The sequence below is a fragment of the Pongo pygmaeus genome, chromosome 8 (assembly GCF_028885625.2).
Source record: "Pongo pygmaeus isolate AG05252 chromosome 8, NHGRI_mPonPyg2-v2.0_pri, whole genome shotgun sequence".
Classification (NCBI taxonomy): domain Eukaryota; kingdom Metazoa; phylum Chordata; class Mammalia; order Primates; family Hominidae; genus Pongo; species Pongo pygmaeus.
This window is the reverse complement of record NC_072381.2, coordinates 37,902,467-38,041,255: the sequence shown is the minus strand read 5'-3', so window position 1 is coordinate 38,041,255 and position 138,789 is coordinate 37,902,467. Positions and strand designations below refer to the sequence as shown.

At 41.0% G+C, this 138,789-nt stretch overlaps 1 protein-coding gene and 1 long non-coding RNA gene across 2 annotated transcripts; one reads left to right on the top strand and one right to left on the bottom strand.

Moving 5' to 3' along the window:
• Window positions 1-19,588: 19,588 nt before the first annotated feature.
• LOC134740148 (uncharacterized) lies at window positions 19,589-27,990 on the top strand. Its single transcript, XR_010127409.1, has 3 exons — window positions 19,589-19,633; window positions 25,993-26,181; window positions 27,294-27,990. It is a non-coding gene; the product is annotated as an uncharacterized LOC134740148 (long non-coding RNA).
• Window positions 27,991-51,650: 23,660 nt separating this feature from the next.
• LOC129044992 (uncharacterized) lies at window positions 51,651-97,568 on the bottom strand. Its single transcript, XM_054503302.1, has 5 exons — window positions 97,486-97,568; window positions 74,950-75,136; window positions 74,043-74,243; window positions 72,553-72,716; window positions 51,651-53,030 (listed from the first exon to the last, which is right to left on the bottom strand). Exons 1-5 carry the CDS (start codon window positions 97,566-97,568, stop codon window positions 53,015-53,017), a joined length of 651 nt encoding a protein of 216 aa, XP_054359277.1. The 3' UTR covers window positions 51,651-53,014.
• Window positions 97,569-138,789: the final 41,221 nt, after the last annotated feature.

The window sequence follows — 138,789 nt, the reverse complement described above, 5'->3', positions numbered from 1 at the left end:
TACCTAATTTATTGAGAGTTTTTAGCATGAAGGGTTGTTGAATTTTGTCAAAGGCCTTTTCTGCATCTATTGAGATAATCATGTGGTTTTTGTCTTTGGTTCTGTTTATATGCTGGATTACATTTATTGATTTGCGTATATTGAACCAGCCTTGCATCCCAGGGATGAAGCCCACTTGATCATGGTGGGTAAGCTTTTTGATGTGCTGCTGGATTCTGTTTGCCAGTATTTTATTGAGGATTTTTGCATCAATGTTCATCAAGGATATTGGTCTAAAATTCTCTTTTTTTGTTGTGTCTCTGCCAGGCTTTGGTATCAGGATGATGCTGGCCTCATAAAATGAGTTAGGGAGGATTCCCTCTTTTTCTATTGATTGGAATAGTTTCAGAAGGAATGGTACCAGCTCCTCCTTGTACCTCTGGTAGAGTTCGGCTGTGAACCCATCTGGTCCTGGACTTTTTTTGGTTGGTAAGCTATTGATTATTGCCACAATTTCAGCTCCTGTTATTGGTCTATTCAGCGATTCAACTTCTTCCTTGTTTAGTCTTGGGAGGGTGTATGTGTTGAGGAATTTATCCATTTCTTCTAGATTTTCTAGTTTATTTGCGTAGAGGTGTTTGTAATATTCTCTGATGGTAGTTTGTATTTCTGTGGGATCGGTGGTGATATCCCCTTTATCATTTTTTATTGCATCTATTTGATTCTTCTCTCTTTTTTTCTTTATTAATCTTGCTAGCGGTCTATCAATTTTGTTGATCCTTTCAAAAAACCAGCTCCTGGATTCATTTATTTTTTGAAGGGTTTTTTGTGTCTCTATTTCCTTCAGTTCTGCTCTGATTTTAGTTATTTCTTGCCTTCTGCTAGCTTTTGAATGTGTTTGCTCTTGCTTTTCTAGTTCTTTTAATTGTGATGTTAGGGTGTCAATTTTGGATCTTTCCTGCTTTCTCTTGTGGGCATTTAGTGCTATAAATTTCCCTCTACACACTGCTTTGAATGCATCCCAGAGATTCTGGTATGTTGTGTCTTGGTTCTCGTTGGTTTCAAAGAACATCTTTATTTCTGCCTTCATTTCGTTATGTACCCAGTAGTCATTCAGGAGCAGGTTGTTCAGTTTCCACGTAGTTGAGCGGTTTTGAGTGAGATTCTTAATCCTGAGTTCTAGCTTGATTGCACTGTGATCTGAGAGATAGTTTGTTATAATTTCTGTTCTTTTACATTTATTGAGGAGAGCTTTACTTCCAAGTATATGGTCAATTTTGGAATAGGTGTGGTGTGGTGCTGAAAAAAATGTATATTCTGTTGATTTGGGGTGGAGAGTTCTGTAGATGTCTATTAGGTCCACTTGGTGCAGAGCTGAGTTCAATTCCTGGGTATCCTTGTTGACTTTCTGTCTCGTTGATCTGTCTAATGTTGACAGTGGGGTGTTAAAGTCTCCCATTATTAATGTGTGGGAGTCTAAGTCTCTTTGTAGGTCACTCAGGACTTGCTTTATCAATCTGGGTGCTCCTGTATTGGGTGCATGTATATTTAGGATAGTTAGCTCTTCTTGTTGAATTAATCCCTTTACCATTATGTAATGGCCTTCTTTGTCTCTTTTGATCTTTGTTGGTTTAAAGTCTGTTTTATCAGAGACTAGGATTGCAACCCCTGCCTTTTTTTGTTTTCCATTTGCTTGGTAGATCTTCCTCCATCCTTTTATTCTGAGCCTATGTGTGTCTCTGCATGTGAGATGGGTTTCCTGAATACAGCACACTGATGGGTCTTGAGTATTTATCCAATTTGCCAGTCTGTGTCTTTTAATTGGAGCATTTAGTCCATTTACATTTAAAGTTAATATTGTTATGTGTGACTCTGATCCTGTCATTATGATGTTAGCTGGTTATTTTGCTCATTAGTTGATGGAGTCTCTTCCTAGTCTCGATGGTCTTTACATTTCGGTATGATTTTGCAGTGGCTGGTACCAGTTGTGCCTTTCCATGTTTAGCGCTTCCTTCAGGAGCTCTTTTAGGGCAGGCCTGGTGGTGACAAAATCTCTCAGCATTTGCTTGTCTGTAAAGTATTTTATTTCTCCTTCACTTATGAAGCTTAGTTTGGCAGGATATGAAATTCTGGGTTGAAAATTCTTTTCTTTAAGAAAGTTGAATATTGGCCCCCACTCTCTTCTGGCTTGTAGGGTTTCTGCCGAGAGATCCGCTGTTAGTCTGATGGGCTTCCCTTTGATGGTAACCTGACCTTTCTCTCTGGCTGCCCTTAACATTTTTTCCTTCATTTCAGCTTTGGTGAATCTGACAATTATGTGTCTTGGAGTTGCTCTTCTCGAAGAGTATCTTTGTGGTGTTCTCTGTCTTTCCTGAATCTGAATGTTGGCCTGCCTTGCTAGATTGGGGAAGTTCTCCTGGATAATATCCTGCAGAGTGTTTTCCAACTTGTTTCCATTCTCCCCGTCACTTTCAGGTACACCAATCAGACGTAGATTTGGTCTTTTCACATAGTCCCACATTTCTTGGAGGCTTTGCTCATTTCTTTTTATTCTTTTTTCTCTAAACTTCCCTTCTCGCTTCATTTCATTCATTTCATCTTCCAGGGCTGATACCCTTTCTTCCATTTGATCGCATCGGCTCCTGAGGCTTCTGCATTCTTCATGTAATTCTCGAGCCTTGGTTTTCAGCTCCATCAGCTCCTTTAAGCACTTCTCTGTATTGGTTATTCTAGTTATACATTCTTCTAAATTTTTTTCAAAGTTTTCAACTTCTTTGCCTTTGGTTTGAATATCCTCCTGTAGCTCGGAGTAATTTGATCGTCTGAAGCCTTCTTCTCTCAGCTCGTCAAAGTCATTCTCCATCCAGCTTTGTTCCGTTACTGGTGAGGAACTGCGTTCCTTTGCTTCAAAGAGAATAAAATACCTAGGAATCCAACTTACTAGGGATGTTAAGGACCTCTTCAAGGAGAACTACAAACCACTGCTCAAGGAAATAAAAGAGGATACAAACAAATGGAAGAACATTCCATGCTCATGGGTAGGAAGAATCAATATTGTGAAAATGGCCATCCTTCCCAAGGTAATTTACAGATTCAATGCCATCCCCATCAATTTACCAATGACTTTCTTCACACAATTGGAAAAAACTACTTTAAAGTTCATATGGAACCAAAAAAGAGCCCGCATCGCCAAGTCAATCCTAAGCCAAAAGAACAAAGCTGCAGGCATCACACTACCTGACTTCAAACTATACTACAAGGCTACAGTAACCAAAACAGCATGGTACTGGTACCAAAACAGAGATATAGATCAATGGAACAGAACAGAGCCGTCAGAAATAATGCCACATATCTACAACTATCTGATCTTTGACAAACCTGACAAAAACAAGAAATGGGGAAAGGATTCCCTATTTAATAAATGGTGCTGGGAAAACTGGCTAGCCATATGTAGAAAGCTGAAACTGGATCCCTTCCTTACACCTTATACAAAAATCAATTCAAGATGGATTAAAGACTTAAATGTTAGACCTAAAACCATAAAAACCCTAGAAGAAAACCTAGGCATTACCATTCAGGACATAGGCATGGGCAAGGACTTCATGTCTAAAACACCAAAAGCAATGGCAACAAAAGCCAAAATTGACGAATGGGATCTAATTAAACTCAAGAGCTTCTGCACAGCAAAGGAAACTACCATCAGAGTGAACAGGCAACCTACAAAATGGGAGAAAATTTTCGCAACCTACTCATCTGACAAAGGGCTAATATCCAGAATCTACAATGAACTCCAACAAATTTACAAGAAAAAAACAACCCCATCAAAAAGTGGGCGAAGGACATGAACAGACATTTCTCAAAAGAAGACATTTATGCAGCCAAAAAACACATGAAAAAATGCTCACCATCACTGGCCATCATAGAAATGCAAATCAAAACCACAATGAGATACCATCTCACACCAGTTAGAATGGCAATCATTAAAAAGTCAGGAAACAACAGGTGCTGGAGAGGATGTGGAGAAATAGGAACACTTTTACACTGTTGGTGGGACTGTAAACTAATTCAACCCTTGTGGAAGTCAGTGTGGCGATTCCTCAGGGATCTAGAACTAGAAATACCATTTGACCCAGCCATCCCATTACTGGGTATATACCCAAAGGACTATAAATCATGCTGCTATAAAGACACATGCACACGTATGTTTATTGCAGCATTATTCACAATAGCAAAGACTTGGAACCAACCCAAATGTCCAACAATGATAGACTGGATTAAGAAAATGTGGCACATATACACCATGGAATACTATGCAGCCATAAAAAATGATGAGTTCATGTCCTTTGTAGGGACATGGATGAAATTGGAAATCATCATTCTCAGTAAACTATCGCAAGAACAAAAAACCAAACACCGCATATTCTCACTCATAGGTGGGAATTGAACAATGAGAACACATGGACACAGGAAGGGGAACATCACACTTCGGGGACTGTTGTGGGGTGGCGGGAGGGGGGAGGGATAGCATTGGGAGATATACCTAATGCTAGATGACGAGTTGGTGGGTGCAGCGCACCAGCATGGCACATGTGTACATATGTAACTTACCTGCACATTGCGCACATGTACCATAGAGCCTAAAGTATAATAATAATAATAATAATAATAATAAAGAAAAAAAATATTTAAGTCTTGAATCAATCTGGAACTCATTATTGTAGATAATATGAGGACAAATCTAATTTTACTTTTTTCCACATAACACCAGTTGCAACCAACCCTAGTTATTAGCGTTTTTCTCCAGTGAATTATAATGCCACAGTTATCATTACATGTATTACTATGTCTGTGTGTATTTTTTCTTCCCTTCATCCTTAATTAATTCTCCATTAGGTTCGTCTTGTCCTGTCTCACCCTTCTCATGAGTCTTACTGAGTGTAAGCTGGCATCCTAACCTTGCACCTGATTTTCAGAGATAACTCAGGAAGTGTTAGCAAACACTGGAAGTTTTTTTTTTTTTTTTTTTGAGACAAAGTCTCGCTCTGTCACCAGACTGGAGTGCAGTGGTGCGATCTCAGCTCACTGCAACCTCCACCTCCCGCATTCAAGCAATTCTCCTGCTTCAGCCTCCCGAGTAGCTGGGACTACAGGCGTGCGCAATCACGCTCAGCTAATTTTTGTATTTTTAGTAGAGATGGGGTATCACCGTGTTGGCCAGGATGGTCTCGATCTCTTGATCTTGTGGTTTATAGTTTTTCTGGTTTTCTAATAACTCTGGTCCAATTTTGGATACACATTTATTTTATTTTTTCACATACTTATTTTAAAATTGTACATTTTTTTAGGTTTTTTATTATATATTAATCTTTAAAAGGCATGATTCTTAAAATCTTTAATCTGTAGTTAATGTTAATTTTTCATTCCAGTTTTTATCAGTTATTATATTGCACTTTAATAAGGAAGCTGTTGATTAGAAAATGAAAAACTGTCTTCTGGCTGGTCAAACATCTGAAGACCTAAAATGTTAGCATGTACATACAGGGTTGGCATTTTCAGATGGAGATGTCATTCTTTAAATACTCTGCAAGGAGAAGACATGTACACTTGACCTAACAGTGCCAGCTATTACTAGATAGTATATAGCAAACTGTGATGATTTATTTTTATTTTTATTTTTCTGTGTGTGCATATAGGTTGGGTAATGTACTTACATTTTGAAAAATTAATACAGTATAAACAATATAAATGTTACACAATGTGAATTCTGACTTCTATACCTGTTCCATCACCACCCTCCCCTTCTAGGGAATTATAGGGAACAAAGTTTTTACATGTGCATTTTTTTCATTTTTTTAATGCAGACAAGTAAATTAGGTTTTATATCAATCTACCTACCTGCATGCATATATGTGTATACATATATGTTTGTGTCCACACATAATATATATTTTTACCCCTTTCTTGTTATGTTTGTATTCATGTGAATATACATGTACATGTGTATCTGTGTATATATTTCTACACTCTTCTTACACAAAGGATAGAACACTATATACCTTGTCCTTTAATTTTTACATATAACAGTATATACTGGAGATCTTTCCAAATTAGTACACATGGAAATTCCTCATTGTTTTATTAACATTTTTTTATTGAGATGAAAGTCACATACCACAACATCCACTAGTTTTTAGTGTATTCATATAGTTGTACAACCATCACTCCTATCTGAATTCCAGAACATTTTCATCACTCTCAAAAGAAACCCCATAGCCATCAGCAGTCATTCCCCTAGGCAACCACTAATTGGCTTTTTGTTTGTGTAAATTTGCCTATTCTGTATATTTCATATAAATGGAATTATATAATCTGTGGCCTTTGATGTCTGACTTCTTTCACTTAGCATAATATTTTCAAGGTTCATTTATTGTAGCATGTCTCAGTACTTTATTCATTGTTAAAGCTGTGTTGTGTTACATTGTACAGATATACCAAATTTGGTTTATCTATTATCAGTTCGTAGACATTTGGATTGTTTCCACCTTTGGGCTATTATGAGATGGAAACAATGCTGCTGTGCATTTGTGTATACATTTTTGCATGAAAATATGGTTTTAATTCTCTGGATATATACCTAGGAGTAGAGTTGCTGAGTCATATACTAACTCTCAAATTTAACTTTTTGAGGAACTACCAAACTGTTTATCAAAGAGGAAGCACCATTTTGCATTCTAACCAACAATGTGCATGAGGGATTTAACTTCTCTACATCTCCCCAATACTTGTTTTTGGTCCATCTTTTTTATTACGGCCTTTCTAGTGAAAGAAGATCTCATTGTGGTTTTGAGTTGATTTTCCCTAATGGCTAAAGCTGTTGAACATCTTTACATGTGCTTGTTGGCCATTAATGTTATCTTCTTTTGAGAAATTTCTATTCATATCCTTTGCCTGCTTTTTAATTGGGCTGTCTTTTTGTTGTTAGGATATAATAATTTTTTTTGAATATATTTGAATACCAGACCCTTGTCAGATATGTAATTTTACAAATACTTTTTCCCATTCTGTGGGATGTCTTTTCACTTTTTTGATGGTATCTTAGGAAGCACAAAAGTTTTAATTTTGTTGATGTTCAATTTATTCATTTTTTCTTTGGTAGCTCATGCTTTGGGTGTCATATCTAAGCAACCACTACCTAATCTAAAATTAATCTAAGATTTTGCCCTGTGTTTTCCTCAAGGGGTTTTAAAGTATTAGCTCTTTCATTTAGGTCTTTGATCCATTTTGAGTTGATTTATATATATATATCATGAGGTAGGGGGTCCAACTTCATTCCTGAAGCCTCCTGAAACACCTAGATCTTTGTTTAAAGTGTAATTTACATCCCCAGATACTTTGAATGTTTAACTTCAATTGCTTTCAAGAAACTATTCTTTACTACTCTGGTTTTATGTCTTTAGACAAGTTTCTTAATCTTTTTATGCCTTAGCTTCCTCATCTGTAAAACAGGGATAATAATATAACCTATCTCAAAGGGTTGTGAGGATTAAATCAGTTAGACTTAATTACTATTAGATGTTATAATTCTCTCCTTTCTTATCTTCCATTTGCAGTTAGGGGCTCTAGAAAAAAAAACTATATTTGTTGATGCATGAGGTTTCTTTTTTTCACCTTGCTTATAATTCTGCTATATAACTGCCTCTATTTTTGTCTTCCTAATGTTTATGTGTAACTGATATTCTAATTGATTGATGGAGGAGCCAGTTGAGGGAGAGATATTTTTCTGTTCTCCCCCAAAATGGTAGAAACTACAGATGTGTGAACCAAGATGTAAAATCGAATTAAACAATATTATTTTACAAATACTTTTTTTTGCAAAAAAAAAGGTAACCTAGAATATTGAAAGGGGGAAAATGGGATTTGGTGATTAGGATCGGCTTATTACTAAACAACTCTGATAGACTAAGATGACTATATCAGCACTCATAAAAAGCTGTGAACGTAGTCTTGATACAAGGATAGATCATCATTTGGTGTATTTATTCCTTACAAGTATTAAAGATTTGCCAGGTATGGTGGCTGATGCTTGTAATCCCAGCACTTTGGGAGGCTGAGGTGGGTGGATCACTTGAGGACAGGAGTTGGAGACCAACATGGCCAATGTGGTGAAACCCTGTCTTTAATAAAAATACAAAAAAAAAAGCCAGCTGTAGGTGTGCATGCCTGTAATCCCAGCTACCCGGGAGGCTGAGGCACAAGAATTGCTTGAACTCAGGAGGCAGAGGTTGCAATGAGCCAAGATTGCGCCACTGCACTCCAGCCTGGGCGACAGAGCAAGACTGTCTCAACAACACCAAAAAAAAGTATTAAAGATTTGTGTTTGGAGAACACCACAGGTATTTCTATTTATTGCTTGCTTCCCCCCCCTTTTATTATTACAAAATATTATTTCCCATAGTTAGTTATATCAGTTAATCAAATAGATAGACTATAACCAATTAAGAGGAATTTGCATTTTCTTCCTGAGAGAAATGTATTTGAAGCCAAAGCTTAGCAACATTTAAGTGCAGTTGTATAACCAATTCATAATGAACATAAAATTCACCAGATGTGATTAATTTTCTTCTATTCTAGAAAAAGTCTGGGGACTCCAGAATATTCAACACCAGCAACCCAGACAGGTCATATTAATAAAAAACAAAATAATGATTAATAATAAAAGTACTTTACGTGGAAGGCATTTAATATTGGTACTAATCTTGTTGATTCAAGAAAAGTACTCTATCAGTAATATAATTCATATGATAAAAATTTGAAATATATTTCAGAATTAATGATTAGTAATAGAAACTGCATGAGAAAGGTGCCTCATGAATGTGATATATGTGGGAAGTGACATTGCATTTAAACTTGAGGAAACATCTACTGAAATTAAACCTCATGAATATAATCAAAATGGAAAGGATATCAGTCATAATGAATACTGTGTTCAGCTTCAAATTTTGGGGCCACACTAAGGATTTAATGAATATGGAAAAGACTTTTATAAGGCAGACTCTGGCAGCCAAAAGAGATCTCATGTTGGGAGAGGGGGAAAAAAAATGCTTTTTGAATTTAATGACTGTGAAAGCACTTTCTTCCAAAAGTCAGTTGTCAGGATATATGAGAGAACTGAAATAGAAAGTAAGCCCATGAAAGCAATGAGCATGGCCAATCCTGCACAGTGTCAAAAAAATTATATCAAACAGCACATACAGGGGAGAGCCTCTTTGAATATGGTTCATTTGGGAAGACCTTTGGTTACTCATCAACAATTATTATACATCAAAGAAGTCAATCAAAGTAGACATCCTATGATTATCCTCAATGTATGAAAACTATAATTGAACCATCACATTCTACTGTACATCAGAGAGCTCCTACAGGACAAGAATCCAATGAATATAATGAATGTAAACAAGCAATTAAGATTTCAAACTTTAAGAGAATTGACAAAGTATGAGTTTACTGAGTGTAGAAATGCCTTACACAAAAAGTTCCACTTTACCCATTATCAGAGAACTCGCATAGAAATCTTGTGGAAGTAGTCAGTGTGGCAGAACCTTCAACAAAAAGTCTTATCTCACAAAACATCACAGGCTACACACAGGGGAGAATCCCTATGAATGTAGTGAATGTGGCAAAGCTTTTTATAGTAAGGTACATCTCACTAGACATCAGAGAATACACATAGGAGAGAAGCCCTATGAATGTGCTGAGTGTGAGAAAACTTCCTGTGTGACATCAACACTGAGTGTGCATCAGAGAACACACATGGGAGAAACCTTATGAATGTACTGAATGTGGGACAATCTTTAACCACAAGTCAACACTCAGTGAACATCAGAGAACACACACAGGAGAAACTATGAATGTACTAAATGTAGGAGAACCTTTTTTGCAAAGTTAAAACTCATTGGACAACAAAAAATACACACTAGGGAAAAACCTTATGAATATGTCAGATGTGGGAAAACTTTCAGTGGTAATTCATGCCTCACAGTACATCAGAGAAAACACACGGGAGAAACCCTATGAATGTACCGACTGTGAGAAAACCAGTAGCAATTTAAATCTCACACTACATCAGAGAACAGATACAAGAGAGAAACCCTATGAATGTACTGAACATGGGAAAACCTACACTCACAAATCAAGTCTCAGTGAACATTGTAGAATATAGGGAAAAAGCTCTGTGAATGTAATAAATGTGACACATCATTGTGCCACAGTTCTAGTCCTTACTAAATGTCAGAGAATTCAAAGAGGAAAGAAGCACTATAAGTATAATGAATGTAAGAAATCCTTTTGCTAGAAGACAAACTGTGGTACATGAGATAGCACACATAGCGGAAAATGTCTTTTAAATGTTGAAAATGTCTTAAACATTGAAACTCCAAAATTAAATCCATAAACCAAACTCATTATATATGAGAGAACTGATGAAATGCAGCAGTGAACATCAAATAATCATAATAATGCAACAAATTAAAAAAAAACCTTGCATATGTAAGCATAACTACTTGTACATCAAATTATTAGTCTAGGATTTAAACCTTATGGACAGTTGGTATTAACATTTGACAAGATTTAAAAAAATTATACATCTGAGAATCCATTTTTAGGGATCTTAACATGGAAAAACGTATTAAAAAGAAATGTCATCACAGTTTTTGCATCAGATGTGATGTGAAATATTTTATAGCGTAAAGCCAACATTCTTATATGTATATGTGTACACACATATATACATGGAAAAGTAGGAAATCCTTTAAAATTTGGATAAGTTTAATGATCAAGAAAATAGAAATAAACATATAAGGTCTCTGAGATCTATATGCATATGTTGCATCACAGGAATTATGCACATATTGGATTTGCATATGTGATTCCAGAATAAGTGGGTATAGAATGAGTATATTTGCCCTTAATATCATCATTAGAACTAGGCCCACTGAATTCTCCACACCGCTTTGCCTTAATATCTTTCAACACTTTTATTTATTATATCTGACAAATGTAAAATGTTATATTTGATACCCTTTCTTCAACATTTTGTTGGCCTAATTAGATGGTATTGGCCATTGGTATCGAACCACATCTTTAATAAAGAATCCGTGTTTATTGTTATTTGTGTTTGTTTATGTTTCTATATGCTTTATTTAAATAAAAGTTTTATTTTTGAATAATTTTTTTTTAGACAGAGTCTCTGTCTGTCACCCAGGGTGGAGTGCAGTGACGTGATCTCGGCTCACTGCAACCTCCGCTTCCCAGGTTCAAGCAATTCTGCTGCCTCAGCCTCCCGAGTAGCTGGGACTACAGTCATGTGCCACCATGCCTGGGTAATTTTTTTTCTATTTTTAGTAGAGATGGGGTTTCACCATGTTGGCCAAGCTGGTCTAGATCTCCTGACCTTGTGATCCGCCTGCCTCAGCCTCCCAAAGTGCTGGGATTACAGGTGTGAGCCACCGTGCCCAGTCAATATTTTTAAATTCAGAGAAAGTTTCAATGATAATAGATTTCCTGTACACCTTTCACCCAGTTCTCATGATGTTATCATTATATACAACCTTGGCATAGATGTCAAAATAAGAAATTAACATTGGTACAACACTATTAATGAAAAACTTTGTTTGGATTTCACCAGTTTCAGTTAATGGTGTTTTTCTGTAGACTGGCATCCAGTCTAGGATGCCACATTGTGTTTAGTTGTTATATCAGTTTTTCTGTCTTTTTCAAGACCCTGGCACTTATGAAGAATACTGGTCAAATGTTTTGTAGAATGTCTTTCAATCTGTGTATGCCTAATGTTTTCTTACAATCATACTGGGGTTGTGGAATTTGGGGAATAATACCACAGAGATTAGGTACCCTAATTGCATCATATGATGGTGTGCATGATACCAACATGACTGTTGGCTGATGGTGTTAACTTTGATCACTTGGTTAAGGTGGTGTCTGTCTGGTTTCTCACCTGTAAAGTTACAGTGTTTTCCTTTCCATACTCTTGTTTTTTGGAAGTGAGTTGCTAAGTCTAGCTCATACTCTAGGCATGAAGAGTTAAGCTTCACCCCTTGGAGTGGCGATAAATACATATATTATTTCTAGTCTTCCAAAAGGAAGGTTTGTTCTTTCTCATTTGTTTATCAGTTTATTCAGCCATTTATGTCAATGTGGCCTCATGGATATTTATTTTATTCTTGACATTACTCCTTTTGTTGCTCAGTTTGTTCCAGCTTTGGCCACTGGAAGTTTATAGGGAAACAGTTCCATGATGGCACCCTGGCAGTCTTACATGTCTCCATACATGGCCACATAGGACAGGCTCAACTGCAGGCTGACCTGTGTCTTGGCAGGTAGTGAGGAGCTATCATGAAATTACATCTCATTCACCTCCCTATCTTGTGGGAGGCAGTTTCTCATCTGCCTCTCTGGTCCCAGGCATGAGACTTTGTACCTTGTCACCTTCCTCCATGGGTAGATCTGCAAGCTATAAAACCACTTAACTGTGGTCTAGAATTAGCTCTTCTGCAAGAGAGTACCCCAGCTACTCATGCTGCCCATCCTGTGGCCCTTTTATTCTTGGTATCATCCTGTGGGAGAGGAGATACAGGCAGCTGACACTATGGTGATCTTGCATATGTGATCTATGTAAGGAATAAACTGTTTCAATCCATTTGTGCTTGCTATGTCCTTACCAGCCAATAGCTACAGTAGTCACTGCTGCTTAGAGACTGCTTGAGAGCGCTCTTTCAGGTTGCCTTCTGGGTTCTTTCAACATGCTGCCAACCTTTTGTTTTTAAAGGAATTAAAAGGTTTATTACATTTATAAGGTTAATTTTTATTCAAATGTCTTTCTTCTTTTTGTCTTTTGTTGCTGCTTTTAATTATTTGGAGAAGGTTATATGCTTTTCATAATGATGACATCCCACTGAAATCCATCTGTCTTCCACTTCCCTATTGTGGAGTGGCTATTTCAAGTTCATCAGATAAGCCAGAAGCTAATCTCCACTTCTTCAATTGGTATATGAAAAACAGAAAAAGTCCCATACAAAAGAGTATACCTGAAAACGAATATACCTGAAAGTAATAGAGTGCTAAAACTGCCAAGGCTTTACTCACATTTTTGTATCAGTGTATTCACATCTAGCATAATAAATGACCATTAACATATTGTAGAAATAAATAACAAAGGCCGGGCACGGTGGCTCACACCCAGCACTTTGGGAGGCCGAGGTAGGCGGATCACGAGGTCAGGAGATTGAAACCATCCTGGCTAACATGGTGAAACCCCGTCTCTACTAAAAATACAAAAAAATTAGCCGGTCGTGGTGGTGGGTGCCTGCAGTCTCAGCTACTCGGGAGGCTGAGGCAGGAGAATGGTGTGAACCCGGGAAACGGACCTTGCAGTGAGTTAAGATCGCGCCACTGCACTACAGCCTGGGAGACAGAGTGAGACTCCGTCTCAAAAAAAAAAAAAAAAAAAAAGAAAGAAAGTATAAGAGAAACAAAAACATAGACCATTTTTCAACCCCAAGGTGGGAACTTGACTGTTGTCATGTCAGAGCTAAAGTACACTTCTAGTACACTTTTTTTTTTTTTTTTTAAGATAATGGGGTCTTAGTCTCTTGCCCAGGCCAGAGTGCAGTTGTTCAGTCATGGTTCACTGCAGCCTTGACCTTCTGGCCTCAAGCAATGTTCCTATCTCAGCCTCCCATGTAGCTGGAGCTACAGGAGTGCACACTCACACTTGGCTAACTTTTTTTCATTTTTTATTTTTATTTTTTAAAAAAATATTTATTTATTTATTTATTTATTTATTTATTTATTTATTTATTTAGAGATGGAGCCTTGCTCTGTCGCCAGGCTGGAGTGCAGTGATGCCATCTCGGCTCACTGCAACCACCGCCTCCCAGGTTCAAGCGATTCTCCTGCCTCAGCCTCCCGAGTAGCTGGGACTACAGCTACTCATACAGGCGTGCGCCACTACGCCCAGCTAATTTTGGTATTTTTAGTAGAGACCGGGTTTCACCATGTTGGCCAGGATGGTCTCGATCTCTTGACCTCGTGATCTGCCCGCCTCGGCCTCCCAAAGTGCTGTGATTACAGGCGTGAGCCACTGTGCCCGGCCTAACTTTTTATTTTGTAGAGGCAGGGTCTCCCTATGTTGCACAGGCTGGTCTTGAACTCCCAGGCTCAAGCGATTTTCCAGCCTCAGCCTCCCAAAATGCTGGATTACAGGCATGAGCCACCATTCCCAGCCCTAGTATACTTTTTTTTTTTTTTTTTGACACAGTGTCTTGCTCTGTCGCCAAGGCTGGAGTGCAGTGGCGCGATCTCGGTTCACTGCAAGCTCTGCCTCCCGGGTTCACGCCATTCTCCTGCCTCAGCCTGCCGAGTAGCTGGGACTGCAGGCGCCTGCCACCACGCCCGTCTAATTTTTTTTTTTTTTTCTATTTTTAGTACAGACGGGGTTTCACTGTGTTAGCCAGGATGGTCTTGATCTCCTGACCTTGTGATCCGCCTGCCTCAGCCTCCCAAAGTGTTGGGATTACAGGCATGAGCCACCGCGCCCGGCTCCAGGCAGGTTTTAAGTACAATTGAAAGAAAAGATAAAGCTTGTGGTTCATTCATCCACTTCCTACTAGAGTGGAAGTAGTGTCCTAAAACTTCAGGTGTTCTTAGTAAACTAAGCTGGAGGAATTTTTCCCTTGTTCTAGTCCAGAGCAAATATTTGTTTATTGAGAAATATATAACTCCTTCCCCTATCTGTGTTAGTCACCTATAAAGAGATGAATACAGGCTGGTATCCTGTTCCTTTAGGCTTCTCAGTCAACACAGCTGATGTTATAGAGTTCATATTTTCTAAGAAGAAACTTTTTTACAATAAAGGTACCAGAGAGAGGCTGAATGCCATCAGCTCCATGTACTTGGGTACATTTTTGGATGAGTAAGCTCATAAATTATCTGTTGTTTTATAATTATGTTTGCACCTTGCCTGAGAGAAAAAGATCTTCATTGCCCTGTCCCTTGAAAGCACTGAGAAGGGGTTATCAAAAAAGACACTTCTGAAAATGGCTTATCTTTCTAGATTACCATAAAACACCATTTTAGTTGATACTGATATTCAGCAGACACCTTTTGAGCTCTTCCTGAAATGTTTGCCCTCTCCACCTAACAATAAGTTTATGGAGTCTGAAAAATTACTCTGTAGAGGGCATTTTTCCTCAAAGCAGTCTCCAATGGCTTTTTAGCAGTTTTTTTTTTTGAGATATAATTTATGTAACTTAACATTCATCCACAGTGTGTACAATCCAGTGATATTTATTAAATTTTAAGAGTTATGCAAACATCGCCACGATCCAGTTTTACATTTATATCACCCAAAAACATTCCTTCATGCCAATATGCTGTCAGTCCCCACTCTAACCCCCAGCCAATCACTGATCTGCCCTGACTCTATAAAGTTGTCTTTCAGCCTGGCCAACATGATGAAACCCCATCTCTAACAAAAAATGTAAACTTTAGCCAGGGATGGAGGCATGTGCCTGTAGTCCCAGCTACTTAGGAGGCTGAGGTGGGAGAATTGCTTGAACCCAGGAAGCAGAGGTTGCAGTGAGCCAGCACTCCAGCCTGGGAGACAAAGTGAGACCCTGTCTCAAAAAAAAAAAAAAAAAGTCTTTCTAGACATTCATATAAATATTTAGTCTTTTATGTCTAACTCATTTTATTTAACAAAATGATTGTTTTAGGTTCATCCATGTTGTAGGGGTTCCAGTTTCTCCATATACTCAACATCATTTGTTATTGTCTGTTTTTATAATAACCATTCTAGTAATTATGTAGTGGTATCTTATTGTATGTTTAATTTGTACTTCTCTAGTGACTAATGATGTTTGCTTTGTTTGCATTTGTGTATTTTCTTTATTTTTTGAGATGGAGTCTCATTCCATCACTCAGGCTGGAGTGAAGTGGTGGCTTCTTGGCTCACTGCAACCTCCATCTCCCAGGCTTAAGTGATTCTCCTGCCTTAGTCTCCTGAGTAGCTAGGATTAACAGGCACATGCCACCAAGCCTAGGTAATTTTTGTATTTTTGGTAGAGATGGGGTTTCACAATGTTGACCAGGTTAGTCTTGAACTCCTGACCTCAGGTGATCCACCTGCCTCAGCCTCCCAAAGTGCTGGGATTACAGGTGTGAGCCACCGTGTCTGGCCCTTGCATTTGTATATTTTCTTTGATAAATGTCTCATTCAAGTCTTTTGCATGTTTTGTTTTGTTTTTGAGACGGAGTCTCACTCTGTTGCCCAGGCTAGGGTGCAGTGGCACGATCTTGGCTCACTGCAACCTCCACCTCCTGGGTTCAAGCGATTCTCCTGCCTCAGCCTCCTGAGTAGCTGGGACTATAGGTGCCCATCACTACACCCGGCTAATTTTCTATTAGTAGAGATGGGGTTTCACCATGTTGGCCAGGCTGGTCTTGAACTCCTGACCTCAGGTGATCTGCCCGCCTCAGCCTCCCAAAGTGCTGGGATTACAGACTTGAGCCATCGTGCCTGGCCAAGTTGTAAGTCTTTACATATTCAAGTTATGAGACTTATCAGAAATATTGCTTGCAAATATTTTCTACTAATATATGGCTTATCTTTTCATTGTCTCAATGTTATCTTTTGAATTACAATAGCTATCACTTTTAATGAAATCTAGTTTACTTTTTTTATATGAATTGTGCTTTGTTGTCTAAGAACTCTTTGTCTAACCAATGGTCACAAAGATTTTTCTTCTATATTTTCTTCTATAAATTTTATACTTTTAGCTCTTATATCTGGGTCTTTGATTCATTCTGCTTTAATTTTCATATATTGTGTGAGGTAAAAGTCTAAGTTATTATTTTTTTTTGGCATGGGTATGTACAATTGTCCCAGCATGATTTGTGGACATACAGTTTGTTTTAATGCCAAATTTAATTTCCTCTTGAAGTATCTTGGCACTTTTGTCAAAAATCAGTTGACCAAAAATACATAAATAAATAAATAAACCAAAAACTGAAAAACATACATACAAAAGCAAAACAGGAAAAAAGATCAGTTGACCAGTGACACATAGCATCCCGGGCAGTGAAAGTTTATTCCTGGACTCACTTAATTTCCATTATCTATGTGTTTGTACTTATGCCAGTGCCACACTGTCTTGATTTTGGTAACTTTATAGTATACTTTATTTATTTATTTATGTATTTTACTTATTATTTTTTTGTTTTGCGATGGAGTCTTGCTCTGTCACCCAGGCTGGAGTACAGTGGTGTGATCTCAGCTCACTGCAACCTCTGCCTCCCAGGTTCAGGCGATTCTCCTGCCTCAGCCTTCTGAATAGCTGGGACTACAGGCACATGCCACCATGCCTGGCTAATTTTTTGTATTTCTAGTAGAGACAAGGTTTCACCATGTTAGCCAGGAAGGTCTGGATCTCCTGACCTTGTAATCCGCCTGGCTCAGCCTCCCAAAGTGCTGGGATTAAAGGCATGAGCCAAAGCGCCTGACCTATAGTATACTTTAAAATCAAGTAGTATAAGTTTTACAAATTCGTTCTCTTTCAAGATTGTTTTGGTTTCTTAGACTTGACACCTAAAGCATGAGCTACCAAAGGAAAAAAATGAATAATTTGGACATCAACAAAATTAAAACTTTTGTGCATTATCACAATATTCAGCCTTATTTAATCCATAAACATGGAATGCCTCTTTATTCAGTTCATGTAAATAAAAATTTTCATAAAATACACAAAGGTAGAATACAATTATTAACCCTACAAAATGAATTTTGAGAAAGAAAGCAGCTGTAAACTATATTATACTTTGAAATCCATAAAACAAAAAGTAGTACTGTTTAAAAAACTAAACTGATCTTTCATACTCTTATTTTTTCAATGGAATGATTCATGTATAAACATACATAACATTAAAACTATGCAACCTCAAGTTTATGTCTACATTTTTAATTATTTGCATTATATAGTCATATAATGCATATAGCACTTTTTTCTTGTTTTTCTAATTTTTACTGGGTTGTCTTGGAACCAAATAGTAGGCTATTGGAGCTGATATTGTTGGTTGCCTACTCTACAAGTTATTCCACTTCCACATTACTTCCCTGCTGTCAACCTGGATGTTAACCCTCTCCCACATGATTTGGGAATGACATGAAACACAGAGGCACTGTGGGCATAAAAACAACCTATAATCAGAATATATTTGAATCCCAAATAGAACAATTCACTGTTTTTCCAGAGTAGAAGGATTCCCGTGAAATCATCCTGCCAGAAGAATCTGATTGATCTCTGCAAAAAATGGTAATATACTGAGTGCTCTGCATTGGTCTCTACTTCTGAAAAGTCAGATATTTAGCAGGAGCTTTATCAGCCTTAGTGAGATAAAACCCATGTTGTCAGGCCCAGGTATAGTTCCCATTTCCTGCTGTCATGGCTACTCCATTCTTGGGCTTGTATGAAAACTCATGGGACCTAGGCTGACAGCCACTGGATAAATGATTCTGTCCACTGCTTCTTCTGTGGTAGCTGCTCTTTGATGGACATTAACAAAAGGCTCAAAGATCTGCACAATTTGTGTGCACGGCCAGATATCTAACCCCCTGCTTCTTTACAAGACCTCCTTGGCTCCAGTCTTCCAATCCTGTTGCAACCAATCAATCTATTTACCAATCTTCAAGAATCTGGGTATTACCTTAGCTGACTTTTCTTGCCACAAATAATAATAAACAAGTGTGTGATGTGAAGTCCTGTTCATTGGGAGGATTTCCCCATCATCACCATCTTTCAGGGACATTCCTGAGTGGAATTTTAGTGGCCGTGGAAGACAGCAATGTGAGAGAACCAGGCCCAGGATTTTCCTCTGATACTCTGTCACAGGGAATACTCCATGGAGTGTTCATTCTTGGATGAGAGAGAAAGATCTCTATTGAACTCTCTACATGAATTGAAGTAGAGGTAGTCATATGACAGAGGTAAGTGCCATGGGTCACCTATTTATATAAATTACTTAAGTTGCTGAGACCTGTTCCGGCCCAATTCCCAATGCACCATTTTTGTTGCACAATAAACTGTTGTTTCCCTGCCTGTTTTATGATTTGGTGTGAGTCTGACAGTAACCCCAAATCACGGGCAGCTATAGTCACATAGTCAATAGATAACACTAAGTCAGCTGCTCAGTTTGTACTAGGATCAAGTAGTACACAGGAGCTGCTTTTGAAACAATGAGAGGTTCTTTGCTGCAGATGGCATGGTTTTGCTCCAGAATCCTAGAGGACTGTGCTGTTACTGGTCTATTTTGGCTTGTCAGAACCCCACACAGTGTTATGTTATACCACTGAGAACTTTAGTGCCATTGGATGAAGGACAACAGATGGAACCTGCTATGAAACCCTTTCCTGCTGTGGGCCCCACTCAAAACTGGCCTTCCTCCAAGGCACCCAGTAAGTGGGACAAAACAGTATTCCCAAATGTAGTAGGTGTTTTCCCCATGTGTAAACAGACCTTCCAAATACCTTTCTTTTTTTCAGCGGCAGGAAACGCAAGTTGTGTAATAGCTCGATCTTAACACTGGGGTAAGTGTCCAGCCTTGTACCAAACACCAAAATGCTGACATAGGTGTTTTTGTTTGTTTGTTTTGTTTTGTTTTCCCTCAACCTCTACCAAACACTTATCTTACCAAGGTAAGCAGAGTACTTGCCTCTTTCTCCTCACCAGGTTCCATTGATGTGCCATCCATGTAGTGGCCAGGATGATGTTTTGTGGAACTCACTGTGTACTACACTGTGACAGAGGGCAGGAAAATTAACAAGACTAGGACAAGACAATATATGCTGCTATCTAGTCTAGAACAAAGTGAACTGCATTTGAGTCTTCTTCAGGGAAGTTGAAAAGGATCCTTTTGCAGTTTAATAGCTGCATATTAAGCTCCAGAGATTATTATTTTTTCTAGTAAAAGCACAATTAGCACAATAGCTATGGTTATTACCACTCTGCGATTGATATTGCTTCTGATTTACCAATTTAGCCAGGGAGAGGGAAATCTTAATTGGTAACACTGGCCTTAACTACAATTAATGGCTCTTACTCCACAAGTCCAGGAGGCAGCGTGAAGGCTCTGGCGCCTAATAAGTTTATCTATTCCAATTATTCACTCAAGGGCTGAGTAAAAGACCGCAGGACATATCTGTATACTCTGGACTTTAAGATGGACTTGGATGAGGACTCTAACATCTGGCCTTTGTACATTCATAACATGCATACTGGTGGCATTTTGGATTGCCTGGTTTCAATCAGATTATACTCTGAATATAAACATTCCAAAGATCTAGTATTCCTTTTTTGCCAGTGTACTGTTGCTCTGGTAAATGCATAGACACCTCTTTGGGAGGCTGGGTACAGTGGGTCACGCCTGTAATCCCAGCACTTTGGGAGGCCGAGGCAGGCAGATCACCTAAGGTAGGGAGCTCAAGACCAGCCTGACCAACATGGAGAAACCCCATCTCTACTAAAAATACAAAATTAGCTGGGCGTGGTGGCACATGCCTGTAATCCCAGCTACTCAGGAGGCTGAGGCGGGAGAATTGCTTGAACCCAGGAGGCAGAGATTGCAGTGAGCCGAGGTCACGCCATTGCACTCCAGCCTGGGCAACAAGAGGAAAACTCTGTCTTAAAAAAAAAAAGTCTCTTTGGGAGAAATATTAAGGGACTAGCTATTGTTTATAATTGCTATGGCTTTGGGAGGCCCTCAAAAAGATTCTTCCTTCCCTTCCCTCCATAAACTCTGGATCTCAGAACTGGTTCAAGGAGGAAAACTGGGTGAGAGATTGATAGTATTTTTCCATTACACCACCTAATATCAACCCATCCATTCTTGACCTGTTTTTTATTGTGTAAGCCAGATGTTTCAGGAAGTGAATTGTCACTTCTCTTTTCACTTTCTTGATAACATCATTTGATGCACAAAAGTTTTTAACTTTGACAAAATCTTATTTATTTTTTGCTTTGGCTGGTTGCACTTTTGGTGCCCTATATAAGACCACATTGCCATATCTAAAATCATGAAGATTCACCCCTATATTTTCTTCTTAAAGTATTATGGTTTTATCTTCTATATTTAGATTATATATCCATTTTGAGGTAATTTGTGTATATGGTATGAGAGGGGTTTAGCTTTTTATGCTCTCCTTTAACAGTACAGTTTATCTCTTAATGGTAACTGCCTCCTGGGAATAAGATGGGGCATGATATGACCAGTGAATACTCCAGAGAATTGTCTATTGCTGGGTATTCTTGGCTGTAAACTTGGCACCATTCTTTGACTAGATATGTTTGGAAATTTAAGCATGTGACATAGTCCACTCAAGAGTTCTTGAGTGGTATGGCCTGCATCTGCCACGTAGATAGGAATTGTGCCATACCCAAAAAAAGGTTTCTAGCACAGTCAATGCTGGTAGTATCCTCAAGAAGAGGGTAGATCATCTGCATGGTCTATTTGCTAAGGCCTTCCAGGTTTGGTGCCCCAAGCTATGTGCCCTGGAGTCCCTTTGCCGTTTGTATTAGTTTCCTGGGGCTGCCATGACAAAGTACCTAAAACTGGGTGGCTTAAACAATAGAAATTTATTCTGTCACAGTTCTGGAGGCTAGAGTGTAAGCCTCCAGAATGTGGCAGGCCCATGTTCTTTCTGAAGCCTGCTGGGGAGAATCCTCTCTTGCCTCTTCCTAGCTTCTGGTTGTTGCTGGCAATCCTTAGCATTCCTTGACTTGTAGACACATCACTCCAATCTCTGCCTTCATATCAAATGGTGTCCTCCCAGTGTATCTCTATGTCTACATTTCCCTCACCAGTCATTAGAAAAGGGCCTACTTAATCCATTGTGACCTCATTTTAACTTGATTACATCTAAAAATACCCTATTTCCAAATAAAGTTACATTCACAGGTACTGTGTGTTAGGACTTGAACATGTCTTTTTGGGAGGACACAATGTGACCCACAACAACCTGCCCTCTGCCCCACAACCCCTGCCAAAATTCATATCCTTCCTATGTGCAAAATATATTCACCTCTTCCCAATATGCCCCCAAATCTTAACCCATTACAGCATTAACTCTAACTCCAGCATCTTATCTAAATATAATAAATTCAAAAACTCCTAAATCCAATCTTGTAAATCATCTTAATTAGTCATGGTCCATCCTGGGGTAAAATTCCTCTCTGTCTACAAACTGTGAAACTCAAAAAAACAATCTGTTTCCAAAATACAATGGTGTGCAACATAGTACTAGAGGCAAGACCACAGTTGGTGGAGTGGTGGTTGGCTGCACATACTCCTGGTAGATTGACTTCATTGAATTCTTCAGGTGAGTTTTGCTGTTCCAGCCTTTGAAACTGAACCAGGTAATATTTTATTTAATGGACATCCATATACTCAAGTGTCTGTAACTGACAATGCTAAATCTATTATAAAAATTGATGTTTTCATTATGTGTAATACTTCTCCGAATTGTAAGGGATGTTCCCAGAGTAGAAATTACACAATTACAATGGATACTGGGACAAGTGCACAGGCAGTCTTCCCTAGCCCAGCCATGTAATGTCAGTCAATAAATGCAGGAGAAGATTAATAACCTTATTAAAGAGCTGGTAGAGACAGGAGTGCTTCACTGTTCAACAAGCTGTACAGACTGCTCTCCCACTCAGGCCAATTAGTCCTAATAAGCCTTTAGAGCTACAAATGTCAGTGCCTGGTCAATGTACAAACTACAGTCACCTAAGCCTCAATCACACCTTTCTCATACATAAAAAGGTAGCCAGTTACTTTCCCAAGTGCGGGTAGCCCAGAGGTTGGAGTCTGTTGGGTGCTGGTACACTGAAGTCCCCGAGGAGGCCCAGACTGGGTTAACAGATTAGCTGAATTAACGGCTGAGGGGTGTACTGAGGCATTATGGCTGTGCAACTACAGGAAAAACTGTTACAAACTTTACATGAAAAAGAAAACTCCAACCAATGGGCAGAGTTGTGGGTCATGGGGCTTGTCCTGGATGGCACACCTTCAAATGCATCTTGCTACATTTTCACTGACTTATGGGCAACAGCCAACAAGATGGCAAGTGGTCTAAGACCTGGACGCAGGAACAAGTCCTAAACCCTGTCAGGTGGTACATTATGACAGCAGATAGTCCAGTATGCTTACCTCTGTCACTCACGTGGGCTCCCATGGAAAAGGACCCTTTACAGTGAATATCGGTGGCATCAACAGATGTTGGGTCCAGCTGATGGGACCTGAGCCACCCAGGTAAAGACCATAGACATCTGGATATACCATCACACAGGACATGCTAGTCCTATATTCCAGGACCCTTTTTGAAATAAAATCACATTCTAGAGTTCTGGGTAGACACACTTAAACCCAGTACAAGGGTCGAATTAACCATCATATCCTCGCAGTTCACGTGTCCCGAATGGTCCCCAACAAAAACGTGTCCCCATGGTCCCCAACAAAAACGTGTCCCCATGGTCCCCAACAACTGCGCTCTGCGCCTTTTGCAATCTCCTGCAGTGCTTCCCTGCGCTTCCGTTCCTTGCAGAGACGCCCCTGAACCTTCAGGTCTATACACCACTCCGGGAGCGGGTTCAGCCCGAGTGTGACAGGCAGGCGAGCTGAGGAGGTTTGGGCTAGGGCCAGGGTCCCGCGCGACTCGGGGGCAGTGGGAGCGGGGGCGGGGTGTCCCTGTGAGTCGGAGGGTGGCCGGGGATCGCAAGTTTGGGCGCGTGCGCGCGCGTCCAGGCCCCACGCGGGGTGCGCGCCTTGGCCCTGGAAGGGCGCGAGCTTTGCTTCCAGGCTGAGCTGGGTGTGAATTAGTCCCTACGCGTGGGACGAGGAGTCCTCACCTGTAGAGGGATGCTGTTAATATGTCTATCAAGAAGAGTCGAAGACCAGGCTGCAATGCAGTAAACCATGGCGTTTATTGAGGTTTTAGGAATTGCGATTCGGGAGACGCATTGGGCTGGAAGCCAAATTGTATTCCAAAGAGAGGGAGGGGAACAGGGAGGAAATCAGAAAGGAAGCTACGGGTGTTTACGCAAGTTCTGAAAGAATTATCCGTTGGTGAAAGCCGGTGGCTTAATACCTGAGTCCATAGTTCATTGGTTGTTACTGTTCAGGAGTTGCAACACTGGTCAAGTTCAGCTGTTTTCCAGAATTTTGTGGTCGTTGCAGTTTGGCCCACTTCAAAGGTTCAAGGCAAGTTCCGTTTTTCTTGTTTTGTTTTGTTTTGTTTTTCCCTGCAGGTTTGTAGGATGTGCAGGCAGCCCTTAGAATGACTTCCTACCTCCAGTTTAGAGCTCTCAATCAGAGTAAGCCCATTTTGTATAGCACATCCCATCAATAATATGTGCCATGAAGAGTGGTTCTGAGTTTCACATTTTTGGCATATGTAAAAAATTTGGCACAGAGCTTAGTAGTTAACCTCAGCTGATAAGGTATTTGGAAAATACTTTGTTCTTCTCATTAGCTCTTCTATTTAGTCGTTACAACAATCTTTATGTGACTGTCTTCCATCTTGACAAACAAGAAAACTGAGGGTCTGAGGGTTCAAGTGAAATGGTGAAGGTCACATGGCCAGGGTAGACCACCCTACCTAAAACCATCTTGTATTCCTGAAATCATACTGAAGTGGGTGGGGGGCGGCTGAGTGTCACCTTGTAGTAATGTATTCTGGGGTTTCTCAACATCTCGAAGCCGTTGGGTCAGGCTGCATGACTGTGTTGCTTGGACTCCTGCACTGTCCAACCTTCAGTATAGTCAGTGCCTTCAGAGTTTAGACAAGGAAGTTCTTTGAGATTTGGAACCCTGGGTGAAGCTTCTGAGTAAAATGATTTTGTCCATTAAGCTCAGGTTTCAGCTCCTCGGAATAAAGCAGTTCTTGTGAAGTAAGAAGGGGCCCTAGGAACAGGAATCCCACCTTGAAGATTGCTTCTCTAACCTGAACATTGTCAGCTCAACTTCAGAGCAAAGCCAGGAAACTGCCAGAAAGGGCAGAGCCTGACAGTTTGCACAGCCTGAAGTAATTCTTCCTCCTGCTCAGAATGAGTGATGCTCTGTAAATGTTATCACATCCAGAAGGTCTCCCCACTATGATGAAAGGTTTGGACCACGTCTCAGAAAAGATAGGTGACTGGACTGAGTGGTGGCAAGGGGTATGCTGGTGGAAATATTAATCTTGGAGGGTTGGTGTGGGCATGGTCTGGAGGGAGACATCACTGGGCGTAGCTGGAGGAGTTCTATCTCCAGTCTTTAACCAACATGCCCCACATTCAGTCTCCATGGTCTTTGTCCAGATTCTGAGCTGCTCTCATACCATGTCCATTGTGATATGGGCCCTCTAGAGATGTGGTGCCGCCTTACCTACCCTGATCCTACAGAGGCAGAGAGTAGGGGTGTCTGTGTCTGCATCATTGCAAAGCTGAGAAACCTTGACTCTTGGATGTATAAGTAACCTGCCCAGACTCATCCAGTTTGTAAATGGCAGAGCAGGAATAGAAAACACCCATCCATCTTATAACAGGTAAGTCACCTGCCAGGTTCTGTTGCAACTGAGTTAGAAGCAAACAATCTTAAAACAGATCTTTCCCCAAAGCACTCCCACCATTTGCTGCAGCATGATTTCCTTAAGGGTTAGCAACTCAGTAGGAATGTAAGTAAACAAATATCCTGAGTATTTCATCTACAGGAGTGAACATGGCAGGTAACAATTTGTCTTCTGATATAATATTATTTGTTGAATTAGTCCCGGATTAGTTCTGAAAGAAAAATGAAATTGACCATTTGGAAGTGAACCCAGTGAAAAGTTGCATAGCCAACTTCTGTGAGATCTTGTCAGATTTACATGTGTGAATTCTCACTCATCATGGCTCTTGCTGTCTCCTCAAGGGCCGAAGAAACTTTTTCCCGTAGAAGAGTGTGTAACCAGTTGGTGGGCAGCAGTTTTTAGGAAGCTGAATCTCAAAGGTCCATAGCAGGCCAGATCTCGCATGACCACCCCTGTGTTCTTCTCCCGTAACTGTACATTCAGCTTCCCCTGCACTTTCCCAAGAGCAACAGAAAAAAAGCAAATGCCAGGTGAGTTGTTTATTCATTTCTCTTGTTTCCATTGCATAAAATGATAAAAGATTAACATGATAAAAATTATCAAGGAATTTATAGTTAACAGATCTAAAATAGGGAAAAGTCAACATATTAATTATAAAGACATCAAGATAATTATAATAGTTTTATTTTAGTGTGTATATATTATACATTGTGTTGTATAACTGTAATTGTTAGTAACGTGCAGACTTATCTCTGATACTCTGTGCAAAAGGACAGTGCTTTGTTTTGACCGTAAGAATAAACAAAAGAGGCCAGGTGTGGTGGCTCATGCCTATAATCCCAGCACTTTGGGAGACTGAGATGGGTGGATCATTTGAGATCAAGAGTTTGAGATCAGCTTGGCCATCATGGTGAGACCCAGTCTCTACTAAAAATACAAAAATTAGTCAGGTGTGGTGGCGTGTGCCTGTAATCCCAGCTACTTGGGAGGCTGAGGTAGGAGAATCGCTTGAACCCTGGAGGCAGAGGTTGCAGTGAGCTGAGATCGTGCCACTGCACTCCAGAGTCTGCATGACAGAATGAGACTCTGTCTCAAAAAAAAAAAGAATAAACAAAAGTAATTCTTCATGGAACACAAAGACTTCCTGGCCTGAAGTCTAAGAAAATGTCTTTAACTCTCTTCATGAAAGTAATGTAGTTGACACCCTCAGTTAACAAGCCTGAAATGCATGCTGCCTGTGATTGCCACGCTGTTTGTTCTTTAGTGGCACAGGAGGTAGAAAGTCAAAGGACAGCTCAATTGATCCAGGTGGTAGATTTCTTCTGTCTGCTTCATGTTCTTGTCTTCCTGGAGTTTTATAGCCTAGCATATCCCCAGGTGTTTTATAACTCTTACCCTATTTTTCTTGACTGATTACATACTCTCTAGATTTTTAACCATATCAAAGGATAAGATAACCCCTCGAGAGCTGAAACACAAAAGGTGAATTTAGTGCCTTTAAAGTGATAGCTCTCACTGGTTAGATGTGCTCTCGCTGAGCAAAGCAAACTTAATTTTCTGTAGGATTTTTGCAAAATGTTGGTGTATTAATTTCCTGTGACTGCGGTAACAAATAACCACAATCTTTGTGTTCTGTTAACAGAAATGTATTCTCTCCCAGTTCTGGATCAGTCTGAAATCAAAGTGCCATCTGGGCCATGCTCCTGCTGACAGACCTAGAGGAGACTACTCCCCATTTCTTCTGGTGGCTGTCAGGAGAGAAGGAGGGAAATGGAATAGAGGAAAAACTTTAAGATGAAGAAAAATAACATGCCCTAAGCCCTGTGTCAATCACTGTTCTCCAGAGAAACAACTGATAGGATATGGGTGCATGTGCCTGTTTTTTTTTTTTTCTGTGTGTGTGTGTATGTGTGTGTGTGTGTGTGTGTATTCATTTTAAGAAATTGGTTTATGTGATTATGGGGGCTTATTGAATGTAAAATTTGTAGGGCAGGCCAGCAGGCTGGGAGCTAGGCAGACGTTAATGCTGCAATCTTGAGGCATAATTCCTTTTCTGAAGCCCTAACCCCCTCAATGCCTCAGAATGTGACTGTATTGGAGATAGGGCCTTTACAGAGGTAATTAGGTTAAAACGAGACCATCAGCATGGGCTGTGATCCAGTCTAACTGGTGTCTTCATAAGAAAGAGAGATGAGGACATGCAACCAGGGGGATGTGTGTAGAGAGGATGACCTTGTGAAGAGACAGTAAGAGGATGGCCATGTGTAAGCCAAGGAGAGGGGCCTCAAGAAACCAACCCTGTTCTGACACTAGGAGCATGACAAATAAATTCCTGTTGTTTAAGCCACCTAGTCTGTGGTACTTTATTAGGGTATCCCCAGAAAATGAATGTATACATATAGTGATTCTATTTGTAACATTTTGAGGAAACACACCATACTCTTTTCCATAGCGGCTGCATTATTTTATGTCCCTCCAACAGTGACAAATGTTCCAATTTCTCTATATCTTCACCAACACTTACTTTCTGTTTTTTGATAGCCATTCTAATAGCTGTGAAGTGAAGTAACATTCTCTTGAGTATAATTGAGGATACTAATAATCTCCAGTGTCTCCAAAACACTCTCTTCTGATTTCTTGATACAGATTATTATTATTATTATTTATTTTTTAGACGGAGTCTTGCTCTGTTGCCCAGGCTGGAGTGCTGTGGCATGATCCCAGCTCACTGCAACCTCCACCTCCTGGTTTAAGTGATTCTCCTGCCTTAGCCTCCTGAGTAGTTGGGATTACAGGTGTGTGCCACCATGCCCAGCTAATTTTTGTATTTTAGTAGAGATGGGGTTTCACCATGTTGGCCAGGCTGGTCTCAAACTCCTGACCTCAAGGGATCCACAGGCCTCAGCCTCCCTCATTGTTTTTTTTTTTGATAGTCACATCTTCAGTTCATATTGGTACATATGTAGCTTGTGTTACTGGTTCTGAAATTTCTAGTGAAACTTCATTTTCCATTTACATTTATAAGTGAAGATTTGGTTTGATTCATGGAGGTGGCTATTGTGAGTTTAGTCAGAAATGTGGAACGCTGTTACTTCATCTGTTTACTTCCCTCAATGAAAGAGCTGACTTCAAGGATCTGTAAATGAAATCATTGGAAAGATGAACAGGAATAAATTCCCTGTCAGGTTATCAACAGGAAGCATATAGGTGACTAAAGGGATTCTCCATGTCTAAAGTGCAGGTTTCTCATACTGTGGTGTTAGACCACTGTGATCTGTCTCATCAAAGACTTGCCTTAAAGCAAAATCTTTTTCTCTCTGGTTGATTTGGCCATTATCAGAGCCCCAAATATTTGCCCATATTTACATAATACATTCTTTTTATCTGCTTTATCTTTCAGCCTCCGCTGTGCTTATACAGTGGCAACTTCCCAAAGGGGTCTGATATTCCTTCAGTTGTTTCCTCGGCTAGTCCATCAGCACACTGCCCACTTGGAGTTCAGCGGTGTCTGGTGGCAATATGTATTATATATGTAACACACACAGACACACACAGTGCATACAGTTGGTTCTCACTTTGCACGATAGTGTGGCACTCTAAAAATGGCTGTAAAAGCAGAAACCAGACTAGAAATACTTTTTTTCTTTTTTTTTCTTAAGAGAGTCTCACTCTGTTGCCCAGGCTGGAGTGCAGTGGCATGATCACAGCTCACTGCAGCATCCTTGACCTTCCAGGCTCAAGATATCCTTGCATCTCAGCCACCCAAGTAGCTGGAACTACAGGTGCATGCCACCATTTCTGGCTAATTTTTGTGTTTTTTTTTTTTTTTTTTTTTTTTTAGTTTTTTGTTTTTGGAGAGGTGGGGTCTCCCCATATTGCCTAGGCGGGTCTTGAACTCCTGGGCTCAAGCCATCTGCCTGCTTTGGCCTCCCAAAGTGCTGGAATTACAGGTCGTGAGCTACCACACCCAGCCTAGAAAACTTAATTGATGGGAAGCATTTCAGTTGTTCCATTACCTTTAGAAATGTTTGTCAAGGCCAGGCAGGGTGGCTCATGCCTGTAATCCTAGCACTTTGGGAGGCTGAGGCAGGTGGATCACTTTGAGGCCAGGAGTTTGAGACCAGCCTGACCAACATGGCAAAACCCTGTCTCTACTAAAAATACCAAGAAAAAAAATGTTTGTCAAAACATTAAAAAACACTTTTATTATTGGTTATAAATGTATATGGAACTGAAAAAATAGTACAAACTAGTATTTATTTAGTACCAAGTTCCCTGTCACTCAATCCAGCTGCCTAGAATGTCTTAAATGGCAGTGGGGTCAGCATTCCCATGGTCAGCTGTTTCTTCTACACCTGCATTGATATGTCCAGTTTGAATTTCACTTCTGCTGTAATCACTTTTCATTTCTTTACTGCTCTCTCATCTTTGTTTTGGCCAATTTCTTTTTCCTTTTTTTTTTTTTTTTTGAGATGCAGTCTTGGTCTGTTGCCCAGGCTGGAGTGCAGTGGCATGAACTTGGCTCACTGCAACCTCCACCTCCCGGGTTCAAGTGAATCTCCTGCCTCAGCCTCCTGAGTAGCTGAGATTACAGGTGCATGCCACCACGCCTGGCTGATTTTTGTATTTTTGGTAGAGATGGGGTTTCACCATGTTGGTCAGGCTGGTCTCGAACTCCTGACATCGTGATCCGCCTGCCTTGGCCTCCCAAAGTACTGGGATTACAGGTATGAGCCACCACAGCCGGCCTTCTTTACCTTTTAATCATTTTTGCAAAATGTCTTAGGGGTTTGTTCCTGGGAGATAAGGAGGCCCTACACAATTACATGCTTTGTGATTTGTGAATGAACTGAGTGAGAGATGTGAGTGGTTAGCCACTGGCTGACTTTGAAAGAATGACATGATTAGTCATTGATCTTGGTGTGCGTCGATTATTTTTTTAATTTAATTTTATTATCATTATACTTTAAGTTTTAGGGTACATGTGCACAATGTGCAGGTTTGTTACATATGTATACATGTGCCATGTTGGTGTGCTGCACCCATTAACTCGTCATTTAGTGTTAGGTATATCTCCTAATGCTATCCCTCCCCCCTCCCCCCCACCCCACAACAGTCCCCAGAGTGTGATGTTCCCCTTCCTGTGTCCATGTGTTCTCATTGTTCAGTTCCCACCTGTGAGTGAGAACATGCGGTGTTTGCTTTTTTGTCCTTGCGATAGTTTGCTGAGAATGATGGTTTCCAGTTTCATCCATGTCCCTACAAAGGACATGAACTCATCATTTTTGATGGCTGCATAATATTCCATGGTGTATATGTGCCACATTTTCTTAATCCAGTCTATCATTGTTGGACATTTGGGTTGGTTCCAAGTCTTTGCTATTGTGAATAGTGCCGCAATAAACATACGTGTGCATGTGTCTTTATAGCAGCATGATTTATAATCCTTTGGGTATATACCCAGTAATGGGATGGCTGGGTCAAATGGTATTTCTAGTTCTAGATCCCTGAGGAATCGCCACACTGACTTACACAAGGGTTGAACTAGTTTACAGTCCCACCAACAGTGTAAAAGTGTTCCTACTTCTCCACATCCTCTCCAGCATCTGTTGTTTCCTGACTTTTTAATGATCGCCATTTTAACTGGTGTGAGATGATATCTCATTGTGGTTTTGATTTGCATTTCTCTGATGGCCAGTGATGATGAGCATTTTTTCATGTGCTTTTTGGCTGCATAAATGTCTTCTTTTGAGAAGTCTCTGTTCATATCCTTCGCCCACTTTTTGATGGGGTTGTTTGTTTTCTTCTTGTACATTTGTTTGAGTTCTTTGTAGATTCTGGATATTAGCCCTTTGTCAGATGAGTAGGTTGTGAAAATTTTCTCCCACTTTGTAGGTTGCCTGTTCACTCTGATGGTAGTTTCTTTTGCTGTGCAGAAGCTCTTTAGTTTAATTAGATCCCATTTGTCAATTTTTGCTTTTGTTGCCATTGCTTTTGGTGTTTAAGACATGAAGTCCTTGCCTGTGCCTATGTCCTGAATGTCCATTCAGGACATATGTCCTAGGTTTTCTTCTAGGGTTTTTATGGTTTTAGGTCTAACTCTTAAGTCTTTAATCCATCTTGAATTGATTTTTGTATAAGGTATAAGGAAGGGATCCAGTTTCAGCTTTCTACATATGGCTAGCCAGTTTTCCCAGCACCATTTATTAAATAGGGAATCCTTTCCCCATTGCTTGTTTTTCTCAGGTTTGTCAAAGATCAGATAGATGTAGATATGTGGCATTATTTCTGAGGGCTCTGTTCTGTTCCATTGATCTGTATCTCTGTTTTGGTACCAGTACCATGCTGTTTTGGTTACTGTAGCCTTGTAGTATAGTTTGAAGTCAGGTAGCGTGATGCCTCCAGCTTTGTTCTTTTGGCTTAGGATTGACTTGGTGATATGGGCTCTTTTTTGGTTCCATATGAACTTTAAAGTAGTTTTTTCCAATTCTGTGAAGAAAGTTATTGGTAGCTTGATGGGGATGGCATTGAATCTGTAAATTACCTTGGGCAGTATGGCCATTTTCATGATATTGATTATTCCTACCCATGAGCATGGAATATTCTTCCATTTGTTTGTATCCTCTTTTCTTTCCTTGAGCAGTGGTTTGTAGTTCTCCTTGAAGAGGTCCTTCACATCCCTTGTAAGTTGGATTCCCAGGTATTTTATTCTCTTTGAAGCAGTTGTGAATGGGAGTTCACTCATGACTTGGCTCTCTGTTTGTCTGTTATTGGTGTATAAGAATGCTTGTGATTTTTGTACATTGATTTTGTATCCTAAGACTTTGCTGAAGTTGCTTATCAGCTTAAGGAGATTTTGGGCTGAGACAATGGGGTTTTCTAGATATACAATCATGTCATCTGCAAACAGGGACAATTTGACTTCCTCTTTTCCTAATTGAATACACTTTATTTCCTTCTCCTGCCTAATTTCCCTGGCCAGAACTTCCAACACTATGTTGAATAGGAGTGGTGAGAGAGGGCATCCCTCTCTTGTGCCAGTTTTCAAAGGGAATGCGTCCAGTTTTTGTCCATTCAGTATGATATTGGCTGTGGGTCTGTCATAGGTAGCTCTTATTATTTTGAGATACGTCCAATCAATACTTAATTTATTGAGAGTTTTTAGCATGAAGGTTGTTGAATTTTGTCAAAGGCCTTTTCTGCATCTATTGAGATAATCATGTGGTTTTTGTATTTGCGTCTGTTTATATGCTGGATTACATTTATTGATTTGCATATGTTGAATCAGCCTTGCATCCCAGGGATGAAGCCCACTTGATCATGGTGGATAAGCTTTTTGATGTGCTGCTGGATTCGGTTTGCCAGTATTTTATTGAGGATTTTTGCATCAATGTTCATCAAGGATATTGGTCTAAAATTCTCTTTTTTTGTTGTGTCTCTGCCAGGCTTTGGTATCAGGATGATGCTGGCCTCATAAAATGAGTTAGGGAGGATTCCCTCTTTTTCTATTGATTGGAATAGTTTCAGAAGGAATGGTACCAGCTCCTCCTTCTACCTCTGGTAGAATTCGGCTGTGAATCCATCTGGTCCTGGACTTTTTTTGGTTGGTAAGCTATTGATTATTGCCACAATTTCACAGCCTGTTATTGGTCTATTCAGAGATTCAACTTCTTCCTGGTTTAGTCTTGGGAGGGTGTATGTGTTGAGGAATTTATCCATTTCTTCTAGATTTTCTAGTTTATTTGCGTAGAGGTGTTTGTAGTATTCTCTGATGGTAGTTTGTATTTCTGTGGGATTGGTGGTGATATCCCCTTTATCATTTTTTATTGCGTCTATTTGATTCTTCTCTCTTTTCTTCTTTATTAGTCTTGCTAGTGGTCTATCAATTTTATTGATCTTTTCAAAAAGCCACCTCCTAGATTCATTAATTTTTTGAAGGGTTTTTTGGGTCTCTATTTCCGACAGTTCTGCTATGATTTTAGTTATTTCTTGCCTTCTGCTAGCTTTTGAATTGTTTGCTCTTGCTTTTCTAGTTCTTTTAATTGTGATGTTAGGGTGTCAATTTTGGATCTTTCCTGCTTTCTCTTGTGGTCATTTAGTGCTATAAATTTCCCTCTACACACTGCTTTGAATGTGTCCCTGAGATTCTGGTATGCTGTGTCTTTGTTCTCATTGGTTTCAAAGAAAATCTTTGTTTGTGCCTTCACTTTGTTATGTACCCAGTAGTCATTCAGGAGCAGGTTGTTCAGTTTCCATGTAGTTGAGTGGTTTTGAGTGAGTTTCTTAATCCTGAGTTCTAGTTTGATTGCACTGTGGTCTGAGAGACAGTTTGTTATAATTTCTGTTCTTTTTACATTTGCTGAGGAGTGCTTTACTTCCAACTGTGTAGTCAGTTTTGGATTAGGTGTGGTGTGGTGCTGAAAAAAATGTATATTCTGTTGATTTGGGGTGGAGAGTTCTGTAGATGTCTATTGGGTCCACTTGGTGCAGAGCTGAGTTCAATTCCTGGGTATCCTTGTTAACTTGCTGTCTCATTGATCTATCTAATGTTGACAGTGGGGTGTTAAATTCTCCCATTATTATTGTGTGGGAGTCTAAGTCTCTTTGTAGGTCACTAAGGACTTGCTTTATGAATCTGGGTGCTCCTGTATTGGGTAGATATATATTTAGGATAGCTGCTCTTCTTGTTGAATTGATCCCTTCACCATTATGTAATGGCCTTCTTTGTCTCTTTTGATCTTTGTTGGTTTAACGTCTGTTTTATCAGAGACTAGGATTGCAACCCCTCCCTTTTTTTGTTTTCCATTTGCTTGGTAGATCTTCCTCCATCCCTTTATTTTGAGCCTACATGTGTCTCTGCACGTGAGATGGGTTTCCTGAATACAGCACACTGATGGGTCTTGACTCTATCCAATTTGCCAGTCTGTGTCTTTTAATTGGATCATTTAGCACATTTACATTTAAAGTTAATATTCTTATGTGTGAATTTGGTCCCGTCATTATGATGTTAGCTGGTTATTTTGCTCGTTAGTTGATGCAGTTTCTTCCTAGTCTCAATGGTCTTTACATTTTGGCATGTTTTTGCAGTGGCTGGAACCAGTTGTTCCTTTCCATGTTTAGTGCTTCCTTCAGGAGCTCTTTTAGGGCAGGCCTGGTGGTGACAAAATCTCTCAGCATTTGCTTGTCTGTGAAGTATTTTATTTCTCCTTCACTTAGGAAGCTCAGTTTGGCTGGATATGAAATTCTGAGTTGAAAATTCTTTTCTTTAAGAAAGTTGAATATTGGCCCCCACTATATTCTGGCTTGTAGAGTTTCTGCTGAGGGATCCACTGTTAGTCTGATGGGCTTCCCTTTGTGGGTAACCCGACCTTTGTCTCTGGCTGCCCTTAACATTTTTTCCTTCATTTCAACTTTGGTGAATCTGACAATTATGTGTCTTGGGGTTGCTCTTCTCGAGGAGTATCTTCGTGGCATTCTCTGTGTTTCCTGAATCTGAATGTTGGCCTGTCTTGCTAGATTGGGGAAGTTCTCCTGGATAATATCCTGCAGAGTGTTTTCCAACTTGGTTCCATTCTCCGCCTCACTTTTAGGTACACCAATCAGATGTAGATTTAGTCTTTTCACATAGTCCCATATTTCTTGGAGGCTTTGTTCCTTTTTATTCTTTTTTCTCTAAACTTCCCTTCTCACTTCATTTCATTCATTTCGTCTTCCATCACTGATACCCTTTTTTCCAGTTAATTGCATCATCTCCTGAAGCTTCTGCATTCTTCATGTAGTTCTCAAGCCTTGGCTTTCAGCTCCATCAGCTCCTTTAAGGACTTCTCTGCATTGGTTATTCTAGTTATCCATTCGTCCAATTTTTTTTCACAGTTTTTAACTTCTTTCCCATTGGTTTGAATTTCCTCCTGTAGCTCAGAGTAGTTTGATCGTCTGAAGCCTTCTTCTCTCAGCTCATTAAAGTCATTCTCCATCCAGCTTTGATCTGTTGCTGGTGAGGAGCTGCGTTCCTTTGGAGGAGGAGAGGCACTCTGCTTTTTAGAGTTTCCAGTTTTTCTGCTCTGTTTTTTCCCCGTCTTTGTGGTTTTATCTACTTTTGGTCTTTGATGATGGTGACGTACAGATAGGTTTTTGGTGTGGATGTCCTTTCTGTTTGTTAGTTTTCCTTCTAACAGACAGGACCCTCAGCTGCAGGTCTGTTGGAGTTTGCTAGAGGTCCACTCCAGACCCTGTTTGCCTGGGTATCAGCAGCGGTGGCTGCAGAACAGCGGTGGCTGTAGAACAGCGGATCTTGGTGAACCGCAAATGCTGCTGCCTGATCGTTCCTCTGGAAGTTTTTTCTCAGAGGAGTACCCGGCCGTGTGAGGTGTCAGTCTGTCCCTACTGAGGGGGTGCCTCCCAGTTAGGCTGCTCGGGGGTCAAGGACCCACTTGAGGAGGCAGTCTGCCCACTCTCAGATCTCCAGCTGCGTGCTGGGAGAACAACTACTCTCTTCAAAGCTGTCAGACAGGGACATTTAAGTCTGCAGAGGTTATTGCTGTCTTTTTGTTTGTCCGTGCCCTGCCCCCAGAGGTGGAGCCTACAGAGGCGGCAGGCCTCCTTGAGCTGTGGTGGGCTCCACCCAGTTCGAGCTTTCTGGCTGCTTTGTTTACCTAATCAAGCCTGGGCAATGGCAGGGGCCCCTCCCTCAGCCTTGCTGCCACCTTGTAGTTCGATCTCAGACTGCTGTGCTAGCAATCAGCGAGACTCCATGGGCATAGGACCCTCCGAGCCAGGTGCTTGATATAATCTCCTGGTGTGCCATTTTTTAAGCCCATTGGAAAAGCACAGTATTAGGGTGGGAGTGACTCAATTTTCCAGGTGCCATCTGTCACCCCTTTCTTTGACTAGGAAAGGGAACTCCCTGACCCCTTGCACTTCTCGAGTGAGGCAATGCCTCGCCCTGTTTTGGCTCGTGCACAGTGCGCTGCACCCACTGTCCTGCACCCACTGTCTGGCACTCCCTAGTGAAATGAACCCGGTACCTCAGATGGAAATGCAGAAATCACTCATGCTGGGAGCTGTAGACCGAAGCTGTTCCTATTCGGCCATCTTGGCTCCCTTCCCATGTGCATCGATTATTAATATGGTAATTCGTGGACTTAAGAGCTAGGAGTGAAGTTTGTATTTTATGCAGTTACAGATAATATACCATGCTAAATGAAATCTGACCTTTGTTGTTAGGACACTAGTGTTACTTAACTGAATTGTCATAACTGAAATTCCTGCATATCAGAATCATGCAAAGTGTGGACCACCTGGAAATATATCTATATTCATACATACCTATCTATTGCTACAAAATATGTGGATGATGAAACTTTTTTCCTGGCTGGGTGAGTCATCAAATACTTTGGAGACCATTTGTTTAAAGGAATAATCTCCAAATTGCCACGTAATTCCATTCCCTAAACAGCTCAAGGAATTTATATCATTAGAGCTCAAACTTGACCAGGCTCAGTGGCTCACACCTATAATCCCAGCACTTTGGGAGGCGAGGTGGGCGGATCACCTGAGGTCAAGCGTTTGAGACCAGCCTGGCCAACATGGAGAAACCCCATCTCTACTAAAAATATAAAAATTAGCTGGGCATGGTGGCCTGTAGTCCCAGCTACTCGGGAGGCTGAGGCAGGAGAATCTTGAAACTGGGAGGCAGAGGTTGCAGTAAGCCAAGATTGCATCACTGCATTCCAGCCTGGGCAACAGAGCAGGATTCTCTCAAAAAAAAAAAAAAGCTCAAAAAGTGTCTTAGGTGTTTTAATATCCACATAAACTAGTGTGGATTCATGCATATAATATATTTTATCTGCATGTCTTATGCATGAATTAGAAAATTAACTGGGTATTTTTAATGTTTTCCTTTCTCCCACAAAATATGACATAAAATAAAGAATATAGTAAACATCCTATATTAACTTTTTCTGATGATCTCAACAGTCAACATGGCAAATAATTAGTTCCTACATATTATCAGGGGAACCTGCCCCTGATAATTCAAAATGAGTCCTTTTCTATTTTCCTGGTGTTGGCTTGTCTGAGAAATAAAGGGAAAGAGTACAAAAGAGAGACATTTTAAAGCTGGGTGTCCAGGGGAGAGTCACATGTCGGCAGCTTCCGTGATGCCCCAAAACTAGCATGTTTTTATTAGTGATTTTCAAAAGGGATGGGAGTGTACGAATAGGGTCTGGGTCACAGAGATCATGTGCTTCACAAGGTAATAAAATATTACAAGGCAAATGGAGGCAGGGCGAGATCACAGGACTGGGGCAAAATTAAAATTGCTAGTGAAGTTTTGGGCACACATTGTCATTGATAACATCTTATCAGGAGACAGGGTTTGAGAGCAGACAACTGGTCTGACCAAAATTTATTAGGCGGGAATTTGCTCATCCTAATAGGCCTGGGAGCGCTACGGGAGACTGCGGCTTATTTCATCCCTTATCTGCAACCATGAAAGACAGACATTCCCAGAGCGGCCATTTTAGAGACCTCCCCCTAGGAATGCATTCTCTTTCTCAGGGCTGTTCCTTGCTAAGAAAAAGAATTCAGTGATATTTCTCCTATTTGCTTCTGAAAGAAGAGAAATACGGCTCTGTTCCGCCCAGCTCTCAGGGACCCAGACCTATTGGTTATCTCCCTTGTTCCCTGAACATCACTGTTATCCTGTTCTGTTTTCAAGGTGCTCAGATTTCATATTGTTTAAACAATTTGTGCAGTTAACACAATCATCACAGGGTCCTGAGGTGGGTGACATACATCCTCAGTTTATGAGGATGACAGGATTAAGAGATTAAAGTAAAGACAGGCATAGGAAATCACAAGAATATTGATTGGGGAAGTGATAAATGTCCATGAAATCTTCACAATTTATGTTCAGAGATTGCAGTAAAGACAGGTGTAAGAAATTATAAAAGTATTAATTTGGGGAACTAATAAATGTCCATGATATCTTCACAATTTATGTTCTTCTACCATGTCTTCAGCCGGTCCCTCTGTGCGGGGTCCCTGACTTCCTGCAACAACATATCTTTTCTGTCTTCTACTTTTTTTCATTGGAACGCAACAGAATCAAATGCAAACATTAAAATCCTTACTTTAATAACCATTATGACTTAATTATTGTAAATCACTGTGTTCTTTTTTATATTAATACAGTCTTTTATGTGAAATAATATTTGATACATTTTAAATATTACAGTAGCCAAAGGCCTGTGGGACGTGACCAACTCAGCATTCTGCTGAAGGCTATATGATCAAACAGCAAACTGTTTCTCATGAATGCAGGATGTGGGCAAACTCACACTGCCCTGCCAGCAAAAGGTTTGTTTAGGGACATCAGTCCCTGGTGCCAGACTCCTTGAAGTTATCTACTGAGAAAATTAGTACCTATTGTTCAAAGGATGCAGTCTCACAAGCCTGCTGTGAACCAAATGGCTGACTGAAAATTACCTGACAATCATCCCCTCTTTTTCACTATCCCTTTGGCCTAATAAATATGGAGAGCTGTGTAAAGCTCAGGGCCCTAGTCCAGTAGAGGCGTGGTGCCCCTGACCCCTTCTTCCAAATATACTCTTCTTTTGTCTCTTGTCTTTTATTCCTGCATTCACTCCCCTTTGTTCAATCCAATAGGTCCGTGAAAAGTATCCTACTATAAGCATTTTTCTCTACCATTTCCTGGCATATATTAATGGAAATGACCATTGTTGTTGAGCTGCCTTTTCAATAAAGAAGCCAAACAGTGTTTTTGTCAGCCACACATTTTTTTAAAAAAACATTTACATGAAAAATGCAGTGATCAAGTACATAATTTTTACATTTAGCACAGCCTAAATTAGTTTAAGGAAATAGCTGAGAATAGTAATGCTCACTGCACTATCCCATAAAATGCTTAGTAAGAAAACCACCCGTATTTCAATATCTTGAAATGTCTACATGGGAAGCCTCGAGTGTACCAAGCTTCACTTGTATGTAACCCAGGAACTATTTGTATGTAGCACACGTTTGTTGTTATTTGCCATTACTTCCTAGTACTGGCAACCTGGTATAGTACAGGAGTTGGCCAAAAATTTTTATAAAATGCTATAAATACTTCAACCTTCCAGGCCACATACTTATTTCTGTCATTTTTCTTAACCCCCCATCCCCCAATCTTAGCTCATGGTTCATTGAAAAACAGATTCTCAGCCAGATTTGGCCTCTGGTCCAAAGTTTGCTTACCCCTGATACAGTGGTTAAGAACATAGACCTTGGAACTAGACTTCCTGGGCTTAAATCCCGGGTCTGTTACATATTAGGTGTGTGATCTGGGGCAAATCCTTGAACATAGGTTCTTTAGTTTCCTCTTCTGCTAAATGATGATACTAATGTTACCTCCCTCATGGGGCTCTAGTAAGGATTAGTTAAGCTAGTAAAGTACTTGACCAATGTGTAGAACATTCCAAGTGTTAGCACTATTATGAGGAGCATTATTCCTTGCAACAGATTTGTAGGAGCTTTTGCAGGTTTTTGATTTGCTACTCAACAGTTATCCCCCACTTATTCCATGCCAGGAGAACCTTGATTTTGTTTCATTGTCTACCTAGAATTATTAGTTCACCCTAATTTTGAAAAATGTTTCCTGGCCAGTGAAATACTGAGAATGCTGAATGAGATTTGAGACAGTACAATTTCATAATGATTAACAGATTTCATAAGACAGCCCTTTGATTTTGATAGATGTTCTTATGTCTGGACGTGTGATTCTATCTTTTGGTCTTGAGGTAAGATCTGACAATAGCAGAACACAAAACTGGGAAGCAGTTGGATTGATGGTCTCTAGCAGGTAAATTAACCAACTCTGAAGCTTTATATGAGATAATAGGTTTTTTTGGTCTCATTATACTGGTTTAGTTGGGATTTTCTATTTCTTAGAGCTGAAGGTGGTTTAACCAACTCAGGCAACCTTTTTGAAGAATTATTAATTCAGAAATATTAACAGCAGTCTCTGGGGAGAATATGCTCTTAGGAAAAATTGATTCATGGGTAGCTGTGTTTCAGCCCTAGAAATCTTCATGTGGCGAGCCTGATTCTTTGAAGTAAAGTTATTCACTATTCCATTGTAAGAAACAACGAAGCTCTGCTTCATTGCACTTTCATTGCATCAGCACAAGAAACTCACTTGGAAATTACCATTATCTCATGTATATCTTATATTTAAAATATGTTTACTAAGTTTAATTGTTCATTGATCTGTCCCTGTGTTGTTGCTATGAGGTAAGGATTTAACTTTGTTTTCCCAAATGAATAGCCAGTTTTCTCTACACCATGTGATCAGTTCACACCTTTCCCACTAATTTGAAATACTATCTTCATGCTAAATGGTCATTTCTCAGCACCCCATCCCTCTGTTCTTATAGTTACCAACCTGCCTTCATGACCTAAGGGGTGGCAGATATTCCAGAGATTTCACATCCTTCTGGCTCAACATTTATTCCAGGGAAGGGCATTTAATCCAAGATGGGCCAATAAGAGTCCGTGGGTTTTTGTAGTAGGAGATCATCACATTCTGTCTATTGGTGACCTTGGAACTGCCAGTAACCCTGTTGAGAAAATGTGTCTACATGAAAAAGTTACCATGTGGACATTTGAAAGGCAGATGGAGTTGGGATGATGCACAATCCAGGAAGCAATGACTCTTTTCTTCTAGATACCCTAAAGGCCTGCACCATCATGCCATCTTGTTCTTGTGGTTTCATTATTAAGCCAACAAATACTAATATCCTGACATTTTATGTTTCTGACATTTGTTTCACTGATTTCTTTGTTTGTGCTCATACAAAAGGTAATGTTTTAGTATGTCTTTATAATACTTTTTTTTCCCCCAAGACAGAGTCTTGCTCTGTCATCCAGAGCTGGACTGCAATGGCATGATCTCAGCTCACTGCAACCTCTGCCTCTTGGGTTCAAGCAATTCTCCTGCCTCAGCCCCCTGAGTAGCTGGGATTACAGGCATGCACCACCACGCCAGGCTAATTTTTGTACTTTTAGTAGAAACGGGGTTTCACCATGTTGACCAGGCTGGTCTCGAGCTGCTGACCTTGTGATCCACCTGCCTCAGTCTCCCAAAGTGCTGGGATTACAAGCATGAGCCACTGCACCCAGCCTATAATATTTTTAATAAAGAATAGCACTTTAGGCCAGGCACAGTGGCTCATGCCTATAATCCCAGCACTTTGGGAGGCCAAGGTGGGCGGAAAGATTGAACCCAGGAGTTTGAGACCAGCCTGGGCAGCATAGTGAAAGCCTGTCTCTACAAAAAATTATCTGGGCCTGGTGGCATGTGCCTGTAAACCTGGCTACTCAGTAGGCTGAGGTGGGAGGATTGCCTGAGCTCTGGGAAGTCGAGACTACAGTGAGCTGTGCGTTGCACCACTGCCCTCCAGCCTGGGCAACAGAGCAAGACCCTCTTTCAAAAACAAAACAAAACAAAAAACCCAGCATTTTCTATTTCTTGAAGTTATTCCTCCATATAGTTTTGTTAAAGGTTTTATTTACTCCATTTGTTAGTTTCCCTCACCCCATAAAAAATTTTGAGTTCTGATTGGATTTGCATTACCCTGAGGTGTAAAAACTTTTCCTTGCTTTCCAAGATCAGGCCAGAATCCAGGGATTGGGACTCAGATTGCACCTGCTTTTCCCTCTTCTGGACAGCTCCACTCCTCAGAACCACCTCAACATTACCAACTGCCTTGAGGTCAGCTCCCTGAGCCCTGATTTTGCCTCCTCCCTGCCTAGTGGTTCTTCCACAGCAGGTCTGTCTTCATTTCCAGCAAATGGAAGCCTCATCTGGACACCGATGCATCTCCAGGTTTTCTTTCTGTCTGCTTAAAAATGTCTTCAGGATGCCACGATTTGGGGTTAAGTGTGATTCTATTCAGAGCAGATTTTCCCACTCTGAATGTGGAGACAATATTGAGACTTTGGGCTCTAACCTCAACTTGGTATTTGCTTGTCTGACAGAGCAACATTCTAACCACTGCCTACCTGCCTACTAATCTTTACTAAAAAGGCTCTGTCTTGTTGGTTAGCTGACAGCTTTCACTAAGCCATCTATCTGACCATAGTTGTCTGTGTGACTAACAGAGATGAATGGATTAAGGGCTTTTGACAGGGTGAGTGGCTGGGTGATAATTTCTCTCCTCATTCTTCACAGCTCTGGAACACATCCCCTGCTCCTGCCTTCGCACCTTCTCCCATCTGGAACACATTAAGGGGTTTCATAAGCAGATGTAACTTAGCATACTTCCTGACCTAGCACCCAATGTATAGTTTCATGAACTTGTTCATATGTGAACTGCATATTTCTGGGGAGTGTGTTGGTAGCTTCCATCATACTCTCAGAAGAGTCAACAAACCAAGAACCACAGCACAAACGAGACCCTCAGAAAACTCTCAGATGGCTTAGACTGCCCCCAAAGGCCACTTTACTGCTTTTCTTTTTAAATTTATTATACTTTTTTACATGGGTCTAGCAACCAAAGGAATGTTTTACTGCTTCTCAAATCTGCTCTGAGAGCCAACTTTGAGAGTTGGAGTTGAGGATCAGGGCTGCATGTTAACCTTGTTGGCTGTGAGAAACCTGCGTAAGTGGCTTCCAAGAGAGGTCCAAGGGAGTCCATCTGATCCTTCCTTGCCTAGTGGTTTCGTTTAGCACAGACAGCAGAGCATTCTCTCTGTAGCTCATTCAGAGCCCTTTCGCTCTGAACTGAGAGATAAAGAATAAGATGTCAGATGTGTTTCTGCATTGGGATAAGTAAGGACAATGCATATTCTGTGGGAAGGATAGCTTTTACACCCAGAACTGTCTGAGATTTCACAGTTAAGCTACATCAAAAACATTAAAAACAGGGAAACAAAAATATCAAGTAAGAATGAATCTAGTAGAAATATCTCAAAAGATAATAATAATATGTGTATATATTTGTACTTTGTGCTAATTATTTGTGAAATATTTTTCTTGCATGAGGCAATAGAGGCAACTCCTGCTTCTTTGAGCAGAATGAGAATTTAGTTTAAATATATAGGGGAGAAAATAGAATAAGTACTGTGGCATTGGATTGGAATAGGAGTTATTATGAGTATATGATTTTCATTAAAATAAGAAATATGTAAAAGTGCAAATGTGGGTGCTTTTATGCACACATCCCAGCTCTGTTCATTGAGGGGGCAAGGTAGCACTAATAAACTATTAGTAATAAGCATAGCTGGTTTCTACATTTTGGTTCCCAGATGCCATTCTTTACTAAAATAACCTGGTGTCCTTGAAGAAATAGCTGATTGCAGGACTGGGACAAGGAAATTACAAGATTAGCCTGAAATATTTTTTGTGTGAGGAAGTAAAGAAGTGCTCACAGCATGATGAGATTGTCGAAAGTACACAGTTTAAGGAAACCTAAAGGAACCCGTATTGGCAGAATCTGGGACAGTGTAAGAATAATGGTAGTAATGGACTGTAGAACATTGAGTAAAATAGAAATCCATAACTCTACACTAATACAAATGAATGAAGAGAAGAGAATGCTCTTCCTACCTGATAAATGCAGAAGGAATAATGGTACTAATAAATTACCATTTGGTTGTCATCACAGTAATGATTACTTCAGGCAAGAAACACGAGTGGATACCAAAATTAGTGGAAGAAAGTGGAATGAAGAATGGTATTTGATATAGTCTCAGAGTATCACTCTACAACATTCTTAGTAATTCAAGGGTGAAAAAACGGAGTGGAAAACATAGCAAACACCGTTTTGATCAAGTGATCAAAGTTAATACCATCAGTAATTGATTAAATCAGCATCATGGTGCCTCCTGAGAGGACGCAGTGGCAACTTGGCATCATTTCAGTGACAATTCAGCCACAGGATACTCTGGGTCTACTTCTGAGAAAACATCAGGCAGAGGAAAACTGAAGTATATTCCACAAAGTGACTGAGTTATTCTCAAAAACATCAAGGTAATCAAAGTGCAGGAAACTGAGGAACTTCTCCAAATTGAGGAACTGCTCTGGTTGTCTGATCTGGAGGAACTGCTCCAAATCGACAACCGGGTAAGCCACACAACCCTGGATGGATTATTTTCCTATAAAGGGCTTTATTAGAACGATTGGTGAAACTTAAATTTGGTGAAGTATATTCTTGAGTTTTTTTGTGCTGTACTTACTACTTTCCTGAAAGTTCAAAATTGTTTCAAGGATACCACGGCAACTAGAAAGTGAAGGAGGAAATCCAAGAAAAAGATTCACAGAGGGTGGAGTTCAAAATTCTGTACATAAAATCAGCTAGTATATCTAGCTGACACCTGAACTGCAAATTCCAACCAAGCCATCTTAGGCTGAAGAGATTTCAGCTGCTTTCCACGACCTAGTAGAAAGAGTTTGGAGTTTGAATCCAGACAATAAACTAACTACTGGAAGAGAAACTATCAGTAACATTTAGAGGAACAAAATAGAACCCAGAGTCTCTACCATCTATCATACACAACGTCCAGAATCATTTTGCATATGAAGAAACAGAAACACATGAACCACATCAGAAGAAAAGACAATCAATGGAGACAAGTTCTGAGATGAGCAAGATATTCATGGAAAAGTTATTTTTTTTGTTTGTTTGTTTTCTGAGTCAGAGTTTCACTCTTGTTGCCTGGGCTGGAGTGCAATGGCATGATCTCGCCTCACTGCAACTTCCGCCTCCTGGGTTCAAGTGATTCTCCTGCCTTGGCCTCCCGAGCTGAGATTACAGGTGTGTGCCACCACACCTGGCTGATTTTTTATTTTTTATTTTTTATTTTTAATAGAGACAGGGTTTCACCATGTTGGCCAGGCTGGTCTCAAACTCCTGACCTCAGGTGATCCACCCGCCTTGGCCTCCCAAAGTGCTGGGATTACAGATGTGAGCCACTGCACCTGGTCAGAAAAGTGTTTTTGCTGTTGTTGTTTTTTAAAGTGGCTTTTTTTTTTTTGGATGGAGTTTCACTCTTTTTCCCCAGGCTGGAGTGCAATGGCACAATCTCAGCTCACCGCAACCTCTGTCTCCTGGGTTCAAGCGATTCTCCTGCCTCAGCCTTCCGAGTAGCTGGGATTACAGACATGCGCCACAACACCAGGCTAATTTTGTATTTTTAGTAGAGATGGGTTTTCTCTGTGTTGGTCAGGCTGGTCTCAAACTTCCAACTTCAGGTGACCTGCCTGCCTTTTGGCCTCCCAAAGTGCTGGGATTATAGGTGTGAGCCACTGCGCCCAGCCTAATGTGGCTTTTAAAACTGTGCTCGGCTGGGTGCGGTGGCTCATGCCTGTAATCCCAGCACTTTGAGGGGCTGAGGCAGGTGGATCACAAGGTCAGGAGTTTGAGACCAGCCTGACCAACATGGTGAAACCGTGTCTCTATTAAAAATACAAAAATTAGCCGGGCAGTGGTGGCACACACCTGTAATCCCAGCTACTCAGGAGGCTGAGGCAGGAGAATTGCTTGAATCTGGGAGGCGGAGGTTGCAGTGAACCAAGATTGTACCACGGCGCTCCAGCCTGGGCGACAGAGTGAGACTCTGTCTCAAAAAAACAAAAACAAAAACAAAAAAACCCCAAAAAACTGTGTTCGAGAACATATACTCATAATGTCATATATGACATATGTTCATAATGAAGGAGAAAATGAATGGGAAGTCCCAGCATAGAAATATAAATTACAGAAAAAAACACATGGAAATTATAGATCTAAAACATAAATTACCTAAAATAAAAAATTCACTAGATGTGGCCAAGTGCAGTGGATCATGTAGGAGGATTGCTTGAGACCAGAAATTCAGGGCCAACCTAGACAACATAGTGAGACCTTGTCTCTTAAAAAAAAAAAAAAAAGCCAGGTGTAGTGGTGTATACCTGTAGTTCCAGCTACTCAGGAGGCTAAAGCAGGAGGATTGCTTGAGCCCAGTAATTGGAGGCTACAATGAGCTATGATCATGCTACTGCACTCCAGTCTGGGAGACAGAGTGAGACCCTGTCTCTAAAAATAGAATAGGTAGGGCCCCAACAGTGGAGGAGTGTGCAGCCACATAGAGGGGAGCCTGACCCTCTCCCACCCATCAGAGTCAGATTTACCTAAAACACACGAGGCCATGAATACCACAAAGATCTGCATGGTGACAGCACTTGGGCTCTTCTTGTGCTGCTCTGGGCCACCTTTGTATTTGGTTTGCCTAGACCCTTTCCTCCCAAATCCTATCTATCTGTGGAGGTCGCAGCCCCACATCTAAATAAGGATGGAAACGTGTGGCATGCAAAACTGACTCGTTTCTATCAGTGCTGAGACACAGCACTGGATGAGAACTTCACAGAAATCATCTTTCTTTCATCTTGGGCTTCGCAGAGTCTCTGGCTAAGTGCAGACTCAGACCCAGCCCTACAGTGCAGGAACTGGGTCTGTGGGTACATCTCAGGGCTTGGAATTATTCCTGGCACCTAGCATGGATGGATCCTGCCAGGGAAAAAGGAAGAAAAAAAGCACACATCTAGTGACTGCTATAATACAGCTTCTCAGGAGAGCAGCTATAAATTTCACCCAAAGCTTAGGGGAAAATAATGGCTAATGGTAGGTAACACAGAGTACCTACAACACTCTGTTATGGGACAAAGCTAAAAGGAGACTGCATGGTTAGCTTTCTTCTTAGACAGCTTGAGAGCTGAGTTCCTACAAGTTCTCCCCTTGATACATAACCTGCAGTGGGCACTAGAGGGCACAGCAGTGTCACTGTTCTGGTGCCTTCTGGACTTTCTAGAATGACAACTACAGCTCTGGAGAAAGGGGCACCCAACATGGACCCAGATCTAGGTTTCCCCTGTGAGCTGTCAAGACCTGCAAAGGGTCTGAGATTTTACTCTCCTGCAAGCTAACTCCTGAGCCTGCCAGTTTCACAAAAGCTGGCAGAAGACATGAGACACCTGTGTCAGAGGACAACAATGTTATTACACACAGAAGCTGCCATAGTCAGAGTATCTGACTTTTGTGATGCCAGTTTGTCAAGCCCCACATGGTGATGGAAAAGACCCAGATGATGTGGATGTGCAGTGGGTTGTTCTACAGGAGAGAAGCAGCGACCCTGAGCTTAGAGAACCTAGATCTTTTACACTGGCAGGAGGCATGGCTGCCGTTTGCTCCCAGGGACACACAGTCTCCACCTTCTAAGGCTGTTTGCTGCACAAACATCCTGGAAAAGAAAAAAGACTTTGTTCAGACAAGTCCTCAACAAAGACTTGCAGGAGACATGAGATATCTCTGCCCAGGAGATGAGCAAAACACAAGTGATGCAGGCAGCACTGTCTTCAGACAGTGGCTGTGCTTGGAAGTAAAGGCCTTAGAGATAGTGACCCACTAGTGCACTTTGTAGGAGCAGCTAAAGGGCTCAGGCATTAGGAGCCCGAAAGGAGCCCAACCAGCATCCATGCAGTCACTCATCATTCAATAAACTTTGCTTGAGCACCACTGTGTACCACGCATAGAGCACTGGTTCTACTCAAATTGGAGCCTTCACCTTACACTTTTGATGACAGCCTTCACAGTTATCTTTTATCTTTCCTCAAATCCTCTAAAAACATTCTTAATCTTTTGACGCGTTGGGTCTCTTTGATAGCCATGTGAAGCCTAAAGACCCTTTCTCAGAATATTTTTAAACTATTAAAATACCTAAGAAGATAAAACACCTAAATTAGATAAAATAAATATGAAAATAAATAAGGAAAATATCTAATAAACTATTACTGTTATTAAAAACCAGTTGTCAAATATTTTAAAAATATACAAAGTATACAGAATATTTTTAAAAACTTATTTAGGAATAGTCTACATGCTTCTCTGAGCATTAAAATAAAAAGATTTAGTGCTGGGTCCGGTAACTACTATGACTTCAAAGTCGTGAGGAGCATAAAGGATATTTAGAGGTCTGCTACACAACAGTAACTCCCGACTCTAGACTGGCCTCCATGTTTTGGAATAATGCCAATATTTCAGACAAATGTACTCATTTGGGGTCTAGAGAATAAGACCCCTGCATATATATAGAATCTCAGAGGATAGAGACCATCTAGGAGGAAGGTGGAGCTCGGCCAGCCACTGTGTCACACCCTGGGAACAGCAACAGAAGAGTGCATGTGCACTTGGGTGAAGAAGGCAGCATCCGCATGGCCCAGCCCAGACCAGTGAGCAAAGACCCCATGAAGAAGGGTATGTCTTAGCAGAGGCCCCAAGAGCACATGAGGAGGAAGGGGGTGAACTGGACAGAAGGCGGGAGGCCCAAAGAGAGGAGCAGGAGTGGAATGGTGTGATGTGTGCCTGAAACTACAAGCTGCTTCAAGTTGCTACGTGGGAAGTGGAGGCTGGGAAAGTTGGCAGGCCAGGGCCTGGAGTTGGACAGACCAGGCAACATCAACCATTCCAACGGAGCCCATTCCCTGCTTTCTAGAATGTGGAAAGACATGGCCAGGTGCAGTGGTTCATGCCTGTAATCCCAGGACTTTGGGAAGCTGAGGTGGGCAGATCACTTGAGGTCAGGAGTTCGAGACCAGCCTGGCCAACATGGTGAAACCTTGTCTCTACTAAAAATACAAAAATTAGCTGGGCGTGGTGGCACACACCTGTAGTCCCAGTTACTGGGGCGGGGGGGCAGGGGCTGAGGCATGAGAATCGCTTGAACCTGGAAGGCGGAGGTTGCAGTCAGCCAAGATCATGCCACTGCACTCCAACCGGGGTGACAGAGCGAGACTCTGTCTCAGAAAAAAAAAAAAAAAAAGACTTTCTTACTGGTTAGTAAATAGCAACTGCCCCAGGGTCCCTATACTAACCCCACTTGCCCAAACAAGCACACTTCTCCCCATGGACCCCCACCACCCTCAAACTCAGAAATTAAAAGACTAACTCCCAGGCCATTTGGGGACCGCTATGCTCTGCCCCAGCATGCGTCTGCTCTGATTGATGAGTGTTCATGCTGCGGTGGCCTGCACACCCAGGGACCAGATGTGCTACGGAAGACAATGCACAGTCAGCTTTGCATGCTCAGGAAGTCACGCCAAGGCAGTAGGCTCACTTGGAGCTGCTTCCTTGGTCTTCAGCTTGAGCAGAAGGCTCTTAGCTGTGCGGATGGAAAGGCCCTGGCTGGTGGAGTGTTCAGGAGTGTCCTCTGGTGGCCTTCTTGGACCACTGTGAGTTGTTCTCTGCTGTCAAGCATTAAGTTCAGCCTAAAGCTGCCTCCTTATGTAGTTTAAGTTCACCAAAAGATTTCTCCATGCACAGTGAACTGTAATCTAACAGGATGTGTAACAGGCTGTCACCTACAATTGTGATTGTACCAATCAGAACTTCGGCCAGTCACAGGCGGCTGACTGCTCGATCTGTGTTCAAAGAAGGCAGAGGTGAAGCTGTGACCAGTCCAGCTGTTTCTGTGCCTCACTTCTGTTTTCTGTCCCTCACTTTCCTTTTTCTGTCCCTAAATATTATGCAACCATGGGGCAGCCGCAGAGTCTCTTAGAACCCCTTCAGGTTCTAGGGGCTGCCTGGTTTGCAAATCGTTCTTTTGCTCAGTTAAACTGTTTAATTTTTCTAAAATCTTTATTTTAATAGAAGTCAAATTGAAGAGCCAGCCTGCACACCCATGGTCTCCAGCATTTTCATGGTTCACTGCCGGACTGTGGGCTGAGTTTGCCCTCCTGATCCTGCCCCTTTGCAAGGCTCAGATGAGCTTTCGTGAAGTTGGTGGGGTGGCGAACCTGCTGGTTCCCTTCTAAATGACAGCACATCTGCTGTAGCTGGGTCTCCCTGCAACAGAAGTCAACCCTGATCTTGGATTCCCAGCCGTGAGCGTGGCCTGGGACTCCGGGTACTTCTGAGAACTCATCCAGGAACTACTTACCAGTTGGTTTCCCTGTGCATGTGATCAAAATTCTGGCTTCAAACAGCCTCTTGGTTCATGTTTAAAAAACAGATGGAGAAGGAAATATCATTGAAGAGAAGTAGCAACAGAAGAATACCCCCAAAGCAGTTGCCCTTCCCAGGGTAATGCAATAAGTGAAAACACAGATAATTCAAGTATTTTATTTTAGTCAACATTAATTGAATATTTCTTTCAGACAGGAATTTGAGGTTTTTTAGTTTTAAGTTTTTATTTTAGTGTAACTAGATTTGGTACAGTGCCTGGCATATAGTAGGTGCTCAATAAATTATTAAGGATAGTTCCAATAAGTTTACTGCACCTTTAAGTTAATAGAATTCAAGATATTGATATAATTATCATTAGATATCTTGGTGAAAAAAGTGAAAACTCAGGTGTCAAGCAAAACCCTCAGGAGACTCTATACCAGCAAAAAATTGGAAAGCAGTATTTAGTGAGAATAAATTTTCCTGTGGACAATATGCCTATTAATAACTGTGCTAAGTGTGCGTTTCTGTTTTTAAATGAGCAAAAATGTGTAAATGCAACTATTAGAAATGTAAAATAAATTGAAGAACAAGAAAACAGATTAAAGGAAAATAACTGCTATTGAATTAATAGATTGTATAGCACTCCTAAAAGGAAACTATGTATATCAGCCTGAAAATTTCCTTCAAAAATGGAAATGTCTCCTAAAGGAAACAGGACCAGGTATGCTGGACACCTAACCAGGTATACCGCACACCTGACTAGGTATGCTGGACACCTGACCAGGTGCAGTAGACACCTAACTTGGTATGACAGATACCTGACCAGGTATACTGCATAACTGACTAGGTATGCTGGATACCTAAGAATGCTTTATCCTGACGGACAAGAGATCATTCCCTGGAGTCAATCTTCCTTCTCAGGGCATTTAAATTGTGTTTAATGCCTGCTAAGGCATTTAAATTGTGTTTCTAAGTTGGTAAGATATTTTCCACATGTCTTCAGAAAAATCTCAAATGGTAATAATGGCTATTATTTATTAAGCATTTGCTATGTGCCTTGCTCTGAGCTAAATGTTTAACATACATTCTTTTGTTTAATGCTCACAATACTTACATGGAATAATTTTTTACAAATGGGGAAACAGATTTAAAATTGGAAAATAATTGCTTAAATTCCCATGAATAATAATCAGTTCATCTGAGCACAGGTGTGCCCCATGTCCGACTCTTAGCTCTGTCACCTCCTGTCCCAAACAATGTCACTGGTTTGAGCCCACAGTTACACCTGCATAACAAGACCATAAATAAGAATATCTTGAAATATACAACAGCAGGCAATCTGGGGGGCTTGTGTAAGCAGTTCTGCAAATACTTGGAGTGAAGAGGCGGTAGTCATTGGTGGCATCATGCCACAGGTAAGCATTTAAATGTTAGAGATGCTTTCATTTGATTGATAAAGCAATATTCTCAAACTTGATCTCATACAGCATACTAATACGTCTTTAGATCAGTATACCTGTAGGTCAGTGGCACAGATGTCCAAAGTGTGCTTTAATAAAATGCAAACACTGAGTGTATTTTTGAGGCTGGAGTTGTGTATTCCTCTTTGTGAGAAAAACAGGACTTTTTTTTTCTCATTAGTGCTTGAGGCAAGCTTGAAATACAAGTTAATAGGACTCAAAATTATCTCCATTCAATGTTTTTAAAGGCAATCTTCTTTAACATAATCAGAGGAAAATAGTATACTTTGGAGACCAAAAAAAATTGGCATATCTTAGATCAAAGGTTTTTCCTGGTGATTGTGTTTGATTATCTTTTAAAAATATGCATAAGAGTTTCTAGAATGCAGCAATTGGATTTTTTACTTTATATACTTCCAATTCTGACTTTTATATCATAAGACAATTGGTGTGTCTCTTTATAATGATGGTAATCTAGAAAGGGGAAAACTATATTTTCTTAATTTTTCATGAATACATTTATTTCTAGAACTGTAACTAAGGTTTTTCAATAGCTTCACTGAGAACACAGCATGCCGCTGGCTGGTCCCCAAGTTTCTGGTGCCTTCTCAGTCCCATTTATGAGAAGATAAAATGAGAAGTCCTAGGCACCCAAGCGTATGATCCTGGTGTATGTGTGCTTTGAAGAACAGCAAAAGTCCAGGAGGGGTAGGACTTCGCATACAAATGTGGAAGGTCTGTTGAATGAGGCTTTTCTCTAGGTGGTACAAAGAAATCCCCTGTGAAAATACCTGATATTCACACAAAGGGCTTGGTATGGGACCAGCCTGTGGTGCACCTGGTAGGGAACAGTATTACTGTCAATATTGCAACTGACCAAAGTCATGCACTTCCATAGATGGATGTCTCAGGATGGCTGCTGTCATCTACACAGAGCAGAATCTGAATAAAAATAAGACACAGGAATTGAGAAGTATTTGTGGGCATGGCTTCGGGGCCAAGGGCAGTGGGGTCTGGAGGATGACCATAAAGGTGGCTGCCTGGGAAACAGACTAAATAATTAATAAGCTCGCCAAGGTCGCCCCACACGCTGCAATGATTTGCTTGATTTTGAGTTGTAGGAACAGGAGGCTGCCATGATAAAATGCCACAGGCTGGGTGGCTTGAACAACAGAGGTTTATTTTCTCACAGCACTAGAGGCTGGAAGACCAAATCAAAGTGTTCTCTGGTGATGGTTTCTTCCTGGCTTGCAGATGACAACCTCAATGTGTGCTCACATGGCAGAGAGAGAGAGAGAAAGAGAGAGATGGAAACAGAGATAGAGATGGAGAGAGACAGAGACAAAGATGGAGGCAGAGACAGAGAGACAGAAACAGAGATGGAGACAGAGAAAGAGAGAGACAGGGACAAAAATAGACAAAGACAGCTAGATGGAGATGAAGATAGAGACAGGGAGAGAAACAGAGAGAGACAGAAAGAGAGACACAAAGATGGAGAGAGACAGTGATGAAGAGAGGGGACAGAGCAATCTCTTCCTCTTCTAAATACTCCAGTCCTGTGAGAATTAGGGCCCCACTCTTAGGACCTATTTACCCTTAATGACCTCTTTAAAGATCCTGTCTCCAAATACAGTCCCATTGGTGTTAGGGCTTTAACTTATGAATCAGGAGGACACAGTTCAGTCTGTAACCAGGGGCAAGGGGACACAGCCATCTACACTGAATTCCTTGTTTTTCAGCACTGTTCCTGCTCCCAATCTTGATAAATTGAGGACCCTCCCACACACAAAAAAAACACCTTGAATGTCACAGAGAGACTCTTTATGCTGCGTTATATTTATAAAGTGGTAGCTCCTTTTGAAAGGAATGATTCACTCTCTCTGTGGGAACACCCTAAGTACACGAGGGGCAGAGCCTAAATACAAGAGGGACACTGAGAGAACAGGCTGGTGTCAGCTTCCTCCGTATGGGTGTCCAAGGCTGCCGCTCTGGCTCTGGCCAGCTCATCAGAATTGGGGCCGTAGCTTCAGAAAGATGAGAAGTGACTGTCCCCACCTCTGTGCTGGCCCCAGAGTCCTCAGGGTCAAGCCTGCCAGCTGTTGCTTGGCCCCAGCAGAACCACGCAAAAGGGCATTGTCCACGTGCTCACCATACACAGAGGATGTGGGGGTGCTGAGGGTGAGGCACGACTAGGAAAGTCATGCCCTCAGATGATACTGAGTCATGAGACCTCGATGGCAAGGCATCTGTCGGAGGCTGATGCCCTGAGAAAGGAAGCAGCGTACCCACGGGAACAGGGCCAAAGCGCCAAGGCTTGGACTCACTAGTCAGGCCCCTCTCTCAAGGGGAAAAGAAGACGCATAACAGGACAGTGTAGAGCAGCAATGTTATTTCTAAAAGAATAAGTTCAGGCCAGGCTCACACCTGTAATCCCAGCATTTTGGGAGGCTGAGATGGGAGGATCCCTTGAGGCCAGGAGTTTGAGACCTGCCTCAACCACATAGCAAAACCTCATCTCTACAAAAAAAAAAAAAAAAAAAAAAAAAATTAAAAAATTAGCTGGACGTGGTGGTGTGTGTCTGTGGTCCCAGCTACTCAGGAGGCTGAAGCAGGAGGATCACTTGAGGTTGGGAATTGAAGGCTGCAGTGAGGATGATTATGCCATTACACTTCAGCCTGGTTGACAGAGTGAGGCCCTATCTCAAAAGAAATAGAAAAGCAAAGAAAAGAAAGAGTAACTTCAGGACCTTCAGAAAGCTTTCAGATTTGGTCTTATATTCAGCAACCGATGGGTACATTGCAGTGGCATCACACATGGTTTTACCATATGTGTTACTGACCTCCCTGGCCACATAGGATTATGTGAGCAGTTTTGCTGGAATACAGAAACCCAATCTCAACCTGGTAATTCAATCCTGTTAAGTGGGGCAATAAGAACAATGACAGATGGAAATTGATTCAGCAAGGATCTACTTTACAGTGAAAATGCTGGGCATACACAGACACACTTGGAGGGGACCTGAGGTCAGTTTATGAACCATGGCATCACGTTTGTTACAGACTTCATGACACTGATGCTGCTCACAAAGGTAAGGGACTCGGAAGGAGCAAGGCTTGGACAAAATTATAATAGGGAGAAAAACGGACTTCAGAAGGTATGCCTATCCTTGACTGCAGACCTTGACAGTGTTTTCTCTAACAGGCTGACTTAGAGTAGTGTTTTATGGCAAACTGAAGTTGAATGGCAAAACAACTCAACAAAGTGATGGGCATCAGGCCTGAAGAGGCAGCAAGTGATAACAACACAAAACAGGCTCCCACTCTGGCACAAGACCCAGTGAACTGTCAGGGAATCCCAGGTGCCCCTGCAGGATCTGTCTCATGGCAGGCAGAGCACATCAGCCGGGCCAAGGCCCGGGTGAACTGACCAAGGGGAGGTATGGACTTCCCAGGGACAGGGACATGGTTAGGAGCCATCCATTGGAAAGATAAATGATGGAAAAGCACTCGAAAGAAGTCTCTGAACTGTTCAGAGTGTAAATTTGGTGAAGGAGGGAATTTTAGATTTAAAAGCGAGGTGGATAAATACCTTTCCATGCCATAGAAAAATGGTAAAGTTCATTATTACAGCTGTAAGATAAAAGTACAGATGTTCTTAAAGTGTGTTTGTGTAAAATAATGCAAGGTTACTCCACAACAGATTCTCATGACGGTGTTTAGGATTTCGAAAAGTTAGGAGAAAGAAAATGTAATCAATACAGACAGTTCTTGATTTATGCTGGTTCAGCTAGCAACTACATCAATAAATGACTTGAAATGTTTAACACCTTATTATAAAATAGGCTCTGTGTTACATGACTGTGCCCAACCGTATGCTAATTTAAGTGTTTTGAGCACGTCTAAGGCAAGTTAGGCTAACCCATGAAGTTCTATAGATTAGGTGTATTAAGTGCATTTTCAACTTAACCATATTTTCTTTTTCTTTGTCTTTCATTTTTTTTGAAACAGAGTCTCACTCTGTTGCCCAGGTTGGAGTGCAATGGCACAATCTGACTGTCTGCAACCCCCGCCTTCTGGGTTCAAGTGATTCTCCCCCATCAGCCTCCCAAGTAGCTGGGATTACAGGCCTTCATGCCCAGCTAATTTTTGTATTTTAGTAGAGATAGGGTTTCACCATATTGGCCAGGCTGGTCTTGAACTCCTGACCTCAGGTGATCAGCCTGCCTCGGCCTCCCAAGGTGCTGGGATTACAGGCATGAGCGAGCAAGCCCAGCCTTCAATGTACCATATTTTCAATCTGCAATGGGTTTATCAGGACACAACCCCATCATAGCTCAGGGGCATCTGTTCTAGACTAGACTACCCTTTGGTTGCCATGACATCCCCAGGCCTCCTTAGCATCACAGCAGAAAACAAACTGCTTTAACTGGGTGTTATATCCAATTGTACGGTAAGATGTGGCCAAAGTGTTAGAACCAAAACGGTATGTAAATTGCATAATCCCATGTGCAAGACAGGATTCAAAGAACCAGCTTCTAATTCATCAGTGACACATATGGTAGTCACACAGATGTAGATTTATGATCGATTGGGGATTTATGAAATACTTTTTCTTCCATAATCTTTTTTCTTCTGCAGTGAGCCTCTCTCACTCTCTTCATTCATCCTTGGGTTGTACATTCCTTTTTCTCTTAAAGAAGTTCTAATATTTTCTTTGTTGTTTTCATAATACTTTTAACAGAACATGACCCCAGATTTGAAAGCAGTAAAGAGTTGGTCAACATCTGTCCTAGGGAGGAATGACTGGATTTCCCTGTGCTGGAATTTCTATAGAAGGGGTCCACCTGGAGAACACGCTCACTCTCTCCCATGGAACCTTTGATTCTGTGGCAGTGCCCTGTGTCTATGGGCCACTCTTCACTGCCTCTCTCCAACAAGCAGCAAGGTTTCCAGGGCAGAGAAGTGCTTCTAGCAAACACCACTAACACCTTCCCAGGACTCCAGCAACCAGCAGGTGAAACATCACTTGCTGCTGCTGCTGCTGCTGTCCCCATTGTCCTTGCTGTGGTTCGCCTGGGGTGAGCAGCAATCTACTTAGGAAGTTTGTTTTTCTCTCACTGTCTGAAATTCTCACCAGAATCTCTTGTCTATTGTTAGCTACACACCCTGGTGGGTCCTTAGAGCACTGGTTTCTGACAATATAATAATGTGATTAAACCTATTTGACCCTCTTCTCAGAAAAAATCAATGTGGATATATACATGTGCAATAAAAATTTGCAGCTAATGTTAGGAAGTTTAAAAGCCACTGAAGCTTGAATGATTCTAAAGATTTCTGCACTAGAAAAATTTGGGTAAATAAAATTTAACCTCCTACAAAAACTTTTGGAAATTTTTTTAAGGTGTTTGTTTGGACTAACAGATTTCAATAAGCTGGTTGCTACTTATGTGTCTATCTTCACTCCCAACATTGTCTCCAGGGTGTTAGAACCACCTTCTGTTAAGAATTACATCTGTGAGCAATGCACAACTATTGAAATATTGACTGTGGTTGCCGTCATATATGTTATATTGCTCACAACATTGATTTGACTTTGGAACATGTTTGTGTCCCAGGAAACAGGTCTATGCCTCCTTTGGCTTTGGCTTTCTGCAGCCAAATCTCCATGGCCATAGGGTTTTCAGGCCTCTGCTTATATCCTTAAGATAGTCTCAGGCTGAGAGCCAAAAAGCTTGTGGGGGAAAGTTAGGTCATTAACTAGCAGGAGTTTTGAAAACAGTTCTCCCAACCTAAGAAAGTGTGATTATAAATACTATTCTAGAACAGTTTACATGCCTGCATCCTGATAGAGATTAGGCCTTTGTGTGTTTTTAAGACTACAGTCTCACTTAATGATATATTTGTTTTTAATAAAACTCGGTAAATATATTATCTCAGCATCTCCGGAGGATATTATTTTATAATTTGCTGCATTTGGATTCTAAATATTCTTCTTATTGTCCAGAAGAACAACAATACAAAAACTTTTATTAGCAGAGAGAAAATAAGACAGATAATCCTTGCCTTCCTGGAGGTTCTGTAAGTCAGACTGGCCTGCCCTGTGAGGACAGCATTCTTTCCTCTTTATCTTCTTTAATGACTGCTCTGCTAATCACACCTGACTCCTGTTATCAATCCTGTGGTTGTATCTTTTCAGGGTTTTTACTGTGGTCAGAGGTTTCCAGATACTCTATTATTATTATGAAAAAGAAACATTGTCATTATCAGACCTAACTTGGGACACAGAACAATGAACAATTTTTAGAAAGGAAGGAATCTAGCAGATATTCAGCTCTTGTATCTTTTTACTTTGCATCCTGAGAAAAGGCATCTACCTAGGTGACAGGAATTCAAAGGAAAAAAAAAAACCTGAAAAACAGACACAGAGTCTTTGGGACACTGAGAGGTTGGCCATTGTGTGTCTTCAGTCATGCTTTGCATTGTGCCACACCAGGACTCTTGCGTCCTTCTGGATCCATTTGGATGTCACGTAATTATTTGCAAGGATCAAGGTTGTCACACATGGGCTATTCACTTGGAATCTTTTGAAGAGCAGAGCATTATTGCATTGTAGACTTCATGGCAAATATTTTCAAAAGCAATGTGTAGGTTCATCTGTGCTTATATATCCAACACTTTATTCACATATAGGTTGAGAGCTTGTGTACTACGTTAAATATGAATTACATGAGGGATATATTCAGGGTACCTGAGAAGCTTGCTCTGCTGCTGTCTAATAAAAGGCCACTCCTGACTTTTTATGCAGGACAGTGTAGATGTGGCTTTCTATGAAACAGCATGTAGGTATTGCCATGTCTGTGTGAATATCAGCCGTTGCTACAACCAGGAAGTTCATAAGCACATGCGCTTTCTGTAGGAGATTCACCTTTGAGCTCTTTTCTCTGCATTAATCACAACCTTCTCTGGGCTTTCACAGCACTTGACACACATACTAATACTGCAACAGTTAACAGTTTCTTAGTGATTATCACTTCTTACACAGCGATTCTCTCACTCTCCTGCTGGAATGAAAGCTACTGCAGGGCAGAAACTAACTTATTTATGTCTGCATTTTCAGAGCTCAGCACATGGCATGGCCCCCCCCATTCCATGTCCTCAATGAATGTTTACGGAATGAATTAACACAGAAACGGAAAACCAAATATCACATGTTCTCATTTATATGTGGGAGCTAAGCACTGAGTACATAGGACATAAATAGGGCAACAGTAGACACTGGGGACTCCAAAAGAAAGGAGGGATAGAAGGGTGAGGCTTGAAAGACTTCCTATCAGGTACTGTGCTCAGTGTATGGGGATAGGATCAATAGAAACCCAAACCCCGGCATCACAAAATACACCCTTGAAACAAACCTGCACATGGATCTCCTGAATCTAAAATAAAAATATTTTTAAATTAAATTAATATATTTAAAAAATTTATATGGCCAGGCGTGGTGGCTCAAGCCTGTAATCCCAGCACTTTGGGAGGCCGAGATGGGCAGATCACCTGAGGTCAGGAGTTTGAGACCAGCCTGGCCAACATGGTAAAACCCCATCTCTACTAAAAATACAAAAATTAGCTGGGTGTGGTGATGGGTGCCTGTAATCCCAGCTACCCTGGAGGCTGAGGCAGGAGAATCACTGGAACCCTGTGGAGGGAGGTTGCAGTGAGCCAAGATTGCACTACTGCACTCCAGCCTGGGAGACAGAGTGAGATTCCATCTCAAAAAAAAAAAAAAAATTAAAAAAAAACATATTCTAGGACAAGCACGGTGGCTCATGCTTATAATCCCAGCACTTTGAGAGGCCGAGGTGGGAGGATCACTTGAATCTAGTTTGAGACCAGCCTGGCCAATATGGTGGAACCCAGTCTCTAAAAATACAAAAATTAGCCTGATGTGGTGGTGCACCCCTGTAAGCCCAGCTACTCGGGAGACTGAGGCACGGAGCACAGGAGGTGGAGGCTGCAGTGAACCGAGATTGTGCCACTGCATGCCAGCCTGGGCAACAGAGTAAGACCCTGTCTCAAAAATAAATAAACAAATATTCTGAAGCATAAAAGTCCTCAAACATATCATTCTTGACAGAAGCAGAGAAAGTTCCCAGGAACAAAAGATTATCATGAAAACAATTATTGGAAGAATGAACAAATAAATGAAATGTAAGCTGTCTTCCTGTGGTTCAAAACCACACCTGCCCCGTGTATGTTAGTTAAGCGTGGGAGGTCCGCACACCCTCTAGGGCCACTCACTGGTGCGAGCCTCCTCTTGCAAACCGTGCCACAGATCAGGCTGGCATCCACAACAGCCCACCTGCCCTTAGATCCTCTTCTCACCCGGTGTTGCTCTGATTTTCTGGTTGTTTATTTGAATGTTTCTGGGATGCTGTGTCTCCCTCATGGTCCCTGCCCTCCCCGCCCCCACTGGCTTTGCCTCCCCCAGTGCCCGGGGTCCTGGCACAACTCTGTCTTCCAAGTTGTGATGGGGAAATCGAGTAGAGAACTCAGACTGAGTTGTGTCCTGCAGATCTGATCTTCACCCCGAGTGATTCCAGTGTTGTCTACATGGCCGTGGGGGCTCCAGGTATTTGCCTGCCATGCAAATCATGACGGGGGCCATCTGCCTTTTGACTCTGAGTCTGCAGCTGCTCCCAGACCTCTCCCACCTTGCTCCGAGGTCGCAGTTGTTCTCCCCAGGCTCTCAGAAGGAAAGTCCCGCTGATGAAGTGAAGGGACTGTGGCTCATAGCAGAAAGAAAATCCCTAAATGACACTTCTTGATGCAAACACGTTCCATGTAGCACGGCTCACCATGCCAGAATTCCATCCCAGAACGGTGCGTCCTCAGGACTCAGCATCACTGTGAACTTCCTGCAGGCCCAACCCAGGACCCCTGGCCCCAGCGCCTAACAGGTGCTGCCTCTGCAGATTTCTCCACCAAGAGATGTAAACTAAAAAAATAAAATTCTAAGCTCCTCAACTGACGGGGCAGATCCCCTCTTGGCCAAGGGTACCCAAGGGAAACCTTAAAACTGACTTCCCAGCCATGATGGCATGGAAGGTGGGACACGCCTCATTATACCTCACCTTTTTGGGGTTTAGACACAACTGACCAGCAGTAATGTCAGAACAAAGACAAGACTGATGGAGGAGACTCTGGCAATAAGATACCAAAATTATACACAGGGCCTAAGGCTGCGCCAGGCAAGGATTAAGACATGCAACCTACACTGTGCATGGAGTAAACTGTGCTCTAACTCTCACAAGATTTTTCTATTTCTCTGTCAGCTAAACAAGCCCTGGCCTTGAGATAAACAGTGTTGCAGCAGTTACAGCTAACCAACCATCAGACGCGGCCTAACTGAACCCCATTGCACTAGCCACGACTACAGCTTTGATTAGACAAGAGACTGAGTGACTTTCTCCTGATAAAAAGACCCCCAACCATGGACTGGCTCCAGCCACTTTACAGAGGCTGTGCCCTTGAGTGCTTTGGTGTCCTGAGACCTTTTGATGTATATAGCCCAACTGTAACACATTTAAATGTTAGGTTTCCATCCCAAGGTGAACTTGGTTTATATGTAACATGCATGTTTGTCCATCATGCATGTGCCAGGACCCCCTTCCTGAGTATTCATAGCTCCTCCTGTAACCCGTTGAATATGTGTGCTTGAATCCATTCAGCATGGATCCCTGTGCCATACTCCCCTCCCTCACAGTTCTGCCTCAAAGGCTCTGGGGTGGGCTACACTTCCCAGCCTGTGGGGATGGCCACCTTGCAGCCCATAAACCTTTGAGGAAAATTTCCTTTTTAAATGTGTAGGTTGTGTGATTTTTAGTTAATGAAGTTCTTGAAATCTCGCTTTCATTTTTTAATAAATATGCTATTCCACGCAAGGCACTAGAATAAGTGAACAAGACCTCTGTCTTATTTAACGTAAACTCTTTTATGTTAAACTTTAAGGAACATTCAATCCAGTGAGGGTAAACAGACAGGGAAGCTGGCAAGTTCACAGGCAGTGCAAAGTGCTAAATAAAAGAGCCCTCCCTCGGTCAGACCCCCTGTAATGCACAGGGCCAATGGACAGCTGGGGCTGGGCACTACCCAGTGTATCTGGCTTCCTGGAAAGTGGGCTTTATGCCTTGGCAAGCTACAAGGATCCCCTGCACAGTCAGCTACGTGGGGCCCCTTCCCTCCAAAAGAATCAACTATTCTGGTTGATTAAGTATGTCTTATTCACGTCTGTGCTTTCAACCCCAAACAAGCCACCCGGCACACAGTAAGTGCTTGTTATTATTTATTTATTTATTTGAGATGGATTCTTGCTCTTGTTGCCCAGGCTGGAGTGCAGTGGTACAATCTCAGCTCACTGCAACTTCCGCCTCCTGGGTTCAAGCGATTCTCCTGCCTCAGCCTCCTGAGTAGCTGGGATTACAGGTTCCTGCCACCATGCCTGGCTAATTTTTCTACTTTTAGTAGAGACAAGCTTTCACCATGTTGGACAGGCTGGTCTTGAACTCCTGACCTCATGTGATTCACCCAACTCGGTCTCCCAAAGTGCTGGGATTACAGGCGTGAGCCACCGTGCCTGGCCTTTATTTTGTTTTTTAAGACTTGCAAGCATCAGTTTATGATAAGATGGGACAAAACTCCAATTAATCAGTGCCTCATTAGCAGGATGGTAGCCTTGAGCCTAGGGAATGAGCCTGTAGCCATGAGTCCTGACAACTGAGGACCACTTGTCACTAGGCCCGGAGAGTTTCCAGTGGACTCTTAGAAGGTTATAAGGCAGCCAGAAGCAGCTAGCCACCTGGGCCAGAGTGAGCATCTTTGACTCAGTGGGTGTCCTGAAGCATAGTTGAGACCACAACGCATGACTCATTCATCCTCAGCCTTCCAAAAACAAGCCCCACAGAAGCCTCTGTGCACTGCGATTTGCAGCCCCATTTACTTCTCTGTGTCTGTAGTTCTCTGTCTGCCTTACCTGCTGGTCCCTGCAAACTGCACTCACCTCCCTGCCCACCTGCCGACCACTGCAACCTTAATCCCCACTCCAGTCCCAGCCCAAACACACACACAGGCCTGACCTTCCCTGGCTGCAGTGGGGATCCTGCAGCCGCACTGGGCAGGCTAGGCCCGCATGTGTGTTTGTGCTTCACTTTGCCCCTTGACATTGATGCAGGCGACTGTCTATTCTGTGTGTTTGCTGCCTGCATGTCTGTGAGAAAGTTGTCTCAGTTTCTACTAGAACTAAACCCAGCCAATTTCCCATCAGGCTGGAAGAGGCCTCCAGGTTCAGCAGGAGCTAAGGGGGTACAGAAAAGCTGAGGGAACTGGCTTGATGCCCACCCCACATCTGCCTGCACCTCTGTGGTCTCTCTGCTGCTGCTTCAAGGCCGAGCCATGCTTCTCCAGCCTGGTACAGCTGTACATGAGGGCTGCCATCACAAAGCACCACAGACAGGAGGTTTAAACTGCAGAAATGTCTTTCTCACAGTCCTGGAGGCTGCAAGTCTGAGATCATGGTGTGGGAAGGGCTGGTTCTGTGTCCGGAATTGGTGGGTTCTTGGTCTCACTGACTTCAAGAATGAAGCTGTGGACCCTCGCTGTGAGTGTCACAGTTCTTAAAGGTGGAGTGTCCAGAGTTTGTTCCTTCTGATGCTTGGATGTGTTCGGAGTTTCTTCCTTCTGGTGGGTTCATCGTCTTGCTGGCTTCAGGAGTGAAGCTGCAGACCTTCGCGGTGAGTGTTACAGCTCTTAAGGCAGCCCATCTGGAGTTATTCATTCCTTCTGGTGGGTTCGTGGTCTCACTGGCTTCAGGAGTGAAGCTGCGGACCTTCGCAGTGAGGGTTACAGCTCATAAAGGCAGTGTGGACCCAAAGAGTGAGCAGCAGCAAGATTTATTGCAAAAACCGAAAGAACAATGCTTCCACAGTGCGGAAGGGGACCCAAGCACGTTGCCACTGCTGGCTCAGGCAGCCTGCTTTTATTCTCTTATCTGGCCCCACCCACATCCTGCTGATTGGTCCATTTTACAGAGAACTGATTGGTCCATTTTACAGAGAGCTGACACAAACCCTGAGCTAGACACAGGGTGCTGATTGGTGTGTTTACAAACCTTGAGCTAGATACAGAGTGCCGATTGGTGTATTTACAATCCCTTAGCTAGACATAAAAGTTCTCCAAGTCCCCACCAGAGTAGCTAGATACAGAGTGTCAATTGGTGTATTTATAATCCCTTAACTAGACATAAAGGTTCTCCAAGTCCCCACCAGAGTAGCTAGATACAGAGTGTCAATTGGTGTATTTATAATCCCTTAACTAGACATAAAGTTTCTCCAAGTCCCCACCAGACTCACAAGCCCAGCTGGCTTCACCCAGTGGATCCCCCACTGGGGCCACAGGTGGAGCTGCCTGCCAGTCCTGTGCCGTGCACCCACACCCCTCAGCCCTTGGGTGGTTAATGGGACTGGGCATCTTGGAGCAGGGGGTGGCATTCGTCAGGGAGGCTCGGGCTGTGCAGGAGCCCACAGTAGGGGGGGAGTCTTAGGCATAGCGGGCTGCAGGTTCTGAGCCGTGCCCCACGGGGAGGCAACTAAGGCCCAGTGAGAAGTCGAGCACAGCAGCTGCTGGCCCAGGTGCTAAGCCCCTCACTGCCTGGGGCTGGCAGGGCTGGCAGGGCTGGCTGGCCACTCCAAGTGCAAGGCCTGCCAAGCCCATGCCCACCTGGAACTCGCGCTGGCCTGCAAGCATCGTGTGCAGCCCCGGTTCCCACCCATGTCTCTCCCTCCACACCTTCCCGCAAGCTGAGGGAGCTGGCTGCGGCCTTGGCCAGCAAAGAAAGGGGCTCCCACAGTGCAGTGGCAGGCTGAAGGGCTCCTCAAGCGTGGCCAGAGTGGGCGCCAAGGCCGAGGAGGCACCGAGAGTGAGTGAGGGCTGCGAGGGCTGCCAGCATGCTGTCACCTCTCAGTTCCTCCTGAGGCCTATCCCTGTGGCTTGCAGATGGCATCTTCTCCCTGCGTCCTCACAGGATCATCCCTGTGTATGTCTGTGTCTGAATCTCCTCTTCTTATCAGTACATCAGCCCTATGGATTAGGGACCAGCCAGATGGCGTCATTTTACACTAATTATCTTTTTAAAGACCGTATCTCCAAATACAGTCATAATCTGAGGTCCCAGCGGTTAGGGCTTCAAAGTAGGATTTCCTGGGAGACACAATTCAGCTGTCAAATGATCCTTCAGTGTTGCCTTTGACATGGATTAAATGTTTGCATCCCCCCAAAATTCATGTCAAAGCCTAAACCCCTAATGTGATGGTATTTAGAGGAGGGGCCTTGGGGAGAAAATGAGGGTTAGATGAGGCTAACCTCATAAAGTGGGGCCTCATGGTGGGATCAGTGCTCTAAAAGTAAGAGGAAGGGGGTAGAGCCCTCACTCATCCTCTCTGTCCCTGTCTCTCCTGCCTCCCTCACTCTCTCTCTTACTGTCTCCCCTTGCCACTCTCCCTCTTTCTCTGTCCCTCTCTCCCCTGAACTCTCTCCCCCCTCCCCCTCACTCTCCCCCTCGACACTGTCTCTGTCCCCTCACACTCCCCTCTCTCTCCCTCCTCTCTCTCCCCCAACACTCTCTCTCTCCCCCTGACACTCCCTCTCCCCCGATCCCCCCTCTCTTCCTCTCCCTCTGCCATAAGAGGACACACTGAGGAGGTGCCCTTTCTGAACCGGGAAGGGGCCCTCATCAGGAACCTAATCTGCCAGTGCCTTGACCTTGGACCTCAGCCTCCAGAACTGTGAGAAATCCACGTTGTTGTTGAAATCACTCAGTCTTTGGTATTTTGTCATGGTAGCCCGAGCTGACCGAACCAGCCAAGCACCTCTTAAGTAATGATTTCCACAGAGAAAATGAACCCTTCTCAGAGCCCCAATTAGCCCTATCATGATTCACCTGAAACCTTGGTGATTCCAATCCCAAAGAATGAGAATCAACTGAGCTTCAGATTGTGTTTAATTGCCAAAGAACAAACAAGAAAATGCAATATTCAAAAAGAAATTAAAGTTTGAATTATTTTAATAACTCATGTATATCGAATTAGCTAGATTTTTACATTTTCAAATAAATGTTTACTGCATATGTGCCCAAAGGAACTATATTCCTAATATTTGGGGAGTTGTATGCAAGACAATTTTACAAGGTCTCTTTAACAACACCTCGTTTTAGAGAATGTGTCACATAATTAAACAATATCACTGTGCTGGGGGCAGTGTGGTTTGCCACAGTCACAATGACATGAGAACAAGCTCATCCTTATTTTTTAATTTTTTAGTGTTTTTGAGACTGAGTCTTACTCTGTTGGCCAGGTCAGAGTGCAGTGGTGTGATTTCAGCTCACTGCAACCTCCATGTCATGGGTTCAAGTGATTCTCCTGCCTCTGCCTCCAAGTATCTGGGATTACAGGTGTGTTCCACCATTTTTTTTTTTGAGATGGAGTGTCACTATGTTTTCCAGGCTGGAGTGCAGTGGCGTGATCTTGGCTCACTGCAACCTCTGCCTCCTGGGTTCAAGCAATTCTCCTGCTTCACCCTCCTGAGTAGCTGGGACTACAGGCGTGAGCCACCATGCCTGGCTAATTTTTGTATTTTTAGTAGAGATGGGGTTTCACCATGCTGGCCAGGCTGGTCTTGAACTCCTGACCTCGTGATCCACCCACCTCAGCCTCATCTAGCCTAATTTTTGTATTTTTAGTAGACACAGAGCTTTGCCATGTTGGCCAGGCTGGTCTTGAACTCCTGACCTCAAGTGATCCACCTGCCTTGGCTTCCTGAAGTGCTGGGATTACAGGCGTGAGCCACCATGCCCAGCTGAGAACTAGCTAATTCTGAAAGCCATTTTATGAGCTTCTTTTTACAGGTGCCACCAAAGCACTGATCCCTGTCCCTGATAAGCCTTGTTAGTCACAATGACTCAACCCTAAGAAATCCACAAACGGAAGAATATCTCTTGGCTGGGTGCAGTGGCTCATGCCTGTAAGCCCAGAACTTTGGGAGGCTGAGGTGGGTGGATTGCCCGAGCTCAGGAGTTCGCAACCAACCTGGGCAACATGGTGAAACCCCATCTCTAATAAAATACAAAAAAAAAAAATTAGCCAGGCCTGGTGGTATGCACCTGTAGTCCCAGCTACTCAGGAGGCTGAGGCAGGAGAATCGCTTGAACCCAGGAGGTGGAGGTTGCAGTGAGCCAAGATCGTGCTACTGCACTCCAGTATGGTTGACAGAGCGAGACTCCATCTCAAAAAAAAAAAAAAAAAAAAATTAGGCAGATAGTGAAAGTAAGGAAGTCCTCGGTAAGGTTTTCCTTTTAATAAAAAGCATCCCCGAAATAATTTCTTTTCTAACAAACAGCATCCTGTAAAATCACACTACAGACATAGATAAGCTTACACAGGTGAACGCCAGCAGCTGTGCCAATAGGAAAAGACTACCTGGGAGCCAGGCATGTTCAACACGGCCAATGAATGTTCAACACAGTGGCTCCATCTTCCCTTTTCTTTGTCAACCACATGTACAGTAAGGAATGAAAAATATGGTGCCAGTCAAGCAAAGACCTCATCTGCATAATACAAGATTGGGGTGGGATGGCCAGCTTCTTTGCATGCTATGCGAACATCACACCTGGTCCAATCAATCTCTCCAGCCCTGTGTAAGTTAGACACCACCTCCTTGAGCTCTTCTATAAAACCCTGTGCATTTCACCATGAAACCAGAAGACCCACTCGGGTGCCCCTCTCTCTCTGGAGGAAAGAGAGCTATTCTCTTTTCTTTCTTTTGCCTATTAATCCTCCACTCAAACTCACTTCTTGTGTGTCCACATCCCCAATTTCCCTGGTGTGAGAGGACTAACCTCTGTTGGGTATTACCCCAGAAGAATGATACTGCTTCAACATTCTTTCAAATTTCAATCCAACTTTGTTGTTTCAAGAAAAAGTAATTGTTCAGGGGTCAGCAAACTACAGCCTCCAGTCAAAATCTGGCCCACCACTTGTTTTTTGTAAATGAAGTGTTTTTTGTAAATGAAGTTTATTGGAGCATAGCTCCACTCATTCATTGACACATTGTTTATTGCTGCTGTCTTGGTATGACTTCAGAGTTCAGTTGTCAGATATCACATGCTGAGCAAACCTGAAAATAGTTACTATTTCACCCTTTACAGGAGAAGTTTTCTGACCTCTGAATTTGGCGTAATTTTCCTGTATATAAAATAAAAGATTTATTTTGGTTCTAAAACAAACTATTAAATGCATCCTTAAACTATCATATATTGAAAAGGACCATACATTTTATAACAAACATACAGGGAATGAGGCAAGCTAATGTGAGTTTATAACAAGATTGCTTTACATATAATTAAATAAGAAGAACATTTGTTACAATCTAAGGTAAGAATTATAATTTTTAAAATTTACATGGGATACTGGTAGAGTAGGATTATTTACAGAAAGACACATGAGTAGACTGAGCCTTTGTAAACATATAAAGTACTCAAAGGCTTTAGTGGTAACTAGCACCACCAATGCATTATATTCTATTTCACTCTAAATGATAATCTTGTCTCCAAATTGACAATTAAGAGGTTGTTATTTTGCAATTAATTTAACCATAGTTGGAAAATATTACCTACTTTTGTTTTTAATTTCTAGACCTTTTCTTCTAATCACAGTGTTGGGTTTGATAATAGCAATATTGTGTAATTCCTCTAGAAAAAAAATTAAAGAATTTCATTTTCTTCCCACAAAGTCTGGATAATGAAGGATATGAAAATTACCAATGTAAATTCCTAACTAACAGTGAATTGTTGCCCACTGATAGCTGTGTATCTTATTATGGCATTTCAATACCAAAGAGTTTCTACTTAGAATGAAACTGCAGTTCCCATATTTGCATGCAGGGGAAACATTCACAAGTATTTTTAATCAAAAGGCAACAAAAATTGAGTAGGTAGGCACTGGTGGTTTGAATGCAATTCCAATGCATAAGAATTGCACGTATGATCCAACCAGCACAGTATCACCAGTAAGTGAAGTTTTAACTAAGAATCACGCAACTAAACATTACTGACAGATTTATCATCTATGAATGTATTCACATTCTTATAATGAACATTTAGTGCAAGATAACTCATTTGGGTGTAGCTGTTTGCCTCTGCTCCCTCCAGAGTATGAACACATATAACCCTCAGCTTCAAACAGATAATCTAGTGAAGGAATAAGTTGTTAACTGCAAAGTAAACCAAGAGTATGGGTCATCAAGAAATTATCTTCACAAACTTTTGATAATGATAAATGATAAAGGATGAAGTAGGAAGCTGCTGTCTGGATTAGTCACAGGAGACAGGAGTCCACTGTTCTGAGTAACCTCTGAAGGACTCCAGGCCCAGAGCCAAATGTAAGACAAGTGATGAAAAGAGGGTGCTTTTTAATAGCTGGGCCTTGAAAGACACAAATCATCATTTATCTGAACAATTCCTCATTGATAAACGAAGTCAAAGCAGTTTATGACATTAAAGCACTAAGCAAACTTAAGCTGACTTAATTTAGACCAAACGTCTAAATTTTGAAGACTTTTTTATTTTACCAATGATTTTGAAACTGTCTTCACTTCCCAAAGATTACTAAAGTCATGTGAAATAAAAGGCATTAGAGTTTCTATTGTTTTTACATAATATTTAAGAGCTTTCATTTTCTTTCAAGCCAATTAATTAGAGCTCCTTTAGACAAACATCACACACACAACACTTCTAGACAGGAGAACATCTAGCAATTGTAAGTTTTTCTTTCCCATCACACCATTCAAAGACCAACTATGACAAACTCGCACTTTCTGACTTGTCCTATATTCCCCTCTTTGCTAGTCATTCTACTTCAGGAAAAGAATTTGCCACAAAAGATCCTCTCTCATATAAAATTTATTTTCTTCATAACCGTTCTTACCATAAATACATGTTCAAATCCATAATTTTCTTTGTATCTCTCTTCCCTACTAATTTCTGATGCTCACCCAAATCAAAAAGGTCAGTTAACCCAAAAGCCTTAGATTTTGAGAGGGACCTGTCTCCTTACAGTTCTTGGGGTTCCATGAGGAAAATAGGTTTCTCCTAAAATGGGGTTTGTGACACCTTTGATTTCTCCTAACCTGTCCCAGGCTGTCAGAAATTACCTCAGGTCCTCTCATGTGGGCATCAAGAGTGGCAACAAGACAGACTAGGGAAATAATTCAGTCAACTGAGAAGAAAAAGAAAAACTTAGTACTATCTCCATTGGAAAGATGGATAAACTAAGGCACCAATGCAGTTTAAAAATTTATGTTCACATAGAGTTAGGCTCCACAGCTCCCTCTCTTAAAAATCCTGTAATTCTGCCAACTTTATGCCCGTCACTGATACACTTGTGTGGTAGCTCATGGACCCCTTAGAGCTTGGAACCTGGGTTTCATTTCCTGCTCTACAGCTATATAATTTAACAATTTTCCTCTGGGTTTGTTGGATTATAACTCTATATACCTCAAATTTTATTAATATTACTGAATCTTAAAGGGGGCTGTGATGTTATTAGTCTTTAGAAATATTAAACAACCTATAAACAAGGTACTATATGAGGTTAAACAATATTTAAATTTCTACATGCTTTAAAATATTGAGACAATGTATTGAGAAACACACCTAAGAAACAGCAACCAATCTACTCTGGACAAAAATCTAGACAGTATCTCTTCAATATAAGCTATCTAGTGGTATTTATACATATTTTTACATATATCGACAGTATTTTACAGGCTCACAGACTTAAAAATAATTAAAAAGTGTCTAAATTATAGGCCTTATGCATTTCTGTGGGCTTGAAAAGTGATACAATACAGATGATTTGTTTCTTTAGTCAATAAAATGCATAAACTTCTACAGTAATCACTAAAAAATGTTCATACCAAAGGTAGTAATACTAGGAATAAAAGAGGGCCCAACACTGCAGGCTCTTAAAGGCAAAAGTTAATAAAACCTTGTTTTTGGTTGTGAATGTTGGTCTTAAAACATTATACACATGATCCTCCCCTTCCTTTTCCTGTTGCAAAGATGTGGTGATGAACCAGGTTCATCATGCAGATGACAATACTCTTGAAAATGGTGGCAGAAAAATAAAATGAAGGGATTATGGTTCACTTAATGATCTCAAAAACTGGAACTTAATACTTTCATGACTCTTGGATATCTCCAGACTACTATGTGAGAGAAATGAAATGGCTGATTGCTACCAATATTTGATTTGATGGTTCCTTGTTTCCTTGAATAACTACTTAAAACACATTACAGGATCATGAAAGTGTAACTATTCAAATAACTAACTGTGGAACTATTTTTTTCTCATCTCTAAAAACATAGTAATGGGCCAATTATTTTAAAAATACAGCACACAGGTAGTTTATTTTTAACTCAATTTTGGTTTATTGTTTTGTTAAGGCCACCACTCGGGATAAAGAAAACAAGAGGAGGAGGAGAAACAAGAATAGAAGCAAGAAATAGAAGCAGCAGCATAAGAAAATGAAGAGGAACAAGAAGATGATGATGATGATGATGATAAGAAAAAAGAGACTGGAAGAAAGGAAAAAACAGGTGAGGAAATTAGAAGGTCTATTAAAGTGGCTGGGTGTGGTGGCTTACGCCTGTAATCTCAGCATTTTGGGAGGCTGAGGTGGGTGGATAACCTGAGGTCAGAAGTTCAAGACCAGCCTTGCCAACATGGAGAAACCCCATCTCTACTAAAAATACAAAAATTAGCCAGGTGTGGTGGCAGGCGCCTGTAATCCCAGCTACTCGGGAGGCTGAGGTAGGAGAATAGCTTGAACCTGGGAGGGAGAGGTTGCAGTGAGCTGAGATTACACCACTGCACTCCAGCGTGGCTGACAGAGTAAGACTCTATCTCAAAAAACAAAGGCCTATTATGATATTTTCTCCTCCCCAGTTCATGAAATTTGAAAAAATCCAGGACTATCACAACCAAAACAAGTAGAAAATACACAAATAGTCACCCCCTAAATTTTGTTAAGAATGAGACAGTGCTACCACTCTCACGTGGCTCAGGCACCAGCAGGAGGAAGGGACACTCCAGATTCTGCAGGAGAACGGGGAGGACTCCTCCTTGTCCTGACTGCACCTTCACCACTGCCACCAAGGCCCACAGTACAGCACCTGCAACTTCCTCCCCACCCCAGGATGGGCCAGGCCCCACAGTGCTCCTAGTCCCCCTTCCCAGCCCCCAGACTTGCTGTTGCTGCCACCACTAGCACTAATATCTATACAACCACTGCTGCTGTTACCCTCAATGCACCAGCCCACCCTATAAGGCTCCTACCACCTGGCCACCACTGGCCCCCCTCCTACCGCTCCAGCTGAGTTGCAGTCTCCATCACAGCCACCAACCACAGTGAGGTGAGCCACAGAGCCACGCCATCTGTAGGCTCCAGCCTCCAGCATGCATCCGGTGCTTCCTCCTTCTCCTCCTCTAGCTGGGTATGGAGCAGCTGGGCGGGCAAAGCCAGAAAAGCCTAGAACAGGATGCAGGGAGTGGTAGCATTAGAGCCTCACCTTGTCATGCTGGCCACTGGGTGGCAGGGGCCGGTTTCAGCCAAGGCACTCACACCCACCCTCCGAAGTTCAGCCTCTCCTTTTGGCCCAAGTTTGTCAGGAACTGGGGCCTGGGGTGGGTGTGAGTGTCTTCACTGAAACCGGGTCCTGGGCAAGTCCAGCTAGACAGGAACCCCTGGGCCCACTTGGGCTGCACACCTTGGGGAACAGGAGTAGCAGAAACTCAGACCCAGACATCCCCGCACCCAAGTGCCAGTTCCTGTTCCTGACCCCTGAACCCACAGGGCCCTGTCTCTCCCCCTGACACCCAGTGGGGCCTGCTACTCTGTTCAATGGTCGGGGGTTCCCAGACGGTTTCTGCAATACAACAAGAGGGTGCAGGCCTGGGAACCATGGTGGGTATGGGGGCCCTGCCTTACTCAGGATTCCTGCAGAAACGTTGTTCATCTCCAGTGCTCCAGAATGAGCAGAAGAGGTCACCCTCTAGAATACAGAGTCCGGGAAGAGGAGAATGTCCCCTTCCTTACAGACCACCGCTGTCACTGCCACCTTTGCCTCCTGCCTCCAGCAGTGCAGCCCCTAGATAGCGCCCCCAACATTCCCCCACCCTTGGCAGGCAGTGTAACTCTTATAGCACCCCCAAACTGCCCCCTGCCACTGGCAGTGTAGTACCCATAATGCTCACAACCCATCACAGCCACAGGCATTGCAAGACCTGATACGGCCCCCACTGCAGGCAGTGCAGCACTGGATAGAACCCCCAAAATGCCCCACTGCCCCCACCAGTGCAGCCTGGGATAGCGCCTTCAACCAGCCCCCTGCCAGGAGAGGTGATGCCCTGGATAGTGCATCCAACCAGCCCATGGCCGTCCGGGGTTGCATCCCCAATCTGCCCCACACCATGGGCAACACAGCCCCGGATAGCTCCCCGCAAGAACTCCACTGCTGCCAGCAGTGCAGCCCAGGATAGTGCACCCAAACAGCGCCCCCCCCACCACCCCATGGGCAGTGCAGTCTAGGATACTGCCCTCAACCAGCCTCCTGCCAGGGGAAGTGATGCCCTGGATAGCACACCCAAGCAGACCCCGTCCGTCCAGGATCATGCCTCAAATCCCCCCCACACTGTGGGCAACACAGCCCTGGATAGCTCCCCTCAAGTGCCCCACTGCTGCCAGCAGTGCAGCCCGGGATAGTGCACCCAACCAGTCCCTGCCATGGGCAGTGCAGCCCAGGATAGGCCCCAAAACTGCCCCACGCTGTGGGAAGAGATGCCTTGGTTAACACACTTGCCACCATTCTACCACTCTGGCCACGCCACAGTCTCCGTCATCCTGTCGGCAGTGAGGCGAGCTGAGGTGCCACAGGCTCCAGCCTCCAGCCTCCAGCGTGCAGCCGGTGTCTCCCCCTTCTTGTCCGCTAAGCCCGGGAGGAAAGAGCTGGGTGGGAAGACACAGCAGAGCCTGGCATGGCCGACTCACTGCAGCATGCTTTATATAATGAGCTTAGGCAATGGGGGTTCCCGGACTACATGTTCTGATTGGATAAGATGAACCTCTAGGCTTACTCTGATTGGACTTTCTTTTCATGCTGTGATTGGTTGTCCTAAGACTTGCTCTCATACAATCAGAACATGATAACAAAGTCCAATCAGAGTAGGCCTAGAGGTTTTTCTCTCATCCAATTAGAACATGTAGTCTAGGAACTTCATTTGCATAATGTCAGTATATAAAGCATGCTGAGGTGAGGAGACAGGCTGCTCCAGGCTTTTGTGTGTCTGCCTGCCCAGCTGTTCCATGCTATCTTAGAGGATGAGTAGGGCCCACGCGGTGGCTCACACCTGTAATCCCAGCACTTTGAGAGGCTGAGGCGGGTGGACCAGGAGATCAGGAGATGGAGACCATCCTAACAGGTGAAGCCTCCTCTCTACTGAAAAATACAAAAAATTAGCTGGGCGTGGTGTCGGGCACCTGTAGTCCCAGTGCACCCAGCTACTCGGCAGGCTGAGGCAGGAGAATAGCGTGAACCCGGGAGGCGGAGCTTGCAGTGATCCGAGATAGCGCAACTGCACTTCAGCCTGGGCGACAGAGCCAGACTCCGTCTAAAAAAAAAAAAAAAAATCCATCAGAAGGGAAGCCACCTGCTGCAGGCTGGAGGCTGGAGCCTGCGGCACTGCGACTCGCCTCGCCACGCTACGGTTGGTGGTGGCGACAGAGACTGCAGTGTCGCTGAAGCGGTAGGAGGGCCGCCCACAGCGGGAGCTGCTCCTGTTGGGCTAGATGAGGAGAAGGGGGAGCCATCCGCGGCACGTTGGAAGCTGGGGCCTGTGACACCGCACTTCACCCGGCTGCGGTTGGTGGCGGCCAGGGAGACTGCTGCGCAGCTGGAGAGGTAGGAGGGGAGAAAATAGTTTTGGGTACATGGAGGGATAAAGAGGGTGGTGAGTGCCAAAGGGATAAAAGGATGGCGAGCAAGAGAAGGCGTGGCAAGAAGAGGGTGGGGAAAAGGTGGGGGGAAAATAAGTTTTTGGGTAGATGGAGGTTGAAAAGACAGTGGTGAGCAGCAGGAGTGGGGAGAAGGCTTTGGCAAAAGAAGGAGCAAAATGTTTTTGGGTAGATGGAGGAGAACAAGAGGGTGATGAGAGGGCGAGCAGGGGAAAGAGGGTGGCCAAGGAGAAGGGGAAAAGTTGGTGGGGAAAAGGGTTGTGAGCAGGAGAGTAAAGAGGGCTTTGTGAAAAGACGTTGAGGAAAAATGGTAGGGAAAAAGTTTTGGGGAAGATGGAGAAAAAAAGGGTGGCGAGAGGGAGGGGGCTGAAGGCAGTCGGGAAAAGAAGGTAGGGAAATAATGGTGGGGGACAACGTTTTGGGGAGATCTTTTTCTGATTTTTAAATTAGATTATTTTCATTTTTGCTTTTGAGTAGTTTTGCTTTATATATTTTGTGTATTAACTGCTTGCCTGAGGTAAGGTTTGCAAATTCTTTCAGTCGCTGGATTTCTTCTTTCTACTGATTGCTTCCTCTGCTTTGCAGAAGCTTTTAAGTTTAATGTAATTCCATTTGTCTATTTTTGCTTTTATTGCTTGTGCTTTTGATGTCTATTTGAAAATTCCTTGTCCTAACCAGTTTCATTAAGCATTTATCCTATGTTTTCTTCTCTAGTAGTTTCATAGTTTCAGGTCCTACATTTAAATCTTTCTTTTGAGTTGATTTTTGTATATAATAAGATAATGGTCTAGATTTATTCTTCAATATGTGGGTGTTGCGTTTTCCTAGGAAAGTTTATTGAAGAGATTGTCCTTCAGGAAGGTGTGTTCTTGGTGCCTTTGTTAAAAATGAGTTGACTGTAAACATGTGAATTTATTTCTGAGTTCTCTATTCTGTTTCATTTGTTTCTGTCTGTCATTTGTCTGTCTCTGTCTCTCCCTTGCACCTTTTTTTGAAGTACCATGCTGTTTTGATACTATACTATAGATTGAAGTTACTATAGAATTATAATATATTCTGTAGTGTATTTTGAAATCAGGCAGTGTGATGCCATCTCTATGCAAATGAACTAGAAAATCTAGAAGAAATAGATAAATTCCTGGACACATATACCCTCCCAAGACTAAACCAGGAAGAAGTCGACTCTGAATAGACCAATAACAGGCTCTGAAATTGAGGCAATAATTAATAACTTACCAACCAAAAAAAGTCCAGGACCAAACGGATTCACAGCTAAATTCTACCAGAGGTACAAGGAGGAGCTGGTATCATTCCTTCTGAAACTATTCCAATCAATAGAAAAAGAGGGAATCCTCCCTAACTCATTTTATGAGGCCAGCATCATCCTCATACCAAAGCCTGGCAGAGACACAACAAAAAAAAAGAGAATTTTAGACCAATATCCCTGATGAACATCAATGCAAAAATCCTCAACAAAATACTGGCAAACCGAATCCAGCAGCACAGCAAAAAGCTTATCCACCATGATCAAGTGGGCTTCATCCCTGGGATGCAAGGCTGGTTCAACATTCAAAAATCAATAAACGTAATCCAGCATATAAACAGAACCAAAAACAAAAACCACATGATTATCTCAATAGATGCAGAAAAGGCCTTTGACAAAATTCAACAACCTTCATGCTAAAAACTCTCAATAAATTAGGTATTGATGGGACCTATCTCAAAATAGTAAGAGTTATCTATGACAAACCCACAGCCGATATCATACTGAATAGACAAAAACTGGAAGCATCCCCTTTGAAAACTGGCACAAGACAGGGATGCCCTTTCTCACCACTCCTATTCAACATAGTGTTGGACGTTCTGGCCAGGGCAATCAGGCAGGAGAAAGAAATAAAGTGTATTCAATTAGGAAAAGAGGAAGTCAAATTGTCCCTGTTTTCAGATGACATGATTGTATATCTAGAAAACCCCATCGTCTCAGCCCAAAATCTCTCTAAGCTTATAAGCAACTTCAGCAAAGTCTTAGGATACAAAATCAATTTGTAAAAATCACAAGCATTCTTATACACCAATAACAGACAAACAGAGAGCCAAATCATAAGTGAACTCACATTCACAACTGCTTCAAAGAGAATAAAATACCTAGGAATCCAACTTACAAGGGATGTGAAGGACCTCTTCAAGGAGAACTACAAACCACTGCTGAATGAAATAAAAGAGAATACAAACAAATGAAGGAACATTCCATGCTCATGGGTAGGAAGAATCAATATTGTGAAAATGGCCATACTGCCCAAGGTAATTTATAGATTCAATGCCATCCCCATCAAGGTACCAAAGACTTTCTTCACACAATTGGAAAAAACTACTTTAAAGTTCATATGGAACCAAAAAAGAGCCCGCATCGCCAAGTCAATCCTAAACCAAAAGAACAAAGCTGGAGGCATCATGCTACCTGACTTCAAACTATACTACAAGGCTACAGTAACCAAAACAGCATGGTACTGGTACCAAAACAGAGATATAGACCAATGGAACAGAACAGAGCCCTCAGAAGTAATACCACACATCTACAACTATCTGATCTTTGACAAACCTGACAAAAACAAGAATTGGGAAAGTATTCCTTATTTAACAAATCGTGCCGGGGAAACCTGGCTAGCCATATGTAGAAAGCTGAAAATGGATCCCTTTCTTACATTTTATTAAAAAATTAATTCAAGATGGATTAAAGACTTACATGTTAGACCTAAAACCATAAAAACTCTAGAAGGAAACCTAGGCAATACCATTCCTGACATAGGAATGGGCAAGGACTTCATGTCTAAAACACCAAAAGCAATGGCAACAAAAGCCAAAATTGACAAATGGGATCTAATTAAACTAAAAAACTTCTGAACAGCAAAAGAAACTACCATGAGAGTGAACAGGCAACCTACAGAATGGGAGAAAATTTTTGCACTCTACTCATTTGACAAAGCGCTAATATCCAGAATCTACAAAGAACTCAAACAAATTTACAAGAAAAAACAACCCCATCAAAAAGTGGGCAAAGGATATGAACAGATACTTCTCAAAAGAAGACATTTATGCAGCCAAAAGACACATGAAAAAATGCTCATCATCACTGGCCATCAGAAAAATGCAAATCAAAACCACAATGAGATATCATCTCACACCAGTTAGAATGGCAATTATTAAAAAGTCAGTAAACAGGTGCTGGAGAGTATGTGGAGAAATAGGAACACTTTTACACTGTTGGTGGGACTGTAAACTAGTTCAACCATTGTGCAAGACAGTGTGGCGATTCCTCAGGAATCTAGAACTAGAAATACCATTTGACCCAGCCATCCCATTACTGGGTATGTACCCAAAGGAATATAAATCATGCTGCAATAAAGACACATGCACACATATGTTTGTTGCAGCACTACTCACAATAGTGGACTTGGAACCAACCCAAATGTCCAACAATGATAGATTGGATTAAGAAAATGTGGCACATATACACCATGGAATACTATGCAGCCATAAAAAAGGATGAGTTCATGTCCTTTGTAGGGACATTGATGAAGCTGGAAACCATCATTCTCAGCAAACTATTGCAAGGACAAAAAAGCAAACACCGCATGTTCTCACTCATAGGTGGGAATTGAACAATGAGAACACTTGGACACAGGAAGGGGAACATCACACACTGGAGCCTGTTGTGGGGTGGGGGGAGGGGGGAGGGATAGCATTAGGAGATATACTTAATGTTAAATGACGAGTTAATGAGTACAGCACACCAACATGGCACATGTATCATATGTAACAAACCTGCACATTGTGCACATGTACCCTAGAACTTAAAGTATAATTTAAAAATATATTTAAAAAAGATTAAATGGTTTCTGTAAACTATTTCTACATGCCAGTATTTCACGGACTCATGTGGAAAAAACACAGGCACTTCTCCAAACGGTGACTCCACTCCCAAATGCCAATGCCATCTACCTCCTGACAGGCTCTTCCAAGCAAGAGAGAGACCAGCCTTTCCATGTCTAAACTGGTTGCCAGTTTGTTTTTTCATTGAAATTAAGTGCCAGTATATTATGAGGATGGATCTCTCAAGACCCATATACAAACACTGGACCAATTATCAAGCGGCAGGCAGCACCTGGTTGGCTATAGCAGCCAGGAGACTCAAGGCATCACACACAGCACAGCTTAATATGATTGCTTTGATGGAGGCTCAAAAAGAAGTAGATCAAAAGCAATAGAATGGGTCAACCAGCCAGGGCCTTAGCCTGGTAGAGTTGTATATTATTCTCTGTGCTCTCATCTTGTCTATTAGTTTAATGAAAACAAATAAAGTTAACTATTTAATAAAACAATTTTCTTCTTAGTAAAATTCATTGCTGATCAAATTAAATGATGAATGTGAAAGCAGTTTGAAAGCATAATGCACAATGCACACTGATTTGTAAGCCTTGGATTAGGCTTTTCTCTGGAATTGGGGCAGGTGCCCCTTGACAATCTTCATCTGTAGGCTCTTCTTTGATGATACTCCTGGAGTCTTGGCAAGACAGTTGCAAAAGAGTTAATATCTAGTTACCATGGATTTATATCCAAAATCTCATACACCTCCGTAGTGAAGAAAAGTCAGAGTTCTGGCAGGAACTGAGTCTGTCCTGGGCAAAGTCAATCACTAGCTCTACAATCTTTGCCAAGGCTCTTCTTCCTCTGAACCTTGGATTCCTCATCTGTTTAATAGGTACAAATGTCTGTCTCACATAGTCGCAGAAGAAATCACAGCCAAGCCTAGGATTTCAGAATTGCTCATTCTGTGTTCATTCTGATCCCATCTGCCCAAACTCTACACTATTACACCAATGTTCTAGGCCATTTGATAAACAAGAAGATGGGAAGGGCAGCACTAGTCAAGGTCACAGCTGTAAAAATGCAGACACCCCCAGTTTCAACTTTTTAGAAATAGTGTCTATAAAATGTATGTGTCCAATTCTTAGCTCATTTATCCCTTTCATAAAGAGAAAGGGCATCATGTAAATGATCAAGATAGATCATGTAAAAGATCTATCATGTAAATGATCAAGATAAATATAATTTATCACTGTAAATCATACTAAAATACAGCTGCTTAATCATTCATGTATCTTATTTTAGGAGCGTTCTTTTTTCTGAATACAGTCATGTGTTGCACAATGATGGGCTATAGTCTAAGCAAGGTGTCATTAGGCAATTTCATCATTGTTGCAAATCTCTTAGAGTGTACGTACACAAACTTAGATAGTGTAGCCTACTACACACATAGGTTATATGGTCTGGCCTATTGCTCCTAGGCTACAAACATGTACAGCATGCTACTGTATTGAATACTGTAGGCAACTGTAACACAATGGTAAGTATTTGTGAATCTAAACATAGAAAAGGTACAGTAAAAATACAGTGTTATAATCTTATGGTGCTACCATTATATATGTGGCTTACAGTTGACCAAAACATTGTTATACAGTACATGACTGCACAGCTTAAGAAAGATACAGAAAGACATCAGTGAGCTTTTTTCCCTCATCTTTTTGGAGAAGGATGAGTTTGATTGCAATGTTTCTATTTATCTATGAAAATGTATGGATAAGATCTTCCATCCATGTAGAAATATCAACATTTTCCTATTAAGTCAGAAACAACAGTCTAAACATCACATATTTTCACTGATCTTTAATAAAAATACAAGGTGATGGTAAATTATTTTCTAGAATACTTATATATTTCCCTAGAATGTGAGCTCCTTGAAAACACAATCTATAGCATAAAGTCACTTCATAGCAAAAACTGCACATTAATTACCATAACAAGGAGTTAATTAACAAGTTAAAGTTTAAATTAGATTACAAATTTACTAGCTCTTTAAAAAAAATAAGTTTTTTCCTTTTTCAAAAATAAGTTAGCATTTTGGTATAAGAATAATACAACAGGCCAGGAGCGCTGGCTCACACCTGTAATCCCAGCACTTTGGGAGGCCGAGGCGGGGGGATCACGAGGTCAGGAGACCGAGACCATCCTGGCTAACACGGTGAAACCGCGTCTCTACTAAAAATACAAAATATTAGCCGGGCGTGGTGGCGAGTGCCTGTAGTCCCAGCTACTCGGGAAGCTGAGGCAGGAGAATGGCGTGACCTGGCAGGCAGAGCTTGCAGTGAGCCAAGATGGTGCCACTGCACTCCAGCCTGGGCAACAGAGCGAGACTTTGTCTCAAAAAAGAAAAAAAAAAGAATAATACAATACGGACTAGAGGGAGATGACACTTCAGTTCAAATACATTTAAACAGATAGATATAGAGATAACATAGATGATAGATATATAAAACAAAAGGGAAGACTTTTGCTTACAGTAGAAACCTGAGAGCCAACTAATGTATATGGATAAAGTGCTAGCATTTCAAAATCTCCATTTTACACTCATCATTGGGAGAAAGAAAAAACTGTATCAGACAAGAATCATCAAAGAATCGATGGTTGCTAAATCTAGGTGAAAATTCTCATGATAAACAGGGTATTTTTATGATCCTAACTAATGTCCTCACCAGCTGTTTATTAGTTGCAAAGGAAGAAAATAGCAATCACACAATGGGAGAAACTGGAAAACACCTTGAATAAGTAATCAAAGTTAATATGACTAATGAGAAGTTAGACATTATATGCCTCTAGATGTGATACCCTGAGAAGGACAAAACATCACATAACTTGAATCTAATCATGAGAAAACATTAGATAAATAACAAATAGGGAGCACTCTTTTTAATAGAGGGGAGCACCCTGTCCCTTATTAAAGAAAAGGGTAGGGACTGTGTTCTTAAAAATGTAAATGTCAAAAAAAAAAAAAAACAGAAATCAGTGGAATACTGCAGGTGAAAGAAAGGTAAGGAAGCATGGTAGCTAAATGTAATGCCCAGCTCAAGACTGAAAATAGTATTGACAGGGAAAAAACACTATCAAAGCTGTACTTGGACCATTTGAAAAAAGTTGAATACAGAAAGTAAATTAAGTAAAAATATTGTTATCATTATTACATTTATAGAAGTTAATAACTGTATTGTCATTATTTAAGAGAATCTTCTTTTTCTTAGAAAACCATATTGATATCATTAGGTTTAAAGGTCCGTAATTTGTATGATTTATCAATAAATGTCCAGAAAGTATACAGAAGTTATAAATCGAATGTAGTAACATGTTGACAATAGCTTAGCCTGGGTAAAGGGTATTGACTGCTTTATGTGCTACCTTTTTTTTACACCTTTTCTGTAAGTTTAAAATTATTTACAAACCAAAAGGCAAACCATTTATTAAAAAATCACTGGGCTATATATAAAATACAAGTGACTTATGGATCACAGAATTTTATGGATGAACCTACTCTATGGGGGATAAGTTGGGGGAAGGATAAAAAATGCCAGTGTCCTGATTATTTTAAGACTTCATAAGCTGGTCATATTTTTATCTCCCACAAAGATTGTCTCATACTTTCAGAATATGATTATTGTCAGTTCTCTGTCTGTTCTTAAGAGTTATAAGTTTGTCACATCAGCCTCATAACTCATGATTTTTCTGTGACATCTGACCCCTGGAACACCTTTTGAAGCCAGGGTAATACAAGGCAGATGTTCTGCCAGCTCAGACCAGAACCTTCTAGTACTTCAGACCACCTGGGCCTGGTGATATGAAGGCCAACCTCAGAAGCTGATAGGAAAGATCTTGGAGTCTCGGTTAGATTGCTCTACCCTAAAAATTATAGACATCTTATGCAAAACTGCATAATAAAATTTATGTCTGCAACTTAAATAACAATACAGTCTTTGATTCTTTCTGGTATATAATAGGAGCAGATTGTCCAATAGGACAAGCAGAGGAGAATTTCTTTTTGTTTTTCTTTTTGCTCCTATTTTGGGAATACCAAAAAGAGTTATTCTAAATCACTCAGGTGTGAAACAAATGACTGTACTAAAATTGTGAAATGCCTTCAATTAAAAGAGTAACAAAACCTGTGGGCTCCTTCTGGCATACTAGTCTATTGTAATAATCCCTCTATAGTTTAGTGTTTAGCATTCAGACCCTGAGTCAGATGATACAGATGAAATTGCTCAAGAAATTCATCTCAAAATAATGTCAACATTTTCTATATAATATAGACTGTCCAAGCTGGAAGCCACATAAAAGATGGCCAGCTCCTAAATCTGCAGAGGTGGAGACTAGAATTTAGAGATTCATGGTCCAGCTAGAACAGATAGTTAATCTCTTTGTTCTAATTTGATAGCTCTGTCTATTGTACCACTCAAACTGAATTTTCATACCTATGACAATTCTAATGCCATGAGGAAACACAGATACAAAAGGAGACAGTACCTATTACCTTGTCTTGGGGTTGTTGGACTGAGTATTATGAGAGATAAGGGCAGGTAAACCATGAGTTACTTTTTCTCCTACATTAGTATGCTGCCCAGGAAGGAGTTGGTGTTCAATATGTGCTTATTGAATGAAGCATTACATGAACGCGGAGCTGTGATCCCACTAAACACCTACTATGCACCGATTGTGTGATGCACACTGCATTAAAAGCTCCACAATCCATAAAACACAGTCCCTGATATAGTTTGGATATTTGTCCCCACCCAAATCTCATGTTGAAATGTAATTTCCAGTATTGGAGGTGAGGCCTGGTGGGAGGTGACTGGATCATGATAGTAGATTTCTCATGAATAGTTTAACACCATGCCCTTGGTGCTGTCCTTGTGATAGTGAGGAAGTTCTTCTGAGATCTGGCTGTGTGTGTGGCACCTTCCTTCGTTACCTCTCCTCTCTCTCTCTCGCTCTTGCTTGCACCATATGATGTGCCTGCTCCCCCGTTGCCTTCTGCCATGATTGTAAGCTTCCTGAGGCTTCCTTTGAAGCTGAACAGATGCCAGCACCATGTTTCCTTTAAAGCCTGCAGAACTGTGAGCCAATTAAACCCCTTTTCTTTATAAATTATTGGGTCTCTGGTAGTTCTTTACAAAAATGCAATAATGGCCTAATACAGTCCTACTAAAGGAGTTCACAGTTTACTTGAGAAAACACACAAGTAAACAGATACAATATTATATGATAAGTGCAATGGTGAAGAGGTGACCTGGAGATGCTACACACCTTTGAAACTGAGAAACTAAAAAGAAACAGGCCTATATGTGTTGTAGTATAGCCAAAACAAGCAACTTGTAGCAAAATGTGTTATCAGTTAAGACTGGAAGCTTTGGATAACATACTTATTTCTGACTATCATGTGGCTGTTTTTTTTCAGTTGAAACTACAGGGTTATAGCATACTCCTATACATGGGGATAAGGTCACGTCTGAAGGGAGTGGCTATTCCTATTAATACTATCAGTCATTCCAGCAAAAACTATCCTGCAGCAGAAAATGAACACTCAGAAGAAAGGTGTTACAGGCTGAATTATGTCCCCTCATATATGTGACTGTATATGAAGACAGGGCCTTTAAGAGGTAATTAAGGTAAAATTACATCACTGGGATGGGCCCTAATCCAATATAACTGGTGTCCCTTAAGATGAAGCCATTAGGACACAGAAGACAGAATGGGGGATGACCAGCTGAGGACACAATGAGGAAGCCATCTGGAAACCAAGATAAGAGGGCTCAAAAGGAACCAGTCCATTGATATCAGACTTCTAGTCTGCAGAACTGAGAGAAAATACATTTCTGTTGTTGCTAGTCTGTGGTATTATATTATGTGGTATTATATTATGATGGCCCTAACAAGCTGATAGAGAAGACTTCAGATTAGAACGAAGAAAAGTCACCTTCTCCTTCTGGAGCCAGGAGTTAGTTTGACTTTCACTCTGAGCTCTTGAGATTTCTAAGGCATTTCCAGAAGAAGCTGGTAAACTAGGCCCAGCCACTGGAAGCAGGTCAGGGGTGAGGCAGGAAGTCCAAATGGGGAAGGCAGGCCAGGTTTTTTCCTGGCTTGGGCCTGAGTTGTAACTTATTTCCTGCCCTGTACTTCTTTTCTGTTATGGTCAGACTTTCAATAAAATAATTATTAATATTATAACCTGACCTTTGGTTCTTTGGGGTGATTTGCTTCCTTTCTTTGGAACAAATAAAGAAGAAAAACTTCTGTGTACACTGGAGTTTCATTTTTATGAAGGAGGGTCATCAGGGAGCAGAGAGCAAGGGGAGCAAAACTGAGCAACTGGTGTTGAGCACACGTGAGGCCCCAGGTGCACCTCTCAGGCAGGAATACCTTAGAGGGAAAGGGGCCTAATTTCAGGTAGGCTAGAAGATCTCCTTGAAATTAAATTAAATGTAATATTATTTTCTATGGCAGTTTAATAAATTCTGAAGTATGCAATTGGCATGAGGAAATGAGAGACATATTTTGAGAGTCTACACAGAATTCGATTTGGGAAGATGATTATGGGTTGGATATTCAAACTGCTGGTAAAAGTGTGAGACATTTAGATGTTAAAATCTAAAATCGCTGATCTGGAGAAACAGTGTGGCTCACTCTGTCAGTCACAGTGTTTTTTACACATAGAGGGCACCAGCCAAAATAGAACTAGAAAGAAACCGATACACACACACATTAATGTGTATATTTTTAAATATATAAAGAAATATATACCATATGTAAATATATGGTAAACATATAAGTAAATAAGAATTAAAATAGAGATGTTTACACATAAACTATGTGTTGCTGTCTTATAGTCTGAGATGGTGTTTCTTCATGTAGGTGAGAGGCAATTTATGTATATCTAACTAGAGATACTACACGTAATTACATGTATGAACATGTATTTCTCCATATATATAAAGATAAATATTTATTTTAAAAAAATCCCCAAATCTCACATAATCACACATAACCCCACAAAGCAGATGCGATTCCACGTTCCCTGGAGGATCTCACATAAACACACACACACACACACACAGATGCACTTCCATATTCACTGGAGGATCTCACATACACACACACACACACACACACACCCCCCAGATGTACTGCCAAGTTCTCTGGAAGACACTGTGCTTTTCTGCCACCTTGTGGCAGCACAGAGAGCAAACAAGCCCACAGGAGTTTTTTTCTGCCAGTTTTATAAGACATTTTATAGTTGTCAAATACCTGGCCATTGACCTTTAACCAGAGCAAGCCCAGCGGCCATTGCCCTCTAGTAGAAAAGCTGCCTACACCTCCAGAACCTCTCAATGAGGCTAGGTGCCCATGTTTTGAGTATGTAAGGTGGATGCATCCAATGGTGTCCCACATCAGGTGGGTGAAGAAGAGGCTTTCCTGGGAGAAGAGAAAATGCTGGGTCTGAGCTTTCAGAATGCACTGGGGGCAGTGCAGTTGTTGGGGGTTGCGGTGGTACAGGGCCAGAGGAGCAGCAGGGCCAGAGGAAGACTGCACAGGGTGCCCTTGAGACTTTCTGGATGCAGACTGAGAAAGCCTGTTAGGGTAGTCTAGTGGGTCTACAGCACCCCTTATGGCAGCCTGAGGAACACCTGGATGAAAGGCAGCAGGAGAGCCATGTGCCTGAGACCTCACACCAGTGTGAGCAGCAGGGAAACAGGGGTCTGGCTTAACAAAACCCCTGGACTGCAATGTAGGTGGTTGACAAGGAAGAACAGTTCAGTGGTAGAGTGTTGGGCACTGCCTTCCCAGCTGGATGAATAATGCCTGTCCCAAAACTAGGGCCCAGCTTGTGGTTGAGGCAGTTCATTGTGGTGGATTCAAGTAAACTTGCTCAAGTGGGGATGCTACCAACAATCCTCACGCCTTGGGCTGGGAACACTGTTAGCTTTTTGTCTGGCTTGTGCTTGTCAAAACAAGGCTGGATAATGCATGGCTACACAAGCCAAAAAAATGGATGATCTCTTCTGTTATTTGATGCTCAGGAAGACAGTGACCAGGTGGAACTTGAGTGGAAGAACACCAAATTTGATCAGGTATCATAGGCTTTTGATGATCCTGTTCATGCCAACACAGTTGGTCAGCACTCTTTGTTGATCTCCACAAGTGTGTGTGCAAGCTGGCCCAAACACCAAGGGAAATAGTGTCTCTGATCTGGACGTCCAACTTGAAGCTGCATTTTCTCACGAGAACAGAGGATCAACACTCAGTGGGGTCTCAGTGTTTTAAAATCACTGATCCGCAGAAACAGTGCGGCCCAGTCTGCTAGTCTGAAGTGTTTCACACATACAGGGCATCACCTAAGATAAAACTAGAAATAGGAGGGATGGAGCCAAGATGGCCAAATAGGAACAGCTCCAGTCTATAGCTCCCAGCGTAAGCAATGCAGAAGACAGGTGATTTCTGCATTTCCAACTGAGGTACCGGGTTCATCTCACTGGGGAGTGCCGGACAGTGGGTGCAGGACAGTGGGTGAAGCGCACCATGAGTGAGCCGAAGCAGGGCAAGGCATCACCTCACCCAGGAAGCACGAAGGGTCAGGGAATTCCCTTTCCTAGTCAAAGAAAGGGGTGACAGATGGCACCTGGAAAATCAGGTCACACCCACCCTAATACTGTGCTTTTCCAACAGGCTTCACAAACGGCACACCAGGATATTATATCCCACACCTGGCTTAGAGGGTCCTATTCCCACAAAGCCTCGCTCATTGCTAGCACAGCAGTATGAGATCAAACTGCAAGGTGGCAGCGAGGCTTGGGGAGTGGGCGCCAACCATTGCTCAGGATTGAGTAGGTAAAAAAAGCGACCCAGAAGCTCGAACAGGGTGGAGCCCACCACACCTCAAGGAGGCCTGCCTGGCTCTGTAGGCTCCACCTCTGGGGGCAGGGCACAGACAAACAAAAGACAGCAATAAACTCTGCAGACTTAAATATCTCTGTCTGACAGATTTGAAGAGAGTAGTGGTCCTCCCAGCACACAGCTTGAGATCTGAGAACAGGCAGACTGCCTCCTCAAGTGGGTCCCTGATCCCTGAGTAGCCTAACTGGTAGGCACCCCCCAGTATGAGTGGACTGACACCTCACACGGCCGGGTACTCCTCTGAGACAAAACTTCCAGGGGAACGATCAGGCAGCAGCATTTGCGGTTCAACAATATCCGCTGTTCTGCAGCCACCGCTGCTGATACCCAGGCAAACAGCATCTGGAGTGGACCTCCAGTAAACTCCAACAGACCTGCAGTTGAGGGTCCTGACTGTTAGAAGGAAAATTAACAAACAGAAAGGACATCCACAGCAAAAGCCCATCTGTACATCACCATCATCAAAGACCAAAGGTAGATAAAACCGCAAAGATGGGGGAAAACAGAGAAGAAAAACCAGAAACTCTAAAAATCAGAGCGCTTCTCCTCCTCCAAAGGAATGCAGCTCCTCACCAGCAATGGAACAAAGCTGGTTGGAGAATGACTTTGACGAGTTGAGAGAGGAAGGCTTCAGAAGATCAAACTACTCCGAGCTAAAGGAGGAAGTTCAAACCAATGGCAAAGAAGTTAAAAACTTTGAAAAAAACTTAGAAGAATGGATAACTAGAATAATCAATGCAGAGAAGTCCTTAAATGACCTGATGGAGATGAAGACCATGGCACAAGAACTACGTGACGAATGCACAAGCCTCAGTAACCGATTCAATCAACTGGAAGAAAGGGCATCAGTGATGGAAGACAAAATGAATTAAATGAAGCGTGAAGAGAAGTTTAGAGAAAAAAGAATAAAAAGAAATGAACAAAGCCTCCAAGAAATATGGGACTATGTGAAAAGACCAAATCTACGTCTGATTGGTGTACCTGAAACTGACGGGGAGAATGGAACCAAGTTGGAAAACACTCTGCAGGATATTATCCAGGAGAACATCCCCAATCTAGCAAGGCAGGCCAACATTCACATTCAGGAAATACAGAGAATGCCACAAAGATACTCCTTGAGAAGAGCAACTCCAAGATCCAAGACACATAATTGTCAGATTCACCAAAGTTGAAATGAAGGAAAAAATGTTAACGGCAGCCAGAGAGAAAGGTCGGATTACCCACAAAGGGAAGCCCATCAGACTAACAGCTGATGTCCCAGCACAAACTCTACAAACCAGAAGAGAGGGGGGGCCAGTATTCAACTTTCTTAAAGAAAAGAATTTCCAATCCAGAATTTCATATCCAGCCAAACTAAGCTTCATAAGTGAAGGAGAAATAAAATACTTTACAGACAAGTAAATGGTGAGAGATTCTGTCACCACCAGGCCAGCCCAAAAAGAGCTCCTGAAGGAAGCGCTAAACATGGAAAGGAATAACCAGTTCCAGCCACTGCAAAAACATGCCAAATTGTAAAGACCAACAAGGCTAGGAAGAAACTGCATCAACTAACGAGCAAAAGAACCAGCTAACATCATAATGACAGGATCGAATTCACACATAACAATATTAACTTTAAATGTAAATGGACTAAATGCTCCAATTAAAAGGCACAGACTGGCAAATTGGATAAAGAGTCAAGACTCATCAGTGTGCTGAATTCAAGAAACCCATCTCACATACAGAGACACAGATAGGCTCAAAACAAAGGGATGGAGGAAGATATACCAAGCAAATTGAAAACAAAAAAAGGCAGGGGTTGCAATCCTAGTCTCTGATAAAACAGACTTTAAACCAACAAAGATCAAAAGAGACAAAGAAGGTCATTACATAATGGTAAAGGGATCAATTCAACAAGAAGAGCTAACTATCCTAAATACATATGCACCCAATACAGGAGCACCCAGATTCATAAAGCAAGTCCTTAGAGACCTACGAAGAGACTTAGATTCCCACACAATAATAATGGGAGACTTTAACACCCCACTGTCAACATTAGACAGATCAACAAGACAGAAAGTTAACAAAGATATCCAGGGATTGAACTCAGCTCTGCACCAAGCAGACCTAATAGACATCTACAGAACTCTCCACCCCAAATCAACAGAATATACATTCTTTTCAGCAACACACCACACACACACCAAACTGTCTCTCAGACCACAGTGCAATCAAACTAGAACTCAAGAATAAGAAACTCACTCAAAACCGCTCAACTACATGGAAACTGAACAACCAGCTACTGAATCACTACTGGGTACCTACGAAATGAAGGCAGAAATAAAGATGTTCTTTGGAACCAACGAGAACAAAGACACAACATACCAGAATGCCTGGGACACATTCAACCAGTGTGTAGAGGGAAATTTATAGCACTAAATGACCACAAGAGAAAGCAGGAAAGATCAAAAATTGACACCCAACATCACAATTAAAAGAACTAGAGAAGCAAGAGCAAACACATTCAAAAGCTACCAGAAGGCAAGAAATAACTAAGATCAGAGCAGAACTGAAGGAAATAGAGACACAAAAAACCCTTCAAAAAATCAATGAATCCAGAAGCCGGTTTTTTGAAAAGATCAACAAAATCGATAGACTGCTAGCAAGATTAATAAAGAAGAAAAGAGAGAAGAATCAAAGAGATGCAATAAAAAATGACAAAGGAGATTTCACCACCGATCCCACAGAAATACAAACTACCATCAGAGAATACTATAAACACCTCTATGCAAATAAACTAGAAAATCTAGAAGAAATCGATAAATTCCTCAACACATGCACTTTCCCAAGACTAAACCAGGAAGAAGTTGACTCTCTGAATAGACTAATAACAGGCTCTGAAATTGAGGCAATAATTAATAGCTTACCAACCAAAAAAAGTCCAGGACCAGATGGATTCACAGCCAAATTCTACCAGAGGTACAAGGAGGAGCTGGTACCATTCCTTCTGAAACTATTCCAATCAATAGAAAAAGAGGGAATCCTCCCTAACTCATTTTATGAGGCCAGCATCATCCTCATACCAAAGCCTGGCAGAGGCACAACAAAAAAAGAGAATTTTAGACCAATATCCTTGATGAACATTGATGCAAAAATCCTCAATAAAATAATGGCAAACTGAATCCAGAAACACATCAAAAAGCTTATCCACCATGATCAAGTGGGCTTCATCCCAGGATGCAAGGCTGGTTCAACATACAAAAATCAACAAACGTAATCCAGCATATAAACAGAACCAAAGATAAAAACCACATGATTATATCAATAGATGCAGAAGAGGCCTTTGACAAAATTCAGCAACCCTTCATGCTAAAAACTCTCAATAAATTAGGTATCGATGAAACCTATCTCAAAATAATAAGAGCTATCTATAACAAACACACAGCCAATATCATACTGAATGGGCAAAAACTGGAAGCATTCCCTTTGAAAACTGGCACAAGACAGGGATGCCCTCTCTCACCACTCCAATTCAACATAGTGTTGGAAGTTCTGGCCAGGGCAATCAGGCAGGAGAAGGGAATAAAGGGCATTCAATTAGGAAAAGAGGAAGTCAAATTGTCCCTGCTTGCAGACGACATGATTGTATATCTAGAAAACCCCATCGTCTCAGCCCAAAATCTCCTTAAGCTTATAAGCAACTTCAGCAAAGTCTCAGGATACAAAATCAATGTACAAGAATCACGAGCATTCTTATACACCAATAACAGACAGAGAGCCAAATCATGAGTGAACTCCAAAGAGAATAAAATACTTAGGAATCCAACTTACAAGGGATGTGAAGGACCTCTTCAAGGAGAACTACAAACCACTGCTCAAGGAAATAAAAGAGAATACAAACAAATGAAGGAACATTCCATGCTCATGGGTAGGAAGAATCAATATTGTGAAAATGGCCATATTGCCCAAGGTAATTTATAGATTCAATGCCATCCCCATCAAGCTACCAAAGACTTTCTTCACACAATTGGAAAAATCTACTTTAAAGTTCATATGGAACCAAAAAGAGCCCGTATTACCAAGTCAGTCCTAAGCCAAAAGAACAAAGCTGGAGGCATCACGCTACCTGACTTCAAACTATACTACTAGGCTACAGTAATCAAAACAACATGGTACTGGTACCAAAACAGAGATATAGACCAATGGAACAGAACAGAGCCCTCAGAAATAATGCCACATATCTACAACTATCTGATCTTTGACAAACCTGACAAAAACAAAAAATGGGGAAATGATTCCCTATTTAATAAATGGTGCTGGGAAAACTGGCTAGCCATATGTAGAAAGCTGAAACTGGATCCCTTTCTTACATTTTATTAAAAAATTAATTCAAGATGGATTAAAGACTTACATGTTAGACCTAAAACCATAAAAACCCTAGAAGAAAACCTAGGCAATACCATTCAGGATATAGGCATGGGCAAGGACTTCATGTCTAAAACACCAAAAGCAATGGCAACAAAAGGCAAAATTGACAAATGAGATCTAATTAAACTAAAGAGCTTCTGCACAGCAAAAGAAACTACCATGAGAGTGAACAGGAAACCTACAGAATGGGAGAAAATTTTTGCAACCTACTCATCTGACAAAGGGCTAATATCCAGAATCTACAATGAACACAAACAAATTTACAACAAACAAACAAACAACCCCATCAAAAAGTGGGCGAAGGATATGAACAGACACTTCTCAAAAGAAGACATTTTTGCAGCCAAAAAACACATGAAAAAATGCTCATCATCACTGGCCATCAGAGAAATGCAAATCAAAACCACAATGAGATACCATCTCACACCAGTTAGAATGGCGATCATTAAAAAGTCAGGAAACAACATGTGCTGGAGAGGATGTGGAGAAATAGGAACACTTTTACACTGTTGGTGGGACTGTAAACTAGTTCAACCATTGTGGAAGTCGGTGTGGCGATTCCTCAGGGATCTAGAACTAGAAATACCATTTGATCCAGCCATCCTATTACTGGGTATAAACCCAAAGGATTATAAATCATGCTACTATAAAGACACATGCACACATGTGTTTATTGCGGCACTATTCACAATAGCAAAGACTTGGAACCAACCCAAAAGTTCAACAATGATAGACTGGATTAAGAAAATGTGGCACATATACCCATGGAATACTAGGCAGCCATAAGAAAGGATGAGTTCATGTCCTTTGTAGGGACATTGATGAAGCTGGAAACCATCATTCTCAGCAAACTGTTGCAAGGACAAAAAAGCAAACACCGCATGTTCTCACTCATAGGTGGGAATTGAACAATGAGAACACATTGACATAGGAAGGGGAACATCATGCACCAGGGACTTTTGTGGGGTGGGGGGAGAGGGGAGGGATAGCATTAGGAGATATACCTAATGCTAAACGATGAGTTAATGGGTTCAGCACACCAACATGGCACATGTATACATATGTAACAAACCTGCACGTTGTGCACACGTATCCTAAAACTTAAAGTTTAATAATAATTAAAAAAAACTTAAAAACCAGTTTCTGCTTAGTAACTAATTTAATCAAATATTTTACTCCTAAGGTTTATTTTTTGTTCTATTTCATACTTTTCTATATTTGGATATTCTAGAAGTTTGCAATCTGTGAAAACTAAGGATTCCTCATGTGAAATGGTAAGAATTCGTTTCCTTATTCATCATTTTATATTGTTCATGTTTTGTCACCTATTTGTATATTTCAAAGTCTCTTTTTATACTTTTGAAAGGCCTTGTGTCTATCATTAGAGATAAAGGAAATAGTCACAATATATGAAAAAAATATATAAATTTAGTATTCTAATTTTGTAAAAGTATGTTTTTATGGTTGATATATTGGCATTGTATGTTTTTGTACAATAAGCATAATTCAGAGTGAGAAAATACATCTGGAAGGAGTCATGAGTGCCAACTATGATTACCTCTGCATAGTGAACGTGAGGGATTTTTAACTTTTTAATAATAGTCTGTTTTCCATATTTTCTGCAATAATCATGTATTATCAAAAATAACATTTAAGTTTTAAAACAAAAAAAGTACTAGAAATAAATATATTCCCACACATAAATGTGTTTACATTTAAAGGTATAAGGAAGTATGTAGCATGTAAACATGTGTATAAACATATAAATAGAAATATAGATGTGTAGACATAGATCTTTGCTGCACTCTCTGCCAGCCTATGTTGGTGTTTTTCCATGCAGGTGATTAGAAAACATAAAATATACATATTCTTATGAAGGAATAAATTTGGATATTTGGTATAATTATGTATATTTATATATAAATACACATATTTAAATAAATTTATAAATGTAAATATATATGTATAAAATAAACATTACCCAAAACTCAATGAAAATACCACACGTACTACAAACAGATGCACTTGCATGTGTGTTAGGGGCCATTGGTCCCCTGTGGCCTTCATGCCACCTACTAGCAGCCTAGGGAAACCTAAAGCCAGCAGGAGTCCTTTCCTGCCAGGTCCATGTCACTGGTCATGGATGGGAAACACCTGGCCATTGCCCTTTAACAAGAGCCAGTGTAAGGGCCATCACCCTCCATCGGGAAAAATGGCCAGTTTCCCAGAACTTGCGTATCAGGTTAGCTGGGCTTCTTTGGAGCACTTCAGGTGGAGGCAATGCAATTAGTTTGGTGAGTAGAGAAGTGGCTTTCCATGGAGAGAAAGAAGTGTCTGAGCCCTCAGTATGCACTGGGAGCAGAGAAAGCAGGTCAGGTAAAATGGCACAGGATGGAGGGGCAGACAGGCCAGAGCGAGACTGCACTGAGTGGCCTTGAGAGCATTTGGGGACCAAGAGCAGCAGCATGACTTCCCTCAAACACTGAGGGAAGCGATGGCCCTGACGCCCAAAGTCAAATGCACAGCTACATCTTCCCACTGGGCCAATCAACACTGGGTGGGGCCTCAGCTTTGGGAATCACTGATCTGGAGGAACAGGGAGCCCCAGGCTGTTGGTCTGGAGTGTTTCACACATTCAGGGTCCCACCTAAGACATAGCAAGAAATAGATATATCCACATTCAGAAACGTGTGTTTGTTAAAGATATAAGGGCATATTTAACATATGTGAATATATGTATCAGCATATAAATAAATAAAGATCTATATATATACATATATATATTTATACAGGAAACTGGGTAGGGCTTTCTGCCTGTCCATGGTGGTGTTTCTCCACTCAGGCAAGAAGAAAATCTATCTCCCTATCTACCTATCTATCTATCTATCCACACATACATAAATATATACATATTCATATAAATCAGTGAATGCAAATATTCTGTATAATCTGTATTTATATAGAGAAAAATATGTATGAACAAATATATAAATATGGGAATATATGTATAAGTCTCTATGTATAAAATAAACATAACCCAAACATGTTACCCCAAATCCACACAGATGCACTTGCACTTATACGAGAAGCCACTGGGCCCCCTTACCACAGACTGGCAGTGGAGTGAAACAAAGAGGCCCAAAGTCTCCTTTCCTGCCAGTTCTGTGTGAACCTCCACAAATGACAAACACCTGAACATGGCCCTTTGACCAGATCCCGCCCAAGGGCCATTGTCCTCTAGTGGAAAAGCTGTCCACTTATCCAGAAGCTGTCACTCAGGACAGGGACTCCTTTTTTGATAGTTGAGGTGGGGAACTAGAGAGGCATCCCGGTTTGGGGGGGTGGAGAAGAGGCTTTCCAGGAGGATGAAAACAGGCTAGGTCTGAACGCACAGGAGCAACTGGGCGCAGCATGAGTCTGGGTGCGGGCCCAAGGGTCAGCAAGGCCAGAACAGGATGGCTCTGAGTGCTCCTCAGAGCATTCAGGGACCAGGAAAATGGCCCCCGATTTATTCTGAAGACTGCACAGACCAGCGTGAGCCTGTTATGGCAGGCTCCAGCTGTATCTCAAGAAACCAGGGCAGACTCAAAGAACACTTGGATTAAAGACACCTGGGAGGGAGGCTGAGATGGGTAGATCACTTGAGGTCAGGAGTTCAAGACCAGCCTGGCTAACATGGGGAAACCCCGTCTCTAATAAAAATACAAAAAAATTAGCCGGATGTGGTGGCAGGCACCTGTGATCCCAGCTACTAGGGAGGCTGAGGCAGGAAAATCGCTTGAACCCGGAAGGTGGAGGTTGCAGTGGGCCAAGATCGTGCCACTGCACTCTGGCCTGGGCAACAGAATGAGACTCCATCTAAAAAAAAAAAAAAAAACCTGAGAACCCACAGACGAGGCTTCTTCCAAAACTTTGAGAATCATGGAAACGGGTCTGGCTTGACAAAGCTTTCTTGTCCACAGTGTAGGTGGTAGATGAGGAAAACCAGGTCAGAGGCAGATGCTGGACATGGCCATCCCCAGGGGATGGATGATGCCTTTCAAAGAACTCAGCCCCAGCTTGTGGGTGAGGCAGGTGTATCCCAGAAGGCTGAACTATGCGTGCTAAAGTGAAGAGTCCACCGGGATCCCTGAGGTTCCGGGCCTGGCATCTGGCCTTGGGACAGCAGCAGTGCTAGCTTTCTGCACAGACTTTGGGTCGCCAAATCTAGGCTGAAAAATGTATTGCCTTACACCCAAAAGAAAACCCCATCTCTTCTGTCCTTTGAAGCTCAGGGAGGTAGCAACCAGATAGAACAGAGGTGCCTTTCCAGTCTTCCAGGGAATAAAGAATCGGTCGGGCTGTGGAAACTGCTTCTCTGGAGAAATGAAGCAGTGGGGTCTGCCGGTCTGGAGTGCTTCACACATAGAGGGCACCAGTTAAGGCATAACTCGAAAAAAGATATACACAAATCCATATCTATATTTTTAATATATGAAGAAATCAATAACCTATATAAATATATGCATCAACATATAAATAAATAAAAATTAAAGCAGAGATATTTATACATGGAACTTTTAAGTGCTGTTTCCCTTTGTGGTGGTATGCCTCCAGGCAGGAACGAGAAAGCCTACATATGTAAATTAATACATAAAAATATGTATTACTTAATAAACTTATATAATCACATAGATTTATATATAAATATGCATGTATGTACATATATTCAAATATGTATGTATGTATATTCATATATAAATCATAAACCCTCAAGCATGTGGGTATACACACACACACGTATAAACTAAACATAACCCAAAAATCTCACACAAAGACACACACACCCCCACACACAAATGCACGTACTTTTACACTCCTGGCCATTGGGCAATGCTGCCACCTACTGGCATGGAGCCAAAAAGCCACATTACGTGACCCCCTTGCAGATGGTAAACACCCAGCCTTCCCTTTGAACCAGGGCTAGTCCAAAGGCCATCATCCTCTAACTTAAAAGCTGTCCACATCGCCAGAAGCTGTCAATCAGCATAGGTGCTCTTGTTTTGGATACCGTAGGTGGTTGCATTCAAGGGTGTCTTTCACGGCTGACTGAACTACGCAGGAGCAGGTAAGGTTTTCACAGCACAGCTGCATCTTCCCAGTCCACCAGAGGAACCACACTCAGTGGGGGCTCAGGGATTTGGAACTCTGCTATTAGGAAACAGTGTGAGGCACACTGTGAGCCTGGAGTGTTTCACACATAGAATACACAAGCAAAGATATAACCAGAAATATACACACAAATATGAATATTTAAAATGTATCATGAAATATGTGACATGTGAATATATGCATCAACATAGAAATAATTAAAAACTGATATACAGGTTTTTATACATACAGTATTGTAGTGCTTTTTACCAGACTGTGGTGCTGTTTCTCTATGAAAAAGAGTAAAAATCATCTACACACAAACACACACACACACATACACATACATATGGAAACTATAATATTATACCCAAAATGTACTTCTTTGACATATTTTGAGATAGCCTTTCAGAGGGCCTGCAATCAGAAGGAGCCCTACAAAGTTGTCTTTTGCAGGTGAGATTTGCAACTTTATAGAAAAGCTGCATTGATAGAGTCATAATTGAAGCTCTGAGGCCCTCCTTTGTCTGGATGTAAGAAAGTTGAACTGAGAGTCTGACACCTTTAGAGGTCTGAGAAAAAAAAATTACGAATTCTTTCTCTGAGGGCTACCACCTGTGAGGATCTTGTAAATGACAAGACCACATTTCCTAGCCAGGCCTTTCTGTCTCCTCTGATAACTGGTTTTGCCACCATCCCCTGTTTTGTCACTATCCATGCCCCTATTCTTTGTGTTACCTGAAGATGTCATAAAACATCAACCCTTTGCTTCTCTTTGAGTTCCTACATTCTGTGTATTTCATGTGCACATATTTCAAATGTATATACATTTGCATGCTTTTTCTCTGATTAATCTGCCTTTGGTCAAATGTTACTTTAGAGAAACTCAAGAGGGCAAAGGAGAAGTTTGCCCTTGGCCTGTACAATATATCTGTACCTCAGTAAATATAGATATCATATATACAGACATATGTGTATAATATATAGGGATAAACATATAGATATATAAATTTAAATATATAAAATAAACACAACCAGAAAATAAACACACACAAACACAAAAACAGATGCAAATACATTTACACTAGGGGCCACTGGGCCATCTTGCCACCTGCTAACTGTGAAGGGAGACACAAAGCTCACAGGAGATTTTTTGTTTTGTTTTGTGGATTTTTTTTTTTTTTGAGATGTGGTGTCACTCTGCCACCCAGGCTGGGGTGCAGTGGCATGATCTCGGCTCACTGCAACCTCTGACTCACAGGTTCAAGCAATTCTCCTGCCTCAGCCTCCCCAGTAGCTGGGATTGCAGGCATGGACCACCATGTCCAGATAACTTTTGTATTTTTAGTAGATGGGGTTTCTCCATGTTGGCCAGGCTGGTCTCGAACTCCTGACCTCAGGTGATTTGCTTTCCACGGCCTCCCAAATGCTGAGATTACAGGCATGAGCCACCTCACCCGGCCCGACCACAGGAGTTTTACCCCGTCACTTCAATGTGACCTTACACTGATGGCAAACACCAGCCCACCACTTTAACCAGACCCAGCCCGGGTGCCATCACCCTCCAGTGCAAAAGTTGTCCACATCCCCACAACTTGACAGTCAGGATCGGTGCTCTCCTTTTGAACACCTTAAGTGCTTATGTGGTGCCCTGTTTAAGTGGGTGGAGAAGAGCCTTTGTGCAGTGAGAAAGAAAGGCCAGGTCTAAGCCTTCAGCATGTGCTGGGGGCAGTGTGAGTGCGGGAGGAGCACGATGGTGAAAGGCTGGAGGGACAGTGAGGCCAGGGAAGGTCTCTGCTGAGGACCATTGACAGCTTTCAGGAACCAGGGAAATGGGTCAGATTCTGAAGGCTCCTCAATTCTGAGGAAGTGTGTTCCAGCCAGTTTCATCTGGATTAAGAAAACTCTGCAGTTGTTCTTGAGGTGCTTGAGGAGTCAGGTGCATGAAGTTTCTTTCATAAAAATAAAACACATGGAAAACAGGGTTCTGGCTTTCTAGACTCCGAAATAGTTGGCAGGCAATGAAAACCACATCAGAAAAAGTCTCTTGGACACTGCCGACTCAGTGAATGGACAGTGTCTGTCACCATACTAAAGCTTAGCTTGCGCAGTGATGTGATGCTATCATGTCAGATATGAACTGTGCATGCACAAGCTGGGAAGCTACAGAGAGCCCTGAGGCCCTGCGCTAGGGATCTAGTCTTGGCCAGAAGCACTGCTAGCTTCCCAGCTGGCCTCTGCATCCAAAGGCCAGGCTGAAGTGCATGGACCTACAGAAAGCCCCATCTGTTCTATTTTTAAAATCTCATGGAGGTACCAACCAGATAGGACTTGAATGGAAGATCACCTGATATCACTCGGTTCCATAGGCTGTTGGCATCTCCATTCATCCCAGAATAGCCAGTCAGCTCTCTCTGCTGTGTCCTAGAGCACCAGGAAACGAATAAATAGTCCTAGAGTGAGACACAAAGGATAAAGCCAAGTATCAGAGGTGAGTGGCAAGGCAGGCAGTGGCTCTTCTGCCTCATCCTCTCTGCGTGAGCATTGTGGGGAGGAGGCCTGGGTGACAGCAACCATTTGGAGTCTCCTCCCTCCTCACTGGAGAGTAGTAATGAGGTCTGCAATGACCCTACCGTCCTTGCCTTTGTTGGGGGTCACTCAGCAGCCAACCGCCTATGCTCCGGGTTTTTAGTTCAGATTTTGATGATTCCTGGAGGTGCTATAGAGTCGTCACGTGCCTTGACAGCAAGTGTGTGGGAGCTAGGTTTACTCTGGCAGAAAGAGAAGTACAGGGACTCCTCAGGAGCAAAGCCTCTTCAGGAAAGAAGAGTTGAGCTCAGTCATCTCCTTCAGAAGTGCTGGCTCGCTGCTGCTTCCACACCTCACCGTACTCGGGGAATCTTCTGTGAGGCCACCCCGGGTCCTGTCTGCCTGGACACTCACCCTGCAGATAGCTCTCTGCATTCAGTAGGGTCTGGCCCAGGCCCTCTCATGGAGGCCGGAGACCACTCTGCTCTTCTCCACACACTGCAGAATTCTGGGGAGGAGAGGAAGGTGGAACACACATTTTCTTCCTGCTTCTCTAGGTTGCTGGGTCATCTCTCTTCTTCTTTTAGCTACAAACTCACAGTCTACCCCCTTCTTCTTCTTTACAAGCCCCTTGGGTCCTCCAAGGACGAAAGTAAAAAAATGTTTTAAAAATGTGCAGGTTCATTCTATTTCCACCCTGCCATGTAGCTTCTCTGAAGTGACACTGCACAGGTTCTTCTATCTGCTTGTGGGGGAGGAAGTTCCATCTGCTCGTGGAAAATAAAAGACAAACAAGGGATACAATTCAATGTTTAAAAAATAATATTTAGGAAAATCAATCGTACAGATATTGATTATAAAAGCCCACTATTTTGATATAAATTTGTCAAATAATCAAAGGAAGAGAATCTTATTTCCAAGAGTTTATTCAAGTGAAAGCTGGGAAAACCCCTTCATCTTGGTAAGTGTAGGAGTGGGAGAAATAGCATGCATAAGTCATTTATTTATAGACAGCCATCCACTTCTTAGAATATGGTCACTGTATTCATACAGCACTGTTTTTGAGGCCTACTAATAGTGCTTTGTTTGTATGTATGTATGCATATATGTGCACAAATATCTATTTCCTATAAAATATATAGTTAATATAGCTATCTTACATAATGATGAAATTGTGTGTAATCACTATAATATATAGAGAAAAATATACACATCTATAAATGTAAATGTATAAAATAAACACAGCCAGAAAATAAGCACACACAAACAAAAAACAGGTGCAAATACACTTATACTAGGGACCATTGGGCCCTCTTGCCACCTGCAAATACATTTATATGAAATTGTGTGTAAAAGCTATGATATAGATAGAGAAATATATATATGTATATAAATATAAATGTATACAATAAACACAACCATGTCTCATGCATAAAATCTCCAAGTAAAGGTCATCTAAATTTAGTATATGTTGCAGAACAGTAAATGTTGCAAATAAGATCTTTGAAAATGTCTTCTATGGCTTCTTGTCAGGGGAATATGCCCAGGATGTGATGATCGGGACATAAAGTATATGCATAATTATTTTCACTAAATATGAAGAAAATCACCAACTGTGTCTGCATCCTTGAGATAAAACATGAACATGTCCACATACATTTCCACTAATTTTGGCAAAATCCAAATTTCTAAAATTAACAAATTGATATAAAGCGCCCTTTTTTTTTTTTGAGATGGAGTTTCACTTTTGTTGCCCAGGATGAGTACAATGGTGCAATCTCTGCTCACTGCAACCTCTGCCTCCTAGGTTCAAGTGATTCTCCTGCCTCAGCCTCCCGAGTAGCTGGGATGACAGTTGCCCACCATCAGGCCAAGGTAACTTTTTGTATTTTTAGTAGAGATGGGGTTTCACCATGTTGGCCAGGCTGGTCTTGAACTCCTGACCTCAGGTGGTCCACCCGCCTCGGCCTCCCAAAGTGCTTGGATTACAAGCGTGAGCCATCGCGCCTGGCCTAAAGTGCTCTTGTGTCATTTATCTGATCACTAATTTTTCTGAGTTTCCCTTCACATATTTTTAATCTATTAAAGTTTTTCCTACTTTGAATTACATTCATATGCTTCTCAGTGTTCTGTTGGATTTCACAAGTCTTTTCTTGTTAATGTAAAATAATTTCTTAAAAAGGAATCATTACTATTATACAATGAGTGTTCTGTGTGTCTAAAAATCCTAGTTTCTTCCCGATATTTATTCTCTCATTTTTTGTTAGTTACTAGAGCCCCACATATTCAGTTGATAACATCATCATCCATGTAAATACTACACTTCTTAGCCTCCCTTGCAGGACAGTGTGGCCATGGAACTAAAGTTGGGAAAGTGAGATAGAGGCAGAATTGTTTGTCTGTGACTTCCAGGGATTTTCCTTACTGAAGGAGTTATTTTTTGTTTTTGTTTTTTGTTTTTTGTTTTGTTTTGTTTTTTCCTCCTTTTTCATGATTGCAGCTTGGGATGGAGTTGTGTTTCCTGGAGCTCCAGCAGCCATATGTGACTATGAGTAAGGGAGCTGCGCCCTGGGCAAAGCTAGGGAGTGTGGAGTTCTTATGGCTCATGAAGCAGAGCTGCCACGCCAAACCTGGATGGCCAAGCCTCTGTCTGATTTTACATGAGCAAAAAATATGCTAACTTGTCTAAGGAATTGTTATTTGGGGGATTTTCTGTCACATTCAATTGAACCTTATTCTATGTAATAGAGGCTGTACATAGATCCACTCCATAAACACAGATTATAGAGAAGAATCATGAATGACATAGGCAATGTGGCTTTGCCGTCGTGAATTGGTCAACATTATTCCATTTTCACTTCTGGGTACCTTGAATGTACTGTATGACACGTGTTTCTTTTTCTGTTATCACAATTTTAGCTCATTTAATGACTGCTGGGCTAACCATGGCACATTCTTCTTCTGCATGTACCGTACATCTAGGTTCATGTCACTGTGTGATATCAGTGTCATTGTGACAGCCGTAAGAGGATACAGGAGCACCAGTGCAACAAAGTCACCTCTTGCGGCTGATGTGAGTATTCCTTTAGGTTTAAATGAACAGGAAAATGGACACATTGGCAACAGGGAGCTCAAAAACAGTCTGTCAAATGAGGTCACAGAAACTATGTGCAAATTTAATTTAAAATGCTGAGCTCTGTCCTCAGTTGCATGTGCCTCTGCACAACAAGTTTCTATTTGGGAAGAGCAGTGTAGTTCTTCTCACATTTTTTTGCTTTATTTTCTCCCAGGCTTCATGTGAAAGCAGAAGACCCATGAGAGGGCATCTGGAGACTGGCCCTAAAGTGCTTTTCTCCACAGGAATGTCACGTGAGCACTGCAGCCAGGTGTTCCAGTTGCCTCTGAGGAGGGCTGTGTTCCCATCTTCAGTGAGGCAGAGCTGAGAGAAAGCAGTCAGGGTTCACATTTCCCTCACCCACTTGCTTAAGCAATACAATAAAGGTTCAAACTCAAATAAATCTGAGATCTTACAGAGGCATTTAGAACCACGTATAAAGTATGGATCACTTTTAAGTGTTTGAGAATGCACACAAACCACATGAAGCTGCTTTTGTTAAAAGTATATGTTCTTTGCAGTAGTGGTTAGTAGTATTCTTTTGTGAGATGCCTTTTTTTTTATTTTTTTGAGACAGGGTCTTACTGTGTTACCCAGGAGAAGTGCAGTGGTACGATCATAGCTCATTGCAGCCTCAAACTCCGGGGCTCAAGCAATCCTCCCAAGTAGCTGAGACTGCAAGGACACACCACCACATCTGACTATTTACGTATTTATTTTCTGTAGCAACAGGGTCTTACATATTGCTCAGGCTGGTCTGGAACTCCTGGCCTAAAACAACCCTCCTGCCTCAGGCTCCCAAAATGCTGGGATTACAGGACTGAGCCATGGTGCTCTGCTAGCATTTTGTTGTTGTTGTTTCAAGCAATCACCATTTGGATTCTTAGTTCTCTTAACTTTTAAGTTTTTAACAGTTCAATACACCTTCAAATGTTCCTTGGAATATTTTTTTCTGGTGTAACTATTGGTTTAGGCAATGTCTATGGCCCGTTATAACGCTAAGACTCTCTGATCTGTATCCATTTGGTTAGAGAACGTATGAGTAAAGCCAAGGTCATCCAATGACTTCACTCCAATACCTTCTCCGTAATCTCTAGTTCTAAAGTTGCCTAATGCTTTTGGGAGAAAGGTGCTTTTGAGACAATTCTTCAGAGTCCCTGCTCTGCTAATGCAGAGCCAGTCTTAATTAATACTGAAAATGACATTGTTTTGCCTTATTCAATAAGATTAACTGAGCAAACATTTATTGAGCAGCAATTCTGGACAGGACATTAAGAAACGTACAAAATGGGTTGGGCGCAGTGGCTCACACCTGTAATCCCAGTACTTTGGGAGGCCGAGGCGGGCAGATCACGAGATCAGGTGATGATCGAGACCATCCTGGCCAACATGGTGGAACCCCATCTCTACTAAAATACAAAAGATTAGCCGAGTGTGGTAGTGGGTGCCTGTAGTCCCAGCTACTCTGAAGGCTGAGGCAGGGGAATCGCTTGAACCCAGGAGGCGGAGATTGCAGTGAGCCAAGATCGCTCCACTGCACTCTAGGCTGGCGACAGAAGGAGATTCATTCTCAAAAAAATAAAAAAACAAACAAACAAACAAATAAAAAAGAAACATACAAAATGATAATAAATTGTATTGACATTAGGAAACCTAAGGGAAATATGACATACTAATAAATTACCATAAATTAAGGCATAATATAATAATAAAATAAAAGAAGAGAATAAAGTATTTTAATAAACATGTTCTACCACCCACAGTGTGCAGCTTCACTCAGGGGAAGTAAGTTTCTAGGCCAGCTGCTAAGGATGCATTTAGTTTATATTCAGCCTCTCATGCAGTTCTGTAATCAGAATACAAAAACAACCAACAACAACACTAGACCAAACTTCATTACATTTCAGGTAATACTAAAAGTCATACAATGCTTATAACATAAAACTTTGCTTTGGAGAGTATATTCAATAAACCTTACGTGTAAAGCAGTAAGAGCTCTTTGCCTACAAAATATAAAAAGTAATTACAATTAATACTCTTCAATACATCTCAGATGCATTGCTATTGTTCGCTGACTTGCTCAGTTGATCCTCTCTCAATCAACTTATGGCTCTTCCTTACCACTAAGCGGCAGTAAAGGCTAAATAATGATGCGAATCTACTACTCTACTAATAAATAACTAATAATAAAATAATATATAATCTACTAATCTACGTGTTCCCTATCCAAGTGAAGTTTTCCCATTATTTACACTTAATAAATAAATAAATAAATGTGAGATGGGATTTTAAACTTCCACATTAAAAAAAAGAAGAGTGGAGGGAAAAGTGGGGAGGGGAGAAATAAAGACATGTGAATAAAACATTTGCTTTACCATTTATCTTTTAAAATGACATGGAATACCAATTTCAAGATCACTTAATCTTTAAAAAAAAAAAAAAACTGCAGTCTGAACACTGTCCTTACAAACCTGCCAATCGCTGGTTCACTGTGGTAGGTCTCCCATGTTGCCTGTATTGTCACCCAATTACACTTGACCCTTGCATGGGATTACCCTCAACCCTGTGGGTCTTCACTAACTAGGACCCCATCTGCCTGCATGCCGTGCTGACCACTTTCCTTGCCATCTATTAGCTCCTTCTTTAGTATTTGATCTTCAGGTCCCCACTTCCCCTTCTAGCTCTTTCTGGCACTCTGGTTTTCTCTGTTCCTTTAGCCCACCCTATCCCAGATCAGCTCTCAGAGACGAAAATGGGGACTTCAGGAGGGAGAAAAGGAAAGCTGTTATTATAACCCTTCCTATCTCATTTTCCTATAAATTTCTCCCTTTCTGTCTTAGTCTCTCTCTCTCTCTCTCGCTCTCTCTCTCTAATACAAACTCATACACACAGAGAGAGAAATTTACATAGTAAGCGAGATTAGGAAGGTAAATTTCTTGGCAAAGTCAGGAAAAGGTTGAAGAGTTGCTGATATTAAAACAAATTTGAATTAAACGTTTTTAGACTTCATAGGTAGCTCCTTTCAAAAAGGTTAAGTTAAGGAATTTTGTTTAGGGCAGATTACAGAATATATGTAAAATATTCGATACTGTTTTTGTTATTATTAAAACACTAATCATATAATTGTATATAATATTTTTAAAGTAAAGAATTATATAGTTTATATTTCTTTCTAATCTAGATATGGATTCTTACTTTAGCTTGGATATTTGTTAATCTTTTCACAATCATTGAGATAAAATTAACTTATATTTTATGTAAATTATAGTTCCTTACTGAATACCATAGAATTGTTATTATAAATCTTAAATAAGAGGTTACATGTTTCATGTAACTTTCCAAAAATAAAACCAACAGTGTGTTTTGTTTTCCATTATTATGACTCTGGAAGTTATAAAGATTTTAGTGTTGCACATATTGTTACAAATAAACAGTTTGACTGAAAATGTGTGCAGTTTCACCTAAAAATAGAAAACAAAAGCTTTGTTTTAAAAAGCTGTCAAGGAAAATTTTAATAAAAGCAATATTTTCCACAATTCAGATTTAATTAATTTTATATATTGCAATTGATTTAAATAGAATTTTAATTTTAGAACCATTTTAGATTTACAGAAAATTTGTGAAAATAGTATGGTGTTCCTGTAAAGCCCCAAACCCAGTTTTCTCTATTATTAATATCTTACTATGGTATATTTGATATAATTAATGAATCAGTATTGATGAACTGTTGATATCTAAAGATCATACTTGTTCAGAATTCCTCAGTTTATTTATTGTCTATTTTCTGTTCCAGGATACAATTTAGAGCATAACATTACATTTAGGCATTAGGAGAGAGACTCGAAGTCACATTGTGCTGCTGGTTCATTTAAAACTTCCTGTTTGAAGATGTGTAACAAATTATATTTTCAAGTTTTAAAAGTCACATTTTTAACTACAAAATGTTTAGAGTGCACATGAGTATGTGAAACACAGTTTCATGATTAAAATACTAAATTTTGGAATATATAAGTTTTAATTACTAGAAAATGTTTTCAGCTGTGGGTGTATTTAGTTTATTTAAGTGTTTTTATCAAAGCATTTTGGAAGTCTCTACCCATGAATTGGTGTCTCTTAACTTCTACCTGTATTTCTAAAAGTGTCAATTATATATATTTTACTGTTTTTCTATTTAATGCATAAAGTTATTTTTGAGTGCGGTATATATCTTTTAACAATATAAAAGGCATAACTCTGTTCTTTTTACCTATTAAATGGATAAACTTTTATTTACATGTGTCCCAATATCACTGATTCAATTTTTGCAATGTGAACTCTGCTTTCTACTCCAATAAACAAGTCATTTAATTAGAGTCTTGTTTGTTTCATTTCCTTAGCGTTTTCATTTTTGTGTGTACTTCTGCACCACCCGTTCTCTTTCCTAACAGTTTTAAGTAGTATTGATTGACAGCCTACTCTGTGCCAGTCTTTCCTCCATAGGACTAGCTTCTAAGTCAACACTTCCAGAGGCTCTGGTTCAAGTGCCCACAGGCGGGTCAGCTGGCTCCTCTCTTTCCATGGGCACACCCATCAGTCAGATCCCTTTGTAGCTCTTGAGGTTGGCTTCTCATATTTTTCATCCCTCTTGTCAACAGAGTCAATGTTTTCTTGATTTTTTTTTAATAAAAAGCTCATGCTTTTTGAAATTTAATTATATTTCTTGGACTGAAATTTTACTTTTTATTTTATACTAAAAACGTTTTTCTTCTGAATTATTCCTTTCCATTAATGCCGTAGGGTGTTTTTAAACCTTTAAAAGTTGTTTTAGATTGTGTTGTTTTAATTATTTTTATTCTGTTCCTCATCTTCAAAATAAATTAGACCAGGCATTTGCTAATACACTGCATGGATAAATTCTCCTTGGCCCCAGTTACCGTTCACCTGATTGTTGTTTCAATTTTCACTTCAGACCTTAAACTGAAGAGTGGAATGATTGTCACAATCCCTAGCCATATTCCAGTGATTGCTATTTGTTTTATAAAGTTCTGAAAGATAGATAAAAATATGTATGATGCTTTTTCTTAGTTATATGAGTATATGTAAGAGAGTTTAGTCATAAATCATTTGATGCATACACTAACATAAATTTTTGAAAAACAGAGGAAAAAAGCATAACCAATTCCCAAGGAGCACAATTCTCTTAAGTTCTTTCTTACCCATTCCTTTTGACTTTAGTATTCAAAAGCCAATATTTTAGGACACCTTACTAATCTACTTCTATCCCTGATGGTTTTGCAATAATGAATAAGTATGGTTTCCACATAAATGAGGACAATGTTTCACTAATGGACTGTGAAGGAATGCAGGGAAAGAAACAAGACAAATACACATGGGTAGGCGGGAGGCACTGGGACAGCTTCTTCTGAATAGCGAAGGCCCAGGTCTGAGGTAGGGAGTATGCCATTGGGTAGACAGAAACCTTTTATCCCTCTTCTAACTAGCCCCAGTATTTTGTCATTGACTCCATCTCCACCTTGGTAATGGGAAATTCTCATAGTTTCTGACAGAAATAGCTTATTTGTATACAGCCTTTAAGAGAAACGCTTATATTGTTAAACATTAATTTCTTTAACAAATGAGGAGGTATGCATGATTTGATTATGTGAGGATAACCACATCATCAAAACAATTGCACTTTTGTAATTAAATTTTGGGAATTATATACTAAATTATTGTGCATTTCTAAAACAAAATATACTAAGGAATCTTCTGTGTTAGAGAGCATTATCGCCACTACTCCCCCCACCACAGCAAGCATAATTGTATATTTTCTTATTGATGTATATTTTGTACCAGGAAAGTGGTAAACATGTTACATTCATATATTCATTTACTTATGTTAAAACTTTATTACATAGGTATCATTATTATCCTCACTTGACAAACAAAGCAAATGAGTTAAAAAGTTACTAACTAAATTGATAAGGGTCGCAGAACTAGTTAGATCCAATAAGTGATTTGTGCTTTTAAATACCAAGGTAGAGCAGAAACTTAGAAATTACCTTTAAGGAGTGAACATTTCTATGTTAGACATTCTCAAACCACCAGAGAGAACAGTTAAGATGTTTATTTGAGGAGATTTCTAAATAGCATCCATGCTATTAATAGACTACCTGTGCCTATTCTACTCCACAAGTATTCTAGAACCTGTGAGAATTTTTAAAGTATCCCCAGGTGATTGTTCTTAATCCTTACTCTTCCCTAGTTAAAAGTCCTAAAAAATAAGGATAACTGAGAAGTAGAATAATGCTTCTCATACTTAAATGTATATGGCAATCAGCTAAGAATTTTGGTAAAGTGCAGAATCTAACTCAGCAAGTTTGGGATAGAGCCTGAGATTCTGCATACCTAGCAAACTTCCAAGCAATGTTGATACTGCTTGTCCATGGACCACTCTGAGTAGCAAGGGTCTAGATTTTTTGGAACTTGCTGCTAACCAGCCCAGTTACCCAAATATCATCAACGTAATGGACCAAAATGATATTTGGCAAAAATATTCAGATTATTATTTTGAATGTTATATTCACCTGAGTTATCTAGTCATATAATTGTTCTTATAGCATTTTAATAGACACATTTTTAAAATCTGAACCATATTATCTTGATCTTCTTGTATGCCTTTTCTCACTTAAATTTATTTTCTATGATAATTTTATTTGATCTGTTTGTCTGTCTTAGATCTAAATAGAGAATGGTCTTAAGGGGTTGAATATAAATGATAATTGGTATTTCATTCATTGAAATGTAACAATTTTTTGACATTGAAAATACAAAATGTCTATATGTGAATGCATATATATTAGGAGGGCTGTTTTGACTGCTATTGTTGTCCTCCTAAAAGCTGGACAACGGCTTTGGATTGTCTACATTCTCTGGACAATAAATGGATTGTCTAGATTCTCTGGAAATTCACATTGCATGAAAAGAGAACTAGTCTTCTAAATTTGGAGAACAGCCTTAAAGCTCAGTTTTCAAGTATGCACAAAGATACTGCTATGGTTTAACTGTGTCCTCCAAAAAGCATGTGTTGGAAACTTAATCCCCACTGCAATAATGTTAAGAGGTAGAACATTTAAGAAGTGATTAGGCCATGAGGATGCCACCCTCATTAATGGATTAAGGCTGTTATTGCAGAAGTGGGTTCCTTATCATGGGAGTAGTTTATAAAAGGATGAGTTTGGCTTCCTCTTGTTCTCTCTCATACTCTTTGCCTTTTGGCATTTCACCATGAGATGACACAGCAAGAAGGCCCCATCAGATGCAAGCTTCCCAATCTTGGACCTGTCGGCCACCAGAACTGTAGGAAATAAATTTCTCTTTACTATTAATTATGCAGTCTATGGCATTCTGTTAAAGCCACACAAAATGGACAAGACAGATATTGTGAAGGATACTGATGAACAATATTTTTTCTATGAATAAGAAAAATGATATACATTTAATTTTGCAGATAATCAGGTGATTAAGACTTATTTCAGCTTCTTCAAGCATCTGCAGAACTGGTAAAGCCCAGGGTTCTACCAGCACTGCTGGGTCCTGCAGGGCTCTTTGCTGGAAGCAACAAGGCCCTAATCATACTCTTTTCTTGTCTGGATTTTGACTTTCCTCCAATGGTATGCCTCAGTTTCTGTCTATGTTCTTTATTTTAGAGATGGCTCCTGCTGAGTTGCTCAGGCTGTTCTCAAACTCCTGAGGTCCAGCAATTCTCCCACCTCAGCTTCCTGAGTAGCTGAGATGACAGGCACAAGTCACTGCACCCAGCTGCTGCCTATATTTTTAAACCTGGCTCCTCAACCTTCCAGCCAAATCTGGGAACTCCATGACATTCATCCAATAAATTAGGTGTCTGTTTAAAACAACTGGATTTTCTTTCTGTTGTTTGCCCTGATTAATAGACAGCTTTGATCTGCTTCAGCTCAGTCATTTGGGCTTCTGTTTCTTATAACCAAAGAGCTTTGATTTAGGCTCTTTTCAGATAAAAAAAACCACAATAAATGGAAAGCCATACACCTCTATCACATTGTTTTTCAAGTTGAAAAGAGATTATACAGTAGTAATTCTTCATCATTTTGGGGTCACTAAAAGTAAAAATCATTGTTGGAGATTACTGTACCCACACTCCAGAAAGATGTGCATCTATATATACACAAATAAATTTGCATATACTATTCGGGAGTTCTGAGACAGAACAATGGAGTCAGGTAAAATGTTATAAAATATACTTAATTTTTTTCAAAGAAAGGAATATAGAATTTATTTTAGAATTTATATTTTCCAGCTGGCCACGGCAGCTCATGCCTGTAATCCCAGCACTTTGGGAGGCCAAGGAGGGCGGATCACGAGGTCAGGAGATCGAGACCACCTTGGCTAACACAGTGGAACCCCGTCTCTACTAAAAATGCAAAAAAAAAAAAAAAAAAAAAAAAAATTAGCCGGGCGTGGTGGCGGACGCCTGTAATCCCAACCGCTTTGGAGGCTGAGGCAGGAGAATGGTGTGAACCCGGGATGCAGAGCTTGCAGTGAGCCTAGATAGTGCCACTGCACTCCAGCCTGGACGACAGAGCGAGACTCCGCCTCAAAAAAAAAGAAGAATTTTATTTTCCAACCTCTTGTCCAAGAATAAATATTGTGTACAGTCTCATTCTTGCCTGTTACAAATAGCTCATTCTGACTTTGGTTTACTAATATCACTAATGTCTTTGACAATGGTCTCTGGGTTGTTTTGTTTTGTTTTGTTTTGTTTGAGACAGAGTCTCGCTCTGTTACCCAGGCTGGAATGCAGTGGCACAATCTTGGCTCACTGCAAGCTCCGCCTCCTGAGTTCACGCCATTCTCCTGCCTCAGCCTCCTGAGTAGCTGGGACTACATGCACCCGCCATCATGCCTGGCTAATTTTTTTGTATTTTTAGTACAGAGGGGGTTTCACCGCGTTAGCCAGGATAGTCTCTATCTCCTGACCTCATGATCTGCCCTCCTAGGCCTCCCAAAGTGCTGGGCTTACAGGCGAGAGCCACCATACCTGGCCTCTGGTCTCTGGGTTTTTAATCCATGTTCACATTTCTCATTCCAGGATGGCAGTCCTAATTTAAACTCAATGACATGATAAACCCATTAAGTATTCTTATTAGCTTCCTTTCAAGGGATCCTAGATTATGTAGTGTAGGATTTATGTAATGTAGGACCTAGCTGCAAAATAATTGGGGATCAGTAAGTATTGGAGGCAGGAGGATCCACAAATGATATTCTGAAACATCATGTCCAATTCCATAATAAACCTCTGCTTCGTGTGCAAACTGACAAGCAATCCACCTAATGTTACCAGGTTTAACCTTTTCTTTTCACACTGAATTCTATTTCACTTTTTCACATTTACTCTTTTGATTATTTTCCAGAAAAGCAAAAAATTAGTCTTAAAAAAGAAAAATGAAAAGCTAATTGAAAACCAATCTGTTTTTAAAATAATTGATTTTAATGCTTCCCCATCAGCAACAACTGATTCCAATTTAATGCACAATATCTTCTTTAATTTTAATAAAATGCTTATTAGAGGCTCTCGATTTACAGAAGGATTTATCCAATTTCAGCTGAAGCTGTCCATTCCTTTTTAGATGCTCTCCAAGGCAGATTGTCTACAGTTAGTATATGGCTCAGTGACCCTCTGTTGTCTCTGCTCCACACTGTGGTTTGGTGCCACAGGTGAATTTAGCCAAAATATGGGGAAAAGTGCAAAGGAGGAGGAGGGAGCACACACAGAAAAAAGAGAGGGAGATGCCAGAACGACGAAGACTGCAAAGAAACAAAAGCAATAAAAATGCACAGAAATCAGATATTTTGCACACTAGATCTTGACTTCTGCCTATCTTTCCTATTTGTCAAGGTCAGTTAAATAACCTAAGGTTATTTATTTGAGAACTTTAGTAAGATAGTGTGTGACAGGTGTGAACGACATGACCATCCCTCAATAGCACATGGCAGGAAGGTGTGCAGTGCCGGATGGCAAGTGAGGAGGAAGCTGTGCTGACTTTTACTTACTATTTTCACCCTTTTCTTCTTCCTTTTCATCAAATACTTGTTGATTGACTCCTGTGTTCTATTTGGCCAGTTCTATTTGGCCTCTAAGGTGTGCTGTTCATTGGATGATATTTATTAATATTTAGAGGGAAAAGTGGTCAGAATGCCTTGCAGGGCAATGCAAATGCACCTACTCTTATGGACGTACTAAGATGCATTAAGTGAAAGGAAAGGCCAAATGAAGAAGTGAAACACATGTTTGCTAGGGATCTGGTAGTACTTGGTTCTGGTTTCAGCTTTGTTGTTCATTAACTGTTTAATCATTGACGAAATCACTGACATCCAAACCTCTGTTCTTCACCCACGTGAGATCTTGTTGGAGCTGTGTTCAGGTTTACATAAAGCTGCGAATGAAAACGGCAGAGAATATAACCCAAACAGATCAACATAACAGCATCCCAGGGACACAAACAGCTAAAACAGGCAGTGATTACAACCAAAGTATTGATATGAAAGAACAGGTTAAAAGATGACATATCAGGACAGATTTCCATCACTGCAGACCAGTGATAGAAGGCTCCAGATTGGTTTAATGTAGGACATGAACCCATATTTTGTCATCTGTGTCTCCTGAGCCATTAGAAAAAAGCTACAAGAAATTTTTGTGTTTCTTGAGACACGAACAATGCATTGGGAGGACTTGTAAGAAAAACGAAGTCACTTTGGAAAAACTGACTTACTGTACTTTACTTTCCTTAAATACGAATTAAACCAGAGAGCCCATGCCAGCTACAAATTTACTAAGCCATACCAAATTCTTAAAGCAAATTGATAGTTTCATAGTCCTACAAATGGATCCTTGCCCAGAGGAAATAGTTTATTCCTTAGAAGCTTCACCATAGTCAAATGCACAGATTGAAAACTATTTGGTATGTGTACACCAAGTGCTGTTTAAAAGGAATTCAATTTAGCAACAAGTAATATTTAAATACCAATTTTTGGAAATAGAAGAATAAACACAATTGTTCATTAATCTTAAACTTTAGTTTAAGTGATATATTGTACTTTTTTTTTTTTTTTGAGACTGAATATCACTCTGTCTCCCAGGCTGGAGTGCAGTGGTGTGATCATAGGTCACTGCAGCTTCAACCTCTGGGCCTCAAGCTGTCCTCCCATCTCAGCCACCCAAGTATCTGGAACTACAGGCACGTGCCACCTGTAGAGACAAGGTCTCACTATGTTGCCCTGGTTGGTCTATTGTACTTTTTCAAGGAAAGAAATGGGAAAATAATTTCCTAGTCTAAAACCTAACTTTAAAAAATGTAAAATACAAGACACATAAAAGAGACATGTAGTGTATATGTGCAGTTTACAAAAATAACATTTTTTTTTTTGAGACAGAGTTTCACTCTTGTTGTGCATGCTGGAGTACAATGATGCCATCTCAGATCACTGCCACCTCTGCCTCCCGGTTCAAGCAACTCTCTTGCCTCAGCCTCCCGAGTAGCTGGGATTACAGGCGCCTGCCACCACGCCTGACTAATTTTTTGTATTTTTGGTAGAGATGGCATTTCACCATGTTGGCCAGACTGGTCTCGAACTCCTGACCTCAGGTGATCCACCCGCCTCAGCCTCCTAAAGTGCTGGGATTACAGGCATGAGCCACCATGTCAGGCCAATAAAATGTTACTGAAGCTGTACCAACCATGTGATGCAGTTGATTTGAGAAAATGTTTGGGGCCCCAGTGCTCCCCTTTCAAATTGCATTGCTCTGCCTCCTCATCCCCACTAGAGGTAACTATCATCTAGAACTCAGTCTGAATAATAAACACACATGCGATGAGATTTAAAGTCATTTATCCATATATAATTGTATGAGATAGGTGCATGTACCACTCTTCTTTAGATAAGGACACTGTGGCATAGAGATACTGGACAACTGACCAAGGTCAAGTAAGTCACGCAGTTCATTAGTGGTAGAGCTGGAAGCAGAGCAGTTTAATTCCCGAGTCTGCACTTAAAATCTCCATGCTTTCTTGCCGCTATAATCATTCACCATTAGTCAGTCACTTTCTCTTTTTTATAGTTTTAACACATAGAAATGTATTCCAAGGCTGGGCGCAGTGGCTCACACCTGTAATCTCAGCACTTTGGGAGGTTGAGGCAGGCGGATCACCCGAGGTCAGGAGTTTGATACTAGCCTGGCCAACCTGATGAAACCCTGTCTCTATTAAAAATACAAAAATTAGCCGGGTATGGTGGCCCATGCCTGTAATCCCAGCTACTCGGGAGGCTGAGAGGCAGGAGAATCACCTGAACCCAGGAGGCGGAGGTTGCAGTGACCTGAGATCCTGCCATTGCACATGGCTCACGCCTGTAATCCCAGCACTTTGGGAGGCCGTGGCGGGTGGATCACCTGAGGTCAGGAATTCAAGACCAACCTGGCCAACATGGTGAAACCCTGTCTATACTAAAAATACAAAAATTAGCCATGTGTAGTGGCACACGCCAATAATCCCAGCTACTTGGGAGGCTGAGGTAGGAGAATCACTTGAACCCAGGAGGTGGAGGTTGCAGCGAGCCGAGATCATTCCATTGCACTCCAGCCTGGGCAACAAGAGCCAGTCACCGTCCCAAACAAAAACGAACAAACAAAACAATAACAGAAACAAAAAAAGAAAATGTATTCCCAAACAAAATATTGTTTAATCTGGCCTATCTTGTATCTTATGCAGACAGAGTCATGTTTAATGATTTTCTCTGTGACTTATTTTTATTCCTGTTTTTTTTTCTGACATTCATCAACTAGTTACTTGAAGCTCTAGCTCTTTAATTTTATTGCCAACTCTGATTCCATTGTATGAACAGTCTATTTTTTTCTATGTCCATTCTTTTGTTGATGTAGATTTGAGCTGATTATAGTAATATTCTATTATGTACAATGCTGCCATACACATCCTTTTGTCTGAACATCACATAAGTTTATTTCAGGTATAAACAATGTTAAAATTGACAAGTTCAATTCTTTTTTTTTTTTTTTTGAGACGGAGTCTTGCTCTGTCGCCCAGGCTAGAGTGCAGTGGCGCAATCTAGCTCACTGCAACCTCCGCCTCCCGGGTTCATGCCATTCTCCTGCCTCAGCCTCCCAAGTAGCTGGGACTACAGGTGCCCGCCACCACGCCCAGCTAATTTTTTGTATTTTTAGTAGAGACAGGGTTTCACTGTGTTAGCCAGGATGGTCTCGATCTCCTGACCTCGTGATCCGCTCACCTCAGCCTCCCAAAGTTCTGGGATTATAGGCGTGAGCCACCGCGCCCGGCCAACAAGTTCAATTCTTAACTGTACCAAGTAAACAAAAGTTTAAGTATTTTTTTAAGTTATTCCCTTCAAAAAACGGAGGGAGCTTTTCTTTTCCACTACCACACACCATGGCCCAATCATTCTCCTATTGGAGGACTTTTCAATTGATGAGTAAACTACTTTGGAGACATTTCAGAACTTCATTCCCCGAATAAAAACTAATCTGAAAGAACTATATATTGCATAGATATCTCTACAGATTATTTTTTTAGAACCTAAATGCAATTTCCATAGAGTGTTATTTTAACCTATTTGCCATGCAGGAAAAAAACTATCTTTCTTGAAAAATATGATGAATATATCTTGTGATTTTCCAGTTAAAAAATTGTTTTACCTCAAAGACGTTAATCATCGTGTATCAAAATAACCAACTCAACATGGGACATTACTTCAGTCTTTACTGACTCACAGGCACATGAGCTTGTGTCCAGCTTATATGAACTCTTTCCCTCTTCCATACATAAATGGACCTATTTAATGCAAGTTTGATGAAGGACAATTAACCATTTTTAAACACTTATAATTTAGATTAAGTCATTAACTAATGTGCAAAGAGAAATTCTATAATGGTAAGAAGCCTACACATTCGATTCAACAATTTAATTTTTTTCCTCCTTAAATAACATACTTAATTGCTGTGAGGCAGTGAATTGGTTTTCATAGAAGCTGGGCACATGTAGGAATACACTCATAGGACTGATTAGACATTCCAGGTGAAATGGTTATAGAAACTGAGGCATATCATCTCAGAAAATGCATTTATATATCAAAATTTATTTTGATATCTGGAAAGTTTACAAAAAGGCTGCATACTTCAAACTAATTCTGCCTTCTTCTCTTGGCAAGAGCAAGCTGAAACTTATCCATGAAGGTGAAAGTGCTCAATGCTGAGCTTTTCTTCTAAGCTTAGGTTTGGACTGCTTAAGAAACTGACATCCAGAAAGCCAGCAAGGCCTTTCTACATTTTTACCATCTTTGGATTAGGACTCTTTCAATTCATTTGTCAGCTATCTTCTTTTTCTGAATTATTCCTGGCACTCAAGACTGTTGAAGTCTACTGCACCTTGTACTTTTACATGGCCAAATGAAAACTTAAGGTTATAAAGTGTGCATAAACATTTTATAAAGTAATTTTGTCATTTAATATATTCGGAGGTGAGATTTTTATACATAAATTTTATATAAGAGGATAATTATTATCAACAAACATTTCCTTCTAAAGTCAAATGACAGAAAACTGAAGCCTTCTACATTGTTTTAAAGTCTGAGAGCATTTCTAAATATTAGAGACGGGACTAAGAGAGGAAAACATAAATATTTTAGATGTCTCCCATCTTAAAAAAAAAGCTACCAATCTGTCAAATCTACTCCCTGTGTGCCAGAAAAATGACCTGGCATAAACCAGTCCTGTCAGTGGAGGAGGTCACAGTGACATTGATATTATTAACACTTTATATTTCTAGTTTTCCAGGAATAGAAGGGATATGTTTCACAAGTCCCTTTTCCCAAAATCCTTCAACTCAATATTGAAGGCAGAGAATAAGCAAACCTGGGATGCTCTCCAAAAGATAAGTAATAGCACAGCCATGTTATTCTCTAAAATACTCTCTAGATATTCTTTCCTATAAAATCAAATGCTCAGTGACCACACCTTCAATGGCTTGCATTAGTTGACATTAAATGCATTTGTTGTGCCACAAGTCAATCTAAGCTTCCTTTTAGGTATTTTTAATACATCCAAGAGAAAACACTTGCTTTGGTTTTATTTAAAGGTAATGGCCTATAAGGACATCAACTCCATTTTTAAGGTTAGACTATTGCCAGGTTTACTGAAGAAATAGAACAGGAGGAAAAAATTAAATCACAACAAACTTCTTTGGGTCAGTTAAAGGCCTCATTAATATCCTAGTTAAAGGAAACTCCTCACTTCTCCAGTAAGTAATTTATACATGTATACAATACACATGCATGTGTATATTACCATATGCTGTCTAGTTTCTTATAAATGACCCATGAGTTCGTGGATAGGCTGTGTGCATTTTATGTGTTTATTACATATGCCTATGTTTTTAAAGAAAAACGAGAGCTGGAGAGAAAAGTAGTAAAAACAGATTTTAATCAAGGACTGTCAAAACAGGGAAAAAGAGGCCTCAGTATAGAACTGGGCTCATTTCCTAATACAACATGGGTAAGTGGGGATTTATAGCCAAGAAGCCAAGTTGGTGGTCAGTGGATGATGGAAAATTACTGAAATAAGACAGCGAGGTGAAGGATTTCTGGCTAAATGGACTTGACAGGATTCTTGCTGAATGCAAGCTGGGGTGATCAGATAATCACTTGGGGGATGGTGGAGAATAAGGACTTGGATCAGATCTCAAGGGTGGGAGATTCTGGCTAAACCAACTTGGTGGGAGTCTTGCTAAAACTGGGTGCTGGGGAACACACCAAGGATGAGGCCTAGTCAAAAATGAGCTCAGAGGAGCCTGTCTAGAGTTTGGTTAGGGACAGCCTTTTTGTCAATGTATGTATACATACACAGATACACAAATAAATGCACATATATAAATAAAATTCGTTTATTCCAGTTGATATTTTTATTTAAAGTTGCATTGCTTTCTGAGTACCACAAATTTACCAGCTTAAAACAACACCAATGTATTATCTCACAGTTCCCTGGGTCAGGAATCTGGGCACAGGTTGGCTGGGCCTTCTGCTCAGGGTGGCATCCCATTTCAGAATTGGGGTCATCTTTCAAGCCACTTAACTAGGTAAGTGGAGGCTCCTGATGAAATGTCCTACAGGGGCATGGATTAGGAGAAACCCCATGAACTTTAAACCCTGGGAGTCATGGCTAGATTAATTCCTAAAGAGCATACTTGAAGGGTGGAGAGGCTCTCTCAAAAAAGGCTTTGGGACGAATACCAAAAAAGGCATTCTTTTTTTGTTGCCAATAACAAAGACATGTCATCTGCCCCATCAGTACCTTGAAATAATGCAAGATAAGAACCTCCTTTCATCTAAGTCCTAAAAAATGTCATAACTTGCACATCCTGCACAGTCTTGGTTTATGGCTGTTGAACCACTTCCTGTCCATTTAGCATGAATATTGATGGTTTCTCACTTAAAATAAAATATAATATTTAACTGCTGCCTTAAAATACACTGGGATGGATTTGGATACTGCCCCTTCTCACTTCTGGCTTCTGCCCCTCTTTTCCAAACCGACCTAGCATCTCAGTGTCACTGGCCTCATGTAGGGTGCCTGTGGCTGTAATGAGGTTGTGCGCTGACACCGATGCCTGGGATAGCAGAATCCTTCCACGCTTGGGTGGACGTGGGAGAGTCAGCTGCCGTCCCTGGTGCTCCCATAGCTGAACATCAGCTCACCTCAGCTGCTGGTGCCATAGTCATTGCTAGAGCCTGGGAGATGCACAAGGCCAGGTGGAATGCTCAGAGGGACACCTGGGAAACTACAGGTTAAGGGCAAGAAAACAAATGCAGGCAAAGAAGACCTCGCTATAGTGACTCTGTGTAGAAAAAATCTGTAATTATTTATTTTATTGTTTGTAACATTTTTTGCAATAATCTTTGCAGTAGAGATGATCTAAAAAAGTACATTTTGGTTTGAAAATAGACACATCACTGGATTTCCATTCTCAAGAAACCAGATGATAAATATATAACCTATATAAATGTTTATAGCCTCATCAACTATGGTCTATAGTGATATCACTGACCATATAAACACAGAAGACACATGTCTCCTAAAAAATATTGTCATAAACTTGAACATTTGATAGTTATTTTAAGGAACCTATGCCTATAAACAATGTAAAACATGAAGATATGAAAAGTACATTTACCTATTACACTGCAAAAAATGTTTTACATTTATTTAGATTGACTGTTTCTCTAAATTAATTTTGTTCATTTTAGATTGTAAATTCTTTGCATATAAAAAATTAAGTGATAGCTGTAAGAGGTTATCTGGGATATCACAAAGAGAATTGTTCATACTGTTAAATAATGTCACTGCCATACTGGTGTCATCAGATGCTTCAAATAAAAGAGCAGTTAATTCTAATAATAGATTACTTTTAATCCTTTTTATGGAATCAAAGTATAGCTTTTCATCCTGTCAATGGTGAAACTCCTGACATTATTTTGGATGCCACTGTAAATTTAGTTTCCAAAAGTATCATGGTAAAAAACAGGCCAGGTGCAGTGGCTCACGCCTGTAATCTCAGCACTTTGGGAGGCCAAGGCGGGCGGATCACAAGGTCATGAGTTTGAGACCAGCCAGGCCAACATGATGATATCCCATCTCTACTAAAAAAATACGAAACTTAGCCAGGCATGGTGGCGTGGGCCTGTAATCCCAGCTACTCAGAAGGCTGAGGCAGAAGAATCGCTTGAACCTGGAAAGTGGAGGTTGCAGTGAGCCAAGATTGCACCACTGCACTCTAGCCTGGGAGACAGAACAAGACTTCACCTCAAAAAAAAAAACAAAAACAAAAAACTTTTTTTTTTTTAATCAATCAAAAGAAACCCAGGGAGCAGAAGTGTTCATGGTATAAAACGACTCATCATGGTGTTCAAAGAATTGGTGATATTCTAATGAAGATGGAACCTTTAATTGTCCAAGTTAAAAATATTTCTTGTATAAGCACTTGATGTACATTACTTTTTACGTGAATGTCTTATATTCTGTAATGAAATGGAATGGACTTGAGAAGCCCTATGATTCTGAAGCATCTTAATTTAGTTTAGGAAAATTACGAAGTTGTACGCAACATACAACTTACTTAACAGATTTACTTGGAAGATATTTGAAGAAAAGTCGCTGAATGGAGGTAAAAATACAACACTTGTGAATGTATTTGCACTTTTTGTGAACATATTTGTCATTATTATACATTTCAATACAATTGGGTATAATCTTCCTCTAGGATAATTTGCTCTGAACATACGGAACAATTCAGCCTTTATTTTGAGGGGAAAAAGGAATATTTTTTCAATTAAAAATTGATAATGTAGAAAGAAGGGTATGTGGAAAGTGTCTAGTTACAAATTTAGGAGCCATAAGATGTAACGTTGAAGGAGATTACAGAAAGTTGTATTTAAAACAAATTTCAAAAGATCATGCTGAGAAAAAATATATTTTTCAGAAAAATGCTTTTGATGTAAATATACATAATATCCATGCATAGATTATGTATATTGTTATTTATTTATTTATTTATTTATTTATTTATTTATTTATTTTGAGACAGATCCTCGCTCTGTCGCCCAGGCTGGAGTGCAGTGGTGCAATCTCTGCTCACTGCAAGCTCTGTCTCCTGGGTTTACGCCATTCTCCTGCCTCAGCCTCCTGAGTAGCTGGGACTACAGGGGCCCGCCACCACGCCCGGCTAATTTTTTTGTACTTTTAGTAGAGACGGGGTTTCACCGTGTTAGCCAAGATGGTCTCGATCTCCTTATCTCGTGATCCACCCACCTCGACCTCCCAAAGTGCTGGGATTACAGGCGTGAGCCACCATGCCTGGCCCTATTCTGTTTGTTATTTCTAGTGTTCAAATAAAATAATGGCTGTTTGAAGTTTTTGCTTTTATATATGTATAGCTTATTTTTATGAATAATTTTATTTCTGAAAATAGTTTTTGAATATGTAATATTCAATATAACAACAAAAGACTAATGTCAGTCTGACAGTCATTCAATAATTATTTTATAAAATACACAATTTTAATTAATGTCTTTTTCACCCTCGAGTGACCCGGGCCAGACCGTACTTTAGGAGGTCCCCTCTCATCATGAATATGGTCTTCCTGAATGCTTTCATATGCTGGACTGTACCATGTGCTTTCGTTATCTCTTCCCTTGAAACAAATCATCAATAAATGCTGTTTAATACGCCTTTATATGATATGTCTGAAAGTTACCATTTATGTAAAGAAAGGGAAGTCTGCTGATGGAATAGACAGAAACTAAATTGGAGTCGAGAAGTCCACGTTCGGCCGGGCGCGGTGGCTCATGCCTGTAACCCCAGCACTTTGGGAGGCCAAGGCGGGCGGATCACGAGGTCAGGAGATGGAGACGATCCTGGCGAACATGATGAAACGCTGTCTCTACGAAAAATACAAAAAAGAAAAAGAAAATTATCTGGGCGTGATGGTGGGCCCCTGTAGTCCCAGCTACTCGGGAAGCTGAGGCAGAAGAATCACTTGAACTCGGGAGGCGGAGCTTGCAGTGAGCCGAGATAGCACCACTGCACTCCAGCCTGGGCGACAGCGAGACTCCGTCTCAAAAAAAAAAAAACAAAAAACTCCACGTTCTAGAAGCAATAACACTAAACTGTGTTATTTGCAGTTTAACACAATCAACTTTCTAAGCCTCGCTTTTCTCATTAATGAAACATTAGTTTATACTTAATGATACTGAAAACTTCTGTGAGTTGTATTGTTCCAATTTTAAGCAAGTAACCTACATGATCTATTCGTTTGGAGAAACTGTGATTCGTTCATTGCTCTAATGAGCCTGTGGTCTGTGGTCTCTTTGCTTTCTGCAACTACTCAATTTATTTTTTCTTTTTGAGACAAAGTCTCACTCCATTGCCCAGGCTGGAGTGCAGTGGCACGATTTCAGCTCACTGCAACTCCCACCTCCCGGGTTCAAGCAATTCTTGTACCTCAGCCTCCAGAGTAGCTAGGATTACAGGCGTGCACGACCATGCCCAGCTAATTTTTTTTATTTTTAATAGAGAGGAGGTTTCACCATGTTGATCAGGCTGGTCTCAAACTCCTGACCTCAGGTGATCCACCCACCTCGGCTTCCCAAAATGCTGGAATTACAGGCCTGAGCCACCGCGCCCAGCCTCAATATTTTAAATTACAACTCAAATTCACATTTTGATTCGAATACAGCAGCCATTGTTAAAGGTGGGGGTTGGGCTTCGGATTAGGGGATGTCTAGACAGGAAAGAGTTTTGAAAAAATGGGTATGCAAGTGGAACACGTTCTTCTTTGCCCTGGCCTTGTGGCTGTCCGAGGTATTAATTCCAACTCAAGTATTTGATTCCTGTCAGAGTTTATTAGAGACCACTGCCATGTTTCCTGTGAGGACTTCTGATGCAGATTTTTTCATGTAAATTTCTTATGCATGTTGAAACCCAGATCCTGTGTGCAATATGTCAGCGGCCAGGGTGGAAGAACTCAGATGTGTTCCTTAAAAAATAATGAGGTCTCAGGGCAGGTACAGTGGCTCATGTCTGGAATCCTAGCACTTTAGGAGGCCAGGGTGGGTGCTCTGGATTCGAGACCAGCCTGGGCAAGCTTGGCAGATCAAAACCCCATCTCTACTAAAAATACAAAAAACTTGATGGGTGCAGTGCCACACACCTGTGGTCCCAGCCACTTGAGAGGCTGAGGTGGGAGGATCACTTGAGCCCGAGGTTGAGGCTGCAGTGAACTATGATCACACCACTGCACTCCAGCCTGAGACACAGAGTGAGAACCTGTCTTAAAAAAAAAAAAAAAAAAAAGATACTGAGGTTTCAATGTAGAGACAATACTCAAATTATGAATGCTGAAATTATAAATGCATCGTTTGTGTGACTGGGAGACAAGACTCTTTGCAACTTAACCCCCTGTCTGTGAAAAACAGTCCCAACAATATCTGAGATGCAAATGATCCCCAGTGATGCCACTATCCACACTTGAAGGGATTTCCTCGAAGATACATCCTTCTCCCCACTGCACTTGCCATCCACACACTGGCTTCACTACCACGGGGATCTGACTGTGTGGGTCAGCTCTCGGGCCAGGAATCTTCTTTTGCAACTCCCTCTCTGCAAGTGATTACCACGTAAGTGGTGAATGGACCATAATTTGAAAACTGCCACTAATCAAGTGTGGGTTAAGTACCATCCATTACTGTGGGCACTGTTCCAACACTGACACTGAGAACTAGTAATGATTTAAAAGATTCTTAATTTGAAGAGAAAATGTTTTTTCTATTTAAAATAGCTAATTCAAATACAAAGGTTTATGTTGCAGCCCATTTCTAAGCTGGGGATTGCCTCTAAGCCACCTCTTTTATTCCTCTTTGGAGGGTCATTCACTGACTATACTGTAGTTATTTTAAATTGTATTTTTTATTTTAAAATGAGATAGGCATCTCACTATGTGGCCTGGGCTGCTCTTGAACTCATGGGCTCAATCAGCCCTTCTGCCTCATATACTGGAGTAGCTGGGATTTTAGGTGCATGCCACCACACACAGCTCTGCAATTATTTTTATTTCATTTCATTTTATTTTATTTTGAGACAGGGTTTCACTGCCATTCACCAGGTTAGAGTGCAGTGGCCCAATCCCTGGCTCAGGTAATTTTACCATTCCAGGTGATTCTCCCTCTTCAGCCTCCCAAGTAGCTAAACTACAGGCATGCACCGCCACACCTGGCTGATTTTTGCACTTTTTGTAGAGACAGGGTTTTGCCATGTTGCCCAGGTTGGTCTCAAACTCCAGGGCTCCAGTGATCCTCCCACCTTAAACCCCAAGTACTGGGATTACAAGCATGAGACACTGCACACAAGCCACCACGCCTAACCTGCAATTATTTTTAAATGGTGTATTTCTGCTCCTTTGGTCATTGACACTTCAGTGAGTCTTCCATTCAAGTGTAATGACGTACACATTCATCAATGATCATTTCCCTTTGGGCATAAGTTTAAAAGCAGCAAGTAACACAGGGAAGGTGGCAGGAGGGTATGAAAAAATACATCATTTTGCTTTAATTTTTGTTGTTCTTGGTTCAGTTTGTTTTGACTATGATGCGTCAGTATCTAGCTATTAACTAGAGCAATACAATAAAAGAAAACAAGTATATTTTTAAAAAGTGATACATAATTGCGTTAGTTCTTCCCTTCTAGTACAGGGAGAAGAATGCGGAACATAGTGGAAAACCTGTGTTCAAATTCTGAGCATAAAATGTAGCGTTGGCTCTGTGACCTGGAGAGAACTATCCCTTCAGGAGTCTAAATGTCCCACTCTGTTTCTAGTACTTTAATTGTTCCCAAAATATTGAAATAAAATGGTGAAATTTGAGGTAAAAGAAGAGTGTACTTACTTTTAAAGATGAAATGAACTTCCAGTAGCAGTTAGCATCAGAGAGGGAGAGAATAAAGTCTGTCTCCCCGTTTTGCCCTTGTATAACCAGAAGGTTTCACCGGTCTGAGGATTTCAACACATTCAATGACAAGTAGTAACTTGGATGCTCATTCTCTCCCTCTTAAATGCCATATTTTCCCATTTGGCTTCGATGGTTTGCAGTGTTTATGATCTTTTTATAGGTTGTAAGTATTTTGTTCCTCCATTTCTGAGAGGTTAAAAATGACTTCTGGCACAGGAGCTATCCAAGGACTTACTGTGCTCTTCTCGCTCTCTTCAGGTGGGTGAAGAGAGACCGGGGTGGTAGGACACTCAAGAGGGTGGAATGGAAACTATCACATTTTCCTAGTGCAGCTTCAAGTTTATTTGCCAGAAGATCATAAGGAAAAAAAAGTTTTGTTTTGTTTTGTTTTTTCTCTGACCCTTTGTAAATATGCATAGTCTTTTTTTTGCTTTGCTAATGTCATGGCCTGAACTAAAATACGGCAATGAACAAGGAACACATGTAAGGACTCCATATTGTCCAGAAGAACAATAACAACCACCTTGGCAAGGATCAACAAATGTGAACTGCAAATCAGGCAAGAGCTAAAACTATGTAGGTCCCCTTTTTAGATATGTAGTTTTACAGGCCCCATTTCGTCTTTAATGTCCTGCTGGCTGATGTGTTTGGTTATGGCTGGGTTTTTTTGTTTCATTTCTATTCTTTTGAGACAGGATCTTGCTCTTTCACCCAGGCTGGAGTGCAGTGGTGCAATCATACTTCACTGCTGCCTTGAACCCCTGAACTCAAGGGATCCTCTTATCTCAGCCTCCCAAGCAGCTATGACTATAGGTGCATGCCACCACTCCCAATTAATTTTTAATTTTTTTGTAGATATAGGGACTTTCTATGTTTTTCAGGCTGATCTCCAACCTCAAGTGATCCTCCTCAAGTGGATCCTCCTTCCTTGGTCTCCCAAAGTGCTGTGATTACAGATGTGAGTCATCAAAACAAGCCATGGCTGGTGTTCTTTAAGGAATGGCACCTGAACTGCAAAATTACTGAGATATATTTTTTTAAAAAAGTTGAAGATATAGCCAGGAGAATGATTAAATGGCTTTAGCATAGAATCTAAGCAATATAGGAAGTGATATACAGGCAGAAAGGTCAAAGGCCTAGAAATACCAATAATGTCAATGAAAAAGGGTCAGTCATAATGAGAGCCAAAAGGAGTGAGATTATGTCAGAAAGTGGAGCGTTTACTTCCATTTCAAAGGTAAATTTACTCCCGTGGAGACGAGGCCCAGGATGTGGCAAGGCAACAGATGACCAATGTGGCATGGAGGTAAAGGTCTGTAGAGATGAAGAGATTAAGACCTGAGAGGCTGGAGTGCCACATAGAGATCCCAAGTCAGCCATAATGATGGCTGGTGCTGGGGAAATGACATGGGTCATGATTCCAAGAAGAAAATCATTGCCTGATGAGAGGACATCAGAAGATGAGAAAGAGTAAGAGCTTGCAAGCATGAATATGAGCCTTCATGTCTCTCTGTATCCATGTCTTTGACAATTAAAGCTCTTTAAATCTTCCCATCTAGGAGTCTCTTTCCTGTGCCCCTGAATTTGTGTTCATCTCATAACTTGTCTCAGTGGATGTACTTAGTATGTGGTGGGAAGGATGGGAGCCAATTTGGAGCCTAGGCTTCAAAAATCTTGAATGTTTCCACTTGCTTTCTTGTATAATCCTCCCGGCCATCATATGAATCAGTCTAGGCTACTCTGCTGGGGAATGACAGATGACATCAAGAAGAAATACATGGTCCCAGCTCTTATTGTCCTAGTCTAGTCATCTCTCAGTTAATCTAAAAGCAAGAGTGATTCCAATTGAGACCAGATAACAGCCCAGCTGAGCACAGTCCAAATTGCTGTCCTGGAGAATTATGAGTTGAGCAAATGATTGTTATTATAAGTCATTAGGTTTAAGGCAGTTTGTTATGCAGCAAAACTAAACAAATACAAGAATGACTATGATGGGAAAGTATAGAAAGTAGAATAGCAATGATATGAGCCTCCAAGAAGCAGTGTCTTTTAAATAAAGACACAGATTACTCCATTAGGTCTAAAAAGTGGTTGTGATAATTGGAGGGTCACTAAAATATTGGATGTCATTTTTCTCCCCCTTTTATGTGGGACTCTAGGGGACAGTGTATGACAAATAATAATTTATGTGTTATATAGATTTGGGGAACTCCAAACACATGTTCAGTTACACAGTCACTTAAATGAATTTAAAACTAGTTCTTATATTTTTATATGTGATTATTATATCTTATGTCTTTATATGAGTGATGTTTATAAGAAAAAATAATTTGTATGTTTAAAACCCAGTTCTTATTCCCTTAATCTGAACTGGCCTCTCTTTTTGGAAAAATCATTCCAATTCTGCTTTTCCTACTAGGTTGAACTTCATGCTCATCTGATCCTTTATTAGATTGCCTAGGTATTTCATTTTTTATTGATTACCTTATTCTATTACTAATGTTCAAAGTAACTGGTATCTGATAATACCATCAGATATGTTCTTCTCATATGTCATTGATGATAAACATTTGTAACATAGTCTCAAACTCAGCCTTTTTAAATTTTGACACCCTTTTTTTATATTTACTCTGACTTTGAGCCTCTGTGTAAAGAAATTCCAAATTTGCCATTCCTCTAATTAATTGTTCTTTTGATTCTGGCCACCCATACAGTGATCCTCTCTTCCATTGCAAAACACAGCATTGACCCTCCTTGGCATTAGAAAGTACGCCTTGTCATTATCTCCCCATAGTGCCTAGGGAAGTACTGCACAATATATAGAGCATGCTCAATGACACGTTCATGACTTATCTTTAAAATAAGCATTTGACATGTATTCATGTCAAGATTAGGCTAAAAATTAGAAGATTATAAAAATATTTGGAACAATAGACATCCAATAAACAACATGCTTTCAGTAATAGTCTCAAACAATATATTCTTTCCTGTTTGGTGGAAATATTTCAGCATCAATGACAAAATCTGATGATCTTGGGTATTATTTCTACTTGTATTTTCTTCTCTGGCACCTGCATTCTTCATACAAGTACCATATCAAACCATTCTATTTTACCTCAATCTTCTTCTGACTGTCTGGCTATTAATGAGTTAATTAAAATTGGCATAAATACAAACATTTTCCCTTTCAGTAAAAAAGTTCTTTTCTTTAATCCACCTCTTAAACTCTTGCCCAATTTTTTTTTTTATTATTATACTTTAAGTTTTAGGGTAAATGTGCACAACGTGCAGGTTTATTACATATGTATACATGTGCCATGTTGGTGTGCTGCACCCATTAACTCATCATTTAGCATTAGGTATATCTCCTAATGCTATCCCTCCCCCATACCCCCACCCCACAACAAGCCCCAGTGTGTGATGTTCCCCCTCCTGTGTCCATGTGTTCTCATTGTTCAATTCCCACCTATGAGTGAGAACATGTGGTGTTTGGTCTTTTGTCCTTGTGAGAGCTTGCTGAGAATGATGGTTTCCAGGTTCATCCATGTCCCTACAAAGGACATGAACTCATCATTTTTTGTGGCTGCATAGTATTCCATGGTGTATATGTGCCACATTTTCTTAATCCAGTCTATCATTGTTGGACATTTGGGTTGGTTCCAAGTCTTTGCTATTGTGAATAGTGCCGCAATAAACAAACGTGCATGTGTCTTTATAGCATCATGTTTTATAATCCTTTGGGTATATACCCAGTAATGGGATGGCTGGGTCAAATGGTATTTCTAGTTCTAGATCCCTGAGGAATTGCCACACTGACTTCCACAATAGTTGAACTAGTTTACAGTCCCACCAACAGTGTAAAAGTGTTCCTATTTCTCCACATCCTCTCCAGCACCTGTTGTTTCCTGACTTTTTAATGATCGCATTCTAACTGGTGTGACATGGTATCTCACTATGGTTTTGATTTGCATTTCTCTGATGGCCAGTGATGATGAGCATTTTTTCATGTGTCTTTTGGCAGCATAAATGTCTTCTTTTGAGAAGTGTCTGTTCATATCCTTTGCCCACTTTTTGATGGGGTTGTTTGTTTTTTTCTTGTAAATTTGTTGGAGTTCATTGTAGATTCTGGATATTAGCCCTTTGTCAGATGAGTAGGTTGCAAAAATTTTCTCCCATTCTGTAGGTTGCCTGTTCACTCTCATGGTAGTTTCTTTTGCTGTGCAGAAGCTCTTTAGTTTAATTAGATCCCATTTGTCAATTTTGGCTTTTGTTGCCATTGCTTTTGGTGTTTTAGACATGAAGTCCTTGCCCATGCCTATGTCCTGAATGGTATTGCCTAGGTTTTCTTCTAGGGTATTTATGGTTTTAGGTCTAACATGTAAGTCTTTAATCCATCTTGAATTAATTTTTCTATAAGGTGTAAGAAAGGGATCCAGTTTCAGCTTTCTACATATGGCTAGCCAGTTTTCCCAGCACCATTTATTAAATAGGGAATCCTTTCCCCATTGCTTGTTTTTCTCAGGTTTGTCAAAGATCAAATGGTTGTAGATATGTGGCATTATTTCTGAGGACTCTGTTACATTCCATTGGTCTATATCTCTGTTTTGGTACCAGTACCATGCTGTTTTGGTTACTGTAGCCTTGTAGTACAGTTTGAAGTCAAGTAGCATGATGCCTCCAGCTTTGTTCTTTTGGCTTAGGATTGACTTGGCAATGCAGGCTCTTTTTGGTTCCATATGAACTTTAAAGTAGTTTTTTCCAATTCTGTGAAGAAAGTCTTTGGTAGCTTGATGGGATGGCATTGAATCTATAAATTACCTTGGGCAGTATGGCCATTTTCACGATATTGATTCTTCCTACCCATGAGCATGGAATGTTCCTCCATTTGTTTGTATCCTCTTTTATTTCACTGAGCAGTGGTTTCTAGTTCTCCTTGAAGAGTTCCTTCACATCCCTTGTAAGTTGGATTCCTAAGTATTTTACTCTCTTTGAAGCAGTTGTGAATGGGAGTTCACTCATGATTTGGCTCTCTGTTTGTCTGTTATTGGTGTATAAGAATGCTTGTGATTTTTGTACATTGAATTTGTATCCTGAGACTTTGCTGAAGTTGCCTATCAGTTTAAGGAGATTTTGGGCTGAGACAATGGGGTTTTCTAGATATACAATCATGTCATCTGCAAACAGGGACAATTTGACTTCCTCTTTTCCTAATTGAATACCCATTATTTCCTTCTCCTGCCTAATTGCCCTGGCCAGAACTTCCAACACTGTGTTGAATAGGAGTGGTGAGAGAGGGCATCCCTGTCTTGTGCCAGTCTTCAAAGGGAATGCTTCCAGTTTTTGCCCATTCAGTATGATATTGGCTGTGGGTTTGTCATAGATAACTCTTATTATTTTGAGATAGGTCCCATCAATACCTAATTTATTGAGAGTTTTTAGCATGAAGGGTTGTTGAATTTTGTCAAAGGCCTGTTCTGCAACTATTGAGATAATCATGTGTTTTTTGTCTTTAGTTCTGTTTATATGCTGGATTATGTTTATTGATTTTCATATGTTGAACCAGCCTTGCATCCCAGGGATGAAGCCCACTTGATCATGGTGGACGAGCTTTTTGATATGTTGCTGGATTCGGTTTGCCAGTATTTTATTGAGGATTTTTGCATCACTGTTCATCAGGGATATTGTTCTAAAATTCTCTTTTTTTGTTCTGTCTCTGCTAGGCTTTGGTATCAGGATGATGCTGGCCTCATAAAATGAGTTAGGGCAGATTCTCTCTTTTTCTATTGATTGGAATAGTTTCAGAAGGAATGGTACCAGCTCTTCCTTGTACCTCTGGTAGAATTCGGCTGTGAATCCATCTGGTCTTGGACTGTTTTTGATTGGTAAGCTATTAATTATTGCCTCAATTTCAGAGCCTGTTATTGGTCTATTCAGAGATTCAACTTCTTCCTGATTTAGTCTTGGGAGGGTCTATGTGTCAAGAAATTTATCGATTTCTTCTAGATTTTCTAATTTATTTGCGTGGAGGTGTTTATAGAATTCTCTGATGGTAGTTTGTATTTCTGTGGGATTGGTGGTGATATCCCCATTATCATTTTTTATTGCATCTATTTGATTCTTCTCTCTTTTCTTCTTTATTAGTCCTGCTAGCGGTCTATCAATTTTGTGGATCTTTTCAGAAAACCAGCTCCTGGACTCATTGACTTTTTGAAGGGTTTTTTGTGTCTCTATCTCCATCAGTTCTGCTCTGATCTTAGTTATTTCTTGCCTTCTGATAGCTTTTGAAAGTGTTTGCTCTTGCTTCTCTAGTCCTTTTAATTATGATGTTAGGGTGTCAATTTTAGATCTTTCCTGCTTTCTCTTGTGGGCATTTAGTGCTATAAATTTCCCTCTACACACTGCTTTGAATGTGTCCCTGAGATTCTGGTATGTTGTGTCTTTGTTCTCATTGGTTTCAAAGAACATCTTTATTTCTTCCTTCATTTTGTTACGTACCCAGTAGTCATTCAGGAGCAGGTTGTTCAGTTTCCATGTAGTTGAGCGGTTTTGAGTGAGTTTCTTAAACCTGAGTTCTAGTTTGATTGCACTGTGGTCTGAGAGACAGTTTGTTATAATGTCTGTTCTTTTACATTTGCTGAGGAGTGCTTTACTTCCAACTATGTGATCAATTTTGGAATAGGTGTAGTGTGGTGCTGAAAAGAATGTATATTCTCTTGATTTGGGGTGGAGGGTTCTGTAGATGTCTATTAGGTCCACTTGGTGCAGAGCTGAGTTCAATTCCTGGATATCCTTGTTAACTTTCTGTGTTGTTGATCTGTCTAATGTTGACAGTGGGGTGTTAAAGTCTCCCATTATTATTTTGTGGGAGTCTAAGTCTCTTTGTAGGTCACTCAGGACTTGCTTTATGAATCTGGGTGCTCCTGTATTGGGTGCATATATATTTAGGATAGTTAGCGCTTCTTGTTGAATTGATCCCTTTGCCATTATGTAATGGCCTTCTTTGTCTCTTGATCTTTGTTGGTTTAAAGTCTGTTTTATCAGAGACTAGGATTGCAACCCCTGCCTTTTTTTGTTTTCCATTTGCTTGGTAGATCTTCCTCCATCCCTTTAGTTTGAGCCTATGTGTGTCTCTGCATGTCAGATGGGTTTCCTGAATACAGCACACTGATGGGTCTTGACTCTTTATCCCATTTGCCAGTCTGTATCATTTAATTGGAGCATTGAGCCCATTTACATTTAAGGTTAATATTGTTATATGTGAATTTGATTCTGTCATTATGATGTTAGCTGGTTATTTTGCTCGTTAGTTGATGCGGTGTCTTCCTAGCCTTGATGGTCTTTACACTTTGGCATGGTTTTGCAGTGGCTGGTACCAGTTGTTCCTTTCCATGTTTAGTGCTTCCTTCAGCAGAGAAGTCCTTAAAGGACTTGATGGAGCTGAAAACCACGGCATGAGAACTACGTGACGAATGCACAAGCCTCAGTAGCCAATTCGATCAACTGGAAGAAAGGGTATCAGTGATGGAAGATCAAATGAATGAAATGAAGGGAGAAGAGAAGTTTAGAGAAAAAAGAATAAAAAGAAACAAAGCCTCCAAGAAATATGGGACTATGTGAAAAGACCAAATCTACGTCTCATTGGTGTACCTGAAAGTGATGGGGAGAATGGAACCAAGTTGGAAAACACTCTGCAGGATATTATCCAGGAGAACTTCCCCAATATAGCAAGCCAGGCCAACATTCAAATTCAGGAAATACAGAGAATGCCACAAAGATACTCCTCGAGAAGAGCAACTCCAAGACACATAATTGTCAGATTCACCAAAGTTGAAATGAACGAAAAAATGTTAAGGGCAGCCAGACAGAAAGGTCGGGTTACCCACAAAAGGAAGCCCATCAGACTAACAGCTGATGTCTCAGCAGAAACTCTACAAGCCAGAAGAGAGTGGGGGCCAATATTTGACATTCTTAAAGAAAAGAATTTTCAACCCAGAATTTCATATCCAGCCAAACTAAGCCTCATAAGTGAAGGAGAAATAAAATACTTTACAGACAAGCAAATGCTGAGAGATTTTGTCACCACCGGGCCTGCCTTAAAAAACTCTTGCCCAATTTATCCTTGGTTTGATTTTCCTGGGTCTATGCAAATTTATAGTTTGCTTTATAGAGTAGCTTATAGACCAGTGTGCAACCTGAGAATGAAGATGAGTTCTAATTACTCATTTTTTTTGTAAAACTTTAATGCATATGCTCTCACATGCAATGCACATCTGGAGTTGGCTGTATGTTTTCCCAAGTACTGTAATAACCGAAGTCTGTCTCTGAAATCTTTAATAGCAGGACCACCTCCTCATGGCATATTAGTACTGTATTAGTTTCATACATCTTAATTTTAAGCCATCCGTGGGTAGCCAGTGTTTGTACACTGAGGATACTTTTCTAACACAGACTTGTGTTTTACTGAGTGACCTATTCCAGCAATGGTCTTAGACAACATCCATGGTGTCAGTTTGTTGCCAAATATCTTTCTGTATGCCCATTAGCTCTAGGAAAGCAGTTTCTTAAGAAAGAAAAATGTGGTTCACTGCTGTCAGTGGAATAAGTAGGAGACAGGACAGAGAAAAAGAAGTGTGACAAGGAGCTATTCTACAAGATGTCAGAATCACAGGTCTTGAATCTTGGAAGAAAATTAGTAGTTGTTTGGACTGAATACATTCTGTGTGCAAATACAGCTAGGTTTGTTCCTTTCCATTTGTTTGGGGAGTTTCAAGAAATGCCAGTATGCACTGACATGAATTCATAAGATTTGGCCATGACTGTGTTGTTGTTTCTGTCAAGAAATGTTGCTTTCCTTCACTTTCCATTTGGCTGCCTTCGGGATGGCTGGCTGGAGTGCTGCCTCACAGTAATCAGGGAGGAGCTGCAACCCAGAGGACTGTTTTGAGCACTCAGAGCCATTGGCCCAGGTCTGATGGAGCGCTCTCACCATCTTGAGAGACATTAGGCTAGTGGAGAGCAAGAGAGGACAGGGAAGAGAGTCACTCAAGGAAGAGACATGTGAGGGTGCCACTGACCCACAATTTAGGGGAAAATGCGAATAACAGAAATGCTCCAGAGGTACACTGATCATTAAAACTGGATATTTTGTTTGCATCATAATGAAATGGCTTACGTAGACAGATTTTCTTGGTTTGCATGTGTCCTAGTATTTTTCACTTTCCTTCCATCAACATGTTCCCCCATAGCATTAGTACTTGATTGAGCAGACCCTCCTTCAGTCTTTTTATTTTGTTTTGTTTTTGAAGCAGGATCTCACAAGGTGAGGCTGCAGCCCAGTGGCACTATCACAGCTCACTGCAGCCTTGACCACTCCAGGCTCAAACAATCCACCCACCTCAGTCTCCCAAATAGCTAGGAATACAGGCTGATGCCATCATGCTCAGCTGATTTTTGTATTTTTTGTAGAGGTGGGACTTTGCCATGTTGCCCAGGCTAGTCTCAAACTCCTCGGCTCAAGTGATCCAACTGCCTTGGCCTCCCAAGTTTCTGGGATTACAAGTGTGACCCACCACACCCAGCCTTCTCCTTCAGTCTTTAATAACTAAGGTATTCATGTGTAATAGACCCGACCTGACTTGGAATCCAGGACCTGGTGTTTATTACTTGATGAGCCAGATTTGCATATCAGCGAGTAAAGGATTTTAAGTAAAAATGTCCAAAGAAAGTTACTGAAGTTGAGCAGAAGCCTATCAAGTTGGGAGGTCTGTGCCACAAAGAAAGCACAGAAATCTATTTATTTCAAAATATCTGCTTACAGGAGGTGATGCTTCTCACACAGCAAGCATTCTAACAAATATTTGTTAAGGAACTATTATGTGAAAACTTATGTAAGTTGTAAGATCACATGAGGCAAAATTTTAAAATTTATTCAATGCCAAAGAATACTTGGATTTATATATTCATTGGCTGTTACATTTGAAAAGATTCCTAGAGATTATTTAGGGCTTCTTCCTATTTATTTATTTATTGTGTTTCCAAAAAACAGAAACACATAACATAAAATGTACGCTCCCAACAAATTTCAAGCATCAGATACAATATTATCAACCCCATGAACATTGCTATGCAACGGGTCCCCAAAATGCCCCCATACTACATGACTAAAACTCTAAACCCATGAACCACAATTTTCTACCTTCTCCACCCTCAAGCTCTGCCCTTCTTACTTTCATTTTTAAATTTAATTTTAGTTTTTGAGATGGGATCTTGCCCTCTCGCCTAGTCTGAGCGGAGTGCAGTGGTACAGCGTCTAACTCCTAGGCTCAAGTTGTCTTCCTGCCTCAGCCTCCAGAGTAGCTGTCACTACAGGAATGTGCCACAAAGCCTGGCTGAATTTTTAAAAATTTTTTTAGAGGTAGAGTCTCACTATGTTTCCCAGGTTGGTCTCAAACTCCTGGTGTCAAGTGATCCTCCCACCTCAGCCTCTCGAAGAACTGGGACTAAAGGTGTAATCCACCATGCCCAGTTGCTCCTTACTTTTAGAAGAGGATCTTCTAAAAGTGGATTAGTCTTATGTGGATTAGATTCAGCTGATTCCTACAGAGCTAAATAAGGACAAAGGTGTTATCAAAGTCTCTTGGCTTTTCCAAATTCACTACAGCAACGTTGTAATAGGTTAGTAAAAGAAGAGAAATGGACTTCTGTCTATTTCAACATGAATATTAGGTTTTGAAGGAACGTGGATGAGTACATTGTGTCTATGTTTGTGTGTGTAGGGGAGATGTCCGTGTGATGTATCTGAATATAACCAGGCAGAGAAAGGTGAAAAGGAAGGTGAGTAAAAGGGTGACCTTTACTGACCACACAGGGTACATGAGACAAGGGCTTGGGTCCACTTAAGGTGGAAAGTTATAACTAAAACTCTCTCATGGAACTAGAACATTCAGAAGAGTAAACTCTCAGTGAAAGGACAGGTAGAAAAAATGTTCTGTAAGCAAAGAGAGACTAGTCAGTCTTCACCTCGACTCTGGGTGTAAAACTAAACTTTCACAACTACTATCCTACTCTCACATAAGTTTGAGATTTCAACCCACATGACCTATGTGCTGTGATACCGCTGGCCAAGAAAAAAACTTAATGCAGGCTATGTGCAAGGGAGAGATAAAGGGAAATTATTTCTAGAGGAAACACTGCCCCAACCAGGTGCTTCAGCATTGCACAGATCAGGGTCACACAAAAATAAACTCCTGGTTATAAATTACAGCAAACATGAAGCAAGGTACTGCTCATGAGGGCAGCTAAAAGACAAACAGAAACCTCAAGGGCTTCAGATGCTGCAGTTGGGGAGTGAGGATCTAAACTAGCTACATATGACACATTTCAAGAAATAAATCAGAAATCTGAAAACATGCACATGGATAGAAGACAATTAAAACATAGCCAGGCAAATTAAACAAGAAGCAGATAGAAGTTCTGGAAATGTGAAAATATAATAATTTGAATTACATCTCAATGGATAGGTTCAGAGCAAATTAGATACTCATAAAGATAAAATTTATGAATTATAGAGCTGTATATATGAACAAGAGAGAAACTCACACAGATGAAGAGATAGAGCAACATGAAGGAGAAGTCAGAATCCTGAATAAAGATTCTAAGTGTTTAACATAATTCTAATTGGAGTTCTAGAAGGAGAGAAGAAAGAGGATGAGGAAAGAAGAAGATATGTAACATTTTGTGAGTGAAAAAGATGGATAAATTTCCATAATATTTACATTGGAAAATAAAATCTATAACTGATACCCAAAAATGTCAGAGAAAAGATAAAAGAAGCATAAAATAAAATAAGCAAAATAATGATTATTTTTTCCAAACTTCAATGTCACACAATGGGTATACCATGAAACAAACCTGCACATGTACCCCATGAATCTAAAATAAAAGTTGAAAGAGAAAAACACTGTTGAATATTTACATTAATAAAAGGGACTTCTACAAACAACCAAAATACCTTCAGACCAGCCACAGTGTTCCACGCCTATAATCCTAGCACTTTGGGAGTCTGAGGTGGGAAAATCACTTGAGGCCAGGAATCAAGACCACTTGAGCAATATGGTAAGACCACATTTCCACAAAGAATTAAAAATTAAAAAATCAGCTGGGTGTGGTAGTGTGTGCCTATAGTCCTAGCTACTAGTGAGGCTGAAGTGGGAGAATTGCTTCAGCCCAAGAGTTCAAGGGGGCGATGGGCTGTAATCATGCCACTGCACTCCAGTCTGGGTAACAGAGTGAAAACTTGTCTCTAAAAAAAGGAATAAAAACATGTTTATGGATTAAACTAGATAGCTGGCAAATTTAAAATTTTAAATATCCAGTGGGTTCATAAGAGAAACAATGAGATATGTGCTGTTAGACACAACTATAATAAAAATCTTTTTTTTTTCAAACTCAAGAAGCCAGCATTGCTTTAATACCAAAGCCAGACAAAGTCATGACAAGAAAACTACAGGCCACTATCTGCAATGAGCATAGCTGCAACATCTCTAAAAAAAACATACAGGAAAACAAATTCAGCATTTCTTTTTTTTTCTTTTTTGAGATGGAGTCTCACTCTGTCACCCAGGCTGGAGTGCAGTGGTATGATCTTGGCTCACTGCAACCTCTGCCTCTCAGGTTCAAGCAATTCTCCTGCCTCAGTCTCCCAAGTAGCTGGGATTACAGGCACTGGCCACCACACCCAACTAATTTTTGTATTTTCAGTAGAGTCAGGGTTTCTCCATGTTGGCCAGGCTGGTCTTGAACTCCTGACTTCATATGATCCACCTGCCTCAGACTCCCAAAGTGCTGAGATTACAGGCATGAGCCACTGCTCCTGGCCATATTAAAAAATGTCACACACCATGACAAAGTGAGATTTATTCCTGGGAGGCAAGGATGGTATATCATTAAATTTGATAGGACACATTAACAGGAAGAAGGATA

Bases quoted from the DNA above. Each gene is read 5' to 3' on its own strand.
- LOC129044992 (XM_054503302.1), bottom strand. From the start codon at position 97,568: ATGCAGCTGTGCTGTGAAAACCTTACCTGCTCCTGCGTAGTTCAGTCA. The intron at 74,244-74,949 runs GTAGCGTGGCGA...CATTATATAAAG, and splicing joins CTCTGTCGCCACCACCAACC to CATGCTGCAGTGAGTCGGCC. The intron at 72,717-74,042 runs GTGTGTTAACCA...ATCCTGTTCTAG, and splicing joins GAGTGGTAGAATGGTGGCAA to GCTTTTCTGGCTTTGCCCGC.